The 127,340-nt window shown below is 33.5% G+C and overlaps 5 protein-coding genes and 2 long non-coding RNA genes across 10 annotated transcripts; 2 read left to right on the forward strand and 5 right to left on the reverse strand.

Annotated features, from left to right (window-relative positions):
* Positions 1–5,939: 5,939 nt before the first annotated feature.
* LOC147406441 (uncharacterized) lies at positions 5,940–11,621 on the reverse strand. Of its 3 annotated transcripts, XM_086434481.1 has the most exons (5): positions 11,462–11,621; positions 10,970–11,111; positions 8,510–8,719; positions 7,162–7,381; positions 5,940–6,419 (listed from the first exon to the last, which is right to left on the reverse strand). In XM_086434481.1, the coding sequence occupies exons 2-5, from the start codon at positions 11,089–11,091 to the stop codon at positions 6,153–6,155; spliced, it is 819 nt and encodes a 272-aa protein (XP_086290607.1). In that variant the 5' UTR covers positions 11,092–11,111; positions 11,462–11,621; the 3' UTR covers positions 5,940–6,152. The 3 variants fall into 3 exon arrangements, with proteins under 3 accessions (XP_086290607.1, XP_086290608.1, XP_086290609.1); XM_086434482.1 differs by lacking the exon at positions 11,462–11,621 and having other exon boundaries at positions 8,510–9,752; positions 10,970–11,109; XM_086434483.1 differs by lacking the exon at positions 11,462–11,621 and having other exon boundaries at positions 8,510–9,099; positions 10,970–11,108.
* A 10,509-nt stretch (positions 11,622–22,130) lies between these two features.
* On the forward strand, positions 22,131–26,064 carry LOC147406442 (uncharacterized). The gene is made up of 3 exons (XR_015176468.1): positions 22,131–22,291; positions 22,446–22,499; positions 25,915–26,064. It is a non-coding gene; the product is annotated as an uncharacterized LOC147406442 (long non-coding RNA).
* A 14,175-nt stretch (positions 26,065–40,239) lies between these two features.
* LOC147406443 (elongation factor) lies at positions 40,240–47,036 on the forward strand. Its single transcript, XM_086434487.1, has 6 exons — positions 40,240–40,628; positions 44,363–44,480; positions 44,567–44,778; positions 44,866–44,893; positions 46,493–46,601; positions 46,736–47,036. The coding sequence occupies exons 1-6, from the start codon at positions 40,365–40,367 to the stop codon at positions 46,815–46,817; spliced, it is 813 nt and encodes a 270-aa protein (XP_086290613.1). The 5' UTR covers positions 40,240–40,364; the 3' UTR covers positions 46,818–47,036.
* Positions 47,037–48,255: 1,219 nt separating this feature from the next.
* On the reverse strand, positions 48,256–64,672 carry LOC147406444 (translation initiation factor). 2 transcript variants are annotated; one of them, XM_086434486.1, is made up of 10 exons: positions 64,612–64,672; positions 63,405–63,517; positions 59,647–59,752; positions 55,381–55,682; positions 55,095–55,200; positions 54,185–54,526; positions 54,015–54,097; positions 53,796–53,920; positions 49,141–49,395; positions 48,256–48,529 (listed from the first exon to the last, which is right to left on the reverse strand). In XM_086434486.1, exons 2-10 carry the CDS (start codon positions 63,512–63,514, stop codon positions 48,507–48,509), a joined length of 1,452 nt encoding a protein of 483 aa, XP_086290612.1. In that variant the 5' UTR covers positions 63,515–63,517; positions 64,612–64,672; the 3' UTR covers positions 48,256–48,506. The 2 variants fall into 2 exon arrangements, with proteins under 2 accessions (XP_086290612.1, XP_086290610.1); XM_086434484.1 differs by lacking the exon at positions 64,612–64,672 and having other exon boundaries at positions 63,405–63,605.
* An 8,065-nt stretch (positions 64,673–72,737) lies between these two features.
* LOC147406445 (ChaC-like family protein) lies at positions 72,738–89,882 on the reverse strand. Its single transcript, XM_086434490.1, has 8 exons — positions 89,593–89,882; positions 89,059–89,135; positions 86,971–87,024; positions 73,680–73,736; positions 73,564–73,604; positions 73,411–73,482; positions 73,248–73,327; positions 72,738–73,138 (listed from the first exon to the last, which is right to left on the reverse strand). The coding sequence occupies exons 1-8, from the start codon at positions 89,699–89,701 to the stop codon at positions 73,047–73,049; spliced, it is 582 nt and encodes a 193-aa protein (XP_086290616.1). The 5' UTR covers positions 89,702–89,882; the 3' UTR covers positions 72,738–73,046.
* A 4,243-nt stretch (positions 89,883–94,125) lies between these two features.
* On the reverse strand, positions 94,126–96,469 carry LOC147406446 (uncharacterized). Its single transcript, XR_015175791.1, has 2 exons — positions 95,893–96,469; positions 94,126–94,389 (listed from the first exon to the last, which is right to left on the reverse strand). It is a non-coding gene; the product is annotated as an uncharacterized LOC147406446 (long non-coding RNA).
* A 9,331-nt stretch (positions 96,470–105,800) lies between these two features.
* MEE9 (maternal effect embryo arrest 9) lies at positions 105,801–106,452 on the reverse strand. The gene has a single exon (XM_086434488.1). It carries the CDS (start codon positions 106,366–106,368, stop codon positions 105,919–105,921), a length of 450 nt encoding a protein of 149 aa, XP_086290614.1. The 5' UTR covers positions 106,369–106,452; the 3' UTR covers positions 105,801–105,918.
* Between the last annotated feature and the right edge of the window lie 20,888 nt (positions 106,453–127,340).

Here is a 127,340-nt window from a genome sequence, read left to right on the forward strand (position 1 = left end):
TTAATCCAAAAAAAAAAAAAAAAATTAGGGAGATTTTATTGGCACCCCAACTTTTTAAATTCTTAGTCAAACAATTATGTTTTTGTTATTTTAATTGGACTGTAATAAGCAAAAGTTGGGTGCTAATAACAACTCTCTTTTCTATTTTATTTTATTTTTTTATGTGAGTGGATAGTGTTTTAGTGTCGTGAATAGTGATTTGAAGTCCAAGAAGATTGGAGTTCAAAAGTGGTTCGGGGTTGGTATATCTTTGGAAGCTCAAACGGAGAAAATAGATGAACTTCGTGAGGGGTTACTTAAGGCAAGGTTCAGAGGCCGAGCCCCATCCCAGTAGTAATGGTGTGGCTTAAGTCAACTAACAAAAAAATATACAATTCATTCAATGATTGCCTTTAGGTTTCGAATTCCATTTGGGGAAAGAGTGTTGTTGTTGCAAGGTCTCAAAGTCATGACCTAGGGATATTTTTGGTTTTACATTTAAGTTAACGCCAAGAAATATGTGCAAAAGTACAATAAGAGTCAAAAACATGTCAAAAAGATTTACTAATCAATATAAGATTCGCGCCTGATCCAAGAAATATGTGGAAAAGTACAACAAGGATCAAAAAGATTTACCAATCAATAAAACATTCGCACATGATCCAAGAACATATTGGGTTATGAACTTTATAGGTCACCTTCGAGAAGGTACTCATCTCAAAGTCAACCACATTTATTAATAGCAATAGACTATTTCACCAAGTAAATAGAAATCATCCCACAATCCCAAATCCAAGAACATGAGATGTTAGTATTTTACTTGGATCTTAATGTTAGGATCCAAATCAAATCCAATAACGATCTGATGGGATCCAATGATTGGATAAAAATCAATTTGATATACAAATATACATAAACTTTATATATTTAAATAAAATATATAATTTTCTAACCTTGTTGGTGTGGTTGATCGAAAACCAATGCATAAGTTATCAAGTCAGGGTCCTTATTATGAACTCATATTAATTTTCACATTGTCAAACCATTTTAAGATGAGTCGTGCTGGAGTAACATTAAAATTGACATCGATTCTCACATTGTTGATGTGTAGGTGCACTCATAGCCATAGATGTTTTTCACTTGTATCTTGATGAAAAACATCTAAGGTTCCATACATACATCCACGTCAGCAATGTGAGAATCGATGTCAATTTTAATGTTACTTCAGCATTTTCTTTTTAAGATAGATCAAAATAGATATTGAAATCGAAATTTAATACATTTCATCCAAAAAGACACAACAAGAGGTTGTAATCATCACCAATCACGACCATGCTTTACAAACTCGATCAATATCTCAGCTAAAAAGATTATCATAGCCATTTATTATACAAATTACAGTTCTTGTATAATTTAAAGGAAGTTTAAAGATCAACGGTTATGATCATCTGATAAGGTAGGATATGATGTATTAGAGTTACATTGAAGAGCACGATATTTTACCAACATCTCACCTTTAAGTTAACGAGAAATTGCACCTCAGGAGATTTTGTGAGGAGTAGTTGGTGAGGGTGGTGGGCTAATTCGTTAACTTGTAAGAGGGTGAGCGTTAGATTCAAGTCCACGCATTGGTGGAACACAGGAGTGGTTTGATGGTCTAATTTTGGTTAGGTGTGACACGTGGACAACTTTATATGATTATATTTTGAAATAAAGGTTACAGGTAATCTGCTGTGACATAACAGACTAACTCACATCATTTCACACTTGCTTGCTGAGGTGGCAGAACCTTAGGATATCCACCTGTTGCTGGAGGTCCAGATTTGAAACCAACCTTGTGATAGCCAAACCTGTAGATGCCACCATTTGAGTGCCCACACATCTTCTTCTTTTTTTTCTTTTTTTTTTTTGCTTTTCGTGAGTGTCCCTACTCTTCGGGTAAGACTAGTCCCACAATCACATGCACTGCCCCCTCGGAAAGTCTTACGTGCGACTGATTGAGTCGAGGGTCAATCTAACCTGAAGGGTGGCCTCAAGGAATTCATTGTTTTGTAGGGTTTTAAACTCTTGACCTACTCTTCCTAAGGAGCTGAAAATGAGTTATTTACTATTCTGACGCCTATTCATTTTAATCACCAAAACATGATCAAGTTTTTGTTAAAAAAAAAATTCAGAACAACAACTAATTCAGCGATTTTAAAGTGACTATTTCGCGAGTTTAAAATGACTATTTCCAATTAGTCATTTTAAACCTGCGAAATAGTTACTTTAAAAATCTTTGAATTCGTAATTGCTCACATTTTGATAATTAAAATGACCAATGAGTAGGAATCGTAAATTCATCAAAAGTTGATCACTTTCTCATAAATATCCCCAATAGAATTAAGTCATGTGGCAAATCAAAAGACAAGTTATGCATGATAAAAACACAGATACCTCAAAGTTTGACCTCATTTCACTCTTTCCTAACGTTGAGGCATGTACCAACCCTACTAGGAGCGGACCTGTAAGGAGTCCGCGGAGGCAATTGCCATCACAAAACTTTGAGATTCCCGTGTATTTTTCACTAATTACATGTTCCATTTGCCCTCATTCCCTCCCTATTTGCCTTCACGCCCTCACCTCACTCCAATTTTTGCCCCCACAGAACTTTTGAGATAACCCTATATTTTCAACTAATTACATGCCCCATTTGCTCCACTCCCTCCTCAACTCCTTTCAATTTTTTGAAGATGACATTGCATTTTGACAGGGACTCCTTTCATAGAGTAATTACTAATATAAATATCATTTTCTTCAACTTCTAAAAAAAATTATAAAAAGTAAATAAAAATTAATAATCCTGGCTCTACTCCTAATCAGAGATGATTTTCATCGAGATGAAAAACATATATGGTTCGTACACACCTCCACGTTAGGAAAGTGCGAAATGAGGTCAATCTTGAGGTCACTCCAACACGACTCAAAGGGATAATTTGATGGTTGGAAAGGAGACCCTGCCATGCACACACAGGGGTCTCCATGCAAGAACATCAATAGGAACAAAATTTATGATGTATCAAGTTTGATTGTACATCTACCATATATCATGAAATCATGATATCTGTTGGCATCGATGAGACTCTACATTATGGGCTATTGGCAATTAGGGTAAATTCCATCAACCTACACCTTGAAATACATGACAATGTTACCAACTTCCTTCTTGATCTTTGATGACTCTTAAATATCAATGTGGTATTTGTCAAAGAAATTTTGCTGCTAATTCAAATTTCTTGTTATATACATATTGAAATCAAAATATAATTAATTTAGTAATATATAGGCTTCCATCTTTTTTTATTACTATCCTTGTTTATATGTAACAAAAAGTCAGTATCTCTTCCTTGGATATACGGTAATCGTGATTATCATTTCCGTCCACCTCATCGTTAGTTACAGATACGATCACAACATCTCTATTCTTCCGTTACGAATCTTACTCCCATACTACAAATATGGTCTTTCTATGAAAGTGGGTATATATCTTCTTTTTTTCTATAACCCTAGAGGTTGGTGAATATTTCTTCTAATGTAGTGAGGCATGATGCTTATAACTAGTAAAATTTCCATTTCTTATGATGGGGAGATGAGCAATTCCCATGATCATTCCTTACTAATGCACCCCCACTTCTAACTCGCTTAGGCATCATCATCTTTAGTGTCACCTATCCTAATTCTCTTGTGCCACTTTGGTATAATGGCAATTGAATGATTGTTCATTTGGTTTATGTGAAAGCTAGAGTCACTTTACTTAATTTCTTAATCTCGAATTGATCGTTGCTTTGCTTACGATCAAACTTCTTCCTCTTGTAATTGAAAGAGTCGTGATGAATGCAAGCGGTCTTGGTCTGTGGTTGGGTATGCGGCTGACGTGACAAGGGCACAGAACCATAAATCGTTTTCATCGGGATTCATCATTATTCTAATTGAAATTATATGTTATGTATGTCCATGAAAAGGCAGAAAAGATATCAACTATATAACTTTACACACTAGCAACCATATAGTGATAATGTTGATAGGTTAACAATCACTTTCAGAATGAACCGTTGACGCTTTAGTCACTAGTCACAACTCGGAGATCAAACCAACTCATAGCCTATTAAGGGCTACCCCTCTTTTTCTAACCTTAGAACTGCCCTCTAAGATTGATTTGCCTCTCTAACCTTAACTTTGTGGAGATCCATTTGACTCACAGTAGTCAACTTTGTTTTGACTGGAGTCGGGTCAACATCAAGATGTGACTCCGAAGGATTCATTTGCATGAGCCAAGGCGCGATTAGTATGGTGAGATAATTCGTATTGGGTGGTCAATGAGGGGGTTTGAAATCACAACCATTTCCTCTTTGGAGAGAGGCCTTGGCCATTACACTTAACACTCTTTGATTTTTCTTTAAACTTGGACATATATTAAAGAAGAGAAAAGAAAGAATTTGTTTCCAATTCAAGACTGTAGTCCAAGAGCGCAATGAAGCAAAATGAATTATTTAGACTCCTCTTTGGGGTGGCTTTACCAATTGTTATTATTTTTCAAAATAGCTTCCATTGCCACACCAACTTTTGTTTATGCCACCCCGAAGATATGTGCTAATTCTGTGATGGTTTACATATGAATTGGGGTGGCATTGGCAAAAGTTGGTGCTCTGATTTTTAGACATGAAAATTTATATTTGCAAACAAACTTTTATTTATCAACACACCAATTAAGGAGATTTTACATGCTATCCCAAGTAAAAATTAATGAGACCAAAGTCATCTTCTATGATTTATTAAAATGGATTTTCTTTAAAAAATCTAAGAGAAGAAACAGTCACTGAGAGAGAGAGAGGGAAAAGAACAAATATGTTCAATGAAATTTGACAACATTTGTCTACAAAATGTTATGGATGAGAAGAAAAAAAAAAAAAAAGAGGTTTTTTAGAGAAACTACACCTTGACATACTTCATAGTTCATCCCAGGTCATTGTGTTTGAATTTAGCTGGTTTTCATTGGGTTTAGAAGTCAGAAATTTTCCTTTAAATGGGTGGATGGATGGATTATTTCAAAGCTCTTCTTTGCTACTAAATGTTCGTCAAAATTCATTGGACAGATTTTTTATGCTCCTTCCTCACTTCCTCCTCTTGAGAGTGAGTTTTATATATCTTTAATAAGAAAACATACAAATCCATTTTTCTCTTGAGAGTTTTCTAAGAAAATCCAGTTTAATAAATCTTAGAAGATGTGTTTTGTATATCTTTAATATTATTTGGCATGGAATATAAATTCTCATTAATATCTTCCAAGAAATATATGATCCTTGCTCATTGAAGGTTGAAGACAACAAAATCCTTTATGCAACAGGAAATCACATTGGATATTTTGCCATGAAACACCATGGCAAACTCACTCGGAATAAATCCCATCCCATCCCATCCAAATAGTAGATCCTCGAAAAAGACCCTAATAAATTCCTCAAATGCTTCAGACCAAAAGAAAATAACTTTCATATAAATTATAATTAGTTGGACCGAATTCTCAATTCTTTCAAAGAAATGATTATTAATTTCCCTCCGGATGGTCCAACAAACCACAGGAGTCCCAACTCCACAGAATCCTTTCCATTCAACAGGAAAGCCAAAAGATCAAAACAATGAAATAAATGGCCCGAAAAAAAAGAAGGTCAAGACGGTAAAACTAATATCACCAATTTTACAGGGAGTTTTACTGAATTACCTATGATGAAAGAGTCGTGATAATCGGACTCTATTTTTTGTACGCACCAGAACCGTAGATCCTTTGCTTTGGGATACACAAGGACAAAGATTTATGGTTCTGCACTGGAATGTTGGAGAGCGTACAAAAAGAGCCTCAGATTATCACAATTCATGATGAAATAGATAGAAGAAAATGCCAGTTTATTTTGCATTACGAAAGAAACTAAGATCAAATCAACAATGGTCATTCCGATTGTTTTCATTCTGTAGGAGACAAACCCAGACAACACTGTAAGCATTTCAAGGGCAACAACAATGCCTAGTATAAAAGCGAAAAATCATTTTGGAAGTATTTTTTTTTTCAAGAATAAACACACAAGGAATTGAAGACCAACTAAGCCAACCTACATTGCATGAAATTCGAATTCTTCAAACTTTCATTTCAAACCGAGAGCAAATGACAGTTTCGGCCGTGATTTATTCTTACCCAACAGCTTCATTTGATTTGCACGTTCTTCCTCCTCTTCCAATTTCTTTCTCCGCATGGCTTCTTCCTTTTGTCTTTGGATTTGCTCCAACTCCCGGTACCGCTCCTCCTCTTTCCGCTGCTGTTCTAACGCTTCTCTTCTCTGAGCCTCTTCTACCCTCCTTCTATTCTCCTCAAGCATCTTATCCAGCTCCTCTCTCTCTTTTCGAGCTCGTTCCTGTGAGATATCATCATGTCACATCTAATCACACATGTTTTCTCAGAAGAAAACATTATGCATGTCCAGAGGAGCTTCTCAACTCCGATATTTGATTTGTATTAATATCCAGCATATCAATCCAAGTTAAATGGTTTTGGTTAGGGCTGCAACTCGGATCGGTTGGATCGGGTTGGGGATCAACCCACACCCAACCCGAGCCCAACTCAAGTCCGGTTGGGTCAAGTTTGCTCATTCCTCATTAATACTAGATAATTTAGTAATGTATGAATTTATATAAAGTTAAGTGGTATGTAAAAAGAATGTGCAGTTTGTTTCCCAAAAAATATATTTCAAAGTTAACATAAACGAAATTAAAAGCAAATGTAGGGCTCCAGTCCAGCTTACCCATCCAAAAAACAAATGTAATGTGATGATGATTAACAAAAGTTTGAAAAGTGAATTGTGAATGATAAAGAAACAAGGATATGAGAAAATATATTTTAAATTACAATCATATTAAGGCCGGGTTCAGGTAAATCGGGTAACACGATACCTACGCAGCAACCCAACCCAATTTGATTCGGTCAAATTTTTTTTTTTTTTTTTGCCCAAACCCATGCTAACTGTGCTCAAACCCAACCCAAGATCAGGTAAGGGTTTTGCCCACCCTAGTTTTGGTGAATCTTATTCGGAAAGTTAATATTAGAGAAACTCCAGGAAAGTAGCAAATCAGCATTTTTTCTTCATCCAAAAAGCATACCACTTTGTGCCTAGCCTCAATAAGAGCAGCTTCTTTTTCTTTTTCAATTTGAACTGCAACCTCATCAAGCAATTTCTTACGACCTTCATCTATTCGCCTCTGTATTTCAAGCCTGATCTCCTCCGAGTTCAAGTTCTCTTCAACTTTTTTCCGAATCGCTTCTTCCACTCTCCTTGCAGTTTCTTCTTCTAATAGTTTCAACTCTGCCTCATGTTGACGCCTGATAGCACAAGAGAAAAGTTAAGCAGGAAAATGGCCTCTGATGCAGAAACAGCATAGCACTTTCAAGTCCAAAATGTTTAGCAGAACTGAATCTCGGCAGAGGTGACGTGGTAATCCTTTTTTTTTCTTTTTTATTATAACAATAATTAATGGCCAACTAACCTTCCCATTCATCAAGACACTAAGTACAAATTTTATGCTTATAAGGCATACCTCTATAACAGATTTCTGATCCAAACAAATGAGTATTCAAACTGGAGAACAGTAGATAAACGAGGCACCAATTGGATCATCAAATATAACAAGTTGAACTATAGCAGTAGCTTCCTTCAGAAAAGCCTGTGGAGAAAAAGGTCAAGTAACCTGTTGCAGGTTTAAAACTAATCATGTAAACACTTTAATCCTCATTTATGTGAAAGATTCCACGATTTATACTCATTTATGTAAAAAAATCTACTGCCACACAAAAATGCTTAGATGACCTTATTGTCAAAAAGCACTGGAATCATCATGTTCGTTATAAATCAGTGCCACAATAGAAGACTTTATAAATGCAAGAACATGCAATTATAGTCCACTTGATTGATTCCCAGGAATCACTCAAGTTTCTAACTATAGCTTCAACATTTAATCAACCATATCCATCCATTTAGAGGAATTTCTATTACTAATATAATGTATCCAAGTCTCAGCCTCGGGATCTTGCAAGCCGAATCAAGATCATTAAGTGATTTGGAAATCACGTAAGATATTGTACTTATATTTTTGGGCACCTAAAGAAAAAATTGGTTGGATGATGAGGATCAATGTTGCTAACTTGTCATACAAAAATTATTCTAAAGTGGTCCACATTTTAGATGATTTAGTTTAAGAAGGATATAAACCTTGCAGAATTTTTATCGATCTTTGGACAGTGACTTTAAGAATCTATGTGAAGCAAATCCCAAGGATAAATTTCTCGCATTATTACATTAAAAATAGTAATGCAGCCAACTTGAAAAACATAGCTCAAATGTGCTAAGAAGACAACATCAAGACAAAACTAATTTTCCAAAAAGATGAACAAGGAGGGAGAATAAGGATATAGAGAAATATGCTAGTACAAGCATGGGAAGTCACCATATACCTTTTCTTTTCTTCTTCTTCATTTTTCAGTTTCTCAATGGCATTTTTGCGCTCAGTTGACCCAAGGCTTGGACTGCGAGATTTTTTTATAGGGGACAAAGAGATACTCCTACTTTTCTGTCTCTTGTGCCGCCTTGGTGTTGGAGAACGACTAGTATGTCGCCTTGGCGTTGGTGAAAAGCGTCGTGGGGTAACAGAACGACTTCTTCGCCTATATAATAGAATGCAAATATTAGGTAACATTTGAAGAAATTTGACTATCACAAAACATAAATAAAAATAACACGCATACCCACCCTCTAGCATACAAGTTTACAACATAACAATACAGTTACCTCGCATATTATTGAGAGAAACCTTCGTATGACCCATCTTTTATCTCATGAAATCTCAGATGCCCCAGTCGAGCAACCAAAGGACAACCATCGAAACCCATCACCTGTTTAGTCCCATAAAATGGATAGCACCTATGTTTCTTTAATTGTTCTTTAATAAACATGTTCTCTGCCTTACTCTTAAAACTGCCTGAATGTTCCGCTCCAGGTATTAAAGTTCGAGATCTGTTCAGCCTTACATGAATAGCTAATTTTCCTTGGGAATTACACGACCAAGCTCATATTAGATATGACCGGCTAAAAGTTGGGGTACAAAATCAACATATGGAGGATGATAATTATCCACGGGAATTACAGGACCAAGCCCAGATAGATATGATTGGCTAAAATTTTGGGTTCAAAATCAACATAAGGGAAACGATGTGGGCAAGCTACTGATAGCAACATGATGATCATTAAGTGTAAGTAATGCAAGCCATCAAGATGCTCACTTCAAGTGAAAGACTCCACAACACAAATGCAAAAGTTCAACCACCAACGTACAGAATGTACACAATTGTATAATCAAAGCACGTCCACTTGTGCATGTAAACAACAAAGAAATCAAAATACTAAAACCCAACCATGTTATCAGAATGCTTGCCTTTGAGTAATCCAAGATTGAATATTCAGTTCTCTTTACAACAAAATAGAAGAGGTTAAAAACACTGCAGAGAATCTCTAATACTAAAAAAGTATTTACTCATAGTCCTTTGTAGGCAAGCGCCTTAGGGCGCCTCAAGGTGGGGTGCATCGAATGTGCCTTGATACATGTGAAGCGAGGCAGTGTAAGTGAGGCGCACCAAGGCACACGCCTTGACTGCGCCTCGATCAAGGCACTAAGCATAGCAGGTGCACGCCTTATTAAAGCTGAAAAAAATAAATGAATTTTGTTTATTAGATTCACATCTTTACGTAAAATAGTTATTTGAAAAGTATACTTTCATCATTTTATACTTTGTTATTTTTACGGGCCCAACCCCCTTAGAACCAAGTTATGGCTTAGTCAACTTGGGCCCAATAGGGGTATAGGGCTGGTCTAAGGTAGAGCCTGCCCTTCTAGAACAGGGTTAGGACTCAAACAAGCTCAGCCCAAACCCACCCACTGATGGCCCTATTCATGGTTCAAAATATTGAGATGTATCCGTCGATACGTATCAGTATCAACCAAGACCGATAAGAAACATTGACCCCCTAAGCATTGAATGTTTCGAGAATATATCAACCGATTCAGTATTGATTTTTTTCTTTGACAAAACATTCCCCCAAAACAACTATTTAAACCTTAACCCTAGTTGTTGTGGTATCATAATAGCAACAACACGTGTTGGCCAACTTCTACTACATTTTCTTTCCTTATTATGGTTCTTCTTCTTCCCTAATTTTAATGATATTGTCGATTTTTCTTCTTCTTCTTGAGGTACTGAATACTTTAACTTGTATATAAAACTCATATTTATACATATTTTAAGTATAATATATCTAGAATCTATCTGTCATTATTTAATTTATTAATTTTAATAATTTTATAATGCTATGCTTCCCTCAGGCGTGCACCTTAGGCACCAAGAGGCCTTTGCACCATAAGTGCACCTTTTTCCCTTAACTACATTACTCATTACTCCGAGATAACTGACCAAAGCAAACACAATCATCGACATGTTTCAAATTAGACGCACCATGATGTACACCTCAGTATGGATAAATTGTACTTGTTACCAAGTTTGGCCTCATGCCGATGTGTTCAATTTAATATATCCAACGCCATTATCTTGGATTCCGAGAACTGGGTCCTAATATCTAAGTTGCCAGACCGCAGAAACCACATTATTTTCAAACAATTTTACACCTACTTACTTCTTCCAATTAGATTACAAATAACGGGCACATAAGCGAATCAAAGAACAAGAGATTTCCAATTCCAAACGGAACATAAATTATGAATCATCTTCAAAAGGAACACATGGACCAGAAACCCATATAAAGATTACACGTGAGAAATATGTAAAGTGTGAGCCTTTGAACAACAACACAGTAATAATAATTCAACAAGAACAATTAAATGAGTGAAATTTTAGAAAAATTACCTACTGTAGGAATAGGGAGACCGGCTTCGATCCCTTCGGCTTCTCCTGCTATACCTATGACCGATGGGTGATGGAGAATGTCTTCTCCTATAAGAAGGTGAACGGGACACCATCCGAGGCATCTCGTCTTTCAATTTTCTATCTGGAAAAAGCGATATATCTTAGTTTCGTAATTTTAACAAAAAATTAGATATAAAAAAAAAAAAAAAAATCTCCAATTAACACTTCCACTAACGAAATTCCTCTGAAAATTTCAAAATCCAATACAAAAACAGTAAATTTCTGATATAAGACAGAACTCAAAACAGACAAAACCCTAATTATGGAGTACTTCTTAAATCAACATGAAAATATTTGAATATGGAGATCTTTAGAACCAATTTCAATGGTTACTGTATATTAAACCCTAATTCCGCCTAGAAATAACACAATTTCTTTTAAGATTGAATAGAAGATGCATCAAAATGTAACGAAGGAAGGAAGAAATCGAACCTTTCTTACGGTTAAATCTTAGATTAGATTTTAGTTTTTAGATTTTAGAATTTAGATTTTAAAGAACAAGAGATTGGGAATGTGGAGAGATCCGCCGCAGGCATCAGTTCTTGTGAAGAAGCCAAGGGCTTTATTGATTTGGGAGACAATCCAAGAACATGAGATATGTGAGCTATTCCCACCCCCACCACATATGGTCCCACTTACTTTGATGATCAAAAACCTAAGAAATCTAGATCGTCGGATCTTAATTGTTCCGTATTGGCAATCTACTTGTGAGTATACATTAGAAGTGAATGAAAACTGTCAAAGTATATTTATTTATGTAGTCCATGCCAAAAATTCGTATAATTCGATAAATACTGAAATGGGATAATTGATTTATAGTTAAGTCATGTAAATTTACGAGGTGAGACTTACTCCTCAAATCAAATACATGAAAATGCCTATAATCCAACTATTCGTAATTCTGTTGAAAATAATTATATTCTATAAGAAAATAACTCTGATAGTGATAATGATGATCTAATAACTAATATATCAAATCATCATTAGACGATAATGAGAATATGCCTAAGATTTATGTAAGTAAGATTACAAAAATGTCAAAAGAAATCGATTTCATATTCTTGATTTAACAATAAAAAATAATTTTTCTAATAATTATGCATTGAATAATAATAATAATAATAATAGTAAATTGTGATTTTGAATATTGCACATGAGTATATATGGTAGGAAAATTGTCAATGGTGATTTTTTTACAATTTCTACTTTAAATGCGGTACACAAATGTAACAGCGGGATGGACTTGAGACCACATCCTCAAGAAATTAGTAATTGGATAAAGGATAAAATTATTAATAAATTAAAAAATAAGCAATCTTATACTCCTCGTGTTATAGTAAATGATATTTTGGATGAGCATAATGTAAGAATTTCATATATTAAACCTTGAAAAACTAATCACGAAATATACGATTGTAAATTTAAAGAATATAGGAATCTTGATCACTATTGTCAAATCATTTTAGAAATAAGCCCTAGTAGTTTTACTTCTATAACAACTAGTCCTAAAGGAAATTTTCGAAGAGTTTTTATCTATGTTTAAATCATGTATAAATCTATTATGCTTATAGTGATTGGATCTGGTCCCAATAGTGACCGCTTTCCATTGGCAAATGCAGTGATTGAACAAGAAACCAATCGTACTTGACAATGATTTCTAAATCGTTTTGAAAGATCACTTAGACCTTTTGATTTTAATAAAATATCTTTTATTTCGAATAAATAAAAAAATTTAATAATTGATGTAGAAAAATATTTTCTTACAAGTCATCATTTTTTTTGTGCTCAATATTTTCAAGATAATTTGAAAATGAAATTTCGTCGCAATTTATTTTGTACAATGTTAAAACAAGTAACTAAAAAATACAACCAAATTGATTGTAATGAATAACTAGAAATAATATATATATATAGGGTCAGGTTCAAGGGCCATATGAGAAAACTTTCGTTTTTCAAAATAAGGGTTAGAGGTTTTGGATTGAGCTGATTTTTTGCAAGGATGGTCACTATGATGAGAAGATCATCCTCACAAAAAATCAGCTCAATCAGAAACTTCTAAATCCATCAAAAGTGATTTACAAATTAGTGATAAAAATTGATAAAAAATCGACGGTCCACATTCTAAATCACTTTTAATGGGGTTAGAAGTTTCAGATTGGGCTGATTTTTTTTTTTTTTTTTGGATGATCTTCCCATCATAGAGATCATCCTCACAAAAAATCAGCTCAATCCAAAATTTCTAACCCATATTTTAAAATTTTATTTACCGTTGAAAGTTTTCTCATATGTTTTCTCATATGGCCCTTGAACCTGACCCATATATATATGTATGGATGGCGTTATTACGACCCCCTTTGCGACACACCATTTTGTCTTATATGGGTAAAAATGTTTGGAATGAGCTGATTTTTGGTGAGGATGATCTCTGTGAAGAGGGGATCATCTTGGCAAAAAATCATCCCATTCCAAAACTTATAACCCCATCAAAATTGATTTACAAAAATTGGACGGTCTAAAATTTTTTAACTTGTAAACATGGGGCTATAAGTTTCATAATGAGCTAATTTTTGGCAAGGATGATCTCCTCACCATAGAGATCATCCTCACAAAAAATCAGCCCATTCCAAACATTTTTGCCCATATAAGACAAAATGGTGTGTCGCAAAGGGGGTCGTAATAACCCGACCCTATATATATGTATATGTAAAATAAACAATGAGGACTCAACTCATGTTTTAGTTAATTGGACGGTAGCTCACTACTCTTATATTCCATAATTTAGGATAATAACTTCAAATTTAAAAGAATGGTTAATGCATAGATTGCGAATTTAATTAAAACCAACAACTGATTTATTAGAGGGAATAAGATGTAAGATTATTGAATTACATCATAAATGTAGGATTCAATATTCAAAATGGAATACATGAATGGTTAATGCATAGATTGCGAATTTAATTAAAACCAACAACTGATTTATTAGAGGGAATAAGATGTAAGATTATTGAATTACATCATAAATGTAGGATTTAATATTCAAAATGGAATACATGACTAGTTCCCAAAATAGAAAAAAACAATAATTGAAAAAACAAGTGGTTGTAATGTCTTAACGATAAATGATATGAGGTTTGAAATACTTGACCATAAGAATAAAAAACACATGTTATTCAAATGGATCGTAGATATTATACTTGTGAAAAATGGCAACATATCATTTTTCTTTTTCAACATGCAATATATGCATGTGGTGTTAGAAGATGAGATACTTGTAATTTTTTTCCTAATAAATTTTCTAATATTGCCCCCATTAACTCAACGTCATCTTGGTCAACCCTTAATAGACGAAATACTAACATTGAAGATGCACGGCCATTACGTTGTAGTCGTTGTGGTCTCATTGGACATAATTGATTAACATGTAGAAATCCTATTTATATTTTTTTTAACAATTATATATTGTAATTAAAACATTATATTACTTTGTATTATAATTTAATATATAATATCACTTATAAATATGAATTTTAATGGCCAATTTTCAGTTATAATGATTCATTTTTCACTTATAAATATGTGTTTCAAAGTATTCTTCCTCGCTTAGCTTTGATGGTCTTACTTCTTTAATTGACTCTCTTTGAATATCTTATTTTCTTAATTGTCTAGCTACTACAAGTAAACACAACTCTTGCTGATAGATTAACAAAATATTATCTATACTCGGGACCAGTCATCCTACATGGTAGCCTTTTAGGTCTTGCTACATCAACTTCTTTATGTTTCATTATATATCCTATTTTTGTACAAAATATTTTAATAAGATTCTATAATTTATCTTTGTCGTTAATAGCAATGCATGAGATGAAAATGCGAAAAAAATAAGTATATTATTTTATAATATTAAAAATAAGGAAAAAGTATCTCATTTTCTAATAATCTTACAAAATAAAATTTTAAAATCAGTTGTTATGTTTTATAATTACACATTTATAATTTGTAATTAATACTTATAAATATGTAATCCTAAAAAATAAATATTTATTTGTAATCCTAAAAATTATATTTATTTGTAACTATCATTATATTACTAATTATTATTTGTAACTATTATACTTACAAATAATATTGAAAAAATAAATAATAATGATAGTTACATATATTATTTGTTAAATTTTATTATTTGTAACAATTATTATATTAATAATTAAAATTATTAATGAAGATTATTATATTAATAATTTTTGCTAATAATTATGAATATTATATTAATAAAATTGTAACTAATATTTGCAAATAATATTGAAAAAAAATTAATATTGAGAATTACATATAATATTTGTTATATTTTATTATTTGTAACTCTTGAAATACTTATTATTTGTAACTCTTGATATACCTAATATTTTTTATTTTTAATAATTATAATTATTATATTAAAAACAAATTGTAATTAATACTTACAAATAATAAAAAGTATTGTTTTTAATAATTATAACTATTATTATATTTTTTTCATAATTTTTCTTAAAAATAAGGAACAAATTATTACAAAAATAATATAGTATTTATTTAATAATTTTGATGAGGACACATGTAGGTTGATGTAAGCCAACTCTATAGGTTTTGTACAGGTGTCATGTGATGTCACTATAGCAGTTTTGTTAGAGATTATTGTAAAAAGAACCTCCATTGTTCTGGGAAGATAATGGGTATGAGTTTGTAATACTCCCAAAATCTATGCAAAAATAACATTAGGTCGTTGCCTTTAAATTGTGTGTGTGTGAAGATTGAGATTAGATTGATTCTAGTACCGACACAGGTAAGTACAGTGATTAAAGAACAAAAAAAATTTAACCGATAAAATTGTCCCCGTGACAACGTGCATAGGTGGAATCTTGCCTCATTGGTTTTTTGTTCTTTTTAGACACCTGGGAGTGGGGCCCGCAATACATAAAGCTTGTTGTTGGTGGGGTCAATATGCTCAAACATATGTATTATTTGGGCCCATGTATTATATTGATACATTGTTTGAGCCCATGTGCAGGTGGACTGTATAGGCTAGTTATTGGATATAGCCTATCTGTACATGGGTTGTTTGAGCCTGTTTAAGTCCACTTGCAAAAGTTTAAGGCTGTGTGCTTATTTGAGTAACACAAGTTGATTAAATGCATGTAAATGTTGATGGGCAAATGAATACTTTCGCATTTATACATCAGGAGTTTGCCCACGTTCAACAATAAAGTTGAAAAGGGAGTTATTAAAAAAGGGTGGAGAAAAGGAAGGTTGAGAGGATATTATTAAAGAAAAAAAAAAAAACCTTTGATCCTCGGGGGTGCGCGGATCCGCTTTTGATTTTTGAGGTTTGGGAGTCGCCACCTAGTTATTACAGTCTAGGAATCGAATACTAACTCTAACAAGGTAAATACTACTAATCTACGAAAGAAAAATACGGGTCCGGGGATCACGTTACGGGGTTGGAAGGTGTTAGGCACCAACCCCGCCCGGCAAACGTCGGTCTTTACTAATTCCCAAATAAAACTACATTGCTAACAAAACCTAAATAATAATAATAAAAATAAAAATAGTTACCTTTTCCGAATGCAACGATTTTGTTCCCTCAGATCTGATAGAACAACTCCTTGTATAGTATTCCTTGCTTCGTTCTGTTGCCGGATATGATTTATGATCTCTAAGTTAAGGTATCTTCTTCTTAGATCTGTGAGTTTTCCTTTTTTTTTTTATGGATTCTAAGGTATTTTAAAAGGGTTTTTTGGTGTTTTTTGAACTGAAATTGGGGTATGGATGTTAAGTAAGAAGTTGGGACTTCAAAATTAGGGTTTATGGGAGGTTAGGGAAGCTTTATGACCTACTTTTTCTAGGGTTTATTTTTTTATACGAAAATAAGGTGTAGGGACCCCTATTTATAGATTTTTTAAGTATTTATTTAGATAGAATTAATGTTTAATTATAATTATTTTAGTTAGAGTTATATTTTAATTAGAATTGTTTTAGGTAGAGTTATATTTTAGTTAGAAATCTATTAAATAGAGTTATTATTTAATTAGGATTGTTAAATAGAATTATTATTTAATTAGAACTCTATTAGGGTTTTGACTTTAGTCTTATTTGATTGACTTTAAGATTTTGACTTTAGTCTTACTTGATTGACTTTAATATCTTAACTTTAGTCTTACTTGAGTGACTTTAATTTTGACTTTAGTATTACTTGATTGTCTTTAATATCTTGACTTTAGTCTTACTTGATTGACTTTAATTTTTCAGGGAACCCCTCTATTATATATTTAATTCTTTGGACCCCCAAATGGAGGGGTCCTTGAATAAATATCTTGGCAACCCTCAACAATTTTGCCTGAGAGTCTGATTGATCGATTTTTTTGGTGTAAAATTTTAAATTAATTTTATTAATATTTCACTTTAATTATTTAATATTTTATTTATTAATTTTGAAAATTTTAATTATAAAAATTGTAAAATTATCGTTTTGCCCTCGGAGATGACTTTTTGCATTTTAAGTCATTTTTCAATGTTCCAGGATGTTTTGAAATCGATTTTTCTTAAGGAATTCAATGAAAATGTTGGTTTTTATCATTTATGAAATTTTTTGTGTGAAATGGTCATGAACGTTATGAGGGGTATTTTCATAATTTTGTCAAATTCTATAAAAATTGGCGAAATGATTTATTTGATTTCAATTTGTTGCTTTATGTGTTTAAATGGATTTTCCTAAGCGTAACGTAAGCTCTAGGGATATTTTAAGGTTAGGGGTATTTTGGTAATTTGATTATTTTTTAGTAATTTTTATCGTGAAGCTTCTTTTTGTCTGAAAATGATGATTTCTAAGCTTTTGGGATTATATTTTCCTATCGTAGCACGGTTTATACAGTTTTGTCAGTTCGAGATATCTCATCCTGATTTCTGAAACATATCTGGTAACAAAATAAAGCATTGGAATAAACATCCATCATTGGGAACCATTGCAATCGGGTTGACGAGTTAATTAATCAGGTAGATGCAAAAATGGGGTGTCTACAGGTAATAATAAAGTTGAAGGGATATTCTTGAAAAGGGATAGAAGAAGAAATGCAATAAATTTGGGGTATTCTTTCAAAGGTTAACAAATGAAGACCATTTGTTTTTAGGGTGTGAGTTCTCTTTTAAGCTTTGACAGAATATCTTAAAGAGGTCTTGTATTAGCCACTCGAACAGAGACTGGAGAAAAAAAGTTAATTGGGCATGCATTAACTTTAGTGGTAAATCTACGATATCCATCGTGAAGAAACTCGCCTTCATTCACCACTTATGGACCGAAAGATGGAGAAGACTTTTTCAGAACATCTACAACCCTCTAAAGGTTTTAAAGTCCTTTATTGTAAAAGATGTCCAAATGAGATTCCAAAGCTTGGCAGTTAACGTTAAAGATAATGCCCACTCGAGGAATTTCATGGCTTCATGAAGCCTCTCGTTGAATTTTGAGGTTAGAACCCTTGTGAGGTGCAAATAGGCCAAACCCCTAGAGGAATTCCAAGTCCTAAATACGGATGGATCACTAAGAGGGGATATTAGAGGATAATGAGCCATAATTAGATATAGCAATGGCATTACAGTCAGAGCCCTATCTGAGCATACGCAAGGAAAGTCTATCATTTTCCATGAGCTTCAAGCAATACTAAAGGGGATGATTATAGCAACAGAAGAGAATATCCAGAACTTGCAGGTTAGATCAGACTCTAAGGTGACAATTGAATGCATTAAGGGAAATCACGCTATACCATGGAGGGAAGAGAGGTTGGTCAAAGCCATAAGAGCTAAAGATTTGTCATTCAATCAAATCAGGTTCATGTTTTATTTTAGAGAATGCAACCAAGCGATAGATTTTTTAGCCTCCTTCATTCCTAATACAGGTAAAATTCTATTTGAATATGGAGATCTCCCAACTCGTCTTAGGGACATTGTATGTAAGGATGCCTCTGGGCATAGATATGACAGAATGTATCTCGCTTTTTTCTGGTTGGGGGTTTACCTAACTCCCCATTAATCTTCAAAAAAAAAAAAAAAGAGATAGTAAAGTCAAAGTTATCATTGAGATATATTCCTTATGGTGGGATAAAGAGACAAAAGGAGGGGACAATCATCTTATTTTATTATTAAAAAAATTACTTAATAGACCTTATGGGAGAAGCTTCTTTATAAATGGTCCCTATCTTTGTGTGCTAGTTTATTTGATAGTAGGAGCGTCAATGGGTCGGTTCCTAAGGAACTTAGAATCATAACCATTATATTATTTTGGTTTCGATTCTTTCAGTTCCAAGTTCGATTTCAAAATCAATAGAACCAAATCCGGAACCGCCAAAAAACATGTGTACTCATCAGTTCCAAATCTCAAGGATCGAATGAGGAAAAAAAATATTTTAAATCATTATAAAACTTTTTCCTTTTAAAAAAATAACATATTAACTACAAAATTATTAACTTAGTTATAATTTGTTATATTAAAAATATAAATTAATGATTTTTTTTCAAAAAGAAAAAACTTCATTTAAATTAATACATTTTTAGAATATATATATAGTTCATTTTAAGCTCCAATCGATAATTATATGAAAAATTGAAGAACTTTTACAAAACATGCATTAATTTTGATATAAGGAAATACCTTAAATCATCTATAGTATGAAAAGAAATGACAAAATAAATCGATTCCGAGTACCCATTGGATAAAACCTATCCGGTCCGATTCTTATTAGTTCAGTTTTGTTTTAAACCCTAATCTAATAAGTTCCAATAAAAAGTGAACTAGAATCGAGGTTTTCGATTACGGTTCTGGTTCGGTTAAATGGGTACCTATTGACACCCCTATTTAATAAACTTTTTATATCTAAATGTTATTTCGGCCTCATCTCTCCTTATAATATTTTAGAAATACCCAAGCTAACTTTTTCTTATCTTTTTTCACGTAATTAGGTTTTTCAATGACGATTGCAATCATTTTTTACGATATTTTATCTAATCATGAATGACAAATGAAGAATGACATATTCTTAATTTTGGACATTTAGATGTATTCTTTGTGTGTTCTTTTTTGCAACTATAAAATATGCATTTTTATTTTGAGAAGATCTATCCAATATGTCCAAAAAAAAAAAAAAAACACATAAACTTGAATATTTGAGATACGCACATCTTTTGTGAAATAATTTTTCTATCAACAATCATCCTTAGGGTCTCAGACTTATTATATGTTCCCTCTACCTTTAACACCAAGATTTGGAAGACAAAAAATACACCAACTTTTACATGTAAATTTAAGAAAAAACTACTTAAAGGACCATGATGGCGGGATTTATTTCTAAATAGTCTCTAAGTTTTGCATTATAGCTTGATAGGACATTTATTAAACTTTTTATTTCTTAATGATCTCTCATTATTGTGAATTCACCGTTTTTTATTTATTGTCGAGTTCACTATTTTTTATTTATTGTCAAACTCGACGTTGGTAAAACTCACCCATTTTCAATTTTTGAGCTTTTTTTTACTAAAATACATGGAAAGATCGACTAAAAACTTAAGTTTTTTTTTTTTGTTTGATAAGCAAATATTCATTCATAAAAGTGAGATCGGCTAAGATGACCAACCAAGCAAGAGCCAATACAGAAAAGCCTAGTTGATAGTAATACGACAAACTCTATCCCAATTACCCACAAAATCCTGAAAGAATATCCCTTTAAACTCCTTGAACACTTTGGAGCAAAAGAAAAGAAGACTCAAAATACGGAATCCAAAATCCCAAGCCCACTCTCCACCTTCCATCTTCTTGAATCTAGAGACAGGTAAGCCTTTCTTTAAAGAAATGGAATAAGGGAAGGGAACTCCTCTATAAGAGGTCGAGTACCACACCAATTATCTTCCCAAAACCTCACCCTATTACCTTTCCCAACCTTAAAATGCGTTTTCACCTTGACTAACGATAAAATCTTAATGATATTCTTCCACAATCCACAACCGTGCAAAGAGTTGTTTAAATGTTTTCAATCCAAAAGTACTATTCTTGATTGATTTTCGTCCAAAAATTAAGAAAAAAAATGAAAAATCTTTGAAAATGACTTCTTCTTCCTTCTTAAATCCTTTCCAACGGAATGAAGTTCCCGAAACTTGATTGAGATGCCAAAAATCCAATTTTTTTGGATGAAAACAATGAGTTTGAATGAGTAGGGCATTCAATCGTGATAAATGTGGGAGATGAGGTTCAGGGATTGTTAAAAAAGAAAAGTTAACCAAATAGACTGCCCAAAACTTAGTGACTATTTAGAAAAAAAATCCCTTCGCCAAGGTCTTTAAAGTAATTTCCCCTAAATTTAATATAATGTTATCAAGTTCATTTTTGTAAAAAATGAATAAAATTAATCTCATAATTACATTAGTTTTATAAAATTATAAAAAATATATTATTTGCTGTGTAAATGTCTTGTATTTTGTAACCCTACGCAGAGTTGCGGGGGTATGAAAATGGCAATCGTGTAAGATATTCTTGAGGGGTTTTTATTTTGGGGAGCTTTATTTGTTTTGGTAACTCTCGGTTATATAAAAAGAGATCTCTAGGTCTGTAAAACTTAAAAGAGAAAATAGTGATTATTTTTGTTCAGTTCCTTGGATGTAGGCACACCGTCAAATTACATAAATCCTTGTGTTTTATGCAATTGTATCATATTTGTTATTGCAATTTTTTCACATTATTATCTTGAAAATCCCTTTAGTTAACATGTACTCTTTTATCCCTCACATAAGTAGTGATTGAGATTAAATTTTTCTACAAATCTCAAGAATCAATTTTGATTTTTTTATTTTTACTTTTCTCATATTTTTTTAAGAATGATCGTCCAAGTTTATTTTCTTTCATCTACTCCCTTTTTAATAACAGTCTAATTGCGATTCAGATATTTTTTTCACATGCCACCGAATGGTATTCGATCTGGTCAAAAACTGTGTGCGACCGGTCAAATTGTTAGAGCCACCTATTTATTTTTAGTGCGGGGTATTTCCGTAATTCTCGTTCAAATAGGGGTTATTTGTACAGACTATTTTCTATTTAAATAGCTTCTAAAGAGAGAGAGAGAAAAGGAGAGATGAAGAAGATAACAGCTTTAGTATTGGTTTTGTTTCTGATCTCATCGCAGATAGAGACAACTGAAGCCTCAGCCGATGATTGCTACGACGGTTGTTCAACTGCTTGTGTGCAGAAAGACAGTAAGTACCCCCTGAAACAAACCCACTTCTCCTCAAATTTCCTAATATGTGCCGAAGCGAAGGTGTTTAGATCTGATACTAAGATCCGAAGAGTTGGTGTGGAGGCATAACTTAGAAGATTGATTTGCATTTTTTGTTTGTTTGTTTATTTCAGCAAGGTTGATGCAGCGCTGCGATCGCAAATGCCAAATTAGGTGTAATCCTGCTGGTAACTCTTCTCCCCTTTCATGTCAAAACATATCCCTACATCTAAAATTTTGTTTGCTTACGTGTTTTTATTTGACTGCCTCATCAGACCCATACATATCCTCACCATTAAATTACACTCTTATTTATTTATTTATTTGGGTTGCCTTTTGCAAAAGAAAGTATTGGGGGGTAATAGGCTAACAGTATGAGGCTAGAAATGGAATCAATATACAACCAGCCATCTTAATTACAAAACTACCCTTGTTAGGCTTTGCACGCATGTTTTTTAACTCGTCTGACACCGAGACGTGTTGTCCGAGTTAACTCGGTATCAGTGCTGAATGAGACCAACTCACAGAGTCATTTTTTGACCGAGTTTTACGTCTCACGTTTATCTCACGAGACGTCTCAAATGTATCGGAAAACTCGTCCGAGACGAGACGCAATACCGAGTTTAAAAACCATGTTTGCACCTGCGTGAGCCCAAAAAAAAAAAAAAACACTACTCATGTCTTTAACGCAAAAGTATCACAAAAATTAGTGCGATTAAGATACACAGAAAGGTACACACCAGATGATTTCAACTTTCTTCTCCGGTTAGATGATGGCTTTAAAATTGTGCTTTTTCGGTGAGGCGAGGCGAGGCGAGACCATCTTCTCCGAAGATATTTATTTTTTATCCCCAAAAAAAAAAAAAAAAAAAAAAAGTCAAATCTTAAGAAAGATAGTGCCCAATAACTTTATTTCATTGAAAAATGTTCACATATTTGATTTCACCTAGGAAAAAGTTTAAAAGAGAGTTGGTTTTTAGTTTTAAGGGCGAGTAATAAAATTAGCATTTCCCCCATCTCCTTGATGAGGAGAAAATCATTTTCTTGGGAGTTAGGCAAGAGAATGTGTTCCACATGCAAATATGAGAAAATATCATTTTTTTTCCCAGGAAAAAATGATTCTTCCATGATCTTAGTACTATTCATTGAACTCGACCTCCCTATCAGGTTAAGTAGGGGAAGTCTCACGTTATGCACATAGAATAATATTTCTTGCAAATGGAGCTCATCTTTGTCATGAACTGAAAGTAAGATTTGTCGAGAAGAAAAATGAGGACATGAGTACGATAATTTACTAGTTTTTCATTTGGTCGATCCAACCGTTATCCGAATGACTTGAATGTATTAATAAGAGATTTAGTTTTCTTGTGCTCAAATAAGGATTAATGTAGGGGAACCTAGGTTGTCTATTCAATTAAATTGGGTCAAAATCCCAAACAAATGGTTGACTTATAATAATCCATGAATTTAATGAGAATCTTCATGTTCTTCTCTCCTTTGGTCATCGTTTGAAGATGATTGGAGAATAAGATTGGAATCATCGTTCGAAGATGATCGGAGAATAAGGTTGAAATCTCCATTCGAAGATGACCGGAGAAGAAGGTTGAAAAGAAAAATAAATCTAATTTATTTGATTACATCCGATTTGGATGCACACATGATGTGCCAGTAGACTAGATCAATCCACGTACCTTAACCGCGTGCATCATGACTTTTTTCTTACTGCACAACAGTTGTTTGACATGTGGCAAAAAAAAGACAAAAAGCAATAAGAGAAATAGGAAAATCTTGGGGTGACTTTGTTTTTCACTGTGTTGATGTGATAGCCATAGATATGTTTCCTTGACATATGAGTAAAAACCATCTACAGTCAGGTTCGCACCCCCACATCAGGAATGTGAGAATCACAATAAATCCTAATGTCACCCCTGCATTACTTAGAAAAATAATTTCTTTCACCTACCATAGTGGAAGAAAGAATATTTTCTAATGGCATCACCTTGTGGCATTCAAAAACATGATCGGATGCCATAGGATTGTAGGTGACAAATTTCCCATGAACTTCGAAAAAAGAAATTTAAAAAAAAATAATTTATATTTCATTGTTAAATTTTAATTTTAAATTTAGGTGCTCAGTAGTCGTCCATTTTCAGTACCTTGGATCAAGCTCGAAAAAAAAGAAGTTTTTTTCCCTTTCTTTTGGGTAGAGGACGCATGGAAAGGAGGGAAATTTCTTCTCAGTTGCTTGTCTTTTTGCGCCACATGTCAAACAGATGTAGTGCTATGAGTAAAAAATCACCCACAAAAATTAGGGTTTACTAATATATCATAAAGGCCTTTTTGGTAATTAAAATTATTAACTATGGTAATTTAATAGATAATCCTAGATGATTTTCAGTGGGGGTTTGAACCTAGGATGAGGAAACTACTTTACATGTTTCTTACCACTTCTCTAAGTGGTACTTCTTGATAGTAGACCTAATATATATAAATATAATTGGGGCAAGATGGGTTGGCGTGGTGGGGTGGGGCAGGGTATAGCAGAACCATATTCGCCTTGAAATTGAATTGATTTTTCATTTTTACTACCATATAACCACCCCGAAACCGTTTAAAAGTGGGAAAAATCGACCCTATAGGGGCAGGTTGGGGCATCGGTGGGGCGGGGCAATATTTCCATCCCTACATCCACATCAGCACAGTGTGAAACTCATTGTCTTGCATAGTTACTCCAACACCACTCTAAAGGATATTTCTTTAATTTTTGAAAACTAAAAACACTAACTAAGCTAATTATATAGGTGTGGATTGTAACTTGACTAGTTTTGACGAAAATTAATTAAGGTTAAATGTAAATGTCGGGCATTCTTTATCTTCCAAATATTTGTTTTTTCTCATTATAATAGAGAGTTGTTGTTGACACCTCGACTCTTACTTATTACACTCCAATTGAAAATATAAAAAAAATGAAAGAAATGTAATGATTGAGGATAAGTAAAATTTGGGGTACCAATAGTAGCTCTTTCTCTTTGTTCGTTTGTTTTTTGTTAGATTTCTAATTTTAGGTTAGGGCTTTACATGAGCCTAATCCTAATTGTAAACAACTTTTGAAATTGTTTGAACTAGTGTTATAATGTTTTGTAATATTGATTAATAATTTTAGCCTCAAATCTTTGTAAGGTTTGAATGATGTGTTTTAATATTTAGTTGAGGTGCGATAAATAATTTAAGAAATTGGGGTGCAATAAGTAAAAGTTGGGGTGCCAATATTAACTCTTTTTTTATATTAAAGATAACAAATTAATTAATCTTTGCGGTATGAATTCAATTTTTTAGTAAACCATGTAACTCAGATTTTCTCTATTTCACCATTTTTATTTTTTCGACCTTATTGAGTTGACTTGCTTGAGTTATCTCGTATTTCACGGGATATACACTTTAACTAGGTTTAATTTATTTATAAATATATATATTTGTATTCAAATAATTAGTCTTCATAAAATAAGGTGGATCTAACTATTCAGTAATTATATGATCCAATACCTAATGTGTGATGGGACATTATCAGTATACTCCTTATAATTTAAGCTGTTGGACTTGTAGGTCTTGGTACTGAGGTGGTTGGAGATTAAATAGCAAGGAGGTTTGACTGACAGGGCAGCATCAAGAAATAGTTTCTTAATTTACTGCTCCATAAGTAATAAAATGTAGAGTTATTACTATTGCAATAAAGTGGGCTTATGGCTTTGTTGATCTTGATATTATGGTGATGGTTATGGTGCACATATTCCAAGGCTTCGTCGAAATTAATATAGAATTTTGAATTTATTCTTTATTTTATAACCAAAAAAAAAAAAATTGGATAAGGGCTTGAGGTGATAAGTTGTTAAAACTTGTTGTCATGGTCCCAACCTCCATTTAAATCAAGTTTTTTTTTAATTAGAAGGGTATCTGGGCCAGTTTGTGCGCACCAACTATTCCCTCCTCCTCGAACAAGGCTTGTGAAACAGGGGTTTAATCCTGCGGTATGTGGCCACTGATATTAGTAGCCAGTGGGAATCGAACTTGAGACCACAGGGGGAGCTAGGGCTGTCAACGGATAGGTATCCGATCGGATACCCCTGTATCCGAATTCGAATCCGAAAAAAAAAAATACTATCAGAATTCGAATTCGAATTCGATCGGATATCCCTAACAAGCATTCGAATTCGAATCCGAAAAATATATTGGATATCCGATTCGATAAAAAATCCAACAAAATACCATCATCCTCAATCTGTCGGAGTTCGCACAGTTGAAACCCTCAGATTTCCTTCGAAAAATCACTTCGAGTGAATCGGATCGGATTGGAGAGAGAGAGAGAGAGAGAGAGAGAGAGAGAGAATATGTACCTGATGATTGTCGGTCGGAGAAGACGTATCGGAGTTCGCACATTTGATCTTGAAACCCACAGATTTCCTCCGAAAAATCATTCCGACTGATTCAGATCGGAAAGAGAGAGAGAGAGAGAGAATTTAGTTGATGCTCGCCGTCGGAGAAGACGGTGGTTTTCGATCGAAACCCACTGTTACGTCGACTGGTTCTTCACGTTTTAGTTGACTGGTTCTTCACGCTTAGTCTTTATGGTGGTTGAGAGAAGATAAAGTTTTTAAAATAAAATTTTGATGTATAACACGAATACACAGTATCATATATACACATATATAAAAGTTTTGTTGTAAAATACAAATACATAATATATATATTATATCGAAGTGGATATTATCGAATTGGATATCGCAATATCCGAATTCGTATCCGAAACTCATTCGAATTTTAAATTGACATCCGAATCCAAATCCGATATTCGAAAATTTCGGATAATATCCGATTTTTCGAATTCGGATTCGGATTTCGGCTATCTATTGACACCCTTAGGGGGAGCACACCCCTTGACCCCGAAGTGCTATCACTCGGCCACTCATCTGGTGGTTCCATCTAAATCAAGTTAATAGTCATTGTAGGGAGAAAATGAGATGTAATGTAGGCCGACAGAGAAAGGGAAAGGTAAGAGGGAGTTATAGTTTTTAAAGTTGGTAGAGAAGAGTTAAGTCTTAAATACATACCCGTTTCAAAATTTTGAAGGAACCCTCTACATTGGACTACACGTGGCATTTTCCAGGAGATATTTCAAATTTTGGTGTAAATGTAGGGGCATAAAATAAATTCAACATGCGACGTGTCTTGTAACAATGAGGGTTTGTTCAAATTTTGAAGTGGACTTGTGCTTGTGTGTCACCTAGAGATATTATACACGTAGCGGCTCATCTGTTGCTAGCTATATGCACCATGATTCCGATTATATCCATTTAATTATTCGTCCTACCCCCCATGTTCTTTCCATGTGTGAATAAAATGGGATCATTGATTTATTGGGAGTACCAATTTTGTATTTTGGATTTATTGATTATCAGACTCGGGAATCTATACAATAACCTATAAATAGAATTTATCCTTTAAAAAATAGGTAGAAATTACCTATATATAATATCTAAATTTTATCGAATTGAAATTTGACTTGATTGTTGGAGTGTTTGCAAAAGAAGCTCGTCAATGATTTGAAATGAAGTCTTGAAAATAATATTTGGTAAAGGTGGGGATTGAAGAACCCTTACAAAAATCGATTTTTTTCACATTTGGAAGATGCACTATTCTAAATTTGGAGTTTGCTTTTCTTATTTAGTATTTATTTTAAGGTTGGCGTGTGGGTAAGAAGTGGTACAAGACGTGGGGTGTAGATATGACAAATATCGATGATCAATCATATGAAAATTTTAACACGTATCTCGAGGTATCAATTGATATATTTTGAATTAGATTTTATTTGGTTAAGATTGTAATCTTATCTTATAAATAGAATAGTATCTATTTTTAGATAATGATAGATTTAATAGAGAATCTTGAATTGTTTATCTTTCTTTTTAGAGTTTGACTTTTGTATTTATATAAAGAAAGCTACTAGATAAAAGAGGGGGAAGGAAAAAAAATATAGAGGGGGTTAGATTTTGTAATGGCTTCAAGAATAATGGAATGATTTTTTGGAACTTAAAGACGTAGTCTAGATTTGGGACGAATCCCGTGAACAAATCTTGTATTTTATCTTCTCCCCATTTTTCCATTTTTTTATTATTATTATTTTTCTTTGCGATTTTGATCATTATCAATAACAATGAAGATCGATTGTTAAGGGTAAATCTCGAAGAATCGACAACATTCGAGATTTTACCTCTACAAACGTCTGTGAGAATCGATTTTGAAAACACTAACAAAAATCACAATGGTGAGATTCAAATCAAGATACCACTGAGAAATATTGGGATGTTCATCAAGAATTGGAAGTTGCCCCCAAAGTCAACCCTTGTAAGTTAGAGTTTCCATTCTCATCTTAATGAGGACGAATATTAGTTTCCCGATTGGATCCTTTGGTCATGATGTGTGGATCTTTATCTTAATTGTGATTGAATCTTTTCCCATCAAGTTGTAATGGTTAAATCAGGGGTTTTTAATATACTTTTGCAAATAGGATAATTTTGCTGATTCAGATTGCTTGTTCTATTCACTAATTATGGGAAGCAGGATCAACTCTCAGAACCTAGCTCTGCTTGGTTTACTCAGCTTTGCTCAGAATCTTGGTTTGCTCAGTCTACTCAGCTCTACTCGAAATCTTGGTTTGCTCGGTCTACACAGCTTTGCTCGGAACCCTATTATGTTCGGGATTCCCTCAGAAGATATTATGTTTTATTATACTCAACTTTCTCGGAACCCAATTCTGTTTAGTTTACAAAGTTCTACTTGAGATTATTGTTTCATGCAATACATAAAGGCATAAAATAAGTTATGTTTTTTATTTAATTCATGAGGCTGAGTCACAAGACTCCGTTGAGTTGAGTTTATAGTTCAAGAATTCGATCAAATTAAAGGACTACGTTGAATCACGTGACTAGATTGGGGGCTAATTGCCACGTTATATTTCGTGCAACTATTATTGTTCTTTATTGGTGTTGTTTAAGAGATGCATGTTGCAGGACTAACACTTAGCAAACCCAGCTCATTGAGAAAGTTCAATCCACATTCTAAGAGGATCACAAACGATTAAGTTTCTATCTCGAGTGGCAAAACTGTCTTGAGTGGCGATGGGTCCAGACTAAGTTTTTATCCTAAGTGGTAGAGTAGTCCCAAGTGGATAGGAATCATGAGTGGCCAAGATATCATGAGTGACAGAACAGCCTTGAGTGGTTTAAGGGTCTTGAATGATTAATGTTTTGAGTGACAACTCTGTTTTGAGAGGATGAGGACCCTTGATGATAAAATATCCCGAGTGATTGCCGATACTTATATATAATAATAAACAATTTCCGTAATTTATGTTTGTAATCTTATATTAATTTGATTGTTTAAAGATTAATTAACTAATTCTATGATTGTATGTTTGGGACGTTCAAAATGGAAGAAACAAGCTAAATATTGGCTTTTGAATGCATTAAAAGGTCAAATTGGAGAAGGACAAAGGTCAAAGAAAGAAGAAAAAAATATTCTCTCCCTAATTTGTATGTACTAACTCAAAACCCAACCAAAATTTTTTTTCTAACTTTTGTCTCTCCTATTTCCTTTCATATTTTTCTATTTCTTTTATCTATTTCACATGTCCCATATTTTCACCACAAATCTTGATTTCTCCTCTATCTCTCAATCTTACTAAATCTCTATGTAATCTCCTCTCCTCTAGAAATCTTAATATCAAATCATTATTATATTAAAAATCTCCTGGTTAATATTCATCTCCCGTGATCATAACTCAAAAAAAAAATTTCACATATTTATCTCAAATCTCTTCAATTTTTTCAGATCTCTCAAAGAAATTAATAATTAAGAACAAAAAGTGAATGATCGAACATGAACTCAAAGTAAAAAAGAAATCGGATTGTATTCACATCCTGTCAACTTTCTTTTTAATTTTGTTATTTGTTTTAGTCGATAAAACAAATGTAAATTTTAAGATGATTGGCTAACAACTTTATTAAGTTGAGAAGAGAAGTCACATATTGTATATAATTTTTTTTTCATTGATAAATTAATATTTTAATATTCTTGAATTTATTATTTCATTTTTGATTTGGATTTTTTATTTAACTAATTTACTTATAAAATTCTTTGATCTGATGTGTATTATGATTATATCAAATGCTTGGAATTGCCTATAGTAAATTAATGTTTAAAATTGGTTAAAAATAATAATTGATAAATTCTCTATTTTTATGAAAAATCTAATCGGTGCGAATCTCAAATTATATTTTCTGATTAAATCAAATATTTATTCGAATTTAATTAAGCGATAAAAATCAATAAAAGTATCTTTTATAATTTGTTATGGATTTTTAATCCTTAACAGTTTTTCTAAATTTATTTTTAGTTTTTGATTTTATTTTATTTCGGTTAAATTTAATTTTCAATTTTGAAAATTTTGATTTACAAATTTAAGATTTTTAGTTTCTCTTTAGATTTCATAATCCATAATTTTGATTATACTTCAATCCCTGTAGATCGACCTCGGACTCCCGAATATTTTATTACTTCGTCACACGTCTTGCGTTTGGGGTTTTGAATGTATAATATGTAACTTATAGCAATTGTTTTACCTTGAATGATGACTAAAGAGGTCCTGAGTGACCATAGGGTCTCGAGGGACCATCGTTTCATCAAAGGAAGATTTGTGGACAAGATTTTTATAAAGTAAATTGATAATACAAGAGTAATGTAATATTCTCATAGGTGGATCTCAGCCTCACCAATCTCCACCTACGAGAGGGGGCTAATTGTGTGGATAAAATGTGGTACAAGACACATGATGTAAATAAGGTGAATATCGATGATCGATCATACAAAAATTTTAATATGTATCTCGAGGTATTGATTGATATATTTTGAATTAGATTTTATTTGATTTAGATTGTAACCTTATCAAAAAAATAGAAAATCTCATAATTTATTAGAGAGTATCTATTTCCAGATAATGATAGATTTAATAGAGAATCTATTGTATATTTTCAAAATAAAATAAGGTTTTTATGGTTTATTGGTTTGTTTTTCCTTAAGTTAGATTTTGAGGTTTTTGTCTATATAAGGTTTAGTCCTACATTGCTCACAAGTAAGAAAGTGGTATACCTTATAAGTAATAGTCAACATAGTTAGTTGTATTTGTGTCACACCTTTAGGCTTTGATCCAGTGCTTTGAGGTGGTGCGAAGCACTACCCGCGCACGCACACGTGCGACGTGCGAAAGGGCGATTGGGCGCTTTGAGGCGCACTTTGCATTTTGCACGTACACATCGTTGCGAGGAGCTGGGGAGCCTTAAAATTTTCGGGATACGAAACCATCCAACGGTTGTGGTTGATCCGTCACGTGTAATGGATCGGGTGCTATCAGAACCGCACGATCAAGTTAATATCCGATCGAATATGATGGATTGATATAATACCGGATCGAGAACAATTTGATGCGTTGGATCAAGGTAGTACCTGATCAGAACGATCAAGTGCGATGGATTGATTAAATACCGGATCAGGTGCGTTGATTCATGATTGTACCCGATCAAAATTGATCAGGTGTGTTGGTTCATGATTGGTATTCGATTAGGAACGATCAGATCTGTTAGATCAAATGGCAACTGATCGGACGCGATCAGAGCCACTAGATCAAACAGATTCAACTAAAAGGTATTAGTTAAAAGGCATGAGACACATACCTTCGATAGGGTGCAATCTGGATCGTTAGATCTCAGATAAGACACAATCTAACAGTTATTAGACCAAGATACATTAAATCATGACTCTTGGTCAACAGACACAAAAATGGCTATAAAAAGCCAACCAGAATTCAGATTTCTTCACTGAAAAATTTTGTATTCTCCTCTCTCTAAGCTTAAGATCTAGGCTTCATCAATTTCTTATTTTTTCAAATGTTCTAGGCTAAATCGGATCGTATATAATCTGATTTAGTAAATTGAGTATAAGGCTTCTTTGTATCCTGAAGGCATTTGTTCATTGATCCCTTGTATACTTTGGTTCAACCAGTAGGGGAGAATATTTGTCTAAAAGAGATCGAATAAAATTCGAGCTTAAAAGTTATTTTCTTCCTTCATCGAATTACTCTTGATATTTTCCAACAGAATCCTGAATTGTTTGTCTTTCCTCTTAGGGTTTGACTTTTGTATCTATATAAGGAGAATGGCTATTTGGAGCTCAGGGATGTAGTCTAAATATGAGACGAATCTCGTGAACAAATCTTGTATCTTGTCTTCTCCTCATTTCCCTTTTCTTTTATCATTTTTCGTTGTGGTTTCAATTGTTATCAATAACAATGAAGATCGATTGTTAAGAGTAAATCTCGAGAAATTGACGCATCTGAGATTTTACCTCTACAGTTGAGTTTCAACAACTTGTGAGAAACACATAATCCCAACCATTTAGATACAAAATCCAACAATTGAGATTTATGCATAGCTTGATAACACATATCTCAGAGATACTTATCCTAAGGATAAACCTCAACTATTAGGTTTTGTATCTAAATGGTTGGGATCGTATGTTTTTTTCACGAGTCAATGGATCCTGACCTTTTATTTGAATGCATGAATTTCCTATACCAAGATAGGACAACATAATTCTCAAATAAACGTGATCGTATGATTTCTTTCTATTTTAACAAATAGTTCTTTTCCATTTAGCTTGATTCTAATTAAATGTCAATTTTGATGATTGACCTTTTTTTTTTTCTTGTGCTGATAGTCTCGGGTTAAGGCTGACTCTCAACTAGAAACAAGAGCAATTACATTCTAATGTAAGGATGGCCTAGGGAATCTTCCCTAACCAAATCTCTCAAAACTATGGGAAAATTTTCAACATTGATTATAGATTCTCTTAGAACATTCAAATAAGAAGCTAAAAATCAATTGGCTTGTTGGTTTCTCTAACAAAATTCTAAAGTCAGTCGCCTCAAATCTAGGAATAAATCCTCTTATAATCTTCCCTTGCTTCCTGGCTTTCCAAGGTGAATAGAACTCATTGACAATTATTACACTTTTATGATTGTCTAAGAATCACTTTTGACTTCTAATTTGAGGCATTTAGGAGCCAGGGCTATTCATACTTTGAGAATAACATGCAGCTCATGAAAAAGTATGTTTGAAACAATAAAGCAGACTGCCCAAGCAGTAATGGATTCATCTAGATTTTTATTGATAATGGCCACTTCTCCCCCCTATGGATCCTCTCATAGACCCATATTTATCGTTATTATACTCTCCCTAAGGTGTGCGTAGACAAAATGTAGAGAAGAGCTGCGATTTTGGTGACCCGCATTCTCAAGACCCCAAGAGATCCCACATTCTTGTTGGGCCCACGTGACATTTAAATAACGATATGAGGTGTATCATATGTATATAGTGTAACCTTGAAAAATGATTGAGTGTATAAATATAATATTAGATGTAGAAAGATATGTTTAGTAAAATATAATTAATAACACAAATATAAATTTTATTCTATCATTTTCTACTCTTATAATATTTTTTCTCTTTATGGGTAAAGATGTAATTTCAATTCAAGATAATTTGTCACATTGAAAAATATTATTATGAAAAAAAATATTTATTCTTTTACATGAGTTTGATGAACCATTGAATTCAAAAAATTATAACTTAATCGAAAAATAAGAATTTCTTTATATTAGGGACGTAACCGTCATTTTCATTTGAATAATTTGTATTTTTGGATATCCAAGTGTTAAAATTTCACTTTTGTTAAAACATAAAAGATGCTTAAAATATAATTTTATAAAACATATCAAATTTTCTAAAATTTAGGAGACAGAAGATTTTTTGGATTATTTTGCCTTTTACGTATTTTTTATGACTTTTTTGTTTTCTATATGATTTATTTTATAATAATATTATATTTTATAATGATATGTATATTAGATAATAAATTTTTAAAAATAATTTGATGATATTGATAGTCTTATTGATTAAAAGTTGAGAAAATTTTAAAAATTGTATTTTTGTCTTTTTATGCAAAGTCTAACGATGAGGGATTTTTTTGAAAAATTTTAAAAGTCAAAGGGTGCCTCAACATATTCTTTTTGACTTTTTAAATTTTTGTTGAATTGTGGGAGGAAAATTTGGGTGGTTAGTTGGTGCTTATCTCATAAATTAGAGAATTTTGAATTTGTAAAACTTTTTTATGTCACATGTCGTTTCCCTATTACACAAAACTATATCTTTTGATTCAAAATGTGATATGTGTTTTAATTTTATTGGTTGATTACATTGAACTCTAAGATGTTTCCATGTGGCACAAAAATCAATAAATAATGGTCATGATGAAGTAATGAGTATTTTAGTCTAAATGAATGCAAATTATTGGATCAAGGCCACACAAGTCTGTTGGAAACCTAAGATACTATTGGGGATCAGGAAAATAAATTTTTGAAGTTTTAAAAACCCTAGAAGTCTTCGAAAATTAGTGCTTACTTCACCCCAATTTAGAGAAATTAGAGAAACAATATTATTGCTAAAAAAACACCATTGAAGAAGTCCCTAAAACTTGTACATGCTAAAGTCGTTTGCTCTCGGACAAAACATGAAATTTGTTTTTTGATCTAATTAAGGTTTAAAACATACTTCATTTCTATACCAAAATATAAGGTAGGTGTAGACCTATATTTTTTCTTGATCTTTTTGTCACAATGATAGTATCTTATTTTTTAAGTTTCTTGTACATTTTTTTATATAAAAGAAAATGATCATGATAGTAATGGGGGGATTGAAAAATGATATGTTTGCATTAACATAACAGATTGATAAAAACCCTAATTGAGGAAGAAGGAATTAGAGTACCCTAGGATGAAAGACCTCAAACGTCCCGCGGAAGGCCCCGTGTTATGTTGGTGAGACCTTTGCATAAATTATCATTGCATGACATATTTTTATTTATTTAATTTTTATATCAGTTGGATAATAGAAAATTTACAATATTCTTTATTTACTTGATATAATTATTATATCGGTTAAATCATTGGTAAATATATTAGTACTTTTTGTAGATTTTGCTCATGTTGTTTATTCAAAATTTTCTGATGCTCATCCCGAGGATGTGCTTTAGTCGGATTTCAGAAAAATGCATTTTTATATTTTTCTTCTTTCAGTCTTGATTTGTCTTGAAATAAATTATACAAAACAATAAACCATGTGAGGATTTATTCATTTTTATTTTATTTCTGAATCTTATGTGATGGGTTATTTTAGAGGAATGTTGGATTATAATGAATTAATGTGATGATCAATTCTTCTTTTGTTCCGAACATTGAGTAGATTAGATCTTATTTATATTTTATCCAATAAATTATTATTTTTAAGAATATGTTATCATATTGAGTAGATAGGAAAGAAAAATATATTTCTAAAATTGGAAAAAACATCAAATAGGATGAATATTAAATTTTATATATTGTTTTGAAATAAATCATTGGAATATGAATTTTTGTTGTATTTGTAAATGGGTTATGTTTCGGCCCACTATCTCCCAAAAATATTCTTTTTTCTGGAAATGGTTAAAATACAAGACTATTAAGTTTATGTGTTAGCTTTTCAACCCCATCAACCATTTGCAAAAATATTGAGCGTGTAGGTCGGAGTGACTATTTATTTAAAATGGGTCTGTTTTATCTACAATGGGACAACACACACTAACTTTTTCTTAAATTTTCTCTCATATTTTATTCTATTACTTGTAACTATTGTATTTTTATGAAAAATATATTGAGTTGAGAATCTAAATGTTTAGAGAACGCATCATATCAAGGTGTCTCGATTATTAAATAAAATCATACATATTTTTTATATATATCTTAAATAATTTAAAATTTTCTGACTTTCAATATTCGGATTTACATTCTGACTCACGGGTTATGGGTCGGGTCGTGACATATAGGGCTAGAATCGGTAAACACATGGAAAGGGGACTTATATGTTCACTCACAATCCTAATCGTGTACATGCAAAATCCAAGTTAGTATCCCAATAATATAACATAAATCTCAAAGATAAATCCTGACAGTTAGATTTAATATTTACACGGTTGGGATTGTGTGTGAATATATGAGTTCACTTTCATGAGTATATATAGGGGAATGGTAACGTCCAATACTTCATGGAGAAGTTACCATCGTCCAACACTTTTTTTTGTCTTTTAATAATAACCGTCATTGTTTTGTCTTTTAGTGAAAAACAAGGGTGTATTGATCTTTTACACGATAAATGTTTGTTTACATAATACATGTCATGAGCATTTAAGTATTTTAAATTAAATATATTTTTTGTAGTAAATGTTTAGTAATCAATGGTAACATAATAAATACATTTATTAATGACATAATAAATGTATTATTATGTAGAAAGTTAACATGCCCTTGTCTTTTTCACTAAAAGACAAAATGAGGAGGGGTATTGCTGAAAAAAATAAGTATTGGATAATGCTAACGTCCTCATGAGGTCTTGGACGTTAGCATTCCCCATATATATTTGATACATGGGTATCCAGACTTGGTCCAATTAATTCCATTGACATGCTCGTTACCACTTCTACCATGTGCATTGTGTTCATAGCCTTCTAAAACACCAAGGTGGTGGCCAACAAGGGGTAAAGTGATTCGAACTCAAGACCTCTACTTCCTGAGGTATGCAACCCCTTGTTGGTTCTCAAAATATTCAAAACATTAGGAGGGAGGGGGGTATGTCTAAATTAGGGGTGCAACTTCGTCCAGTTCAAATTGATGTTTAGTTCTGGGTTAAGAAAATACAGAACATATCAATTCAATCCAATTTTTTATTCAACACCTGTATAGAACCAAACAAAATCGAGAATTAAACCTTTATAAAATAATTAAATATATGATAGTTCATTATGGGTAGGAGGGTGGAAGATGTTTTTTTATATATTGTGCTTACTATTTACTTTTTCTCATCTTCTTCACATAGTTAGGTTTTTCAATGTTTGCGATTATTTCCAATGATTTTTTATGGTGAATGACAAATGAAGAATGATATACTCATAATTTTGAATATTTATATGTATTTTTTTAAAATTTATTTTGAGGATTCATTAAAAAACTAAAGTTGAGATTCTAAATTTTTGAATAATTAGATTATGACTATATACACCCCAATTTGCATGGACCTCATACAAAAAAGCCTCGAAAAAAGTGCATTTCAAGCCAAAATATCGACAAAAGGCTTAAAAGTCTAAGTGTTCAAAAATCCATCTCTTTTGCTTGAATAAAGGTCTTAAATGGGCTCATGGTCCATAATAAGCGTCACATGACATTTTTCGAAAGCATACATGCATAATTTCATATTATTTTGCATACTCAAACCTTGTCCCAATCCTAAACCCATTTGACCCAAAGTCAACCTAAAGTCATTTCCTTGAGTTAAACTTATTTTCAATAATCCAATCAAAATCCATTATGCATATACTTAACTAAATCCAATTTCAAAACCTAACTCATTACCTTAATTCAAACCTAGTTTACAACCTATCTTTATTCATATTCCTAACCCACACCTACCATTTTATTCTTAATATAAATCAAAACCCATTTCTAAGCTTAAACCATTCTCATATCTAATATTTAAATCCAATCTCATGTCATAATCTAAAAATCCCAAAGTCTATGATCTCACACTTTTTCCTAAAAATGGACACGTGCCACCATCCAAGTAGCCCAATTTCAAATTGATATCATTATTGTTGCCTTTTGGGTTAACCAAAATTTACTTTTTACCAACCACATCACTTTCATCTTTTCAAAAGTACTTTTTCACATCTTACAAATAAACATATGTCTACTTTTTACCTACTACATCACTTTTACACATGTTATTCTCTCAATTACCTTTTCAAAAATACTTTTTGTCTCTTATTTTTATTTACCAAAAAGTGAAAGACCAAATGTGCTTTTAAGGTTTCATGTTATAATTTTCACTTTTATCCTTATAATGATGAGAAATCTAAAAATAAACAACCCAAATCCTTTGTCATTTCTCTTTATTTTTAGGATTTGACTATTTTACCTCCAAAAGTTATCCATCTTCCATACTAAAATCCCCATCCATCTTTTACCTTCAACTCATAATCAATTTTCTTAACCTACACATTTTTTCATTCAAGAATATCAACAATGTGAGTTAGGACTTAGTTTTATTTTAAACACTTGCATCTTCTTCTCCTTCTATCATTTTCTTTATTTTTCTTTTTAGGAAATCTTATGATGTAATGAAGAACCCTTCATCCCGAGTAGGTTGAGCCTCAGCCTTGAGTATGGAATGCTTGAGGTGATTTAGTCGAAAATGATGAAGGTTGAAGCTTTCTTAATCTATTTAATCTTTTATGCATCATAATATATATGACACACACACACCACACATGTTTGGCCATATTGAAGAAATGTGTTACTCTCTTGATGAGGTTAAAACACTAAGTTTCTAGCTTAGTATGTATGTATCAAGGTTATGATTCTAAGAGAATTTCACTTACGAAATTTCTCTAAAAGCCTAAACTAATACCCCATTTTATATGAGGGCGATAACTCCATGGGGTATCATTTTCCATAGGATACCCTCTTATGTCAATACCAACATTAAATCTATCTCCTAGAGAGGTGCATTATACATTTATTGCACACACCCACCTTCCATGTATCTCATTCATAACTATTTATTTCTTTTTTAACCATATTTCTAAAATAACCGAGAGAATGGGGTGTCTAACACCTTCCTCATTCTCTACCAGAGCCTCTTTACATAGCTTATTATGATTTAAGTCATGTTTAATTATTGTTGAGTTCTATGATAAAAAGTGGAGTGTAACAATAAAAATGTTGAACTTAGGAACTACTTAGAAAGAAACATTTTCACGAGTGTCCTTTAAGTAATTTTTCCCTTTTGATTTTGCCTAGATTGAATGAATTGCATTCTTAATTAAAATCCTTGTTAGCAATTTGGAATACGACAAAAATTCAATACGTGAAAAAATTGGGTTCTATTCGATTTTGGATTGCAAAAATTCGATATACAAAAAATATGTAGCATATGCTTTATATGTGTATTATCTGTCTCATTTCAAAACTTCAAAAATAAAAAATTCGGTAATGTGACATTGATATTAATAATGATTGTGCCAATCAAATTGGTGACGGTGAATGTGATGATATAGTGGTGATGGTTATTATGCTGGTAGTGATAATGAAGGCATTGAGGTTATTGTTTCATTGGTTTTTAAAAACAGACCAAAGTCAAAGGTTAAATAATTAGTTTGAAAAATTAAGGTGGTATCTTAAATAAATGTAGAGAGATATGTAATTATTTTTTAAATGATAAAAGGAAAATTTATTAGATAAGAAGGTGGATTCCTCGAAAATGTTGAAGTATGACCGCTTCAAAGTTGAACTTATGTTACACGTTACAACTTACAAGTTTATACTTTACAATATATAATAAGTTACGGTTGCATTTTTTTTTATCGAGATTTATAAAAATTTGTAAAATTAGTAAAAATATATATTTTATTTTTTAAAACTTAAAATTCATGAATTATTTGGAACAATTCAATAATCCGGAGAATAACACTTTCATCGGAAAGAACGAAAAAATTCGTGAAATTTTTTGAGAAAAAAACGGGAGATTGCTAACAAGGATCTAAATCACCCTTACAAACACTCCTGATGGGTCAACCCAAACTCAAAACCACCAAAGCCGGATTTGATCCGTTTAGGCAAGCGGATTGACCCGCCCGTTACCCTGTTTTTTTCATCTTCTAAAAGCTTTCTAATCTTACGTGTTTCGTCTATTTCTCCCCCAAACGAAACGCGTAGATATTCCTCCATTATCGAGAGTTAGGGTTTCTGCAACCACATCTGGAGACGAGAGAGAGAGGGTTTCTGCAAACGAGAGAGAGAGACGATGGTTCACGGTCTTGTCCGCATCTCTCACCCCTTAGAAGTGGTGGATACGGTGTTAGAGGTCGCTGATGTCGCTTGGAAGGCCGTGGAGCTTCGCCACCATCACCATCACAACGACCAAGTCGATGCTTCCGAGGAAGAAAAAGACGAAATTGCGTGTCTACGATCCGAGAATCTCCGCCTTAGAAGCGTACTTGAGGAGAATCTCAAACTCTTTCAAAATCTCTCGCAGTCTCCATCTCTATCAAAAGATTGCCCTCCCGATGTACGTAGATTTCTCAAATTTCAATTGAGCTTCATAAAGTAAATATTTCCCTCAATCTTCTTTAATTTTTCATACAATGTAATTGCTTTGTTTTTTAATTATATATAATTTGGAATCTAAACAACACAATGGACAATTGTCATGGATGTCTTGACCCAAGAAAAAAATTGGAGATTTTAAATTTCTTAGTCATTTATATAAGAACAAATTGAAGATTTGAAATCTTACTAAGTTAAATAATGAGTGAATCATTAATGCTGCAGAAGTGTAATCAGAAGCAAATAATAGGCTGTAACTGCAAGAATCATCGATATTCTAATATTAATTAATAGTAAAGGGGATTTCGTCGTTCTCTTCAGAGACATTTTGATCATTCCCACTAATTAAAATCTTAGTAAAAAAATATTTTGAAATCTTAGTAAGGAAAGTGTTTCGATTTTCTAAATTGAAATTAGAAATACTCGTCCTTTCCCATTCATTAGAAATAGTAAGTTTTGATCACGATTCATTAGAAATAGCAAGTTTTGATCATGATCGTACGATCACTCTCATGTGTGAGATTAAAGTAGTAAATTTTGATTACAAATGTCAGGTTTAATTCCTTTTAGTAAGTTTTTTTTTTTTTTGGATAATAAAATCAAGTGCCCTCTAGTTTTTCCATCACTAAATTTAAAATTTCTTAAGGGTATGTTTGATTAGGCATGGAAAATGAGTGGTAAATGTATTTTCCATTGTTAATTGCTCTTTTCCATGGAAAGTGATTTTCCAGCCTCATCTAAAAATCCACTCTTTGTTGGATTTCATTTTTCCACCCAAGCTCATGGCAAAATGAAATCCAACCTAATTTCCATGCCCCAATCTCTCTTTCCTTCCTCTTTCTTCTTCCTGCAGACCCCCCCCCCCCTCTCTCCTCCTCTTCTTATTTTTGATAGGTAAGCTGGACTTACGATCTCAAAGTTGCTTTGCAATTTGTCAAACTAACTTAGCTATGTGTCTAAGCTCATCTTCTTCTTCTTATTCTCTTCCCCTGTATTGCCCAACACCCCCATCTCTTTCTCCTGTTCAGCCACAATCCGCCCTACACCACCATTTCTCTCTTTCTATATCTGTCTCTCCTGCTCAACTACACTCCACCCTGCACCACCACCTATCTCTTCGCTTCTTGTTTTTCGTTGATTTGCTTTTTCTTTCTTGCTTCGTAGAACTGGAACAAGGGCTGCCCCCTATTGGATTTCCTTAGTTGCATTCAAATGGTAGATTTTTTATTTTCCACAATTTCATTTTTCCATACCATTTTCCCATGGAATTTAAATTACATGAAAAAGCAAATTCCTTGTAATCAAACATATCATAATTGATTTATTGTAGAAAACGAGAGATTTTGGAGAATTCTTGAGATAAATTAAGAAAGATGGAGATGAAACTTCGAGGAAGAGATGTCTCGCATAAAGGAGACCGTCTTGCGTTATCCTTACATTCAATTGTCGTTGAATTCCCATGTTTTCTTATGAAACATTTCTTGAAATTCATCTCGGTTAATCGATACGATGATTTGAAATTCAATATGGATTAAGTGAAGATAATCCAATTTAGTTTAGCATTCTCGGATGAGAATGTGAATCGCCTAATTTCAGGAGGAGTGACATTTTAATGTCAACGATTTTGATCGTAAATCCAATCTCTAGGTATCGAGTTCGATCGACTTATTATGACGAAATGATATTAATTTAAAGAAGAATTTGATATAAGGAATCGATATAAATGTGTTATCGTTAAGATTTACAGAGCTATTGCTATGTAATCTAATTATCAAATAGATTACATTATATTTTACTTATAAAAATGGATCACATTTCACGGTGTTTATGATTTAGCTAATGTCATAAAGTTGGTAACGAATAAGTCGATGCCGTTGGTGGTGCAACTTGGTTCTGTTTGAGGTCAAATTGGAATCGAACCGACATAAGTCAGTTCCACTAAATAAGAACCAGAACCGAACTAAATTCCATTAGAACCAAACCAACCCAAATCGAATTAAAGTCGGTTTGGTTCGGTTCCGTTCTACGGATTGTCAATATTCTATAAATTGTAAGTAATATTTTTTAATGAAAAAACAAACATAAAATTTCATACAATAAATCACAAATCTATCCATAAAAGTCATTATTTTATTCATAAAAGATCACTAATTGATGTCCTAACTCCTAAAATAATTCATAATAATAATTATTATTATATATATATATATATATTTAGTGCATAGGGGTTCGATTCTCAGTTTGGTTCAGTTCTATACAAGCTTGATTCAAGAATCGAACCAAATTGACCGGTTCTCCATTTTCGTACTCGGAACCGAATCGCAATTTGTTCCAAATCAAACCAAACCACCCCAAAGCTATTTTTTTTTGGTTCGGTTCTTGGTTTGAACTAGACTAAGTTGCACCCCTAGATGTTGTACACATTGAGAAGTTTTTAAATGACTATCAAGACTAGTTTTTGACATGCATACGCCATGGAATACTTGGTTGGACTCTACGAAGGGATGAGAAGCGAGGATATTGGATTGGAGAGATTGGCGAAGATATCGAAAGTGGAAAGAGTCAGGGCATCTCACCCAGCGGGTTCAAACTATGCGTGACATTGTTGAGGATAAATTGGGTAACAATAATAATCACCAATTGAATACCCAACAAAATAAGGTCAACGCATATTCAAAGTAATACCATACAAAAAATAACCAACTTTAATACAAGCGAAATCGTAAACACCATGAATTGTAATCCATTTGATACTTGGATTATGTAGCAATATCTCTGTAAATCTTAACGAAAACACATCCACATCAATTTTTTGTATCAAATTCTTTTCTAAATTAATTTCATTTCGTCATAATAGGTCAATCTAACTCAATACCTAGATATCAGATTCTGGATTAAAATTGTTGAAGTTGAACTCTCAGGCTCCACCTAAAATTGGGTGATTCTCATTCTCGTTCGAAAATGATAAACCCAATTGGATTATCTTCAATTGATCTACATTGAACTTCAAATCTTCTTATCAGTCTAACTGAGATAAATCTCAAGGAGTGTTTTGTAAAAATCTTGGAAATTCAATGTCAATTGAAATGTAAGGGTAGCGTTAGATGGTCTCCTTTATGTGAGACATTTTGTTCCTCAAAGTTCAATCTCCAAACATCCTCTATCTCCATCTTTTTTTTTAATCTCTCATGATTTTTCAAAATCTTTCATTTTCTACCGTAAATCAAGTAAGAAATTTTGAGTTTAGTGATGGAGAAACTACATAAGAGGGCACTTGATTTTATTACGAGAGAAAAAAAAACCTTACTAAAAAGGATTAAATCTAACACTTGAGAGTGATCCAACTGTCACAATCAAAATTTATTATTTCTAGTTTCACATTTGAGAATGATTGTACGGTCATAATCAAAACTTACCATTTCTAATGAGTGGGAAAGGGCGAGTATTTCTACCTCCAATTTAGAAAGGTGAAACACTTTCCTTAGTAAGATTTTAAAAAAATTCTTAGTAAGATTTTAATGAGTGGGAATGATCAAAATGTCTCAGATGAGAATGACAGCATCCCCTTATTCTAGGTATTATAATGTTGATGATTCTTGCAGTTGCAACCTATTATTTGCTTGTTATTACACTTTCGCAGCATTAATGTGATTATTTTGGGCTAAACTTTGTTTTGCATATGTTGTCAATTTGTAGCTATATACGCGTCTTGTAGCTGCGGTAGATTCTACAACCTTCTTGACTCAGCTAGAATCACTCCATCAGCCATCTGTGGATGCACCTACGATTAATTTTCCTTTCAAAGATGCCACAGGTTCTCTGGTTTCTTGAATACAAATTGCAGCTTGTTATCATCCGACTTTAGCTTAATTTCATGTGTTGGTTCTGCTGTTGAATCAGGAACTGATTTGGATTCAGTAGAAACTCTTGTCAACACTGGTCTTGAAGAACCTAGTTGGTGGGTGTGGGTCACAGACGAAAATATTCCGTTTAGTGGTGAAGAGAGGAGCGGAATTGATAATGAAGGCTATGTGATTGTTAGTGAGGATCAAGTAGTGGATGGTGTTGCCAATTTCATTGCTAGATGCATTCTCACCAACCCAAAAGCTAAGGTCTAGTAATGCCAAAATACCTTTTGGTTTGACTTTTAAGTTCTATTTTACATTATCTAACATGTTTAAGCTATCTTGATGCTGCAGGATTTAACACCAGAGGAACTGCAGAAAAGTAAGTTCATACTTTCTTAACTGTTAGCGGGCCTTAATAATGAGATGATTTCTGAGTGTCTTGAAAGTTTTGTTGTTGAAAGTGTGTTCATATCCGATTCACTATCCCTATCCACGTTCTTTTGGATCTTCCTCTCGCTTTTTTAATATTCCTCCTAATTGGTGCAAACTACTTCTTTATTGCACCTAAATGTATCTAATTTCTAGCGATATACCTCATCCCTGACTTTGAACCAGGTGGCTGTCTATATGCTTTGAGTTTCAAACCGTATGTTTAGCCGACCACCATTTGTGATAAACTGGTAGGACGTTATCTTCATGTTTGGATTTTTTTCAGGCTCTGGCGTTTAACAAATTAATGTTCCTTAAAAAGGTGGTCTGAATCTTGAGGCATCTCTTACATGCATCCTATGTATTTATGATAATTGTCATCTTTGGGTAGGGATAGACATTTGTATAGTGTAGGAATTTGGGTGTGGTACTTAACACCATCATATTGGTTTAAACACGCCAAATGAATGGGATTTTATCAAATGTTTGTACTTTTTTTAAAATAAAATTAAAGACAATCAGATGACTTGTGGCATGTAGTGCTTACACAAATTTTGTCCAGGAAAAGATTTCAGAATAATGCTGCAAAAACTGTGTCAATTTTGTATGAACGGGGGTATGCTTTCTCTGATTTACACTGTATTTTGGACTCTAATTTGAATCGCTGGTTGAGGGCTTAGTAAACTTGTTTTCTATATCTAGCTTTGCAACTCAAGAAACTCCGTAGGTTTACAATGGGAGCTGTCAATAGCTTGTTGCGAGTCTTTAATCTCCTACGTCTTCAGGTGTTGATGTGGCTTTTTCGTGTCTCAGTGCATGAAACGTTCCGGGTATTGCAGTAGCTTTATCTGAAAAAAAGATGGATATGGATTCTATTGTTTTTTGTTGTGGAGCATGGGAATTTATGTAGGGATATTAGGGTTTTTCCTTTTGGTTGTTGACCAAGTGTGCAGACTACTCTGATGTTGTTGTTATGATGAAGACCTGTCTCCTCACTTGTACGACCTGTCCAATCTTTCTCTTGCTTATTTTTTGAACTCCTCACTTTGATCGTGTAAAGATAAATTGTTTCGAGGCCTTGAGAACCTTACGTATCTTTTGTGCCTTGAGTAGTTTTCTTGAGCTCAATGTTGTGGAGAGGGGGCTAGGCTTTTGGTAGATTTCTGGAACAGCTTTGACTTCTTAAAATAAGTTAATCTCCCTCGTCTTGGACATTGGTAGGTGGCCTCAATAAAGTTGCTATTCGATTCGACTTTGTGTGAGGAAACGAGGAGATAGGATTGTTTTGAAAGGTTGGAGGTTTGGATTAGGTTTTCAATAGGCTAGGCCTTGGTACAGAAGGTTGTAAATCTTCATACAAAAAATTGCCATAAAAGAGCAAAATGCATCAAGATTCAATAATTTGTTGGAAATAAAGATATGGGGTTTCAGATCCCTAAATGTCTGGTGTGGGTCAAGATATTGGTTTCTGGGTATATTTTGAATTTTGGTTGATAAATTCATAATCCATGTTTACCCTACTAATTTTGAGTGGTTTGGAAACTTGCAGCTGTGGTTAAAGCTTTGAGTGGCATGAACAAATTAGAGAAGATGTTGAACATTTGGCACGCTGGGAAGATATTTTATATCCTGTCAACTTGGGGACTTGCCTTGGCAGGGTGAGCCTATAACTGTTCCATTACTATTCGTCTAGTTTGCTCAAGAATTTTACCGCAACTAATTTTTAGAAAACAAAAAATGGTTTGTGGTCTTAATTATACTTTATGTTCTTTAAATTGTTGTGTGATTGCAGGTTGCGTTGGCATCGTATGGCCTTGAGAGTGGCTGCAAAGGGAATTGGAACATCTGGGAAACTTATTATGAAAGCTATTTGAACAGATGATACCTTAAACCTACCCAATGTATGAACCCCAAACTAACTGTATAAATTCAAGTTCTTGTGTACAGCTAGCCAGCTTCTTCTGATCTCCCCCTTCCCAAAACTTTGTGCCCAAAAGGAAGACTATATTCTTTGTAAATAATTCTTATTATCGTGTTGTCTTTCATCGTTATTGCAGAATGAATGTCCTCCCTCCATGAAATGATTTTCTATATCTGTTTCTGTTAATTTGGCATCCATGAGTGAATTTAATTCATGGGGGATGTGTTGGATCTGAAAAAATTACTGACGAAAAATGATTCGTAGGTTTAGAAGTTGGTAAAGATTGCTAATAGAATCTCATCACCAGACATTGTGTTGCATTTCGTGTACCCTCCACGGATTCACTGACTGCATTCCTTCCTTCCCATGGCCAATGGCCAACGACATATGGGCTGTTAAGTTCTCGAGACAGGTCTTAAAACTATATGAATCGTACAAGATGACCCAATATTGGAGAGGATATTTTTATTTTTCTGCATCTGAAATGTATCTTTGGGTAATTGCTATCCACTTACCACTTTGCCAACTGCCTGTGAATTTTCCTAGTCCAGCTTTGAAGGCACCAGGCCGCTTCAAAATTTTAATTTGGGAGGAACCCTCATCGGACCACGAAATGTAACTTATAGGCCACCTGTCATTTAAGGAAGAGGAGTCTACCAAAATTTTGAAGCTGCACGGGCGCTTTCTGAATTTTCTTGACGATTTGTTGACCTACTTTTCAAGTCAGTCATGGTGATTTGATGCGGTTTTAACGTTCATCAAGGTTATGGGTAGTAGCCATTTCCTTTTTGGAATCTTTTAACTCTTTAAAAGTAGTATAAATTCTATGTTTCAAAATGCAACTCGACTTCAAATTGCCTCAACACATTTTAGTGACTTAGATAGCTTGATAAAGACATTAATCTTGAAATAAACTTAATATTTCCACACTAATTTTCCTTCGTTACATGGCAATTATGAAGGCATTGTTCATTTGCCTTTTCATGCGATGCTTCTCATGATTTTGAGGCTTTCAAGTGTAACAGACTATTAATGGATTGCAATCCAAACTATATGGCTTGTAATCAGATCTGATGCCAAGGGTCTCACACATGGAATCAGAACCAATACAAATTAAACTGGAATTTTATTTAGTTCCTGATCCATCTAAACCCCCAATAATACCAGACCTGGGTTCAAAAGCCACCATCACACAAACAAACAAACAAACAATAATCATATATACACCTTATGAGCACTACAACATGTGGCAGGGGTGAACAATCCTTTTGAGGACTGACCTGATGGGACGATATGGTTCGATCAGCACCTCCTGCCACAGGTACTGTTTGGGGCCCATAAATCCTGAGAGATCAAGGGAAGGATTCTCTTTTACATGGGAAAAACAAATATATGAAACAGAACTGAATGTTAGATTACCAAAATATAACTGTTTTTCAGGTAAAGTGCAGATAAATTACTTCACAGCTAATAATTAACTAAATATTACATGCATAGAAGTGCTCACTATCAGCAGTTGTGCCTACATACTACCACTTCCCATGGCCAAAAAAAGAATAATTAAACATCCTCAAAGTTGAGATGGAACAGCACAAACTCTGGTTATCAATGGTGAGGCAAGCAAGATGGCCGGGGGCAAGGCTCAATCACTCTCCTCTTCGACGTCTGCCAATGGAATGACAAAAAATAGAGCATGAAAATACATGTCAAATTGATGCATTAAAATCATCGAACATTGGAACAATTCATACAATAAGGCTTAAAAAAGAAAAGAAATGTTTTATCTTCTTTTTCCTCTTTTTTTTTCCTTACTGAAAACCAATGTCTCCTGATGCCTGTAAATGGGTCCAAGTGTCATTCTTGATCTGCCTCCAAAATCTTGGTATTTTTAATATATTTTGTACAATATTTTCTTTCCAAACTTCTGAAGTATCATGTTTTTTAAATATAAATATCTGGGACCAAGTGAACCATATCTAACATGTATCCCAAACCATCCCAATTTATTGGGAATTATTTGAATCCACATAAAACCACATAATTGTTGACAAAGAAGATTATTTTTAGTTCACAGTAAAAGTAATAAGGAATGAAAAAAATTATTATAATATACCATTTCTGGTTTCTGTGGATTCTGCAATCTAAGGATGTTAAAGCATGTCGACATAATCAACCAATAAGAGCATTGCCCACCTTACCAAATCAGGCCTCGTTTGCATAAATTGTGAGGCATGGAGAATAAGGAAATCTTTCAAACATATTCCATATACACTTACCCTCATTAAACCCTTCACTTGTGTCCTCGCTGTTGCTGCCATCATCATCATCATCATCATCATCCTCATCCTCATCTTCATCATCATCAGTACCTTTTTTTTCGTCATCTTTCTTACTTTCAACTGGAACTTTGGGCTTTGTAGTAAATGTGAAATCATATGTGGACCTTCTGCGAGAACTTGAGACAATGTTGCTAACGTCAATTCCTTCAAGTTCTTTCGTCGTTTCTTTTCTCTTTCTAACTGCTTTGATTTCTGACGATGAAAAGTACAGTGTAATTCAGCATCAAAGAAAATATAGGCATGGTGATATCGCCAAAGAGATATACAATACCGACAACTCAAAACAATTAATAAAGCACTAAATTCTAAACCCGATATGCTAGCTTGAAACAATGATGTGGCTTTAGCTGCCCACACATCTACAAGAATTCTAAAATTGAGTAGCAAATCCAGAACTGCAAACATGGCTAAATTAATGTAAGATCAAACCTCTCATGGTTATAATCTAGAGTTGGAGAGCAAATTTTAGGATGATGGACATACCCGAAACTTTATTTTCTTCTTATTCAATACTAGGGAATGTTTTTGAACTTAAAATCTTGGACGACAATAAAGCACAAACACGACACAAATCAGCCGAGGTTCCTGACTCAGCTACCAATGACATTAGAATTATTTGTCCGGTACATGGAGAATTGCTTCTATACTTGGACACAGCATGCAACTAAACCGTCCAATTATACAGACATGTAAAAAAGACTTGAATCAAATAGAATACTTAGCATAAATAGGGTTCTAAAGATAATGGGGAACATGGAACCATTTAAGAACCTGAAGGATTTGGCTTCAAATGAAAACATAAGCCCTTTACAAGGAAGGCCCATGATGACATCATCAGCACAGATATATCATGATATGATGAACAAAGAGCAAAAGTAAGGGCAAGGAAAAAGATTAATTGGAGGTAAAACAACAAAAAAAGCTCGAAAAGTGCAACCTCATGTTCAAAATTCCACTGCCGTAACATCAAGACTATAGTATTAAATTTCGACATATTTCCGTTTTCCACAAGTTCCGAGACGAAATTTAATGGATAATTTCCTTTTGTATATATTTCTGTGGAAATCACTAGTCATTTCACGAAATATTTCGATCGAAATATCAAATTTTAAGTATAAAAATGCAATATTTCAAGCAATAGTAGACTTTGATCGAAATATTCTTTTTTGAAAAAAAATATAATTGCTTTTAGAAAGAATTTGTAAATTACACATTGTATTTACTAATAAAAAATTACTCATAGCATTCATCTGTTGGCATGAATGAATTATGATTAGTTAGTTATCTTATCTATTTCATCTTATTTTAATGTATTCTTTAGCATATAAGTAGTCTATATAAGCACATACATATTTAGCTATGTTTAAATTAGTTGGATTCATAAGCAACTTATTCAAAAAATAAGAAATATAATGACATATGAATGCAATTTAATAGTATCTTCATTAAGCTGAATGCCCCGGGACTATTCCTTGGACAGGACCATGGTTTATGGACTGGATACCAGGTTATCCAAAAAAATAAATATTGTATGCAGTTAACGCAACTTATTATTCTTCTTTCCATGTAACAAGAAGTTGTCGCTCTTCAATTTCACACTCTATATGGTTCTTTATTGTATATTGATGACTTAATGGGTGTGTTTTAATGCCTATTTTGTCATTTCCTATAGGGTCCATGAACATTTCTTCAATATTTCTATTATTTCCAAAAATTCTATTAATTTCCACAATAATCAAAATATTTCCATTTCTAGACTAACCAAAATTGAAATTTAATAACTTTGTCAAGAGGAAGCTTATTAGAGATAGTTTTCAAGGAAGATTATTGGACATTAGTGCTTAGGTATGACGACACAGGGCTAGTGTGGTCAATTTGATTTGCCCCTTCAACCTACATATATATATATATATAGTGTTTGGCCGCCAAAGTTTTGTCCTTTATGGCTAAAAGTTTCATAATGGGTTGATTTTTTGTGAGGATGGTCTCTATGGTGAGGAGCTCATCCTCACAAAAATCAGCCCATTCCAAAACTTCTAACCCCAATTTACAAGTTGAAGAATCATGGACCATCAATTTGTAAACCACTTTTGATGGTCCATGATTCTTCAACTTATAAACTGGGGTAGAGATCATCTTCACAAAAAATCACCTCATTCTGAAACTTCTAACCCTAGTTTACAAGTTGAAGAATCATGGACCATTAATTTGTAAACCACTTTTTATAGGGTTAGAAGTTTTGGAATGGGCTGATTTTTTGTGAGGATGACCCCATATAGGACAAAACACGTTGGCTATTGAACCCAATCCATATATATATGGGCAGCATTCGACAACCAACGTTAGGAACCAAAATTTGTCCTATATGACTAAAAAGTTTCAGATTGGCCTGATTTTTTGTGAGGATGATCGCTATGGCGAGGAGATCATCCTCACAAAAAATCAGCTCAATCTGAAACTTCTAACCCCATCAAAAGTGGTTTACAAATTAACGGTAAAAAATCGATGGTGCACGATTCTAAACCACTTTTGATGAGGTTAGAAGTTTCAGATTGGGCTGATTTTTCGAGAAGACGATCTCTATGGTACTAAGGCATTGGACCCTAAGGTTGGCTGCCAACAGGACCCATATATATATATATATATATATGGGTCATGTTCGGTACCCTATGTTTTGCTCTATGTGTTTTGTCTTACATGGGGGTTAAAGGTTTTGTCTTATGTGATTATTCAACTTGTAAACATCGGGGTAGATGTTCGGTATGGGCTGATTTTTTGTGAGTATGATCTCCTCACCATAGAGATCATCCTCACCAAATATCAGCTCATTCCAAAACCTTCAACCCATGTAAGGCAAATCGTATGGTGCTAAACATTTCCCTATATATATATATAGGGTCACGTTATTACGACCCCCTTTGCGACCCCCTTTGCGACACACCTTTTTGTCTTATATGGGCAAAAGTGTTTGGAATGGGCTGATTTTTTGTGAGGATGATCTCTATGGTGAGGGGATCATCCTGGCAAAAAATCATCCCATTCCAAAACTTCTAACCCCATCAAAATTGATTTACAAAAATTGGACGGTCTATAATTTTTCAACAAAAATCGGACGGTCTAGAAGTTTTGGAATGGGCTGATTTTTTGCCAGGATGATCCCCTCACCATAGAGATCATCCTCACAAAAAATCAGCCCATTCCAAACATTTTTTCCCATATAAGACAAAAAGGTGTGTCGCAAAGGGGGTCGTAATAACGCTGTTCATATATATATATATATATATATATATATATATATATATAATAAAACACAACTGAGTTGGACAATTGTGTATAATACAAATGTCCAATCAACTATAGTGTTATAGGAGAGAAACCTCCCATCATTTACAGTTTTGTGGGTAAAACCTCCCATCAAGCTATAGTGTCATGGGACTCACTTTATTTCTTTTATTCTTCACCTCCTCTAATTTTATTATATTTTTCTCTTCTACCCTTTTAATCCACTTATTATTTTTCATCTTTTACCCTTTTAATCTCAATTTTTTAATAATACCCCTCTAACTCTATTGTTTTCCACTTTTACCCCCTTAACCCAAAAAAAGATGCCCCTTCCTCTAACTTTACAATATTTTCTCTTTTACCCCTTTAATCTTAATTTTTTTTAATAATACCCCTTCCATCAAGCTATAGTTTCTTGGAACTCACTTTATTTCATTTATTCTTCACCTCCCCTAATTTTACTATATTTCCTCTTTTACCTATTTAATCCACTTTATTATTTTTCATCTTTTACCCCTTTAATATCAATTTTTGTTATAATAATACCCCTCTACTTTTTTTTTTCACTTTTACCCTCTTAACCCGAGAGAGGATACTCGTGCCGTAGGCATGGGTGAATTCTACTATATATATAACAACCATGATTTTAAATCTCGTCCGATACATTTGACTTGTCTATCTGTCTCGTTGGTGGATGAAACCGAGATGTATCGGACGAATTGTCTCCGTCAAGTTTTCCGATACAAATTGTCAAATCATAGATCAATAACAACCATGGTTTTAAAACTTGTTTTGACGTCTCGTCTCGTCCATGAGTGATACCGAGTTGTCTCAGATGAGTTTTCCGATACGTTTGAGTCATCTCGTTCAAATATGAGAAAATTGAACTGTGGTTTTAAATCTCGTCCGATATGTTTGACTTGTCTATCCGTCTCGTTGGTGGACAATACCGAGACGTATCAAACGAGTCGTCTTGATCTCAGACGAGACTTAAAACCATGATAACAATTTGGTTGTCAAAAAAAAAAAAAAAAGATCTTAACAACTTGTTTGATTCACCAAGATAAATTATTTCTATCATACGTTTTGATCCCCCCATCAATGACCTAAATTAAAATAATTTAGAACTCTTGAACATGTGGTTAATACATTTTTTTTATATTGTACAGTTAAGCTAATTAGCTTAAAAATATATTTTCCAGCATAAGATGTATGGATGTGTCGGAAAATCGAATTTTTGGGAGTTGGCATGCCTGACACTTCCTATGTTCAACATCAAAATGCGTATCTATATCTTGGTTACATCTCACCTTTTTCAGAAGGATTCGTAGACAACCCTTCCTTATCAAGGATCTCCTCCAACTCCTTTATTAGGTAGGCCTCACGTTTACTCTCAGGTGCCTGCTTGGCTCTCTTGTAAACTGTGGGGGGAACACTGTAATAAAGAGAAAAAGATGTAAAAGTCTTTACCATTAACATAAATTATATTGTTTGCAGTATCATTGGTGAATAAAAGGAGAACCAAATACCTCATCCCGCATGATTTGATGACTGACTTCAGATGCTCCACACGTTTTCCATATACCACCGGAGTTGGAACTTCTTTCTTTTTCTGCATTATAGAAAGTGAATTAGATAAAATAAATTTTAACTTAATAATGTAAGGCTCTTTGGAAAAAGAAAATAATCAATTAGAGACCTTGACAGGCTCTTCGGCAGATGACTGGGAGTGACCATCCTCAGATAGGTTTCCACTATCTTTTGCATCACTACCCTCATCCGACACCGGTTCCACAACCTTCTTCTTGTTGCTAGTTGTCTTGGTCTCCTCTGCAGATCTTTTGCGGCTTTTGAGCCCATCAGATTTTTGTATTTTTCCTTTCAGAGTAATCTTCTTTTTTGATCTTTCATCTTCGCTTCCCATAGATTCTGAACTTTCTTTTCTGCTAACCTTTCGAATCATCTTGCCTGGAAAATTTTTCTTTAGACGCTTGTTCTTAACCCCATTAGTGGGTTCAGAAACTTCAGGACTTTGTAATACCTGGTAAATGGCAGAGGAAATGATAACTTCATACAGGTCCTATCAAACGTCTTTAATTGGGGTATAAAATGGGTCGGATTTTATCCAAAATCTGAGTGATCCGAAATTTAGCAGGTTTGGACCCTAGGAGTCAACCCAAATTAAAAAATGGGTCGGATATGAGTTGGATATGGGTCCATCCCTATATCCGCCTAGGTCCGAATGATATATTGCTTTGAAAATTATAATATTTATGTTTTTCAAAATATTTGTTTCTACTACTTTCATATAACATGAATTTTTATAAAATAAAAGAATTATAATAGTAAAATAGAATAGTATAACAAAAAGAAAAGAAATATAGCACAAAAATGTTGCACGGTCCGAAATTATCTGACCTGAACGACCCAAATCAAGTAAATCGGTAAAGTTGGATCCAGATTTAGTGAAAGCAAAATGGTTCGGACATGGTCTTAGCAAATAAGATCTTAGTCGGAATCAGGTAAAAAAAATCGGATATGGATAGACTTGGATCTGGTCCGAACCCAACCCGTTTTAAGCATTTTTCTTTTAGATAACATAAACTTACTTTATCTAATTGCTCACTTATGAACTTTTTACAGGAATCAAGAGCATTTTTATCAAGTTTAAGATCTTCCTCCAATAGTCGACGAGCTTTCACCATAGTAACTGTACTGAAACAAATGTGATAGATACTTGTTTCAATAACCAAAAGGAAACAACAAAAACAATTCAAATGCATATGGGACATGAAAGATGAACATCAGTGAATCGTAAGATAGATAAGGTAGAAAATGAGCAAAACAAAAACTACAGCAAGATTGAAAACCCATTCAAGAATTGAAATAACATACTCAGAATTAGCTCTGAAATAAGAAGCTCGCTTTTTAATAGCCTTCTTTAATGTGTCCTCACTTGGAACTTCTTCAACTTTGATGTCTTGAGCTTCCTCAGTTTTATTTTGGACTGTTTTGTCCCGCCCCAAAAGGCCCAAAACAGGAGATCCTTGCATTTTCTCCTCATCTTCGGAACCAGGCTCTTTCACTTCTTTTTGTAGCTGAAGCTCTTCAGGAAACTCTGGAGTTTCTTCTTTTGTTGAATTAATGATTTCTTCCGACGTTTTGGAGATATTCTCATCGCCAGCACCATCAAAGCACTGGTGCAAGAAAGACCATAAAATTACTTGTAATGCCCATGAAAAGGGGATGCTAAATAAGATATAATTTATTTTTCAAATGCAATTACTAAAGGTCATCAAATCAGCTTTTGATCCATAGAAACATTCCAGAAAAACGAAAAACATAAAAGCCCAATAAACAGAAGAATATAAATCAAATTTTATTTCTTGTGAATTCTCATATAGGCTACAATAATAAGTGCCCTTTTGTTGAATAGAAAAGTTAATTTCTAAATCCAAAGCATGCTTAATCAGACAAGCAACAGAATATCACATTTTAAATTTGAAGAAAGATAATTCCTAGTATATAAAACCCCTACCTAACATTGGATTAAAGATGCTGCATATAAAAGCAAGTTAAGAACTTCCCGAGCGGTTACAAACCCAATCCCAATGGACCAAGAAGTTCTCAAAAAAGACCCCTCTAGATCACTAAAGACTGATTAATCCTAACTTGGACCTGTGATTGTGATCTTTTTTAACATTTGGAACAATATAAACGTTGATATTTTGGGACATGTGGTTATTTGTTGTGGAGATGGGGTCTGATCATCTATTATTGAAGTTTAATATAAGATTTGTTGATATAATAGGATAGCACCACCTATAAGGAATAATTACACATCCCTAACTGTCACTCAATTTTTTTCCCATATTTTTCTAATTTTACAGAATTTTTCCCTTGTCAACTAATTCCCGAACCCTGACTTGATGACTAAGCCTGTAATTGACCTTAAGTTATATACATCACCAGCCGAATATGCAAAAGCGTAAACTCCATTTGTAGACAGCCATGATCTGGAAACAATAGACCTCTTCCAAGAGATGCCTTCATATATCTCACAATTCTTTTGACCGCTTGTAAGTGATGTACCTATGGATCTTGCATAAACTAGCCTATGATACATCTCTTTGTTTGGTAATAACTCTACCTCACTTTAACTTAACTTATGGTTGTTAGTTGAGATCCTAGCTTACTAGTATCCCTCAATAACCCTAAGATATACTTCCTTTGAGTTATAAAGATATCTTCTTTTTTTCATATAGGTAAAAAAAAAAGAATTACGGATTAAAAGCAAAAGGAGACGACAGCCAAGAGAGCCAACTTACAAAAGAAATATAAAGACACCTTCTCAGATCGTATGACCTCTATTACAAGAAAGTACTTCAGATTTCCTAGATCCTAATCTTGAATTCATTTGACAAAAATTCCTTTGATCTTTGAATCTCTGATAGCCATTTCCAGTCATCATAATGTCAACAACATAGACAACTAAGAAATTGTTCAATTGTCCCCTTCACTTCAAAAAGAGGTCATGATCAACATGATTTTAAGAATAATCAATCCTCGACACTACCTGATGAACTTCTCAAACCAAGCTCGGAGAGATTGCTTAAGTCCATAAGTTGACATCTTTAAACTTTCCCTTCAATGTCTGAAAGCTGCAACAAGTAGAGGAACCATATACACTTCCTCTTTTATGGCTCCATGGAAGAAATCATTTTTCACATTTAGTTAATACAAGAACCGAGAGAAATTGGCCACCAAAGGTAGGACAGGTAAGGAGCTCATCTTGGTTGTAGGTGCAAATGTCTCCTTGTAGTCAATCCCATGTCTAGGTATTTCCTTTAGCAATCAAGATGATTTTAGACCTTTCAATCAACCCATCTGCCTTGTGTTTTATTGTGAAGACTCACCATTTGAGTAAGTTTACTTGTGTTATTCTTCATTAATGCTCTCATTTCCTCCATCATAACCTCAGGCCATCTTGGATTGGAGAGCACCTCTTTGAAAGTAGATAACAGAAATGAAAGACATGGAGGGCAAGATAGAATAATAGAAAGGAGGCATGGATGCTAGGGAGAAAATTAGATACACGATGCAAAGTAAAAAGATGTTTTTCTTAGCATGAAATAATAGGAGCCTTATTCTCAGAAGAAGGAACATATAGATCTTACTTATTTTCAAAGGACCAGAATTGGTAGGTAGATGAGTCACTGTGGTCACCCCTTTTTGGGGTCATGTGTAGACTTGTGTTCCTTCACCTATGAAGATTGGTTGCATCATTAGTAGTAGTAGTAGTCTGCCCTAGAATAATCATAAGGGCAATGAATGGTCTAGAAGGAATAGGAAAAAAAAAAAAAAAAGGAGAGGACACACTGAGAATGGTGTCTCCTTCTCATTGGTAGGGCTACAGGAAAAATAAGGCATTGATTCAAAACAGGTGACATCCATAGTAACAAAAAGTTTTCCTGACACGGTCAAAATACTTGTATCCTTTTTTATGTGAAATGATACTCCAAGAAAACACCCCAAATGGCTTTGGGGGGATCCAACTTGGTTCATTTTGGACTTAAGTTATGAATGACACCCAAAAAGATGAGGAACAACAAAAGGAAGCTAATCTAGACAAATAACCTGATGTGGAAACTTCAACTACAACACCCGGGATGGCATAGATTGGATTAATAAGGTAGACCATAACCACTGCATTAGCCCAAAATTTCTTTGAAATGTGCATCCTTATCAATATGCACCGACTAACTTCAAGAATGATACTATGGTGATTTGCCACTCTATTCTACTCGGTATCTGGACAAGTATTTTAATGTATCATCCCATGTTCTTCGAGACAACTCTTCAATTCACCTTTAAAATATTCACAAGCTTTGGCAAAACTAAAAATTTTGCTTTTTTAATCAAACAAAGTGAACACCATGCTGTGAATTTTTTTAATAATATGTAGAGCTTTATAACAAGTCTTCATGAGAGAGACAACTATGTGCAATGAGAAAAATCATCCACTTAAGAAATAAAAATATTATAGCCATCCATAGACCCAATTGAGGTAGGTCCCTACACATCAGAATGATCAAAATGTAATGCAAAATAACTTTCATTCACACTCTAAGGAAATTTTGTTCAACAATGTTTGAACAATTAACAAACTTCACACTACAGATAAGGACTTCAAACTAACTTAAACAAGTTTTAAAATGGCAATTTTAAGGACTGAAATGACAAATTCCTTATACGACTGTGCCACAGCCTAACTAGGCTTCATTTTATTCCAACTAGGACTATACATGATTGCAACTTTTAGGGTGAACCAGTGATACCCAGAAGGTAGAGACCATCTGTTTCACGATCACCCCCAATCATTTTCCTCGTCAGGAGGTCTTGAAAAATACAATGGATAGGAAAGCAAGTTACTTAACAATTCAAATTTTTGGTAAGACTACTAACAAACGCTAAATTCGTGGAAAATTTTGCAACACAAAGAATAGAGGAAAGAGACAAGTGATTATCGAGCCTGGTCACCCTTTCAAATCTCCATCAAATCACATAGGAATAATTTCTACAGAATCGATTTTATTTTTTTTAAATAAACCAAAGCTTATTGATTTGATGCATAAAAATAACCCACAGACCAAACTATCTGATTATCGAACTCTGAATTTCTGGATGAACCCTTGATATGAAATTATGGAAAAATTATGGCAAATCGCATAAAATTGACTTTATACTCTCAGAGGTCTTTTTGACTTAGGGCAGGCCATCTATATGATTGCTAACATCAACCCTCGTAGTTGTCTTTTCAATCAAAACCTCTTTTGGATCCAAGTTACAAATCCTTCTTCAAAACAGAAAACCGATGAAATATTATTTGTCCCTCTTTCAAATTTCAGTAGTTAAAAAAAAAAAAAATGCACGATACTGCGGAACTAAAAACGAGTATTGTTAGAGGCACACTCCAAAAATGGATTAAAACCAAACCTGCTGGAAAAAAAAGCTGGCCAGAATCATCTAACCAATGAGGAAAAAGAAATAAAACTAAACTCTTATAATAACTACATTGTGGAATGATTCTTCCTATAGAACAAAGTAATACAGATAATTCATATTTCAAATAACCAAGTTCTTTCAAATCCAAGGAGGTACCTCTTGCAAACATTGCTTGATGAATCTCTTATGGACATCCAATGCAAATTTTTCCAACCCCAATTCCTTTTCTAATACTCTTCGAACCCCTTCAAGAGTCAATGAGCTGCAAAAAGAAAGAAAGGGGAAAGCTTTAAGATCTATGGAAACTAATGAAGTAGCAAATAATTTCCAATCTCTTAATCAATGTGTAAGGAAATTATGGAATTGATCTTATAAGAAAAGCCGCATAAATTATACTACCAGCATGGTAAAAACCCCATATACATTATAAAAGAGCAGAAAAATATATAAATTATAGAAGGAAAATCTTACAAGATAAGAACCAGATTAACTACGCTCTATACAAGAAACAAAAGCACATTCTTCCCTTTAAGCAGCACAACAAGTATATTCTAATAAGTAATACCAGTTGATTGACAGAGAAAATGGATAAAAAAAATACAAGATCATACAAATAATGACAACAAATACACAAACAACTCATATATTTGACTACCATTCTTCACTAGTCCAACCTCCTGTAAGGTAGTGTTTTAGTGATAATGCTACAACTCTCTAAATGCCAACACTTTTCCCATTAAACTAAATGGACATCCGAGCAAAACCATTTTATCCTCAACCTCTTTGCACAAAACATTCTTCTAAAAAATATTTTTTGATAAGTAACATTGTTCTAAACAATGATGCTCCATCTCAATGTGACCACTTGTGTGAAAAAGCATTAATTTTTACAAGATTGGGCACAGTTTTCTAGGATACACTCAACTGCGTAGTCTCTTTTCCACTCGTCACTACATTTGCCAACATCCTTTGAAACAAAGTCCCCACATGCCTGCTCTATGGAGGGACCATATCTTCCATCCATGCAAGGAAAATGGGTGCTCTGAAAAATGACTTTAACGGATGCATATAAGAATGTAATATTGTAATGTTACTAGGATTTATTTTATTTTTTTGATAAATCACTAGATTATTTTTAAAAACCATTAATGTTTCCTTACTGATTAATCATATATAGTTTTGTTTTATAAGCAAAGCAATTCATTAAAAAAAAAAAAAAAAGGGAATCCAAAATAGAGGGTTGAGGAGACCCTCCAAGAGGCAACCAAATCATGCCTAAAGGAAAGGGAAATAAAAGTAGGATCACCAAAAATTTATTCTTTGAAGAAAAACCCCTTGAATTCCTGTTGTGCTTGCACCACATAAAAACATCCCTTTAATGTCCATAATAATATGGTCCAGACCTTCTTTCTTCCCTTTAAATCTCTAGCATTCAGCTCCCTTCAAATGGACCAACACACTTGACACTACGAAAAACTAGCCTAAAGAACCCTAGCCTAGAACTCAGGAGGAAAATGTTATGGGACATTAAACTCCTCCTTCATTGATCAAATTTCCATTTTAAAGTACCCACTTGATTCGAATACTGTTTTTAAAGGTTTTTTGAGAGTTATGCCTTGGAGCATGTATTAACTTCTTAGGTTGTAACACATAGAGAAGAATTTAAAGAAAATAAGAAGAGGATTGAGGAGGAGAAGATGCACTTAGTTGGTTCAGCTTCCAATCACATTCTATTTATATTGACTGGGTTAGAAACCCTAAATTACAACCTATGCGGGCCCAAAAGACCCAAAAACAACTAAATAAAAAACAAATGAGACGGCTCCAATTTATCGGACACTTGATCAACATATTATTTCTTATCAATCAAAACACATATCCATTACAGGTTCATCCAGCAACTTTTAAAATGCTCATGACAGATAGTCTATGTTTGCATTAGGCATTTTTTTTGTGTGTTTAATATTCTCCGAAATAAGGAGCAATAGAATTGAAAATATCTTGTTACTGTATTTTAAGATGAAATTGGCTCCCTAATGTGATAGAATAGAAGTGTGTTTTAGAATTACTTCTTATCAAGGATTCCTTGTAGGAGTAAGTCTCTTAAAAGGTTAATCTAAAATTCTGTTTGCATTCAATCATATGGAAATTGAGGTGGTGATACTTTATATGAACACGCCTAAATTAATAAAAGACATGGTTTTATATAGGATTGAAATGAGGGACAAAAACAATTCAACTAACACCCAACTTTTTTGGATGACACTTTGATTAGAGGTTACATAGGATTTGCACATTGTGATTGATGTTATTGGGACCTACAAAGTACCAAAGTCGTTTTCAATTGAAAAAATTAATTAAAAAATTAGCATAACTAATACGTGTTTGTTGTATAAGAACAAATCATTCTAGTGAGAGTTTTCCATCTAAATGTGAGAATTGAAGTTCATTGAGACTCTAGAGAATAATTGTCAAAGCCGGTCAACACTAGAGTTGTCATAAACACTCAGGGGTAGAACTTCAGAGAGTCAAATTTCTCAAATTACAACTCTGCGAACCAATAGACCGTAAATAATCTTACTTCTCGAGGAGATTCAACCATTTCATCATCATCAAGGTCATATCCAATATTTGGGGTAGATTGAACAAATCTTATTTCTCCATTCAATTATATCCAAAGCCATGTTGGTCGAACCATGTCACAACAAGCTAATTTGACTACCTCTCTTATTTTAATCTGACCTAAGCTTCATCTAATTTTCCTACCGCAACCACAATCAAACAAGGAAACTAGGGAAGTCTAACATTTTCCTCCGGGTGCAAACAAACATTGACATTCCATTCTCCTAGAAGATTGGTTTTCTAAAGAACCATAATCTAACTATAATATTTCTCGATAGTAGAAAACAATCCTAAAATCAAAGCTTCCACCCAAGGTGTTGCTCTCACTCATACTTCTAAAACCTCCTATTGCCTACCCCCAACTAGTATTATATAAAAAAAAATTATGAGTAAAATTTCATTAAAAACGAGGTTGGATAGATTAACCTAGGATACAAAGTAAACAAAAAAGCACACAAACCACGCAATTCAAGGCCAACGACCAATCAAATCTTCAAAAAAGATGCCTCTAAATGAGTTTTTCTCATTTTCTCTTGTTTGAATTGTTAAGAGGGGGAGAAGGGATGAGAAAAAACGGTGAGTTTTCTCTCTCTCCAAAAGTGGAGAGAGATTTGGAGAGAAACATTTTTAAAATATTTTATAATTCTAACTCTGCCCCTAGATATCTTTTAAGACATTTTTAAATTCCAAAGTTGTCCCAATTTCTCTCCAGTCAATCCAAACATGGTGGAGAGAAACTTTCTCTTCTCTTCTCTTAATGGGTCTCTCTTCTCTCCACTTCTCTCAACCCAAACAAAGTGTTAAAGAAATTGCACGAAAATTAAGGAAGAAACCTAAACTACTATTATATCATTCCATGATCAACTATTCAAAATCGTTTTTTTTTTTTTTAATACAAATTGATCAAATGCCCAATAGTAGAAAAATCTAGATTCTTCAAGAGGATCAAAAGTTCTAAAACGGTCGTAATCAATGGCATATCTCATAGTAACGTTTAACTCGGTCGAAATCATCAATCAGCTTTAGTTCCAATGTGTTTGGCCTCGTTATCCAAGCGTTCGTCGAAAACTATTGAAGAAACACAAACTATTCCAATAAAAATCGAATATTTCTCATAGAAACAACAAACAATTCTAGAATTAATTTCGAAAATAGGAACTAATTTAAGGTTACACATCCAAAATAAAATTAAAAAAAAAAAAAATGGAGACCCTAATATGTAAAAAAATAAATGGGAAAGAAGAATCAAACAGAGGATAAGAAAGACGAGTAGAGATTCAAGTTTTTCTCACTCAGCCTGTTTCTTGAAATGCCCTACGCGTGCACGCATAGCGCACGTTATCTTCTCTTCGATATTTGGTTCTTCCTTCTTCACGCTCTTACTAACTTGCGCCTCCTCCATCTCTCTCTCTCTCTCTCTCTCTCTCTCTCTCTCTCTCTCAGGTGAAGTCTGCAACACCAGCACTCAGCCTTTGAAGAAGGGGAAAAGACGAGGGAGTGATGGTTTTATTATTAGTACATTTTAACAATTTAGTACATTTCAAGTTTCAAGTTTCAACACTATAAGCATGCGCACAGCACACGTGCAGAATGTTAGGAGGGTCAACTCGACGACTCTCGAGTCAACTCGAGAGAGTCAAGATCAATTTTTTTCCCAAAAATATTGAAATGACAAAAAGTATTTACTACGATTCTCATGAGTCTGACATGGGATATGCACATAACCATAAATGTTTTTCCTCGTGATATGAGTAAAAATCATCTACGATTATATATGCATCTCCACGTCAGAATTGTGAGAATCACAGTAAATACATTGTCACCCTAGCATGACTCTTTTTTTCTTCAAGTATAAGCAAATTTTATCAAAGGTAGGACGAAGTAACCATCATACAATTTATACCAAAGCTATAACAATTCGACAATGTTTATAGTCAAATCTTGATGGAGGAATACCTTTTCTTTGAAACTTATTATATTTCTTTCCTCGTAGAACCCCCCGAAAGGGGATTTTTAAAAAGAACGGAATTTGCGAGATCTCGTTCATAACCTGTGGCACATACCATTTAACCAACCATCTGGCTTTGAGTCGAGTTGTTTGTAGGTTGCCGATCGAGATAGAGCTGGGAGCAGAGCCAACCTATACTTTCTAGGGCTTTGCCTCGTCCCAACATCTAAATAAAGGGTAGGCATCAAAAGGGAATCATCCTAGCCTCTTCAAGAAAGCTTTGCTTGGTAGGTGTTGCCTACTCACTTGGGCTTTCTCAATAAAAGGTGCAGTTCCGTTCCGCCCCCTTCTCCTATGTTGAGTCATAGGCAGTGTCTCAAAAAGCACAGACAAGCCACATATAGGGAAATTTGCACGTGTGGTTTTGGCCGAGGACCCTAGTATGTTGTACTAATATGTGTAAGTCCCCGTAATTCGAGTGAGATTGTCATGACACAAAAGCAGATATGGTTTTTCCTTCTTCACACTCTTGATATCTTGCGCCTCCTCCATCTCTCTCTCTCTTAGGTGAAGTCTGCGACACCAACACTCAACCTTTGAAAAAGGGGAAAAGATGAGAGAGTGATGGTTTTATTAGTACATTTCAACACTATAAGCATGCACATAGCGTACTTGTGCAGAATGTTAGGCGGGTACTTGAGAAAGTCAAGATCATTTTTTTTCATGTATAAGTAACTTTTATCAAAGGGAGGACAAATTAACCATCATACAATTTACACTAAAGATATAACAATTTGCGAATGTTTATAGTCAAATCCTGATGGAGGAATTCTTTTTCTTTGAAAATTCTTATATTTCTTTCCTCCTAAACCCCCCCCCCCCCCTACATAAGGGGATTTTTTTTATAAAAAAGAATGGAATTCACAAGATCTCATCCATAGCCTGTGGCACATGCCATTTAACCAATTACCGGGCTTTGAGCCGAGTTGTTTGCAGAATGTCGACCGAGATAGAGTTGGGAGCTGAGCCAACCTATACTTTCTAGGGCTTTGCCTTGCCCCAACATCTAAATAAGGGGCAGGCGTCAAAAGGGAATCAGCCTAGCCTCTTCAAGAAAGCTTTGCTTGGTACGTGTTGCCTACTCACTTAGGCTTTCTCAATAAAGGGTGCAGTTCTGTTCCGCCCCCTTCTCCTATATTGAGTCATAGGCAGTGTCTCAAAAAGCACGGACGAGCCACATATAGGGAAATTTGCACGTGTGGTTTTGGCCGAAGACTCTAGTATGCTGTACTAATATGTGTAAGTCCCCGTAATTCGAGTGAGATTGTCATGACACAAAAGCAGATATGATTTTTCCTTCTTCACACTCTTGATATCTTGCGCCTCCTCCATCTCTCTCTCTCTCTTAGGTGAAATCTGCAACACCAACACTCAACCTTTGAAAAAGGGGAAAAGATGAGAGAGTGATGGTTTTATTAGTACATTTCAACACTATAAGCATGCACATAGCGTACTTGTGCAGAATGTTAGGCGGGTACTTGAGAAAGTCAAGATCATTTTTTTTTCATGTATAAGCAACTTTTATCAAAGGGAGGACAAATTAACCATCATACAATTTACACTAAAGATATAACAATTTGCGAATGTTTATAGTCAAATCTTGATGGAGGAATTCTTTTTCTTTGAAAATTCTTATATTTCTTTCCTCCTAGAACCCCCCCCCCCTACATAAGGGGATTTTTTTTAAAAAAAGAACGGAATTCACAAGATCTCATCCATAGCCTGTGGCACATGCCATTTAACCAATCACCAGGCTTTGAGCCGAGTTGTTTGCAGAATGTCGATTGAGATAGAGTTGGGAGCCGAGCCAACCTATACTTTCCTAGGGCTTGCTTTGCCCCAGCATCTAAATAAAGAGTGGGTGCTGAAAAGGAACCAGCCCAGCCTCTTCAAGAAAGCTTTGTTTGATAGGCGCTGCCTACTCACTCTGACTTTCTCAGGAAAGTGTACAATTCCACCCCCTTCTCTCATGCTGAGTCACAAGCAGTGCCTTGGAAAGCACAGATGAGCCACATGCAGGGAAACTTGCACGTGTGATTCTGGCCGGGGACCCCGGCATACTATTATAATATGTGTAGGTCCCTGTAATTCAAGTGTGATTGTCATGACGCAAAAATAGATATGGTCCGGTATCCTCCCCCTCCATGCAGGGAAACTTGCACGTGTGGTTCTGGCCGGGGACCCCGGTATACTATTCTAATATGTGTAGGTCCTCGTAATTCAAGTGTGATTGTCATGACGCAAAAATAGATATGGTCTGGTATCCTCCCCCCAAATACATTGCAAAGAGAGTAAGAGTCCACACAAAAAAAGACCAGATCTTTCAAGCAAAAGAACAATAAATCAAAATGTGATTAATAGATTCATTGTTATCATGATATAAGAAGCAAAAGTTTGGCATTACCGAACCCCATTTGATCAGTAAGTACAACGTAAGAATTTCACCCCAAACTATAAGCCATGCAAGAAAGGAAACTTTAGGACCACAAATGATTGTGTAAGGAAACTCTGCATTAGTAGACGACAAAAGGGAGGAAAAGAAAGATTTTACTGAGAATGCACGATTACGACTATTGTTCCAAGTCCTTTGGTCGTCTTTCAAGTGACGTGCCGAGTTAGGAAGAAGAATAGTTGTAAGGCCATCAAGCTCTTGAAATTTCTGATCATTAAAATGTGTCCTGAAATCGAGATTCCACAACCAAATATTATCATTTTGAATCATGAATAAGAAAATCGTTTGATTTTTCTTTCTTGGTAAGGCAAAAAGAATTGGAAATTGATTATAGAGGGGAGCATCACCACAACATCTTGATGGATTTTCCAATCGAGTTTACTTAGATCTAGGCATCATGCTCCAATCAAACTAACAATTAAATTAATGTGATTCAAGAAACTAAATTTACATACCTTTGAATCGTGAATAATAATACGACAATCAATGAGGTGATCTTCTTGATGCCTCCAACACCAATCTACAACAATCACCAAGAGAAAAATCGTATAGATAACTCTACCCCAATCCCTATTAGGTAGCCAAATAGATGGGAATTCACTGCATTGCCTATGGGAAGGGGATGGCTACCTATTTATAGGATTTATTTATTCCCCATACTTATACCTATCATAAAGTAGGGGAATGTATAGGTCATTACTCTTGCATTATGAGAAAATAACAACCTACATTTTGAATTGGAGACCATTAGATTGTATGGCGGTTCTCCATTTCTAACCTTAGTTAATAAGTTAAACAATTAATTAATTCATTACAAACAACGTTATTAGTCAGACCAGAACAATTTTCTAAAGACAACAATGTCGTTAATTTAGAAATTGCATGTTTAAAATAAAATATTAATTAAAACTTATTAATTTTAAAAACGTTCCAACATATCTATCTTCTCAAAATCCGATTTTGTCCCCCTTACCAACATTATAAGATATTCTTGATATAAAGTCATTAAATATTAGAGTGTTGATTTTTTAACTCAATCTAACAAAATAATTCAAAAACTCATTGACGTGACATGTACAAGAACCGTGATTTTTTCCCTCAGGATACACAACGGCACAATTCTGTCATAGTTGAATTAGAAAATCATTACACTAAATAATATTATAATAGACCGTACGTGTTAACGTGCATTTAATACACCTTTTACAATCTTTTGAGGGTCTGTTAAGTATTCAGAGAAAATAATCCTTTAGTCTAAGAGGTTTTGGAGAAACATTAAATGCACTTTATAATAATTCATGTTTGTAATTTTATTTTCAAAAATCCTAATCAATTCAACCAATTTTTATTAACTCGGTCGACATTTGCAAAATATTGTTATATTGGATCTCGGACTAGTCAATGTAAAGGATGATTCACGTTGAAAATTCTGCTTGTTCACGAATGATACTATGATTGTTATTTGTGTGGTTTATATCCCAACTGTTAGATGGGCTTTTAGTCTAATGGTTAGGAAATGTTCCACTTTTAGAACCTATAAATAGCAATATTGAGAGGTTTTTAATAGTGATTAGGGGTTTTTTCTTCTTCTTTTAGATTTTGAGAGGGACAGGAAGAGGGGGTGTACAAGGATTTCAAAGCTTGGATTTATGATTAAAATTTGAGTGTTTGTTTTCTTGTACTTTTCTCTTCGATTTCTTAGAGAAGAAGATTAGATCTATTTGCGGATGTAGGTATTGTTGTCAAACCATGTAAATCTTAGTATTCTTTGATTTGTTTATTATTTTTCTTGGTTATTTTCTTCCTAATCGTATTGAATAGGTATGCTTGGATTCACAACAGTGATGACTTGAGCGAGTCAGCTTTGTTTCAATCAATTTTGTAAAATCATATTAGTCGCATCCCAACCTTATATATATATATATATGTTTATTTTAATTTTTTTTATATTCCTACCAATTACCTCTTTCTCTATTTTGCACCAATCTCAAAGAATAAAGAAGAAAAAGATTTGAATTTCTAAAGAAGAAAAATGAGTACAACTGCATAGAAAGGTGTAGTGTTAAATTGATTTAAGTTTTCAATTTATTTATTTATTTCATTTCGTTTGGAATTCAATCATATAAATGAAGTGCAAGAGGGAAAGAAATACATGGGTTTTTAAAGAATTATCTTTGTGGTCCTTTTTTTTTTTTTTTTTTTTTCAAAAAATAAATTATTTTTTAAAATCTCTGATTTTGTATAGAATTTTAGAAATCAAAATCATTATCTCTCTCTTTTTCTGTCTCCTACCTCAGTCCTTTCTCTTGCATCCTCGATTTCTCTCTTCATGGTTTCTTCCCATAATTTTATTAGAACTTTGTTTAATAAATCCTAAAAGGTGATTTTGGTATCTCTTTAATCTTATTAAAGATAATATATAATATCATTAATTGATGTGTTATAATTAAAAATTAGTGTTGATAGAAATTCTCTAATAGCGTATTTGATTACACTCGAAATTTCATTGAAAATCTGATTTTCCATGTGTTTGATTGATTTTTTTATAGACCCCCAAATCAAATCCCTAAACCTCTTCTTCTTCCTCACCATCAGGACATTCGACCGCCACCATCATCATCGTCAACAACCTCTCTCTCTCTCTCTCCTTCCCCTCTATAGAAAATAAATTTTCATGCCATTGAACAAATCCTAAATAGGGGCTTAGACTCATAGCTCAATAGGTTTGACACATTGCATAACAACTTTGAGGTCGTGATCTCAAGCCCATCTTACCCATAAAATAAAATAAAAATCCTAAATAAATTTTGAAAAATGCACGTTAAGATAATTGAAATAATTATTTCATCTTTTGCATGTTAAAAGATGTGCTTATCTAAAATCAAACTACAAGCAATAACGGAGTTCAAAAGGAAAAGAAAGAAGAGAAGGAAAAAAAAGATTTCCTAGGGATCTATTTTACTAGGAATCTCTTGGGAACGTGTTTCCTTCTCGACCGTATGCTTAATCTCATTTGCGAATAAAATTTTCTCAAAGATTATCATGTAGAGCTCATTCCAGCCACGACCTAACACAGTGACATGTATCCCTTACAAATTAATGGGACCAACCTAATGGTATTATTGCTCACATAGAATTCGAAAAATATAGTACAACGGTATTAAGGCACCGACCTATAAAATCCTAACCGGAGTTTTCTTTTTAAAATGAGAAATCTCAAATATACTAAGACCAAGAATTTAAGACAATCAAAGCTAGATAAAAAAAAATTAAAATCTTTGCATTTAATACGATATCCACGGGTGTTTATCAGAACAACGTTGACAATGACATTCTCTGACTTACCAACTTACAAACAATAAAATCAAATCAACTCGACAATTAATGCGTTGAGACCCTTTGAATCAAACTCAAATATTAGCATTAATGAGACATGAATGTGAAACTCAAAAGCAGAGTCAACAACCACAACCAGCTCACACCCTATTCAGTAATACACATGGACTAAGGGTGTGGTGACACCTGTCCCAAACTCAAAGCTATAAAATCCCATCTCAAAAATTGAGATATGGTTCAGAAAAATATCCATTCTTCACACTTAAAAGGTAGAAATACACTATGCAACTCTGTCTTCATCGTCTTCTTCATTTCTAACCATCATCATTCACTTCGTTTTCAATATCTGTTATTGACTTGATGTTCAGAAGATTTTTGGTAGACACCACACCGGGGCCTTATCTTTTTTTCTTCAGCCTTCAAGGACCTAAGAGTCTGGCTAATCAACAATAACTAAGGGGGAAGGTCAAGAGATCAGAGAGCTTGGGAGCAAAGTTTAAAAATCACATAATAATCAGCTTGATCAGGAATTTCTCACATCTTGAGGGGTGGAAGCCCAAAAAGGCCTTCACACATTATATTAAGAAAGTAATACAAAATATACACTAAAGTAAATATTTAATTTTTGGTGATTCATGCAAAATGACTCTTATAAAACCACACAAACCCCGACAATTAAAGCAGGAAATCCAACTGTCAAAGTAAAACAATTAAAACAGATCCTTTGGGTCAGTTCAAATTTTGGACCTTCAGTTTTTTTCAAATAACATTTCTTTAGGATATTTTTGTAATTTTATGGAGATTTGAGTTGTATGATAATCTAAAGAACTCAATTAAAACATCCCTTTTTTTTATCAATTCAAGCAAACCATCCTTAAAATACATAAAAAAAAATACATAAATGTCAAGTATATTATTGCTACTAACCATAACATGAGTCTTGCTCTAATAAAATTTAGTTTTTTTTTTTTTTTCTTCTTTTCTTTTGTGAAAAAAAAAAGTTTCAATTTGAAGGTAAAACTAGTGATAGGGGTTTGCTTCCTCTGATCGTGTTCAAAATTGGGTGGCCTCCTGATTCACCTTATTGCATGTTCAAAATTTTTTGTGGTTCAATCACTCAACCCTATGGACTAGAAGAATTTCACTCACAATATTTTTTGATAAGCTAAAGAATTCCCATGTGATGCTTGTGATGCTAATTAGGTCGAAGAATTCCCCACATTCAATGGATAGAAGGATATAAACCATTGATCGGATTGATTTTATGAGTGAAAATTAATCAAGGAGAGGGACCAAAAAACAAGGATCAATGGCCCAAAACTGTATACTACACATTTGACATGAACATCGGCCACAACATGGGATAGGTTGTCAACACAACATGCCAGATTTTCTCTTGAAACCATATGTATCAACATCAGACTGAGGAACTTTGTGAGGAAAATTATTATTAAATTTCTCGCTTGGTATAAACAATTATGATACCTAAAAATCTGATATTATATTATGACCTACAAAAGTAATATGGTTATTTTATATTTTTATTATAAAAAACATAGCAATGGGAATAGTGATGTTATCACCGATTATGATTGTTTAATGGTTCAAGTGCAATTGATATAGTTGAGGCGCAGTCAAAATATGGTTTTTTGGGGTGGAATGTGTGGCGTCAACCTATAGGGTTTACGGTTTTTCTAATTTCTTCCCTAGCAGAATGTGAGAGATTACCTTTTGATTTACCAGAAGCAGAGGAAGAATTAGTAGCGGGTTATCAAACCGAATATTCAGGTATCAAATTTGGTTTATTTTACTAATTTCATCATTATATGTTACGGTACTTTACCTAGGCAGTTGGAATCTTTTTCCTTTAATCTCTATAACTTTAATAATAATAATAATAAATTAAAAATTAAAAATTAAAAAAAAAAAAAACCCGAAAAACTCATATTATTATCAGAATCAATGGTGTCAAGGTCATGGTTTTAAAATCGTCTAAGACCAAGATGACTCGTTCGTGCATGAGATGAGCTAGACATCACCAAGACCTTCCTCCTCAATTATTCTTCAATCTTCTTCCTCTTCTCCGATCATAATTCCATTAATTTTTTTTTTTTTTAAAAGACTGTCTCATCCAATTCATCTTCATAATGTTCGTGAACAAGACAAGACGCGATACCGAGATTGAAAACCATGATCAAGATTCTTTTTGAATCCATCGTATACATATATTTAGGGAATTCAATGAGGCAGTTGATTTCTGGGCTTCATTTTGTAATTCACATCAGATTGCATAATCTCATTATACACCAATTATTGTGATAGAATTAATTAAATTTATTGGTAGAGTTGCCCATAGTGAATTGGTATGGTTCCATGGTCTATGGGTGACATGAGTCTTCTTCTCTTCCCCATCCAAACCCTGAAAGAATCTCACTCCACACAAATGCTAAGTTACTAACCCTATGAATTTTGGCCCGTTTTCAGATGACAACCGATAAGAAACGTCCAACATATCAGATTCTCAAGTGATGTCTGATCCAATAGGTGGTCCATCAATTGGACATTTTCAATCAATAAGCACATATCATGTATGGGAAGAGACCATGTTGGGAAGGATAATTGAGAATGGCCTGAGTCATTTTTTGTCCTAAAGAAGATGATGCAGCGTAGATTCCGATCCAATTCATCCATAAGTATAATCAACACCAAAAGCTTCCTCTTAAGAAGACATGATCTAGACAGACTGGATTGAATGGGGAGGAACATGATTGGTTAAATCGACCCGAAATTTTGGGGATATTCGGGGATAAGGTTTCGATGATAAACAGGTACTTGTGATCACCACTTGAGGCTTCCTCTTCAAATAATACATGTCTCCTGAAATTACATAATTAACTTCACTTCTAACAAGCAACAATATTAACCAAAGAGATGAGAGGTTGGTCATGTCAGCATTACACAGTGATCGATGGTTTGGAGAAGCAAAAGGGATTATAGGGTGCTAGGAGTTTTTCGGGGAAAAAAAAAAAACCAAGTTTCTGAAATAAGTGTATAATAATGTTATAGAATATCAATCCGAAAATCACTTAAAAGAGTTGGAAGTCAAAACAATGCTCTTCTTCTCCATACTTAACTCGATCACGAAGCTGTCAGCTCTCTCTCTCTCTCTCTCTCAGAAAGGATACGACGAACATCATTTGCAAGATCAATGACATGCTTATCTTCACATCCTGCATAAACCACACCAAACTTAAAAGGGAGTATAAAAAATAGAGGACAAGAATTAAACATTTAGCTTTAATTTCGTTCAAGAGATCCTGAAAATGAAATAACGCTTACCCAACTGAAGAAGGGACTTTTCAAGCTGGAAAAGGTAGTCTCTGTTAGGTCCAGAGGGGCCTTTAGCATTGATGATTTGGCTGAATTAAACAGAAATAATTGAAGGGTATCAGTCACAATGAAGAGGAATCTTTTTAACAGAAAAGGTATGGAAGGCACGTACTCGGCCATCTCTTCGAGTGAAGCAGGACCCAAATAGTTCTTATTGAGCTTCTTATCTGGAGATGCAATGTATCTATTGGGGACAATTTCCACACTTTTAAGAGAAAACAAGTCTAGACAAGATACTAAGTGTTTAAGAGTTTATACCACTTACACCATTACTCCAGTGACGGTCGGAGTTGTAGCTTTCGGGTCCTGAAACCATTTATGTCTCATGATGAGAGTTCTGTGATAAGTTCGGTATTTATTCAAGTAAATTTGCAAACTTACGGTAAAGAAGTCAAGATAAGCCTTCACATCATACTGCTTCTCCCTCACTTCTAGATACTGCACCGCAGATCACCATAGAAGGAATACTGTCAAAAAAACAGAACTGTTGGCACAACCCATGTGGCCAAAAGAAGAGAGAGAGAGAGAGAGGGTTACGTGGAATGAAGGACCATCTATCTCTATGGACCACATGTCAACGTGGTGCCCAAATACACCATCGGGTGCCACATGTATATAGAGTATGAAATTTTAAGAGCTCAAAAATATATATATATATTGAAAAAAGAGATTTTTTTCACCATTGGATTTCAATTTTAAATCTAGGAGTCCAATGGCTGTCCATTTTTAAACTTAAGATATGGCTCCAAAAGATACTTCTTTGAGGGGATTTTTTTTTTCAAACCTAATCTCTAGATTCTAGAACACAAACAAGAGGGCTGAGTTGTCATTTGGACCAAAAGGGTAGTCCATGTGGCCAAAATGTGAACCTTGGTCCATACTCTACATGGCCCCTCGGTCCATGCAACCTTTTCTCAAATATATATGGGTAAGGTTCAGCAGCCAAAGTTTTGTCCTATGCGGCTAAAAGTTTCAGAATGGGCTGATTCTTTTTTGTGAGGATGATCTCTATGGTGAGGAGTTCATCCTCACAAAAAATCAGCCCATTCCGAAATTTCTAATACCATCAAAAGTGGTTTACAAATTAACGGTAAAAGTTGATAGTCCACGATTCTTCAACTTGTAAACTAGGTTTAGAGGTTTCAGAATGGGCTGATTTTTTGTGAGGGTGATCTCTAGGATGATCTCCTCACCATAGAGATCACCCTCACAAAAAGCAGCCCATTCCAAAACTGTTAGCCCATAGAGGACAAAAAACTTTGGCTACATTATTGGCCCTCATATATACATATGTAAGAGAGAGAGAGAGAGAGAGGTCATTGGGATCCAAAACCATAAAATAAACTATAATCAGATAGAAGCTTCGAGGGAGATACTAACCAATTCAAGAAGAGTTTCTCAAGTAAGGCCAATTGGGTAATAATTAAAAGGTGTCTAAGTTTATCTTTCTTAGTTTTTCCGTCACTTACTTCAACATCCTCCTTTGCAATGTTTTAAACCGAGTATGTTGCAGAAACGACATGTTCTACACTCGATATATGAATATATTGTTTCTTGATCACTAAATATTTAAGTCCATAGGGCATAAGCACTCCTATTGTTTTCTTATAAAAGTTATTCTTTTAATTTGATTGGGATGTGACAGTCAGATAGCATTCTAGAAGTTAGTCACCAAAAGCATCAAGAAGCAACTCTATCTTGAGAGCGGGAGAATAACTAAAAAACTAGAAATTGACTTATTATATGATCAAAATGGTGAACAAGATCGGGATTCCAAAGCAGGAGTGGCATGTTGGGTAGAAGATTCCTACTACTAAATTTCACTTGAACCATTTTGCTCTAATTCTATGAATATCATGCTCTTCAATCTCTATATATAATATAATTGAGGTCACAAAAATGATCATTTCTAGAGTTTCCAAGCCATAAATTTTTTTCTGGTCCTTCCTCTTTGTTTATGCTATCTCTAAAGTTAACACTCCACATTTCCGTCTCCAAATCTAAATTCTACATTTCTTCATATATCAATTTATTTGCAAAAACAATGGTTTCTCCTTTTTTATATTTCACCATTTTATTCTTTGGTATCCTTTATTTTCATCCCACTATCCTCCTTTTTTGTCAATTGCCAACTATATATGACATTATAAGTGATGGTTTCTCTTCTTATTCCCTGAGCTCAGTTTCTTCATGAATACTCAAAAAAATTACATGAGACTAGAGGACTTTTAGTTTTGAGATCAACTTTACGTCGTGACATTGTCTCCACTCGCATCAGCCGCGTCACCTACTGACATCAACATGCCATACACCCATTGACCATTCAACCAGGGTGATGTGGTATGGTTTAATTTGCCTTTTTTTCGTTAGATTACAGATCTGCAATTCATTTTCAGTTTGGACTACATTCGGTTGATCATTTCCTCATTTGTTTGAGAGTTGGTCTTAACAACTTAACAGGACAGCAAGTCTTATAATCCAAATTTGAGAATTGAGACACCTTGACGATTATTTAAGTGTAATTTGATTTTATTCTCACCTGTTTGGTTGATGAAAGTTAAAGTTTGATCAAGATGAGTTGATATTCAATACTACTTTTGGGTTTTGATCTGCACATCTTGGTGATGTTTTCTTCATCTATGCATGTTATGTTGCAGTGAATCTTATTCAACTTGATTAGATATGCAAGGTACATTCTTTCCAGATACAGTTGATTTCATTTGTATTGATCTAAGAATGGATCATGGTCTTAGGGCCTTTGTTTGATCTCCTTTAATCCATGATTGGATGCACTGATACTTTGCTGTCCAAGTGCTCAATAAATTTACTCCTTTAAGTGGTTCTTCCCTAATTTAGCCATGGCTGAAGGGATATCTTCATCAAGCATGGGATCTATTGGTGGTGGACTACCTTCTTTCTATGTCCTCTCTCTGCTGCAATGGGTCAATCCCTATGAAAATTACCACAACAAAGTTGAATGGATCGAAGTGCGTACAATGGTCTAATTCAACCAAGATATCTCGATTTTGGGATGTAGATGGGATGTGTTAAAGGAAATGTGGTAACCCTTGGAAATTGATCCTCAATTCGTAGTAGGAAGCCACAAATAGGATGGCGTTGGGTTTTCTTCTCTCAATGGAGCCACTTATGGGCAATGAACTTTGGAGGATTTCTAATGCTAATGAGTTATGGGATGTATTTGTTCAGACATGATGTCAAGTTGAAAACAAAGTAATTTGTTTGAGTCTCTCACTTGCAGCACAAAGAAGATCCTAGTGATGAGAGAACAAAAAGGTTGCAGATCAAATTGATTTTACCATGCCGTTTTTATCATAGCATTAAAACATGCCTATGCTTTTTACCATCCAGTGCCCCAATTACTTTGAGATTCATCTAGACAGGATTCTGAACCTGGGTTAGATATTGTACTGAGCTACGCCTGCAGATTGGGCCCAGAATGGGCCTGCCCAAAGTTTCCTTATCAGCTCTTATCTGTTGCTCTTGCTTTGAACCAACATCATTACCCTTCTCTCCATGTTTGAAGTCCTTAAAGTCATGGTGATGACTTCCGTTTTCGTATAAAGGTTATCTATATAATGTGTGAAAACAGTTTTTGAATTGTGTTTTAATGGCTGAGATCACTTCATTAGGGTATAAATGAATGGTTGAGATGCTATAAAATTGTAAATTTTGAAAATGTCTTTGCCAATTAATGGCTAGGATCATTCAAGTAGAATAAATGACTGAGATCAATGTTTTTTTACCCAAAAATCTTGAGCAATCTACTCAAATTAATGAACGACTGAGATTTGGGAAAGAACCACGCCCGAAATGAAGGGTTGAGATATAGTTGAGATATAGTTGAGATTCGTGCCCAAAATCTCTCTCTCCCTTGCTCTCTCGAGCTTTCTCCATTCCTTTGTCTCTGACATGCACGCGAACTCTGACTATAGAGTGTAGTAAGAGTTCACATTCGGGAGTGTTCATGATTTTGTTGTGATTGTTTTTGGTGGAGGAATTCACATTCAGGAGTGTTCTTGATTTTGCTTTGATTGGTTTGTGAGTGATTTTGGGACCAATTCAAGATTTTCTCGATACGTACTTATGGAGGGTTTTGCAAGATAGATTGTTCATATATTTCCATGGTTTGTTGGCGGACAAATTGGGGTTGGAGGAGTGAGCTTTTGGGAATCGATTGTGTTAATCTGTTTGGAGATTTGGGAGTGTAGAGTTTCATTTTGTGATTGAACACTCACTTGAAGTAACTTCTATGTTTGTGCTTTAAATTTCTATTGAACATTGAGTGATTGTGAGAATTTGGTTGAGAATCGACACGACTCAAAACCATGTGATTGTAAGGGTTTGAAGGTAACTCCAATACCTTTCGATTAAGAGAGAGAGGCACGATCATCTAGTTGGTGGTAGTCATGGAGTAGACATCCGGTTGGTGTTGAACCACGTAAAAATTCTAGTGTTTTTGCTTTGTGTGTGAATGTAAATATCCTCAAAGTTGGTAAAACATTAAAACCGGAATTGGTAATTTATATCATAACTAGTCAAAGCACTTTCAAAAAGAATTTTATAAAATCAGTTAAAGGTTAAAAGTTAGGGTTTAGAAACGGAGTTTACTCAAGCAGTTAAGGGGTCCCTGATCCTAAAAACTTCAGTGTGTTGGAAAGCTTGGCCTTGTACCATCATTTGTGAATTGTTTTTTGCCTTTGTTATTTTTGCTATTCCTTGACTATTTGGATTTGTGAGTTTTAGTGGGGTATAGGTGTCATTCTAAAACTAAATGAGATTGTATGAGAATTCTGTTAAAGCTTTCTACTCACAATTTTTCCTTATTTATTTAGGTAGTATTAATACTTTTCAAAGTTTATATCAATTAAAACATCAAAATCTTTCACTTAGTTTGACTAATCTATCATTGAATCTTACTATCTCTTAACTAAACAAAAGAATTTACACGATCCAATATATGATATATGGGACTTGATGTACCAATAATCAGTTTCATATGATTTATTGCAATTTGGCATGGAGACATCCCAACAACAAAGCAAAGCTAAAGGATGGGTAACTACCCTTTCACCCACTAGTTGATACAATTTTATTTACCATGCAATGTTTTTTAATCCTTTCTTAATGGTAGGATATATTCCTTAGAACCTGCTGTTCGCCTAAAAGTTTTTGTTTTTAAAAATTGATGATTTGACTCTTAAGCAGAGTATTGTGAAAAAATTAGGGTTTGAACAATTGATTAACTTGAAATGCAAGAAATTGCATAGGAAATTGCTATTTTTGATACTGGGTCAAATTGACACTACGTTCAAAAGGTTTAAGTGTGTAGGTAAGGAATTCAACCTAACAGCAGAGGTTCTTGGTGAAATAATGGGAATCCCTTGACAAGGATTGTCCATACCAAAGAAATAAGAAGACTTGAAATCTGTCATGCTGGATATAGAAGCAAGACTCAAAGAAAGGTTCAAGACTATAGGGGAGATGAATTATTAAAAAAAACATTCATCATATTTGCATAAGCCACAATGCTCGGTCCCAATCAAAAAAGGGTGGTAAGAAGAAGTTAAATGCAACAATTGACTTGAATTTGATAAACAAGTACAATTGGGGTGGGTATGAATTTGACGAACTGATGGAAGGATTTAAGGGGTTCAGAACTAAGTGCCATGAGAAGGGACATTATCATGGGGGTTCAATTAATGGCTCTGTAATTTTTCTACAGGCATGCCATCTAATTAGCTCATTGATCAATGATCATACAACTTCTCTGATTCAATCCGACACTATGAATTTCTGATATCAAGAAAATCTCAAAATGTAAATTAGGCAACAGATAGCCGTGATGGGAATGAAGGATATATCCTCTAATATTTTTTACTTGTGACCTCCCATATAGATGCTATTTGGCCATTTGGGTTGTAGAAAATTTTGAAAATCTAGGGTGTTGTGCTCGTGGTTGGATTGGCTGGTTGCACAACATTATGACCAAAATTTTGCTCATTTTGATCTAGAAAGCATGTTAATATATAGGATCAACCTATTTGGGAAACTCAGTGGCTGGATGTTCACATTGGTTGACCATGAGGAACAATATTTCCACAAGTGCATTCAAGAGAGAGAAAGATAGGAATATTCTAAATCTTAGTTAACTATTTCTTTTGAGCTCGCTTAGTCACCTGGCTTTAGGACTATGAACCATTGGATTTTCAATAGCAAGAATCTTATATCATTTAATGTTTAGGACATTGTCCAGTTGAACAAAGAAATAGGTAGCTCATTTATTCACTCAATATTAGGTCAGCCAACAACTCACAAAGTTCAAGAGGGGAAAGTCATTATGTGAAGGGATAAAAGCTCAACCAAGAGAGGACAGCCAAAGTATAATATTATCTCTAAATACGAAGAATACAAGAAAGAGCATTCCCATGAGCAGGAGATCCCTAAAAGGCAGGCATGAGATGAGCGGTTAAACTGACCAAGAAAGAGTGCTAATCTTTTAGATAAACCTACATAGTAAACCCATTGGATTGAATTAAGACAATGTTCACTTTTTGAGATATCTAGCACTCCATCTTATTATAGCTGTAACTTCCATGGATATTACGTTTCCGAGTTCGAGATTTCTAGCACTCCATCTTATTATAGCTGTAACTTCCATGGATAATTACGTTTCCGAGTCGGAAACTATATTTCCATGTGGGCATCCAGCAGGGAGAAAATGAGGAGGGGGGACTTTCACATCTAAGTTTTTTATTTCTCTTAGGCTCTCTCAACTACCCATCTGGCTAAGACAATGAACAACGGATTATTCAATAACATCGACCCCTACATTGTTGTACTATTCTTCATGTTGGATTGAGATATAAGTAGATCATTCATTTAACAATGGGGTGACTTGGGAACTCAAAAAGTTCAAACAAGAGGAAAACCTAGTATGCAACGGGATGAAGCTCAACCAAACAAGGGAGAGCCAATAAGCTATAAGTAGATAATGCCGCTAAATACAAAGGAAACTGGGAGGATTCCCATGGGGCATGTACTCCCCGAGCTTGAATGAAAACAATAGTGCACATACTGATCTAAAATACAAGTTATACCATAAGATTAACCCATTTAGGAAACAAGATAATTACCCCTTTCCTAGACTTGAAACCTTGGGATATTTGTATTCATTTGAAAAAAAACAAACCCACCCAAGGACATTTAAGCTTAGCCATTTTATTGTCGATGCTCTATAATGACAACAAACATGGCCTCACATTAATCTCTCAAACTGCTTTCTACTTCAAACACCTCATTTTACCAATGGAACTCAAGGCACAATGCAACAGGTGAATAATCCCACGTCCTTTCAAACACTAGCTAAAAATTACTCATATATCAACTTCATTTCACTAGTCTTAGATCAAATCAAGAGCAGGCTCTCAGGATATGTGGCGGTGCAAACCACTGACCACCGGTGGGTTCAAACTCTACAGATGCCCCTATATGTGATTTCAGTTCTCTTAATGAATCTATAAACTAGAATGGTTGGGGTATGCCATATGCAGAATTACTCCTGATAGATTCACCAATCTAAGGGTAGAAGAGGAGTCGCTTGGGGGGGGGGGGGGGGGGGAGGGGAATGAAATTATGATATGTAGATGGTCAAATTTCTCCTCCAGAACCTAATTCACCAAACTACACGGAGTTTAAGGCAGGGTCCAAAGGAGTGATGTCTGAATACAATTCTGACATGGACTCTCAACCTCGTTCTAACACTTTCACTTCTCATATTGCCAAGTCAGTATATTTCCCCCTCGAGTTGTGCATTTTAGCAGACTGTCCTGCACATTTTTCCAATCAGCCAGCATAAGTGTTGGGTGAATTTTTTTCCTTTACACTCATTTGTTAGCCTTTTGATTGTTCCACATCCAGTATAATGAAAATCAATATGGCCTCACCATGAAGCTCTTAAACCCCATTTAGGCATTGACTATTCTCTATTTCGACGATCTCATTTACCACAGTATTCAAAGCAATGGGAGGGCAATCCCATGTCTGTTCTGGTGCTTACTGAATGTTGGGTGTACCACCCCCACCCCGCCTTGAACTTGTTGCTTATCATGTTCATTGTGGCCCTAAGGTACAACTTCCAGACTAGTTTTTCATGGACAAGTATTGTGCTTTAGAATTGTTGCAATGTGATTAACATGAGGGTATTATGATCACTGACCAGCCCCAGCCCCACTTATTTAATATAAATAGAGGGTGCAGAAAAGGGTTTCGGCACTTTTTTTCTGCGCCTCTCTCTCTCTCTCTATCTTTATTTCGGCCCAATCTCTCCCTATATTATTTTCTTCTATTTTATACCACAACATAGTATCAGAGCCATCTCCTCTCCTTATTCTTTGTTCTTTTCTCTACATTGGGTGATTTGTTGAACCCTAGTAATCTGGTTGCAAACTAAGGTTCTAGGGTTTTCTTTTTTCTTTTAACATTCACCACTCAATGAGTATATGGGTGATTGTTGGTCCATGAAATTCGTTGTTTGGCGCAGCCACGTTTGAAATTACGAAAAAAGGTGGTGCATGACTGCTGGTGGATATGTTTTTCATGAGTTCTTAGAAGGGCATCAACTTCTGTTTGTGTTTTCTAGTGATTTTGGTGATGCCCTCTTGTGATTTTTAGGTGTTGGAACCGTTATCGTATTATTCTGTGATTCTTTTTCTTTACAGTGTATGATGGAAAATAAATCTGAAATTATGATAACTTCTGAATTCTTTAATATTCAGATGGCATCCATTAAGTTGAATGGTAGTAATTACATTCCCTAGCCGAAATCAGTTGAGGTGTTTCTCACTGCCAAGGGAAAATTGAAGTATTTGAAGGATGATCCACCCAAATTTGATGATGTTCGTTACTCTGAATGGGTTTAGGAGAATGCCCAAATAATGATGTGGTTGTGGAACATCATGAAGTCTACCATTAGTGGTAATCTGATGTTTCTGTCATCAACAAAAGAAATCTGGATTCAAGTTATTAAAATGTATTCTGGGAAAAATAATATTTCTCGAATTTATTATTTGGCACCAAAATATTTTTCATTACAGCAAGGTGACAATGCATTAGCACAATATTATTCCCACCTGCAAAATATTCAAAACAAACTTCGTATGTATCAGTCTCTCACCACACATTTAGAGGTGTTGCGCAAACAAAGAGAAAAGTTAGATGATGTCAGATTTCTTTCTGGCCTAAAATCTGTGTATGAACCAATAAAATCTCAGATTTTAGCAAGTAAAGAACTTCCATCCCTAACAGAGGCATTTGCTCGACTTCAAAGAGCTACAGTTGATGGGTCTACTATTTCTAATGATTACTGATCTCGATAGATCAGCCTTGGAAGTTTTTAGGAATGGAGGATGTAGCAGTAGCCGTGGTAGTAGTTTTCATGGTGATTGTAGTGGAACTCGAGGGAGTAGTCTTGATTCAGTAGAAGGACGTGGACGTGGTCGTGGTGCACCACAGAAATGCATACATTGTGGCCTAGATGGTCATACAGTTGATTTTTGTTGGGATGTACATGGACAAACAACTAATTGGGCTAATCAGGTTGTTTGTGGTGATAGTGGTGTTGGGAGTTCATCTACTCCTTCCCAGACAACTACACCTCCTACTCCTGGTGAGATGGTTACTATATCTCATGAAAAGAACTCTAAGTTGACCTAGCCTCATCTATATGTGGCTTCCTCATTCAATACAACAACATTAGCCCATTTAGGTAGAGCTAGTCTTACCTCCTCATCTCCTTGGGTAATTGCTTCAGACAATATGACTGGGTCTTCAGGTGTGTTTTCTTTTATTCAGTATTCTACTTCACCACCTCAGTTTGCTATTTTTGCTAATGGTACCACTTCTAAAGTATCGTATCTGGTGTAGGTACTGCTATCCCATATTCCACCTTACCATTGTCTACAGTGTTATATGTTCCAAAGTTTTCTTTCAATTTAATGTCCATCGGTAAACTAACAAATTCTCTCAATTGTTTTGCAACATTCTATCCCTCATCTTGTGTTTTTCAGGATCTAAAGACGAAGAAAACGATTGGTGGGGGGTATGAATCTGAAGGATTATATTATTTAGATAGTGGTGAAAGTTCCTCAGCTCTTCATGTTTCACTAACTCCACATCAATGGCATTGTCGACTTGGTTATCTCTCACTTCGTTCGTTGCAAAAGATAGTTTGCGTCATAAAACAAGTTTAGAGTGTAAGTCGTATCAGTTAACAAAACATCATGTTTCTTATCCATTTATGTCTTGGGTATCTAGTCCTTGTAGTTTAGTTCATTTACTAGATCTTTATTATTTTAGATAAGAGTTCCAAAACCATATTGGGGTGATGTTATTCTCGCCGCATGTTATCTGATAAATAGAATGCCTATGTCCAGTCTTGAACAGGGGCAAAGCTAGTAAGGAGCTGGTGGGGGCAATTGGCCCCACAGAACTTTGAGACACCTCTATTTTTTTAACTAATTACATGCCCCATTTGTCCCCACTCCCTCACCTCTCTCCCCGTTTGCCCCCTCCCCCCCCTTCTTCAATTTTTCGTTGATGACATTGCCTCTTGACTTGGCCTTCTCATATACGAATTGGAAATTACCTAAATATCCTTTTTTCAACTTCTAACCAAAAACCTCTAAATTTCTCCCTAAAACCATTCATCTTCAAAGTTCTTCAACTATAAAACTAACCATAGTTTGCCCCCACTACAAGAAAATCCTGGCTCCGCCCTTGGTCTTGAAGGTCAATCTCCTCACTCTACTCTTTTTCAAGACTTTCTTTATTTTCTTTACCTCCACGTATATTTGGTTGTGTTTGTTTCACACATCAGACTTCTCTAGGTTTTGACAAGCTCAATCCTCATGCGTATCTTAAAGGTAATTCTTGTACCCAAAAGGGTTATCATTGTTATGAATTATAATCCTCTATCTCGTAAGTCTTATATGAGTGTTGATGTCACCTTTTTTAAATCTATCTCCTACTTCAACGATCCTTTAAATTATGCTGACCTTTTGTTACCGCTTTTCGTTCCAATTATCGACAATGCTTCATCTCCTATGAAACAAGTAGTGTTCAGGGTATTGTTCTATATCCTAGAACATATGTTCGTATGAAGACAAAAGCTACTTCTGTTCACCATCTTTCTCCTGATACAAGCCCTTCACCATTGTCTTTGTCGTTTGTAGATCAGGTACCTTCTACTCCATCTGTTGATGATCTTCCTATTGCACAACGCAAAGGTGTCCGTACTTGTACAAAACATTCTATTTCTAATTTTGACTCTTGCACATCTTTCTTCCTCATATCGTGCTTTTGCTTCCACTATTTCATTTGTGCTTATTCCTCACTTTGTACAGGAGGCACTATCTCATTCTGATTGGAAACAAGCAGTGGTAACTGAAATGGAGGCCCTTCATAGTAATAGTACTTGGGAGTTAGTTTCATTGCCACAAGGTATGCTCGTTATGGGTTGTCATTGGGTTTATGTTGTGAAATATTTGCCTGATGGGTCTATTGAGAGATTAAAGGCTCGCCTTATTGCTATTCTCAGACATATGGTGTTGATTATTTAGAGACCTTTTCTGTTGCAGCTAAGATTATTTTTGTCCGTGTAATTATTTCTCTAGCTACCCATTCCAATTGGCCATTGTACTAATTGGATGTCAAAAATGCTTTCTTGCATGGTGCTTTGGAGGAAGAGGTTTATATGGAGCAACCGCCTGGGTTCGTTGCTCAAGAGGAGTCTTCTAGTATGGTGCACAAGTTTAAAAATGTTAGTTATGGTCTAAAACAATCTCCATGAGAATGGTTTGACAGATTTAGTTAAGTGGCGAAACAATTTGGGTGAAGCAATGTCGAACAGATCACTCAGTATTTGTGCGTATGGGTTTCTATGGGCACTATCATCTTGGTGGTTTATGTGGATGATATAGTGGTAACAAGAGATGATATTTGTGGTATTGATGATTAGAAAATATTTCTACAACACCAATTTCATACTAAGGATCTGGGCAATCTGCGTTTCTTGGGGATTGAAGTTACTAGATCTAGTAGAGGAATTAGCTTGTCTCAACATAAGTATGTTCTTGGTTTACTAGATGAGACAGGCATGTTGGGATGTAAACCAGTAGATACTCCTATGGATCCTAATTCCAAACTAGTGATTGATGAAAGAGAGTTATTTGATGATCCAGGCAGGTACAAAAGGCTAGTTGGTAAACTTAAATACTTGACCATTACCCGTCCTGATAACTCATTTGTAGTTAGTGTGGCAAGTCAGTTTATGTAAATACCGAGAGTTACACTTTGGAAAGTTGTTATTCGGGTGTTGCGCTACTTAAAAAGATTACTAGGTTGTGGGTTATTGTATGCATCCGGATGTAACTTGGACTTAAAAGGTTATAGTGATGCCGATTGGGCAGGTTCATTGTCTGATAGGAGATCTACATCTGGGTATTGTACATTTTGGGTGGAAACTTGTTGTCTTGGAAAAGCAAGAAACAAAATATAGTAGCAAGGTCAAGTGAAAAAGCAAAATATAAGGCAATGGCTCTTATTGCGTGTGAGTTAACTTGGTTAAAAGTTTCATAGTGAACTAGGTGTAAAAGTGACAAGTCCTATGAAGCTACATTGTGATAACCAGGTTGCAATACATATTGCTTCGAACCCTGTGTTCCATGAGAGAACAAAGCATATTGAAACTGACTGTCATTTTATTAGAGACAAGGTGTTGAATGGTGAAATCTGTACACCATATGTAAGGTCTGAAAATCAATTGGCAGATATATTCATGAAAGCACTTAGGTGTGGTCATATGACTTTTATTTATTCCAAGCTAGAGCTAGTTGATATTTATGCTACAGCTTGAGGGAAGTGTTGCGATGTGATTAACATGAGGGTATTATGGTCATTGACCAGCCCCACTTATTTAATATAAATAGAGGGCACAAAAAGGGTTTCGGCACTTTTTTTTGCGCCTCTCTGATTTTCTGCCCAATCTCTCTCTCTCTCTCTCTCTCTATATATATATATATAGGTCCCATTTAGCACCAAACATTTTGGCCAACATTTTAGCCAACCATTTTTGTCCTACATGGGTTAGAAGTTTTGGAATGGGCTGATTTTTGGTGAGGATGATCTCTACGGTGAGGAGATCATCCTCACCAAAAATCAGCCCATTCCAAAACTTCTAGCCCCATGTTTACAAGTTGAAAAATCGTTAACCGTCCATTTTTTATAAACCATTTTTTATGGGGTTAGAAGTTTTGGAATGGGCTGATTTTTGGTGATGATGATCTCCTCACCGTAGAGATAATCCTCACCAAAAATCAGCCCATTCCAAAACTTCTAACCCATGTCTTGAAAAATGTTTTGCCAAAATGTTTAGTGCTAAACATTTCCCTATATATATATTCTTTTCTTCTATTTTACACCATGACCTTTTCATAATATCTATCAATTGGAATGTTCTAGTAAAAATAGTAATGAGAAGACCAACAACAGACATACATTCTAGTAGTAGTAATCATTTGAAATAAGAGAAATAAGTCATGATTGGTCAAATATGTGAATCAATTGATATTCAAGATAAATTACTTAACTACCATACCGTCAATGCAATCTGTTGATCCTCCTCCCTAGAAACCTTATAAGCAACTCCCCACTATAACCTCACAAAATCAAAGAGCCAACTATCATACACTTCGTATAATTTGAGGATATTCAAAAATACGTTAGCATTATTCAATATAAAGCTAAAGAACAACAGATAAAATGAGGATTTAATGACACTAAAACATAACCGGGAGGAGATTAAGATACATGTGGGGCACCGAGTAAACATTTGTAATATGAAAAGGCATTAACTACATGCAAAAGTGAGATTCTGTTATGTGAATTGGATATGGAGCAAATCCTTAGGTTCAGAGAAATTAATCTCACTCATTTTAGAATTATAATGGATCAACAAAACAGTAAGAGTCTTTTTGGCTTTAGGGAAAAATGAGAGAATTCCCTATGATCACTGCCTTCTCATCTTTCATAGTGTCAAAAGCAGCTCTATGTTGGGAGTAAGAGTGGGATTCAAAAAACTAGATTGAATTATTTTATGAGTGATTGCAATATGTTTGGTAGAAGATTAGTGTTACAAGGGTCAAAACTGATTTTTCATTTTTCCACAAAATAAGCACAATGATTCACTCTCGTGTTGCACCCCTCCCTCTTTCAATCAAAAGCACAATGATTCACCAGTTTTGGGTAGTGCATCCCTATACCCAACTTTCTTTGTGTGATAAATAAGAATCTCAACAAATATATCAGATATAGAAGTACCGTTGACGGTAATCGCCTAGTTGGGTTATCATACCTTGGTAAAAAGACCTACTCATGATGTCAGCCAAAATGGTCGCGACAACAAAACAAACATAGGCAAGCACCATGAATTTGCTACTTTACAGTTTAAAGCGACTCTTTTTTTTAATAAGCAAATCAATTATATTAAAATAAATTGACCGGTTGAGGTAACCGGCCACAATACAAGAGTAGATACAAAGTAATCAAACAACTACAATATTAGTCCGAACATAAAGATTCCCGTCTAAATACAAAATCTTTAAAGAACACCCCTTTGAAGTTGGAGCCTATTTTGCTCCAAAAAAACACCAAGCCTAACACTTCCAAAATTACATCTTGAAATTCCAAAGCAATTCCATTGAATTCTCTTTGATTTTTTTCTCACCAAGTTACCCAGCATATGGCAAGAGGGGTAACGTACCAAAGGTGCCTTTTTTCTACCCAAGAAAACATTATAGTTCCACTCTTGGAAAAGCGACAAAATCGAAAATGGAAACACCCAAGAGCAATTAAAGAGACCCAAGCTGTTCTTATCAAGCAAACATAGGAGCAAACTCTGGCTGGAAAGTAGGGTAGGCAATGGGTCAAATAATATCTGCTTACCTGACTCATCCAACCCAAGTTATTTGGGTATGGGTACAAATTTTTTATTCAATTAAGAATTCAGATAAATTTATCTGCAATTATTTTTATCCAAATACTTTTAGAGCCGAATATAAGTAGGCATCCTATCTAACCTGAATATCCATTTATCCAAGTTTAATATGATAAATTCACAATAAAAATATATGTATAACCCAAAATTAAGATTTTTCCATCATCTTCACAATGAGGTAAATATATCCGACTTTGACATCCGCTTAAAATTTAGGTACAAGTCGGATATCAATATCCTTTAAAAAAGTGGATAAATAATCGGATATGGATATCCCTAACATTAGTGGGTAAAATATTAGGTATGGATAATCGGCTATAGAGTTAGATAAGGATATGGAAATAGTTTCATCCGACCCACACCTGACCCATTGCTAGCCCTACCAGGAAGGCGTATCCCCTCCACCCACTAAGGGTGGCCTCTCCTACATGTGTCATGTTGTTCGGCTTTGACCCAAGAAATGTAGAGTCCCCAAAAAGATTTGATTTCAATATTACATTATTGGAACTATGATACCTAATTGTTGCTCCTATCATTGCTTGGAATGGACTATGGACTACTATAGTTGAATCATTGGCTTGTAGCATGTGATTTGTGAAGTGTGAAGTGTGATTGTCATAAGTGGGCACATAATTCATTTTAAGAAAAAATATACGGAAAGTTGAGAAATGGAAAGGAAGCGGGTCTTACACAGACTTCTCCATGGAGAGGCTCCAATGTCACTGTTCTCCCCGGATACTCTGGAGTTCCTCTATGGTCTGTACTACCTGTGTATTTTTCCCAAACAAAAAACAGTTGAATTCAATATCACCCACTAACAACTAAAAAGAAAAAACATGGATACAACAGGGACACGGCCATGTAAGACATGGGTACTGCCAGGCGTTTACAGTTGACAAAGTGTTTGACACGGCTATGTTATAGACTAAAATCAGTTGAATTCAATCTCAGCCACACACAATAGTTGGGTACGGCCAGTGTACGCTATGGATACGGAATTTACAGTTAAAAATGATGTGTACTCGACACGGGTACGTTGAAAAAAAATTGGATTCAATAATTCAATATCAGTCACAACTCATAAAAAATTTAAAAAAAAAAAAAAACATGGGTACAACGGAGACACAGCCATTTATGCCATGGGTGCAGATAAAGCGAAGTATCCGACACGGATACCTTGAAAGATAAATTGAAAAGAGATGAGTAGAGATAGACAGAGAGAACCTTGGAAGAAGACACGACGATATCCTCTGATAAAACCCACAAGACGATCGTCGTACTCAAAACCGGCTTTCCAGATTAGAGACCCGTACCCGAATACCCACATCACCATTTTCGCTCTTCCTTCTTCTTCTTCAAGCGTTGGGTTCGTGAGTTCTCAGGGAAAGAACAGAAGCAACCAACTCTCCCTCTCACTCACTCCCAATCAGAGAGGAGGGACGGGTAGACGAAAATGAATGAAAAATTGAAAACGTGCAGTCCTATTAGCCAATGATGGCTCTTGGCAAAACTCAATCGACTACTTGACGTGACAAGTTCGGAAACTGCTGATCTGTGCTCCTCGATAGATACAGATTCCTCGCGATACACTTTTCTGGGGAAGTACATTTGTGTATTGTGTATATCAAAAAATACAGATCTACATTCCCCAAAGTTGTCACGTTAGGGTAGTAGATTGGGTGAGGCTAGTGAGGTAATCAGATTATCACGATTCATTTTTTTAAAGAATCGTGATTTTTTAACTCAACTAAGACAAAATAATTCAAAAAACTCATTGATGTGGTATGGTAGATTTTTTTTTCTCGAATACACAACTGAACCTATTCACAGAGATGTGCAATTGTGTATCCCAAGGAAATCGACGATTTGTGCACATGCCACATTAGTGTTGAGTTAGAAAATCACTACACTTTATTTCAAGAGTCATGATTTTTTTATGCCCCTCTAACATATGCTCTCTGAAGTGGCATGGGCTAAAACCACAGATCTTTTTCACTTGGGATACACAATTATATATCTCCATAAATATGTGTAGTTGTGTATTCCAAGGAAAAATGTCTATGTTTCTAACATATGCCACATCAGGGGATGTATGTTAGAAGGCGTCAAAAAATCATTATTCTTATTTTAGCCAATGTTATAAAAACCAGATCATCATTGACTTGTATGACTTATCGAAATGGTCCAAATTCGTTAGATCCAAAATGAAATATCAATTAAGGTTTTCGGGTTCCTTCCCAAAATCTTGTTAACTTCAAAAACATGATCCAATGCCATAGGGGTAAAGTTTAAGATTATAAGATTTAAAAAAAAATATATATATTTAACATAGGATTTGAATTTGAAATTTAAAATAAATAAATATTCACTAGTGGATCTGATTTGAAATATATTTTTAAGTTTTTATTTTATGTGTTTAGATTTGGTTTGGCCATGGACTTCAGACTTTAGTAGTATTATTTTTCCAACATAGCAATCTATGTGGGTCAATTAATTGAAATCTTAATAAGTTAGACCATTTTCCATTAGCTTTAGGGTAGACCTTAGGTCAAGGGCATGTTATCAATTTCAAAATACAAAGGACGTCTACAATATTCGTCAAATTGTGAAGAGGTATGTTAAAAATACCCAAAAATTGAATCGTCCCTTTCATAAACCTAACTGGGTGACCAATCAAATCAATTGAATTAGGCGGGTCAATTTAGTTTTTAAAAATTGGATTTCTTTTTTTTTTTTCAATTAACTCGACCTGTAAAAGCTATCCAATCTAGTCCAACCAGTTTTTCTGAAGGGATTTTTAAAACACCAATTAAGACAACAACTTGATTTGCCATGTAGTATGTGGTATTCAGTGTCAATGGATTGGATTGAGATTGGATCGAGTTGATTTGGTACCAGTCTAATAAATATCATATGGACTTTGGAACTAATCCAATAAGCATTAGATCAGACTTTTAATAGATCTCAATATTATGATCCAATAACAATTAAATTGGGTCAAATATGACTTGATAAAAATCTATAAACCTCATTTATATAATAAAACACAATGGTGAATCTCACTCATTTGTCTCAATCTTTATGCCTCATAATAAAGAATGTATCCCAATGATAATTATCTCTCATTTGTCTTCTCTTGCTTTTCCCTTCCCAAGAATACCTCTAACTTTATTGTCTTTTCTCTTTTTCTTTTTTCCAATAAAACCTTTAAAATTTATTGTATTTCCTATTTTCCTCTAAACCCTAAAGAGATTGCCAAAGGTGAACTTTAGTATATATAACAAAACACAATTATTATCTTCCCTCAATATTTGTTTTTTCCAATGTTGTCAATTTCAAACGTATTTCAAGGAATAGTTTTAACTTTATTCCCTTTTGCCTTATCCCATTTTCAAGAATACTCTTTCAATTTTATTGTCTTTTCTTTTCTACTTATTTTCAATAATATCCCTTCAACTTTAATATTCCTTTAACTTTAGAATTTTGATAATGTAATGTTATTTTTACTGAATGTCTTTTTCTCTTTCTTGGCCATAATGAAAAAACAAAAACTTTCTAATCTAATCACCTTGTGACATTCAAAAACATGATCCGATGCAATGGAGTTGTAGAGGAAAAAATTATATGACATTTAAAAAAAATAGTTATTTTTCACTGTTGAATTTATTTTTAAATTTGGGTGCTCAGTGGCCGTCTATTTTCAATACCTTGGATCAAGCTCAAAAAATAATATTTTTTTTTTAATATGAATATTTTCATGAAATCTAAAAGGTTGTGTTGTTGGATTGTCAATGTGGGCCAAAAGACCCTTTTTAATATTTGAATTCTAAAAAAATAAATTTGTGGGCAACGAGCAAGAGAGAGAAAGCTCTCTCTATTGATGATGTCATTCACACCAAATGCCAAATGTTTGTTGGGCTATGAGCAAACACGTCAGGGACATGTGTCAAAAATGGCGTCATATTATCAACACTCTTAATTTTATTGACTTTACTCTTCTACTCATTTTCTTATAATACCCTTACAGTATTATTGTCTTTCCTACTTTACCCCCTTAATAGACATATCCTAATGTTTAAATAAAATCTATAGTATAATTTATATACTTTTTGATATTTTATCGGATTTGGGCCCTATTAGATCGAGACATGTTGATCCAAAAATAGATCCAATAACATTTGCACTGAACCCTATTGGATCAGATCCTTATCAAAATTCAAATCTCCAATCCAAGCCCAAGTTAATTGATCTGGTTCGAGTCTAATCTAATCCATTGACAGCCCTAGCGGGTGCATATGGTTCCATTGTTAGGCTTGTTTGGGTGGATTAATCCAGGCTAGAATGTAAAATAGGATCAGGCTTGTAAATCTCAAGTCCATAAAATCTTAGTTATGCAATGGCTTAACTAGGATGGCTGTCGATGGGCACGAGAGCATTGGTTGAGTCCTTGCTCGCCCCTAAGGAGGTGGGTTATGCCATAAATCAACCCCGAACTTCAAGAGGGTCAAATCTAGCTAAGCACAAGGTTGGTTTAAAAATGTATTTTTATAATTCATTTATTTATTTATTTATGACTAATTCGATGAATGATGGATCTCAATCAATTCACTGCTTGGCCGACGATCAATGAAGTGGAACACAAATGTGTGTGAAGGATTTATTTGAAATTTAAGGTATTAATTAAAAGGTGATTTTGAAAATTATATAATATATAAAAAATTGTAATTTTAAAAAGCAACCAAATTGACTTTAGGGACGAGGGTTTGCAATTTTTCTTGATTTTGAACAAAATGACCTTTCGATTATATTAATTTTAAATGTTAAGGTGGGGGCATTTTTGAAATTCAAATTTTAGTGTCCAACTACTTCTACTCCACCTTCTCTCATTATAATAGTAAAGATAAAATGCTTTTACAACACCCGTTTATAAAACTCTTTTACATGAGAACAAGTTCGTCGAAGTATTTAATAGATTGAACTAGAGCCTAAATGTAGCGTGTTAGGTGGTGTTTGTTTCCACTTCAAAACACGGATTTCAGTGCGTTTGCGCTGAAAATATGAGTTTTCCTCCCAAATTACCGTTTGTTAACGCTTTAAAATTCTGCGTTTCGAATCTGCAACTGTGTTTAACCGCAGTTTTGAGAAGCTCTTGAGAGGAGCTTTTTTTTCTGCGTTTACGGGAGATGCAATGACCGAAAAACGGTCGAATGAAAAAGGCGGAAATGCCCTTCTCTTCATCTCTTCTTCTCTTCTTCTCCGTTGTCGACAGAAACTCCTCTCTCGTGCACAGCTCTCTCTATCTCACATAACACACACACTCTCTCTCTCGCACAGATATCTTGCTCATCATCTCTTCTTCTCTTCGTTGTCGATAAAAGCTCGAACACACACATTTTGTTCTCGATAAAGCCTCTCACAGCACACCCAATGGCAGCCGATCTGGACACCAGTTTTCCTCTCTCGATGGAGCCTCACACAGTACACCTTCGGCAATTATTCAGGTATCCTCTCTCTCATCTCAACCTAAGCCAAAGAACCCTTGATTTTTATCTTCAAAAATCAAGAGTTTTCCTCTCTCGAAAGATCCTCACACAGCACAACTGTGGCGCCCCGCCGGACGCTAACACAAATCCCCATGTCAGATTTCAAAGTACGAGGTGGCACCTCGAAATTTCGGCATGGTCTCCTCTGTTTATGTTAGCATTCCAAGGCGATTCAACCTGCACCTGATAAACGACATACAATCCTACATACATATACAAAATATAATACTAGCGGAAGCCTATATAAGTCTAATAACGTACGAATTATCAGAGTGCGGAAGAAGAAAATTTACGGGATTATACAAAATTTTCTCACTCTAACAAGAATCCTAACGCTCAATACAAATCTATAATACTCCTAGACAAATGGAGTATAACTCCAATACTTACCAAGTGACAAAGTCTGGCTATCTATTTGACCCACCAGATGATTCTCACTCGTGCTCTATACTTGTCTCGCCAAGCTTTAGATCTGAAACTAAAAAAATAGAGAAGGAAAGGGTGAGTAACAAGGGTTACCCAGTAAGGAAGCAACAATTTCTGCCAATAACTCTCCTAACATGAACGAATAAACATACTGAATCATTTTAAAATAAACAAAATTTTACAGAAGAAAACTACGATTAACTGGTACATATGGCCAGGGATGAGCAACTAAACATTTTAAAACTCACATTACATCGATCAGCAGTACTCACTATAACATTCTCTTTTTATACAAATCTAATTGATCAAATGGAAACAATAAACATGCATTTCATTTTATATATCAAAATAAGCAACCGATACATAATACACAATGGTGGAGTATTGGAATTAGAGTGTTGGGATTCACGACTGGATCGCTCCCAGTCGGGACATGATGTTACAATTCCTTTCTGGCTTTTAGTTCCTGATTTTGTGGCCGGTCGCTGCCCTTACCACGTTTGGTTGACCATTTATCCGGCTCAGGCTGGCCGTTTGACGTGACCGTAAGCAATGGGTCTCTTTTCGATGTGTCAGAACGTTCGACTACTATAGATTGTTAGTGATCACTGACTAATCATCTTCGTCTATGCCTATCAGGCGTACATGTGATTCCCAAAGATACAAACCATTCGTATACGACCACCTTTACATTACAAGTTCACTGGTAAAGATAGAGAGGAATAAACCCGGATTCCAGTTGTGACTCCACTCTCATACGCGTCCCATACCACGTATGAGTTTGGTGGTCCCTACCGTACATCCCAGGATAGTACACCACTCCGGATGATATGATGCACTATCCCTTCAGGCATTCACAAACTCTTTAACAGCTCACAAAATAGCTACTTATATATATTATTTTCATTTGAAAACAAAGAGAAATTAACAATACAAGGTTGAGAATAGATATCCAGTTTCCTACCATGCAAGTGTGGCCACCCGGCCTAAAATAAATAACATAACAGAGCGCCTCGCGCTAACAGAAAGTAAATAAACATGCAACCAGTAACATTATCCCTGGATATCCGTTCACCAACCTGCATACACACAACAACATAAAATGCAGACATCACCCCTCGGGTGTGACTCTGACATTTTACCGTTTCATACCCTTTTTCCCTTTTTTCGACTTTTACAGCTTTCAATCTCTTCATAAAATATCCATTTTCTGATATTCATCAACTCAATATGAGTTCATTGAATATTAAATCACATTTTTCAACTATACAATTTATTTCTATTAATAATATTGAAAAAAAATACAAATTTCATATCAAAACGGGGTCCGAGTAGTGCACAAGACCCAATTTATGGCAATAACCCGTTAAAATACTCTACCCACGTATAATTTGTTAAAAATACAATTAAACATATCAAACATGCAATTTCTGGCGTGAATTTTGAAATAAACAAAGAATTCTATATTTCGGAAATATATCCAAAATTTTCCAATAAAATCCTAAATGCAATTTTCACAATCTATGATTACTAATAGAAATTGAGAGTTCCTTACTATCTCTAGGCGAAAGGATCAAAGCGTGTGCGCGGAAATCGAGGCGATCGGTGCGAAAATCGAGGCGGACCGAACTTCGAAGCAGCTGATTTTTGAAACCGACCCGGTGGTTTCGAAGAACTCGACGTGCTCGTCTCTTCTCCCTTCTACAGCGAAAGGTGGTTTGACCCCGAAATCGATGAAAACCGAGGTCGAAGTTACGAAAATCTCCGTATAAAAATACGGCTGATTTTTGACTATACGGGGTGAAAAAGACGAGAAAACGGAAGGAACTTGGTTGGGTTATGTAGAGAATGAGGCTGCGGACGTTTCTTCCTTCTGCGTCGGAAAGCGATTTGACCCCGAAACGGATGAAATCCGAGGTCAAAGTTTCGAAATTTCCGTATCCAAATACGGCTGATTTTTGACGATATCGGGTGAAATAGAAAGTGAAATGAAGAAAGGTTGGGTGGGTTTTGTAGAGAACGAAGCTGCGGAACTTTTTCTCTTCTGCGGCGATCGTCGAAAGTGGACCGTTTGCGAGAGATCTGAGGTGGAAGATCGGAAAGAAAAAAAAAAATTTCGTTTTATATGTCTCGGCCATATGACGCGTTGGGGAAGATGAGTTATATAAATTTTTTTTTTTATTATTATTATTTTTTTTTTTATAAAAGTTAGGATGAATCGGTATTTCGCTTATTGTTTTGATTGACAATAACTTGATCATTCGGTCTCCAAAACTGACAAACGAATACTCTATTTCGCCTAATTTTTCATTCCGGATCTAATGGTATAGTCAATTTCTACAAATTATGTCTCCATCAAAAATTTACATTTTTGGCCTGACGTGACCCATAAACTTGATGTCGTTTTCGTTTTTGGCGATAATTCAACTTCTTGATCTCCAAAAATGACAAATAAATAGTCTATGTTGAATAATTTTTTCGTTATGAACCCAATGGTATGATCGAATTTTACAAATTATTTCTCTAATAAAAAGTCACTATTTTAGCCTGGTCCGACCCGGAAATCGAGGATTTTGTAACTTTTATATTCGAACTCGCATTTGAGCATGCTTACAGGCTAAACTATGTTTTTCGATCATTTTGAATCTAATGGTGAGGTCAGATTCCATTAAAAATGATCAGAAACATCCTAAAATTTTACCCCTAAATCCCACTTTCAAGATTTTCTTAAAATTTCACTATTTATTTTTTCCTCGAGATACGAATTAAAAACTCGGGGTTTTACAACAACCCTTGATTTTCATTTATAAATTTATAATTTTTTAATAAATCGAATATTATAGTGGGTATTCGACAATATAAGTTATAGATTTATAATTTTTTTTATGAATCGAATATTATCGGGTATTCGACAATTTAATTTATAAATTTATAAATCGAATCAAATGTTATCGTGTATTCAATAATCTAATTTATAATTTTATAAAAAAAAAAAAATTATATATCGAATTGAATGTTATCGGGTATTCGACAATCTAATTTATAAATTTATAATTTTTTTTTATAAATCGAATATTATCGGGTATTCAACAATCTAATTTATAATTTTTTTTTTAAAATTCGAATATTATCGGATATTCGACAATCTAATTTATAAATTTATAAAAAAAAAATTAATAAATTGAATCGAATATTATTGGGTATTCGACAATCTAATTTATAAATTTATAAAAAAAAAATTTAATAAATTGAATCGAATACTATTGGGTATTCGATAATCTAATTTATAAATTTATATTAAAAAAATTAATAAACTGAATAGAATACTATCGGCTATTCTAGATTCTTGGTGGTGTTGATGTTTTAAGTCACAAGGATGAAGATGAAGAGAATTACTTGGGTGTAGAGAGGAAAAGAAGGGGGCTGGTGTAGAAATCGTTGATGATGAAGATGAAGAGGATTACTTAGATGTAGGACCGTTGATTGAGAAATTAGAGAAGGAGAAATTGAAAAATATTGGAGATCTCAATATGATTGAAGAACCTACAAATTCATAAAGTACTTTAGACTCTAACACCATGGGATTTTGGGATTCCTTTCTAAATTGGCTCTGAAGGTAAATCTATCTCCATTTCATCATCATTTTGGTCATTTTTTCCTTTAATTTCGATTTTAGATTTCAGTGTAAAATTTACATAATCTGTATTTTGATTTAGTATTTGAATCCTTAGTTGAGAATTTGTAAATAATTCATAAATTTTTTTATACAGCTGAAGTATCCATTTGACACAGACAAATCTTGAATGAAACAGTACTTTAAATTATTTGGGTTTGCCTATAATTGAATTGGAATCCTGGGTTTAATTCCAATTCTAGCTTATTCACTCAAATAACCAAAAAAGAAGAAAAACAAAGTGATAGTTGATAGGTTCCCCTGTTTTGGACCATAATGGAATGGTGAACTATGTATTGCTACAATACCACCAGGCACAAAGTGATAGTTGATAGATTTTTTAAATAATCTAAAGGTTTTATTACCATTTTCTAGGTTTTTTGGTTGCATAAGACTCAAGTTTTATACAATAAATTTTGGAATGACATAACTAAAGCTATCCTCATATTGAACCAAATATTAGTTATAAGAATGGGATTATGTGATGATGGTTCTTGTTAGGGATTGTTTTTTTTTTTTTTTTTTTGAAGGGTGGTGGATAGAGGATTTTAAGCTAATCTCATATATGTGCTTCTTTTGCATCATGTGTCCTTTTGGGCTTTCTTCTTTGATTTGTTTTCACTTCACGTTGTCAAGGTACATGTCATGGGTGTTTCATTTTGTAAGACATATATATATATATATGGGTCGCGTTATTACGACCCCCTTTGCGACACACCTTTTTGTCTTATATGGGCAAAAATGTTTGGAATGGGCTGCTTTTTTGTGAGGATGATCTCTGTGATGAGGGGATCATCTTGGCAAAAAATCATCCCATTCCAAAACTTCTAACCCCATCAAAATTGATTTACAAAAATTGGACGGTCTATAATTTTTCAACAAAAATCGGACGGTCTAGAAGTTTTGGAATGGGATGATTTTTTGCCAGCATGATCTCCTCACCATAAAGATCATTCTCACAAAAAATCAGCCCATTCCAAACATTTTGCCCATATAAGACAAAAAGTTGTGTCACAAGGGGGTCGTAATGGGGGTCGTAATAACGCGACCCTATATATATATATATATATATATATATATATAATATAGAGAGAGAGAGAGAGAGAGAGAAGAGAAGAGAGAGAGAGAGAGAGAGAGAGAGAGAGATATGGGAAATGTTCAGCAACAAACATTTTGGCAAAACATTTTTCAAAACATGGGTTAGAGGTTTGGAATGGGCTGATTTTTGGTGAGGAGATTATCATCACCAAAAATCAGCCCATTCCAAAACTTCTAACCCCATCAAAAATGATTTACAAGAAATGGACGGTCCACGATTTTTCAACTTGTAAACTGGGGCTAGAAGTTTTGGAATGGGCTGATTTTTTGTGAGGATGATCTCCTCACCGTAGAGATCATCCTCACCAAAAATCAGCCCATTCCAAAACCTCTAGCCCATGTTTTGAAAAATGTTTTGCCAAAATGTTTGTTGCTGAACGGGACCCTATATATATATATATATATATATATATATATATTATATATATATATATATATAATAATTTAAATATAAAATCGATCTATGGGCTTAAGGGTCGGCATATCTTGGAAGGAGTTTTTATTGAAGATGTGTGTATTGATTCCAGAGTCCTTTATGTGATTTTAGAGATTTTTTTTTCAATTAAATAAACATACTAAAGGCATATGACTATGCCAGTTGTAGTTTATTGTATTATCTAGTTTTGCATTGATATGGTGAAGATGGGTTCAGAAGTGCATCTTTTTAGTTTTCTCCCCATGTGTAAGGGGCCAATTTTTTGGAAGCTCTAGGAGTTGTTGCAAGGGAATCATTTGTTTGTTTCCTTTTCATATCGGCAGTGGAGTTTTTGGTAAATTCTTTGAGATAATAGGAATCAGGTTTGTTTGAAGGAATTAGGTTTCTATTAGGTGCTTCTCATTTCCATCTAAGATTTTTGAGAAGTGTTTTTTTGTTATTTTGAGACAATTTTTGGGCTTATATTCATCACCCTCCCCCCCCTCTGACCCCTCAAAGAGATGTTATCATGACTACTTTTCGCCCGCTGGGTTTGTGAACACAGGAAGGGGTGGATGCAAGGTGCTAGCTACTAACATGTTGCTTGCTTTCTTCTTATTTTGGTATTCCCTTTTGGGTGAGTTATCTATCCAACGCAATTTGGGAGTTGATCATCATCTAAAAAGATTGTTGGGAGGCTTGCTTCTTGGATGTTATGTTACTTGTCTAAAGGTAGGGAATTAACTTGGGTAAAAATTATTTGTCTAGTCGTTCTATCCGCCTTGTCCGTTTTCCAAGCTAACATCTATTGCTAAAAAACTAGATAGAATGATTATGGATTTTTTGTGGAATAGTCAAGATGACTTTTTTGGATACCATCTTGTTTGGGGGATAAGAAATCTTGAAGTCATGAACTCATCCCTTTTTTGGAAAATTTTTTAAGAGGGTCAGGAGGAACCTAGTAGCCTTTGGAGGAGTGCAATTCTATAACACTTTTAGTGAGCCTTGTCTTGAGCCATGTTTTGTGGCATAAGCCACCTTTAATAACACTGGTTAGGATGGGCACCTCCAATATTTATTTTGATCTCAACAAAATTATTTGTCTCAAAGTGAGTTTGGGCAATATTGTTAGGTTGTAGGAAGACATTTGGAATGCGAGGTTACCCTTAAGAAGGTGTTTCCAACTATTTCTGCTTTTCTAATAAGAAAGGTTATTCAATTTAGTATTGTTTAATGTAAAAAAATTTCTTATCTCTTGAGTTTGGGCAATATTGTTAGGTTGTAGGAAGACATTTGGAATGCGAGGTTACCCTTAAGAAGGTGTTTCCAACTATTTCTGCTTTTCTAATAAGAAAGGTTATTCAATTTAGTATTGTTTAATGTAAAAAAAATTCTTATCTCTTGACTTTGACCTTTATCCATTGAACCTTGCTTTTGAAAGAAGAAAATTGCTGGATTGTGTTATATTTATCCATGTTATGTGGATGTGTTATATATATACGATGTAATGTGGATGTTGGATTGTGTATTATGCAGGTATTTTGTTTATCAGAAAATTTTCATATGTCCATTTTTAAGGGGAGATGTTGCCGAAATTTTTATAGAATTATAAATTTTTTTATAATTTTTTTTTAGAATTATAAATATTTTAAAATTAAAATAATTTTTTTTAAAATTTTTTATATAATTTTATTATATTTATATATATTTAGTGTAATTATATATTTATATAGGTATTCTGATAATTTTTTATGCATTCTGGGTGTATTATGTTGGATCGCGTATTATGCAGGTATTTTGTTTATCAAAAAAATTTCATATGTTTATTTTTAAGAGGAGATGCTGCTGAAATTTCAATAGAATTATAAATATTTTAAAATTAATATAATTATTTTTTTAATGATCTTTATATAATTTTATATATATATATATATATATATATATATATATAGTGTAATTATATATTTATTGGGGTATTCGGGTAATTTTTTATGTATTTTGGGTGTATTATCAACCATAAGGGTATTCTGGTCATTTTACCCTAATACAGCAGATTCTAGAAGCTGTATCAAACAATAATTACCAGATTCTGGTTAACAGCACAACACTTTTACAAAGCTCTATCAAACAAGCTTTTCAGTGTTTCAGCTTTTAACAGCAGATTCTAACAGCAGATTCAAGCAGCTGAATCAAACGGGGCCTTAGTGATAAAGAAGGAACTAATGGATTGTGAGTCTATGGAATGGACTAGTTTGGTTAAATGTTGAATTTTGGGAATTTAGTTGCAATATAGATACCATGCATCACTTGCAATTCTAAAATCAATCGATATTGGCTAATAATTGATTTAGAACCCGTTTAGAAACACATAAAAAAGTAAACAGAACAAAAAATTACTTTTGAAAATTATAAAGTTAAAAGGCTGGTTTATTTTAATTTTAGAAAGTTACTTTTAAAAAGTAAAATTTTTAACTTTTTAAAAGGAAAAGAAAATCATTTTCTACTTTGTAAAAGTTACTTTATTCTAAATCTACTTAATACTTTCTATGCAAACGGGTTAAAGGAAGTCTAAATTTAGATATCCTAAAGTAATTTATATCTACACAAGTTTGGCAAAATTTTATTTTATCCCAAAAAAAAGAGTGGAACCTAACTACGAATTCTTAAAATTAGGAGAGCAAAGGTTGTTTGCACAAGTGATCAAGTCCCTGCAATGGAAATTTTAACCTCCAAGGGTTGGTGAGATGGCCAAGACCATGCCTCAGTAAGTGGAGATCTTGAGTTTAAATCCCCCTTAGGGTCCACCCTCAGGTATTTATCCCAAAAATCAATTGATGCATGTAGGTGGGGTGGGGTGGAAGGGAATAGTCCAATTCGGTCTCCACTAAAACTAAAACTACAAATCAGCTTACAATTATGAAATCAATAATAGTTTGCATTTTAATAAAAAGGAAAAAAGATGATCTTCTATAAAAGATATAGACAAGGACAATGATGATTGATGTTGCTTCAATTTGATACCAATTTTCGAGGAGATTGAAAGCTATTCTATGTGTGGGATGACCATGATCGTGAGAGGTACACCATGAAATCCTAAATTATGAAGAGAAAAGGAATTGATCCAGAAAGAAGGGTTGAGATATTGAGATTCAAATTTCATCAACATTGATCACTTAGATCAATCAACATTTATGGGTATGAAACCATGGTTTAGGTTTCTAAGATTTTATTCATTGAAGATATTGATTTACAAAAGATCCAACAAAATCTATGACATTCCGTCAACTTTTAAAATTATATATATAAATTAAAGGTTCTGCTCAACAATCAAATTCTTGGACAAAGTTTTGTCTTGTATGGGCTAAAAGGTTCGGAATGGATTGATTTTTTGTGAGGATGATCTCTATGGCGAAGGAGATCATAGTCACAAAAAATCAGTCCTTTCTGAAACTTCTAACCCCATGAAAAATGGTTACAAACTAATAGTCTACGATTCTTCAACTTATAAAATAGGGTTAGAGATTTCAAAATGGGTCGATTTTTTGTGAGGATGGTTCCCTCATCATAGAGATAATCCTCATAAAAAACCAACCTGTTTCAAAAATTTTAACCCATATAAGACAAAACGCTTTGTCTAGGAATTTGGTTGTTGAACTCGACATATATATATGGGGGACGTTTGGCTCACAATCTTAGGTTTCCAAAATGCTCACAATTTTTTTGTCATATGTGGCTTAAAATTTTCAAAATGCTCACCAAAAATCAATCGAATCTGAAACTTTGAAATCCATCAAAAGGGATTTACAAATTTGTGGTAAACAGTCGACGGTTCACAATTCTAAAACTACTTTTATTGGACTTAGAAGTTTTAGATTCGGCGGATTTTTGGTGAGGATGAGCTTCTCACCATAGAGATCATCCTCACAGAAAATCAGTTCAATTCAAAATTTCTAAGCCACATAGGACAAAATTTCTTTCCGAATTAAATCAAACTGCTCTAACCGAATAATTATCGAATCTGAAATTGGTTAACATGCTCATTACATTTATAGGTTAAGTTTACACTTGATTTTTATATTCTTTTTTATTTTCTCCATTTTGGTCGATTTGGAGGTCATGATGGATAATGTCCAATTGTAGCAACAATTCGTCTCTATTATTGAGATTGTACTTATAAAAACCAGTTCATTCGTACCATTTTAACCTCATAAAAGTTGAAAAATTCATATAACTAAATTAAATTATCACTTTAGGTCAGATCTTTATTAATCACTAATGTCAAAATAAATTGGCAATTGAGGATGACAAACAACATGGATGAGAAAGAGAGAGAGAGAGAGAAAGAGAGATGTTTGTATGTTTAACACTTTGTTTGGATTAGGAGAAATGAAAAGAAAAGAACCTCATTGATGTTGTGTTTGGATTGAGAGAAATGGATACAAGAGAAGATGAGAGAAAATAAATGAGTTTCTCTCTATTTCTCTTGTTTAGATTATTAAGTGGGGGTGAGAAGAGAAAAGAACTGGGGAGAAGAGAAGAGAAAACAAGATGAGTTTTCTTTCTCTTCAAAAGTGGAGAGAAGAGAAAAATGTAAAGAAACCCTTTTAAAATCTTTTATAATTCCAATTCTGCCCCTAGATCTTTTTTAAGATTCTAAAGTTGTCCCAAGTTCTCTCCAATCAATCCAAACATGGTGGAGAGAAATTTTCTCTTCTCTTCTCTTCTCTTAATGAGTTTCTCTTACTCTTCTCTCAATCCAAACATAGCCTAAAAGAAAAGACAAAAAAAAGTAAAGACTATTTCTCTCTATCCTATTTGGTTTAATAATACAAAAACTTAAGTTTGGAGAGAAAAAAAGAGTAAAGTTATAATTTTTAGTGCTCTTTTTAGTCATAAGCATTTCATTTTCCTCTATTTCTCTTCAATTCAGAGAGAAAAAATTGACCCTTTTTTCTCTGTATTAGTTTTCTTTTCTCTTCTCATTTAACAATTCAAACAAGAGAAATAGAGAGAAACTCACAGTTTTTCTTATCTTTTCTTTCTATTTCCCTAATCCAAACACAGCCTAAGGGTTTGTATGAAAGCACATGAAAAATGGGTAGAAACATGATTTTCCCTAAAAGAATAAATTGGCAACTGGGGGGACAAGAGAGAGAGAGAGAGATGTGTCTATTTTTAAGGGTGAGTGGAAACGTGATTTTCCCACAAAAATAAAATTTTGAAGTATAGGATTGTGCATTTTTTTTTAAATTCATTTTCTCGACAAAAGCGATTATCTTTACCCATGGGGAACAATAAATAATTTTCCATTCTACACAGAAAATGTTTTTCCCACCATCTAATGATTTTCTTAGGTGCAATCAAATGGCAGAATTCATTTTATGAAGATTTTTTGCACAATATCATTTTCTTTTGGAATTCTTATTCCCTTGAAAAATGACTTCCTTGTAATCATACAAACAACTTATTGGGCTCACCTGAATATTCTCTCCCCTATGAGATTTATAGAGCTAATATTGCCACACCAACTTTTACTAATGCCACACCAATTCCTATTTAAAACACCAAAAAATTGCACACAGTTGGTGTGGTAACAGCAGCCCACTAGATTTAAGACATAGGCAGCCCATTGTCAAATTTCTACCATCTAACAGCTGGATCCCAACACTGATACACAAATCCCTAATAATAATATAATTATAATATATAAGAAAAATCGGTGTTTGTAAAGTTGCATTGCTCATTAAATTCCAAACTAAGGTGGGGAAGGGTAAGTAGAAAAAAAAACAAAAGGGTACATGATCTCAATTATTGTAGTCCATTATCACATATGAGGCTAACATCATACCATACACATGGGCACATGTCCATATATCACCTCCATCAATTCAATCAGCCACTATTGGGTGATAATGGTCATTAACCATCCATACAAGTAAATGTGATCAAATGGATAAAAAACTTTAATCAGGGAAAATCTTGAGAAAAATCATTACATGGTTTTAAATCGTGATCTATTGTCTCGTGAACTATATCGAGATGATTATTTTGGACCAAGAGAAATGATTTTATTTTTGCAGATCTGTATTCTGTAAGTCGAAAAGAAGAAAATCATCAATCTCTACTATGGAGTCTTGTCTCGTTCATGAATGATATTGAGATGACTTGGGTTTTGATCAGTTTTCAAATTACACATTTAAAATAAAATGACATATAAAATTTAATCGAACGAGATTTAAAATCTCATCTTGAGTTAGAAGGAAAAATCGAAACAATCTCTAAACATTCAATATTTTATATCGATATTTTCATTTTAATTTCGATCAAAACATTCTGAAATAGCACGAAACTTTTATTACATATTGATTATATAAAAAAAGATACTATATTTATTCTTAAGAAGGATGAACCTTTTTAGGATTGAAATTGAGTCCCTTCCAAGCTGATTTCATTGAAGCGGTAGCCGCATGAAGAGCAGCTTCCATGTACTTCTTCGAAGCGATACTTGCCGCATTCTCCATGGACTTCCCCATCTTCCTTGCAGAGTTAGCGACACGAACAAGGCTATCATATTCAGTCTTCGACATGCGGTCTAGTTCCTCTTCAAAGCATCTGAATTCATCCATGGCATCCTCCATGACTGAATTAAGGTAATTCTCAGCTTCTTTCATCGAGATCTCGGCTTCTTCGACTTCTTTGTTTAGATCAGATTCTATAGCAGCCCATGAATTATAAGCTTCAATGTCAAAGAATTTCATGAGTTCTTCAATGGATGAAGGATCAAAGTTCTTGTCTTGCAATGCTTGGTTTGATAGAAAGGAGAATTGGGAGAGGAGAGCCTCCATGTTGTATGGGTTAGGAATAACAGCATCTTCTTAGTTGGATGATGAAAGTGGTGGTTTTAATGTAAATGGGTATTTTGGTCATTTTGAAAAACTAGTGGTTGGTGGTGCTGGTGTGCTCTTTAAAGTTCAATTAGGGTATCATTGGTACAAGGAAAAGAGGGATTCCTTTTTCAACCCTAACATGAGGTGTTGGTCGTGAATACTTGTAATGTGTGTTAGTAACTCAAAGAATTGCCACATAACACACTTTCTTGGTGATTATATGGGATTTAATTGATAATAGGAAAAATTATAAAAAAAATCAATTAAAAATAGTATTTATTAAAAAAAAAAATTTTTTGAGGAAATTACAAAAATAAACCAAATTCGGCCCTTTAAGGGTCGATTTTTTTTCTTCTTCTTTTTTTTTTTAAATAAAAATTTGACCTTTGAAGGGGCGATTTTTTTTATAATCAAACTTTCGGCCCTTTAAGGACATAATTTTTATTTTTTAATATTTTAATGGACGACACTATTTTTTCTCTTCCTCTTCTTCTCCTCTCTAGCTATTTTTGATTTTTCTTTTTTTCTTCCTCCATTTTTCTTTGGACCTTCTTCTTATTTACCTTTGGATCGAGATCTACAAAGGTAAGGATCTAGATCTTGGTTTTTTTTTTTTTTTTTAAGAATGATCATGATTCGAAAATAAGATAATCATGATCATGATCTTGGTCCAAAATCGTGATCTGAAAATAAGATGATGATCATGATCCAAAACAATATCACTATCAAGATTAAGAATTTCATAAAATAATCAACATCAAGATTAAAATATTAAAAAATAAAAATTTGACCCTTAAAGGTCCGAATTTGGTTATTTTTAGTACTTTTCTTAAAATTATTACTTTTTAAATAAATATTATTTTAATAGGTTTTTTATTTATTTATAATCTCCCTTTGATAATATATAGATTGACAAGTATTTTCTCATAATGGACTTGGGACTTAATATTTGTCACCCATGGGCATGAATTGGCTACCATCAACAACCCCCATGTGTCTTCACATTTCGGCTTGCCAACCGTTGGCTTTTATTCGAGAGTAAAATTGTGTCTGGTTGTTCTGTTTTAGCCCCCACCAAGACGAAGGTTGTTAATGGATCGAATCATATAAAAAATCTAACTCAAATATCCACTAGTAGATTTGTTTTATTTATAACTTATTTATAAGAACATCAACGGTTTCATTAAATATTAGGATATCTAGAAGTACGGGAGGGATATTCAGACCACTAAAAAAATCCACACATTTTGTCTTACATGAGTTAAAAGTTTCAGAATGGGCTGATTTTTCGTTAGGATGATCTCCTCACTATAGAGATAATCCTCACCAAATATCAACCCATTCTGAAGCTTCTAACCCCATAAAAAATGGTTTTGAAAAAAAAAAGACGGTCCACGATTCTTCAACTTGTAAGCTAAGGTTGAAAGTTTTGGAATGAACTGATTTTGGTGAGGATGATCTCAAAGACCACATCCCATTCTGAAACTTCTGACCCATATAGGACAAAGTGCATGGCTTTTTTAGTGGTTTGTTGATTCTACCCCATAAAAACAAATGTACTTTTGACTAAAATTAGAATCTAAAGAGAAGGTGGAGTCTTTATTTTTTTTATTTTCTCTTTACATAAATATCGATTCAAATTCAAATTCCTTCTCAATTTCAATTACGAACAAATACTTCACATCATAAATTTCTAAGTTTATCATCTCAAAAGCATGATTGCCTAAAGAATCCATTTTTGGTATCAACTATCAAGTGAAGAATTACATATTTATTTTTTCCATTAAAATAATTGTCTACCTTATCGTGGGGTACCCTATGAGTATTGTGCATTTGTAGGGTCAGGTTTGAATATTCTAAAGGCCTTACACCCAAAATCCGACTGATAAGAACTAAACCAATGTTTTATTTAGGTTTCACTCTTGGAATTCTTTTTAATCAAATCGAAATCAACCCATTGATACCAATCCAATCCGATCCGGACCCAATCCATGATGAAATAATGCTTTCTAGTGTGTAGATTTAACAAGGGTGGATGGGTCAGGGGGCCCTCAGGATGTGCCATATGGTGTGACCAAATGTCCAACACCTTCCTTCCTATGTTGGATCTCCATCTAGTGAAACAAACCCGGGAATCAAAATTAGTAGACAGTGTGGGCCTTAGTGCATGACCTTATCAGTATTCTAAAGTACCTTTCCCTTTGAAATTCTATACAAGTGGGTGAAGAATTCAGTATGGTCATGTTACTACCACTCCTTAAAGCAAGCCTTACTTTTCCTTGGTTGTTCTCTCTTTTTTCTGCCTTTATGTCAATTTAGGTATAAAGGGTCAGTATCATTGCATGAGATGGATCGGATTAAAATCCGATAAGTTATTAGATCGGGTCAATGTCATATCTCAATATATTCCGATCCAAATTCTATAGGATGATAATTGCATCAGGTTCTAATTTGTCCAAAACAGATCCAATAAGTTTATAGGTTTTATCAAACCTAAGTCATTGATCCATGTGGCAATATTTGGTGTGATCAAAAGGGTCCATCAAATCAAAGAAGGCTGGGAATCAAAGTTAGATGAGTGTGGGCCCATGATCTTATCTTCATTCTCAAGCTCATACCCTTTTAAATTCTACAAAAAGTGATGGGGTATTCATGCTGGCTGTATTGATGTCCCTCCTAATTGCAAAAAAGCAACTTTTCCTTTGGTTGTTCTCTCTATCTGTTTTGTAACTTTGTCAAATTAGGTATAAAGTATTAAAGGGTCTCTATGATTATGCCATAAAACAATAAATTTTTATTTTTATTTTAATGATGTTTTTAAAAAATGCAATTCAAAATGTATTTGTGCACGAAAATCATTTTCTCATGAATAATGATTTTTGACACCCCCCTTTGACCTACACCCCATCACAGAACTGTAGATCATTTGCCTCAAGATACGCAAAATCATAAAAAAAATTCTTATGTATCCCAAGGCAAATGATCTATGGTTTTGTGGTGGGGGCGTAGGGAGATGTATGTTAGAGGGTAGGGTAGGGGTGCACATGGTTCGGATTGGTTCGAATTTTGGTAAAATTAGAACCGAACCAAACATGATTGATTCTACAACTTTGGAACCGAATCAATCCAATTACCCTATAGAACCGAATCAATCCAATCCAATCTTTGTTCGGATTGGTTCTCGGTTCTCATACTTAATATTTTCAATAGTAATAAAAATCATTAAAAAATAATGAACTAATCCAATAGTAATAAAAATCATGAACCATTCCAAAAAACTTATTATTTTTAACACATTAAAAATAAAAATCATGAAAACAATTAGAAAATAAAAATCATCTAACACTTACCTTGTAAGGGATGATCGAAGATCAAAGGCATGCTTAAAATCAAATGTTGCTTGTTGCTTGTTGTTTGTTGCTTATTTAAAGTCGAATCCATCATCAATCAAGAAAATATATCAATTTATAACAACATAAAGAACACAATTATGCATTTATGCTAATTAATATTAAATATCATAAAGTAAAAACATTAAATAAATAAATAAATTCACAATCATCAGTGATTTTAATTAAAAAGCATAACAAAAACAAATATAATATGAAAATAATATAGAAATCAAGCAAATAAACAATAGAAAATGAATAAATGAATAAATACTTAACCACAATTCATGTTTATGCCAATTCAACTTGAATTCTAAAAATAAATTCAAATAAGAATCATTTATCAAACAAAACAAATGTCTCACTCAACATGTCTTATATAATATAAGTCATTACAAAATAGAAATTATAACTAAAATCAAGTGAGTCAATTCCATGTTTTCTTTCATGCTCCAATCCATAAGACCTAAAAATAGAAAAATAAACATCATCATTAATTCATTATTAAATATGTATTTAAAAAGTAATTTACTTCACTACTATAATTTTAGAAAAGTAATTTACCTATAATCGCAAGTGAAGAGGCATTTGAAAATCAACTAATCACTAAACAGATGGAAAGATTTCATCATCTATAATGACTGTAAAAAAAATAAAATGAATTTTCATTAAATAGAAGTATTATAATTTTATAAATGAGTAAAATGACAAAATAACAAAAATAAAAGGTTACCTGACTCAACTTCTTCAAGTTCCTCTAGCATCTCTTCAACATCAATTGGAAAAGGTGAAACACGTAATCAATCTTGTCCACAAATGAAGCATTCCACTAATTTTGGAGTTAGGGAGCTTCAAAATTGATCTAGTATACGACCTCCAGTGCTAAAAGCATTCTCAGAAGCAACAGTGGAAATAGGAATGGATAATAAATCTCGTGCCACCTTATAAAGTATGGGATATTTGAAAGAATTCATTTTCCACCAATTCAAAATTTCAAAATTCAAGTCTTGCTTTTCTACTATTTCTTCCAAACATTTATCTACTTCCGATTTGCATTCCACACTTTCTTCTTCTTCCATTTGTCTTAGAAACTCAGATTGGAGATACTTTCTTTGCACACTAACTTCACTAATTGGTCGATCAAGATCCATCTCTTTTGAATTCTGAGTAAAAACAGATGAAGAAGCAACTGAAGTTGAATCAAGAAGTTGATATTGTTCAAAAATTTGATTCATTGTTTCTCTTACCTTCTTAACCAAGCCATCAACCTTCGTGGGTGTATAAAGATTTGAGTAACAAAATTTGACACACCTCAACTTGTAATAAGGATTTAACACCACTGCAACCAACAGCATTAAGTTTACTTTATCAATATTCCCCCAATATTTATCAAATTTTTCCTTCATCTTTATTGACATAGAACTCAAGCAAGGATCAAGGTTTCTAGACTAATCAGAAATAGTACTTTCAATAGCACAAACTTCATGAAAATACATATTAGCAGTTACATACAATGAACCTGACATGCGTTTAGAAGCCTCGTAAAAAGTTTGCAAAAACTTAGCTAATACCCGAGCATAATTCCAATCTTCTTCGGTGGGAAGCCCATCTTTGAGTTCATTACTAAACTGTGGTTCTTATTCTTCCAATTGTTCAAATGCTTTTTGAAATTTTACTGTAGTTTCCAACATAAGGTATGTTGAATTTCACCTAGTTGAAATATCAAGAACCAAAGAACTCTTACATGTGATTCTTTCTTAGTCAACACACTTCTTGAATTGTTGAGCTCTTGCAGGGGAACTTCTAACGTATTTTACAACACCACGAATTTTAACAATTGAATCATGCACATAATTCATCCCATCCTTCATAATCAAATTCAATATATGCGCACAACACCTCATATGCAAGAACTCACCATCTAAAATGCAACCATGTCTTTTATTTAGCTTTCTCTTCATGTATCCCACGACAACATCGTTGGAACTTGCATTATCAACCGTAATAGTTCATATATTTTCTATACCCCATTGAAGCAGACATAACTTGATCATTTTACTAATTTCCTCGCCTTTATGACTTGTAACTACACAAAAGTTAATTATCCTTTTATGTAATTTCTAATCTTTATCTATAAAATGCATAGTAAGACACATATAAGAGATATTTTGTAAGGAAGTCCACAAATCTATTGTGAGGGAAACTCTATGCACAGAGCTATTCAACAAGTTCTTCAACTTCTTCTTCTCAGCTGCATACAATTGTAAACAATCTCTTGCCACCGTGGTGCGAGATACTAATTGAAATTTAGGCTGCAACACATTTAAAAAGAATCGAAATCCTTCACGCTCAACAATCTTAAAAGGCAATTCATCAATAATAATCATCCTAATCAAGGCATCTCTACACAACTCTTGATCAAATTTCCAAGTGGTAAGATTATTATCTCCTTCTTGTCCTACTTTTTGGAATGATAAAAGTTTTTGTCTTTTGTCATTATTATATAAATACTTGGAACATTTACTCAAATGTTTTCTTAATGTGGTAGTCCCGTTAACACTTGAATACCCATAATCTGTACCACAATAATTGCATTTAGCCCTTTCTGTCTTGCCTCATTTATCAATTTTTATTTTGACAAAATGTTCCCAAATATCAGATTGTGGCCTACGAGATTTCTTTCGAGTAGGACTTACATCTACTTTTGAAGTTGCAGTGCCACTACCAATTGTAGAATTATGAGCAACAACTGGTTCAATACTAGAAGTTGGAACATTCGCTTCTCCGATACTTGACATCTAACAAAAATAATAAATCCTTAGTCTAATCTTACATCGATCTATCAATACATACAAAATTACTAAAATTTATTTTAAAAAATGAAAAGGGAAATAAAATACTATTTAACAATAAGATTAATAGCCTCAATATCATATATAGGAAAACATAACATTAAAGCAATTATATAAAGTATTACATTAAAAGAGTTAGTACTTCGATGTTAGTATCTCATGATTTTGGTGTATTTATTTCTGTTTATGAAAAAGAAAAAATAAAAAAAATAGTTAAAAAATATAACTAAGAAGCAACCAATTATTAAGAATAGAGAAAAAAGTTAAAACCACTCCAATTGTAGACTATAAAGTGGTTATGAGGTCCCCTAATTCACACGTATACTCGTTTTCGTAATTTTTATAATTTGAACAATTTGATGAATTTACCTTTATACCTGTGACATGAATGTAACTCATAGGAAGGATACATAAGACAACCATTTTAGTAAAAATAAAAATCAGATATATAACCTATTTTGTAATTATTAAAAAAGTATGACTGATCTGGTATTTTTTTACAAATGCTCGATCATTTTTCATAAAACATCTTTTACACTTTAACTTATAATTAGTTGAGTAAATTGAATTGCTCCTGAACTTTCGAGTGAAAGAAATGTATCTTTAAATTAATTTTTAACTTTGTTCGAACAATCTTTAGATTAAAAATCAGGTATATAAAATTTCTATTTCTATTCTGAAATTTCTGTTTTGAAATTTCTGTTATAAAATTTTATTCTAAAATTTTTGTTCGAATAAAAATGAACATCAGAAGTTTCTATTTTATTCCACCACTCCATTTCTCTGATTCATCGAAAATATAAAATTAAAAATTTATGTTTGAAATTTCTAATCTATAATTTATGTTCGAATAAACAGGAACATTAGAAATTTCAATTATAAATTTATGTTCGAATAAAATTAAAAATAAATTTTTTATTCTGAAATTTCTGGTATTCTAAAATTTTTTGTTCAAATAGAAGGGAACATCAGAAATCTATATTCTATTCCATTCAAGTTACAGAGAATCTCACACATAGTTATATTCTATCCGAGCAAAACTCTTCGTTTTCGAAACGAACGAGAACGACGGCAACAAGAGAAAGAGAGAGAGAGTTACCTCTGTGTTTTTCGACGAGGTGAGGTAAGCGAGAGAGATGATCGAGAATTGAACAAACGGCGACGAGATTTCAAGAGAGAAAGAGAGAGACCTCTGTGTTTTTCGACGAGGTTTCAAGAGAGAAAGAGAGAGACCTCTGTGTTTTTCGATGAGGTAAGCGAAGGAGACAACCGAAAATGGAACAGACGGCGGCGAGGTTTCAAGAGAGAGAGAGAGAGACCTCTGTGTTTTCCGACGAGGTGAGCGAGGGAGATGATCGAGAAGACGACGGCTAGGTTTTACGATTTACAGACTTCCCCCAACTTCGATTCGAAGGAGAAGAGAGAAATAAAGAAAAGATTTTTTTTTAAAATCATTATATATATATATATATTGGTCTGGATTTCGGATTGGTTCGGTTTGTTATATTCTTAATCCGGAACCGAATCAAATTAACCGAATTTTTTTTTCGAACTGTACCCGAACCGTGGGTGTGTTTAATCCGAACCAATCCAAAAGCTTCGGATTGGTTCGGTTCTCAGATTTACCCAATCCAATGTGCACCCCTATTAAAGGGGGCGTCAGATTATCACGACTCTTTTCTCAATGACTACAAATCCCTCTTCAAGGTGAGATTTATAAATTAAGCACTTAATCTACTAGGTATGACAATGGGTCGAGCTGGCCCGAAGCCTGACCTAACAAAGTCCACAAACTATTTGATGGCTTTACTAAATTAGATGATTATGTTAGCTGCCAACATCAATGATTAGGGTACCAATTCCCTCTGAACATGATGGCCCTGTTAGATTTTAAGCATACACGATCTTCTACTTAACCATTAATCTATGATTCCCAATAAGATTTAGAATCATGTATATATCTCAAGAATCTATTCATATTGCTAAGAATCAAAGTTATGGTACTTACCTTGCGTCATGACTAAAATCGTTGATCCAAGATTTGTTAGAGGTGTGCCTTTTGCAATCCACATGTTTGACAAACGAAGTGCGCAAATCCCTTGATTCTAGATTTGCGTTCTCTCTACTCTTTAATTGGATCGACTAGGGTTCTAGTGATTGATGGAGGTCACTATATTCAGAACTCTATATATTTGTGCATCTCTTACTATCATTCTATTATGGGGTATCGATCATCTTTTATGGATGGAGATGAAGCGTCTAGAGTTCCTCTCTTAGTAAGATTCTTATTCATCAAGGTTTCCTACTAAACTTAAAAGAGTAGTTACTAATTCTAACGATATTGGGAATCCCTTGCAATATTGACATATTTAATTATAGAATCATTATGCAAGCAAACTACTAAAATCGTGAGGTCAATGGGGCATACAATATTAGGTTATAACATTCTCCTACTTGGCCTATTAGACTAATTATGTTAAAGTAAATTTTCTTTTACAAAATATTTTTGAAAAAGACTTAATTTAAGATTTTATAAACAAAAATATTTTACATGAGTTCACGAAATTTAAAAAATTTGTCAATATTCTTAATTTTCAATTAGATTCTATAATGTCATATTTCGATTATATATTAATGTGAGTCATGATGGTTGTATATCATCTATGTCATACTTCCTATTATATACCACACCATCAATATCCTTTCTGATATAACATTTAATTGTGCCTTTGTCATTTGTCTTAGCAAAATATTTTCTGTGTTATTTTAATCCAAAATATAATATGCATAATATAAATAGAAACATGAAATAAACATAAGCAAACTTTATTTAGTACTAATGTTAATATCAATTACATAACCACTTCAAAATAATTTATTCAAAATACATAAAATATTTTCTTGAAAGACCCATCTTAATAACATATTCTTTGTAAACTTTTAGTGATAATTCATTTGTCAATAGATCAACTATCATTTGAGTGGTACTAATATTTTCTACTGATACTAATTATTTCTAAACTCTCTCTCTCTAATCATCAAGTACTTGACTTTCATGTGTTTCATACCATTCAAGTATTTTCCATTCTTAGAGAATAATACAGTTGCGATATTATCACAATATATCTTCAGTGGCCTAGCTATAGAGTCAACAATCCCAAGTCTTGAAATAAAATTTCGCAACCATAGAGTATGACTCGTGGCCTTAAAGCATGCCATGAATTCTGCCTTCATAGTAGATGAAGCAGTAGTGCTCTGCTTCACGCTCCTCCATGAGATATCTTCACTCGTTAATAGAAATATAAAATCTAATGTAGACTTTCTATTATCAGAGCATCTAAAAATCTGAATTTGAATACCCGATCACCTCTAGATGATCTGATCTCCTATAATTGAGCATATAGTCCTTCGTCCCTTGTATATATCTCATAACATTATTTGCAGCTTTCCAATGATCTATTCTTGGGTTACTTTGATATCTACCTAACATTCCAACTGTAAAATTAATATTCGATCTGGTAAATGTTTGAATGTTCATCAAACCCCTAATAACTGAGGTATATGGAATATCATTCATCTACTTTATTTCTAAATCATTATGCGAACATTGCATCAAGTTAAACTTGTCTCATTTCCCGACAGATGCGACACCAAAAGAACAAGATAGCATATTATATCTCTTTAAAACACGATTGATACAACCTTAATAATCATTGAGATCATTTCTAAGGATTTTTATGTCAATGAAATATGTTGCCTGTAAAACCCCGAACTTTCAATTTGTATCTCGATGAAAAATAAATATCGAAATTTTAAGAAAATCTTAAAAGTGGGACTTAGGGGTAAAACTTGATGATGTTTTTTTTTATCATTTTTAATGGAATCTGACCTCACCATTGGATTCAAGAGGATCAAAAAATATAGTTTAGCTTGTAAGCACGGTCAAGTACGAGTCCGAATATAAAAGTTACAAAATCCTCGATTACCGGGTCGGCCCAGGCTAAAATAGTGACTTTTCGCTAGAGCAAGAATTATTAAAATTTGATTATATCATTAGATTCATAACAAAAATGTATAAAACATGTACTATTTATTTATCATTTTTGGAGATCAGGAAGTTGAATTATTGTCAAAAACGAAAACGACATCAAGTTTAGGGGTCACCTCAGACTAAAAATGTAAATTTTTGTTAGAGATAAAATTTGTAGAAATTGACTATACCATTAGATCCGGAATAAAAAATTAGGTGAAATAGAGTATTCATTTGTCAGTTTTGGAGTCCGGACGGTCAAGTTATCGTCGATTGAAACAATAGGTGAAATATCGATTTCGTCCCAAATTTTATATAAATAAAATTTTAATAATTTTTTTTCATTTCGTCTTCTCCAACTCGTCCAACAACCAACGGTTTAAATTTTTTATTTTTTTTATTTTCTTCGATCTTCCACCTTAGATCTCTCGCAAACGGCTCGCCGTCAACGACCAACGCAGAAGGGAGAAATGTCTGCAGCTACGTTCTCTACAATACCCACCCAACTTCTTTCCATGTCACTTTCTTTTTCATCCAATATCGTAAAAAATCAGCCGTATTTATATACGAAAATTTTGAAACTTTGACTTCGGATTTCGTCCGTTTCTAGGTCAAACCGTTTTCCGTCGCAGAAGGGAGAAAGGACGACGGCGTCGAGATCTTCAAAACCACCAGGCCATATTAAAAAATTAGTCACTTCGAAGTTCAGTCTATCTCGATTTTCGTGCCGATTGCCTCGTTTTCCTCGTACGTGCTTAGATCCTTTCGCCTAGAGATTGTAAGGGACTCTCAATTTCTATTAGTAATCGTAGATTGTGAAAATTGCATTTAGGATTTTATTGAAAAAAAATTGGATGTATTTCCGAAATATAGAATTCTTTTGTTATTTCAAAAATTCACGTCAGAAATTGCATGTTCGAAATGTTTAATTGTATTTTTAACAAATTATACGTGGATAAGATATTTTAATGGGTTATTTCCATAAATTTGGTCTTGTGCACTGCTCGGACCCCGTTTTGAAAAATAATTTGTATTTTTTTTATATTATTGATAAAAATAAATTCTTCAGTTGGAAAATGTGATTTAATATTCAATGAATTCATATTGAGTTGATGAATATCAGAAAATAGATATTTTATTGAAGAGATTGAAAACTGTAAAAATCAAAAAAAGGGAAAAAGGATATGAAACGGTAAAATGTTAGAGTCATATCCGAGAGGTGATGTCTATATTTTACGTTATTGTGTTGTGTGTAGGTTGGTGAACATATATCCAGGAAAATATTACGTTATTGTGTTTCCTTACTGGGTAACCATTGTTACTCACCCTTTCCTTCTCCATTTTTTTAGTTTTAGATCCGAAGCTTAGCGAGGCAGGTGTAGAACATGAGTGAGAATCATCTGGTGGGTCAGATAGACAGCTAGAGTTCGTCACTTGGTGAGTATTGGGGTTATACCCCCTAGTGGTATCAAATTGTCCAAAAGTATTATAGATTTTGTTATGAGCATTAGGACTTTTGTTAGAGTGAGAAATAATTGTATAATCCTATATTCTGATTATTCTTCCGCACTCTGATCTTTCGTATGTTATTAGACGTATATAGGCTTCCGCTAGTATTCTATTTTATGTATATATATGCATGATTGTATGTCGTTTATTAGGTGCAGGTTATACGCCTTGGAATGCTAACATAAATAGAGGAGACCATGCCGAAATTTCGAGGTGCCACCTAGTACCTCGAGATCTGACATGGGGATTTGTGTTAGTGTTCGGCGGGGACGACATTGCCTAACCTATATCAACCATATTGAAATTCTATGTGAAATAATTTTTGATTTTGTGAAGTAAATTAAGATCACTACTAATTAATAAAATATCATTCATATATATGACCAACATAATAAACTTGCTCCTACTGATCTTCAGATATATATATTAGTCAACAATATTTTCCTTAAATCATTGTCTTGAAATTTGTTTAAGTCCATAAATGAATTTCTTAAGTTTGTATGCTGATATTTTCTTTTCTTTTTCTATGAACCCTTTAGGTTGCTCCATGTAGATCTCTTCATCCAAACTCCCATTTAATAAAGTCATTTTCACATCCATCTAGTGTAACTCCAAATCATAATGAGCTACCAATGTTATAATGATTCTTAGTAAGTCTTTATTTGAAACTGAAGAGAAAGCCAGATTTAAAGCATATTTTGCTTTGTGACGAGAGATCATTTGAAGGTGTTGTTTAAGGTTTCGAATTGTGAGTAAGTTATTGGGAGATTTCGAACAATCTCTCAAAGTTCGATCAAGTAAACGAACCATAACTTATAAGATCTTGTAAAACGTTAAAAGATCTCTTGTATATTACCTTTCTCACCTTTAATGAAGATCTGTTATATGAGCTCAGATATTCTTACCATTATTTTAGATTGTAAGGATTTCTCAGCAACTGTTTTTCGTGCACTAGATCTTCTCCTGTAAGAATCAACATCTCAGAAAGAGAGAGAGAGAGAGAGAGAAAGAGAGAGAAGAAAATAAAAACCAGAGAGGAAAGTGAGGAATGATATATGAAAGAGAAAATAAAATGAAAGAAAAAAATAATTTTTCACCAACTCCGCGTTTTATATTTGTTTAGTTTACTAGTTATGGTAAAAAGACTTTCAGTCCAATAATGTCAATGATTTAATTGAAGAATAAAAAATCTAATATATTCTCAATCATTGGATTGAAATATTTTACATTATTGGATTAAAAGAAAATTCCTAACTTCATCTTTTTGAAAAAGACAAAGATGAAGTAGTTTTACAATTATCTCACTTATTCCACTATTGTTTGAATGTTCTCGAGAGTGTTAGGGTTCTATTCCTTAAATCCATTGCTTTGAAATACTACCATTAGCATCTTTGAATATGATTTCGATTTAAGTTAGATTTTGGTTAATCAAGTTAAAATTTTCATATTTTGTGGATTGGGTAGAGGTTTGAACTTTCATATGAGCTATTTTAACAATTTTGAACCTCCAGCATTAAGTTTTCGTGGAAAAAAAAAGTTTGTGCTCTTTATTGCACGACAGGGGGGAGGTAGAACTAATATTTATATTTATAGGAGGGGATATTACTAATTTCATTTTCTTTTTTAATTGTTTCGTATTTTCGCTTGATTCTTTTTATTTTCCTATTTTCCATGTGAAAATTCTAAGCATTGGATCACAGGATGCCTTTTGGATGAGATTGAGATTAATACAATGATTTTAAGTTGAAAAATATGAAATGAAATTGAAAATGTAGAATGCCTTTGGAATGAGATTGAGATAAATACAAAAATTTTAGGTTAAAAATATGAAATTAAGTTGAAAATGATGAGAATGAGTTGGAAACGATGAGATTAAGCCTCAAAACTACAATATTTAATTTTAGATTGATGAGAAATTGTGTTGAAAATAATTGGGATTCTTAAGATTATTGTGTTTAAAAAGATTAGATTGAACACAGTTGGATTGATCTACTTGAAAAATATTTTTGTAATTTTAACACATAAGGGTATTTTGGATATTTTACCATTTATGTCAATTGACAATGTTTGACCGGGTCAATAAAAGTCAATGGGGGTAGACCTCATCTTGCATTTCACAAGGGGCTAACACTAATATTGCCCATTTCGCATTGGGGTTTTACTAAATTACCATTAAAAATTTAATAGTGTAGATAAAAAACAACCACCTGAAACTATCTACGCACATCTCTTTTAGTATTTTTCTAAATAAAATAATTAAGTTTTAAATATAAAAAACACACACACACACACTAAACCATATGTTGCCCACATCTCTGTATCCAACATAATTGTGAATATTTTCAATTACATCTATGTTTTTAAACTAATGATATGCCCCTTGACCTCTATCTTTTCTTATAGACGAATAAAAATTACTTTCATATACAATCTTTCAATTTTATTTAAGGCTTGAAAGTACCCATATTATATCCAAGGGTTAGGAACTAGTCGGGAGATAATATTTCCATTAAGAGAAAAATAGAGACAATTTTGACCGAAATAATCCAAGTCATCCCAAAAGTATTCAAGTTTTTTCCTCCAATCTCAATTGAAATATTGGAAATTTTCAAATAAAATGTTCCAAAGTTTTAAATCATGGTAATACCTATAATTGTTTTCATATTTCTTAACATCATCCGAAAAAAAGATAATAACTTATTTTCTATGCTAAAAAACCCTTTGAGTTTTCTACCATGCCTTCTCTCATCATTATAATAGTAAAAATGTTTTATTTAGTTTTAAAAATAATACGTATACCCTTGAATCTTTCCTGTAAAATGAGAGAATAAGGGAATATTGATAACATTAACCTAGGAATATATAACAAACTATTATGATTACAGTAACACTAATAATTCTAAGTAGCGACTCCTATTTCATATTGTGATCACATGCACTAACAAATTTAATCATAGAAATTACTACTCAACAAAGACAACAACCAACGACAACCATGTTGATGACTTCAAAATTATAACGACTCCAGCACAAAGAGAGTAGCAATATCAATTTCATATTAGTTCTCACGCACAAAATGTCTCAGATATTGCATTAAATGAAGATATTTGATGCATGAGAGGGTTCGTATCACATATAATTATTTATTTTATTCTAATGTGCATATTAAATCCAATCTATTGCTTTACCGACTTATTAGATTATTTTAGATTATTCATGCACAGATCCAAAATCTAGCTTACACATTTATTCTAATTACCTCGATTTTTAGCCTTAGTAACTTTTTTCGTGCTCTCTTTGGATAATATCAAGCTAACTTGTTAAAGGTAATATCACCATACTTTGTGTCCCCATTGGTTTCAGATCGATATTTTCGACTAAGTTTTGAAAGACCAGATTGATATTTAAACTTAGGGCCCATCTGATACTTAAGGACACATGTCCTTATCTCAATAATGAGACAAAAATAATCTACACAAATGCCTTCTTTTTCGTTGCTCGGTATAACGAAATGGCAAAAACACTTTTCTGGTCTATTTTGTTGTTAAGGGTTGTTTGAATGTAGTCGGTAAATAAAGGCGGATCGTCATGTCGTTTCACCTGTAATCAATTAGGCTAAGGACTTGTCATGGTGTAGTTCACTTTCTCCGAGATGAAATAAAGGTGGGCATAATAGGATACGTGGTGAATTTGCGCTTCTAGAAAAGACAACGTCATAAATGCTCTTTTAAATTTTCAATGAAAATAATGATGAAGGGATTTGGGTGGGAAGATAGCTTTAAATACCTCTTCTCTTCTTCCTTTCCCCACTTTCCATCGTTCTTACGGTTGAAGTCTTGTTATAAAGAACAAGAGATTTCCAACACCCCAAAGCTACTTTCAATGTAGTTCCAATCAATTTTCTAGTGATTTTAACAGTCAGATCTCCAAAGTTTCCCTTAAAACTTTCTTTTAGTTGTTTTTCAACGGACAAATCATTAATTTGAAAAATTAAGGTGTAATCTCAAATACATGTTAAGGGCCATGTCATTATTTTTTTAAGATAAAAAAGACATTTGTTGCCTAAAAAGGTGGATTCCTCCAAAATTTTGAAGCATGGCTGCTTCAAAGTCGACTTGTGTTACATGTCCAACTTACAAGTTTATACTTTGCAACATAGAACAAGTTATGGTAGCATTTTTTTGATCGATTTTTATAAAAATTCTTAAAAATAATGTTTTATTCCTTTTTAACTTAAAATATGTGAATTATTCAATAATCTGGAGAATAATACTTTTGTTGAAAAACAATGGAAAAAAAATCATGAATTTTTCAAGAATTAAATGGGAGCTTGCTAACAAGTTTGGACTGATAGCAAAGAAGTTGGGACAACTTTTGAATTTTAAAATATCTTTAAAAAAATCTAGGATAAGAGTTAGAATTATAAATATTTTAAAAGAATTTCTCTCCTCTTTTGGAGAGAAAGAAAACTCACATTCTTTTATCTTATAATTAGAAAGTTTCTTTTTCTTTTTCATATTATAGTTATAGTTGGATTGGAATTTAGTAGTGACTAATTATTTGATTAAAAGACTTCTACTCCTACAATGTTAATTTTTTAATTGAAGAATAAAATATTTAATATAATCGCAACCATAATTAGAAAGTTTCTTTTTCTTTTGTATGTTATAATTATAGTTGGACTGAAATTTAATACTGTAACGTCCCGCCAAACGTTAACACAAAGCCCCCATGTCAGTTCTTGAGGCACAAGGTGGCGCCTCGAAATTTTGGCATGGTCTCCTCTGTTTATGTTAGAATTCCAAGGCGTTCAACCTGCACCTGGTAGACGACATAAATTATCCTGCATATATACATACAAAATATAATACTAACGGAAGCCTATATATATATAATAATGTACGATAGATTAAAGTGCGGAAGGATAAACAAAATACAAGATTATATAAACATTCATCACTCTAACAAAAGTCCTAACGCTCAGTATAAAATTTATAATACTCCTAAACAAATCGACACCACTAGAGGGTATAGCCCCAATACTTACTAGATAACGAATTCTAATTGTCTATCTGACCCACCAGATGATTCTCACTCGTATTCTATATCTGCTTCGCCAAGTTCTGAATCTGAAACTAAAAAAATGGAGAAGGAAATAGTGAGTAATAATAATTACCCAATAGGGAAGCAAATAATTTATGTTAATAACATTTCCTAACATAAACGAATAAACATACTGAATCATTTTAAAATATGCAAAGTTTTACATAAGAAACTACAATTAACTAGTACATATAACCAGGGATGAGCAACTAAACATTTTAAAACTCACATTACATCAATCGACAGTACCCACTATAACATTTTCTTTTTATACAAATCTAATTGACCAAATGGAAACATTAAACATGAATTTCATTTTATATATCAAAATAAGACAACAGATACATAATACACAATGGTGGACTAGTGGAATTAGAGAGTTTAGATTCATGATTGGATCGCTCCCAGTCATGACATGATGTTTCATAATAAAGTATTAGTTCTTGATTTTGTGGTTGGTCGCTGTTTACCATACTTGTGGGATCATTTATCCGACTCAGGCTGGCCGTTTGATATGACCGTAAGCAATGAGTCTTTTTTTGTTGTGCCAGAACGTTCGACTACTATAAATTGTTATGAGTACCTTCGTTATGTCTATCAAGTATGCATGTGATTCTCAAATATACAAACCATTCATATATGACCACCTTTACATTACAAGTTCACTAGTAAAGATAGAGAGGAATAAACCTGGATTCCAGTTGTGACTCCACTCTCATACGCGACCCATACCACGTATGAGTTTGGTTGTCCCTACTATACATCTTAAGATAGTATATCACTTAGGATGATATGACAGACTATCCCTTCAGGTATTCGTAAGCTCTTTCATAGTTCACAAAATAGCTACATATATATATATATATATATAATATATCATTTCCTTTCTTTAAAAATAAATAAGAAATTTTCTTTAAAACAAATAAGAAATTAACATTACATAGTTGAGAATGAATATCTAATTTCTTACCATGCAACTGTGGCCACCCGGCCTAAAATAAATAACAAAACTTAGAGTCTCTGCGCCAACAGAATTTAAATAAACATGCAACCAATCATTATCCTTGGATATCTCTTCACCAACCTACACACAACATTACAATGTAAAATGCAGACATTATCCCTCGGGTGTGACTCTTACATTTTACCGTTTCATCCATTTTTTTTTTATTCTTGCACTTTTTTACGTTTTCAAACACATCATTTATTTTTCGAATTCATCCACTCAAATATTTATTTTTCAATATTAATTTTTTTTTCACATTTTGAAATTCATTTTTATCATTTAAATTGAAATTTTACAAAATTTATATCAAAATAGGATCCAAGTAGTGCACATACCCAATTGACGAAAATAACCCAGTAAAATATCCTATCCACATATAATTTGTTATAAAATACAATTAAACATATCAAATATGCAAGTTCTGACGTGAATTTGAAATAACAATAATAATTCTACAATTTTTAAATCCAATACAAATTTTTGATAAAAATTCTAAATGCAATTTTCATAATCTACAATTATTAATAGAAATTGAGAGTCCTTACAATCTCTGTGCGAGATGATCGAAGCATGTGCGCAAAAATCGAGACGATTGACGTGAAAATTAAGATGGATCAAAAGTCAAGACAGCTAAGTTTTGAATTTGACCCGATGGTTTCGAAGATCTCGATACCGTCGTCCTTTTTCCCTTCTGCGACGGAAGACGGTTTGGCCTCAAAACAAGTGAAATCTAAGGTCAAAGTTTCAAAATCCCCGTATATATACATTACTGATTTTTGATGATACGGGACAAAAAAGAATAGAAAACGAAAGGAAATTAGGTGGGTTTTGTAGAGAACGAGGATGCAGACAATTTTTCCTTCTGAGTTGAAGGTTGAAGACGGACTGTTCGCGGCGAATCGAAGTTTGAAAATTAAAAAAAATCATGACTGGTTTTTTGGACGAAATTAGATAATGAATAGTATTTTGGATTAAAAAAATTTATTTATATAAGTGCGAGACAAAATCGGTATTTTACCTATTGTTTCGTTCGACGATAACTTGACCGTCTGGACTTTAAAAGTCACGAATGAATACTTTATTTCATCTAATTTTTCATTCTGGATCTAATGGTGTAGTCAAATTTTACAAATAATATTTTCAACAAAAATTTACTTTTTTGCCCCAAGTAGACCCTAAAATTGACGTCATTTTCGTTTTTAACGATAATTCGACTTTTTAGACTCCAAAATGACAAGTAAATAGTCTATTTTTTTATAATTTTTCGTTACGAACCCAATGATATAATCGAATTTTAACAATTATTATTCTAGCAAAAAATCATTATTTTTGCTTGGTTTGACTCAACAATCGAGGATTTTGCAACTTTTATATTTAGACTCGCATTTGAGCGTGCTTATAGGTTAAAATATGTTTTTCGATCATTTTGAATCTAATGGTGAAGTCAGATTTTATTAAAAATTATCATAATAAAATTCTACATTTTTACCCTAAGTCCCACTTTTAGGATTTTATTTTAAATTCAACTATTTATTTTCCTCGAAATACGAATAAAAAATTTGGGGTTTTACAAGTACCGACTAATTATTTGACTAAAAAGACTTCCACTCCTACAATGTCAATTTTTTAATTGAAGAATAAAATATCTACTATAATCTCAACCATAATTAGAAAGTTTCTTTTTCTTTTTCATGTTATAGTTATTGTCGGATTGAAATTTAGTACTGACTAATTATTTGACTAAAAAGACTTCCACTCCTACAATGTCAATTTTTTAATTGAAGAATAAAATGTCTAATATAATCTCAACCATTGGATCGAAATATTTTACATTATTGGATTAAAAGAAAAATCCTAACTTCATCTTCTTAAAGAAGATGAAGATGAAGTTAGAGTGTTACAATTATCTCATTTATTCCACTAATGTTTGAATGTTCTCGAGTGTGACTAATTATTTGACTAAAAATATTTTCACTCGTACTCCAACGTGTCAATGGGTACCCATTTAACTAAATCGAACTGGAATCAAAAAGCCTGATTCTGGTATCTTTTTTATAAGAATCGATTAGAATCGGGTTTAAAATTGAATCGAATCGATAAGAATTAGAACTGTTATGTTCTACTCGTGGGTACTTGGAACCAATTTATTTTGTCATTTCTTTTTATACTATAGATGACTTAAGGTATTTTTTTTTTTATTTTAAAATAAATACATATTATATAATATTCTTAAAAAATTCTTCAATTTTTCATGTAAATTATCAATTGGAGCTTAAAATGAGTTCTCTATTTTGTTGATAACATGTTAATTTTTTTAAAAGAAAAAAAAGTTATGATGTTTTGAAAGACTTTTTTTCTCATTCGATTCTTGAAAATAAAAATCGATGGGTACTCATGATTTTTTGTGGCTCCAGACCCCATGCCATTTATTTTGGAACTGGACTTAAAATTGAAAAGAATCAAAATTAAACTAAATATAATAATTATAGTTCTAAGTTTCTTAGGAACCGAATTGAAACAAAACCGACCCATTGACATCCTTACAAACACCTATGTTATTGGTTTTAAAAAATAGTCAAACTCTAATTTTTATTTTTGGGTCTCTTTAACTAAAATTATCCACTCATTTAAAATAAATTTAATTAATTATTACTAAGTGGCAAAATTTAATTTTTATGCCTATTTAGTATTTTTCAAATTAAAAAATTAATTTTATAGATAAAAAAAACAACACCTTAAAACTATCTACCACATCTCTTTTTAGTATTTTTCTAAATAAAAAAATCTAAGTTTTAAATAAAAAACAACACACTAAAACCATCTACTACCCACATCTTTGTATCCAACATAATTATGAATATTTTCAATTACCTTTGTTTTTTTATTATAGACCAATAAAATAAAAAAGACTTCAATGTACAATCTTTCAATTTTATTTAAGATTATAGAGTGCTCATATTATATCCAAGTGTTAGGAACTAACTTGGAGATAACATTCGAATTGGGAGAAAAATAAAGACAATTTTGACCGAAATAATCCA

The sequence above is a fragment of the Akebia trifoliata genome, chromosome 3 (assembly GCF_017979445.1).
Source record: "Akebia trifoliata isolate Shusen 1 chromosome 3, ASM1797944v1, whole genome shotgun sequence".
NCBI lineage: Eukaryota > Viridiplantae > Streptophyta > Magnoliopsida > Ranunculales > Lardizabalaceae > Akebia > Akebia trifoliata.

Excerpts from the sequence above, each read along its gene's own strand:
- LOC147406441 (XM_086434481.1), bottom strand. The coding sequence starts at position 11,091 with ATGCCTCGGATGGTGTCCCGTTCACCTTCTTATAGGAGAAGACATTCT. Across the intron at positions 7,382-8,509 it reads GAAGAAGAAGAAAAGAAAAG|GCGTCAACATGAGGCAGAGT; the intron begins GTATATGGTGAC and ends TTGTGCTATCAG. Across the intron at positions 6,420-7,161 it reads TTGAGGCTAGGCACAAAGTG|GAACGAGCTCGAAAAGAGAG; the intron begins GTATGCTTTTTG and ends GATATCTCACAG.
- LOC147406443 (XM_086434487.1), top strand. The coding sequence starts at position 40,365 with ATGGTTCACGGTCTTGTCCGCATCTCTCACCCCTTAGAAGTGGTGGAT. Across the intron at positions 44,481-44,566 it reads TCCTTTCAAAGATGCCACAG|GAACTGATTTGGATTCAGTA; the intron begins GTTCTCTGGTTT and ends CTGTTGAATCAG. Across the intron at positions 44,894-46,492 it reads ACCAGAGGAACTGCAGAAAA|CTGTGGTTAAAGCTTTGAGT; the intron begins GTAAGTTCATAC and ends GGAAACTTGCAG.
- LOC147406444 (XM_086434486.1), bottom strand. The coding sequence starts at position 63,514 with ATGGAGGAGGCGCAAGTTAGTAAGAGCGTGAAGAAGGAAGAACCAAAT. Across the intron at positions 54,527-55,094 it reads TAAGTGAGCAATTAGATAAA|GTATTACAAAGTCCTGAAGT; the intron begins GTAAGTTTATGT and ends GCCATTTACCAG. Across the intron at positions 53,921-54,014 it reads ATCAAATCATGCGGGATGAG|TGTTCCCCCCACAGTTTACA; the intron begins GTATTTGGTTCT and ends TCTTTATTACAG.
- LOC147406445 (XM_086434490.1), bottom strand. The coding sequence starts at position 89,701 with ATGGTGATGTGGGTATTCGGGTACGGGTCTCTAATCTGGAAAGCCGGT. Across the intron at positions 73,737-86,970 it reads ATCAACAGATTGCATTGACG|TATCTAGAAGTGAGGGAGAA; the intron begins GTATGGTAGTTA and ends TCTGCGGTGCAG. Across the intron at positions 73,605-73,679 it reads CTTATCTTGACTTCTTTACC|GACCCGAAAGCTACAACTCC; the intron begins GTAAGTTTGCAA and ends AAATGGTTTCAG.
- MEE9 (XM_086434488.1), bottom strand. The coding sequence starts at position 106,368 with ATGGAGGCTCTCCTCTCCCAATTCTCCTTTCTATCAAACCAAGCATTG.